The sequence below is a fragment of the Trachypithecus francoisi genome, unplaced genomic scaffold, assembly GCF_009764315.1.
Source record: "Trachypithecus francoisi isolate TF-2019V2 unplaced genomic scaffold, Tfra_2.0 Lachesis_group6, whole genome shotgun sequence".
Lineage (NCBI taxonomy): Eukaryota > Metazoa > Chordata > Mammalia > Primates > Cercopithecidae > Trachypithecus > Trachypithecus francoisi.
In genome coordinates, this window is record NW_022681471.1 from 71,530,444 (window position 1) to 71,652,339 (window position 121,896).

The window sequence follows — 121,896 nt, forward strand, 5'->3', positions numbered from 1 at the left end:
GGAACTGAGACACACAACACCTGGAAAATCGGGTAACTCCCACCCCAATACTGCGCTTTAAGGAAACAGGCACACCAGGAGAATATATCCCACACCTGGCCGGGAGGGTCCCACGCCCACGGAGCCTCCCTCACTGCTAACACAGCAGTCTGCGGCGATCTATCCGCAAGGCAGCAGCGAGGCTGGGGGAGGGGCGCCCGCCATTGCTGAGGCTTAAGTAGGTAAACAAAGCCGCTGGGAAGCTCGAACTGGGTGGAGCTCACAGCAGCTCAAGGAAGCCTGCCTGTCTCTGTAGACTCTACCTCTGCGGACAGTGCACAGCTGCAGTCCATTAGGGGAAAGAGCGGGGCGGTGCAGACACGAACGACTCTGTCTGACAGCTTTGGGGAGAGCCGTGGATCTCCTAACGCGGAGGTTGAGATCTGAGAACAGACAGACTGCCTGCTCAGGTGGGTCCCTGACCCCTGAGTAGCCTAGCTGGGAGACATCCCCCACTAGGGGCAGTCTGACACCCCACACCTCACAGGGTGGCGTCACCCCTGAGAGGAAACTTCCAAGAAAGAATCAGACAGGTACACTCGCTGTTCAGCAATATTCTATCTTCGGCAACCTCTGCTGCTGATACCCAGGCAAACAGGGTCTGGAGTGGACCTCAAGCAATCTCCAACAGACCAACAGACAGTCCTTCTGACTGTCAGACGGAAAACTATCAAACAGGAAGGACACCTATACCAAAACCCCATCAGTACGTCACCCTCATCAAAGTCCAGAGACAGATAAAACCACAAAGATGGGGAAGAAGCAGGGCAGAAAAGCTGGAAATTCAAAAAATAAGAGCACATCTCCCCCTGCAAAGGAGCGCAGCCCATCGCCAGCAATGGATCAAAGCTGGTCAGAGAATGACTTTGACGAGATGAGAGAAGAAGGCTTCAGTCCATCAAACTCTCAGAGCTAAAGGAGGAATTACGTACTCAGCGCAAAGAAACTAAAAATCTTGAAAAAAAAGTGGAAGAATTGACAGCTAGACTAATTAATGCAGAGAAGATCATAACGAAATGACAGAGATGAAAACCATGACACGAGAAATACGTGACAAATGCACAAGCTTCAGTAACCGACTTGATCAACTGGAAGAAAGAGTATCAGCGATTGAGGATCAAATGAATGAAATGAAGCGAGAAGAGAAACCTAAAGAAAAAGAAGAAAAAGAAATGAACAAAGCCTGCAAGAAGTATGGATTATGTAAAAAGACCAAATCTACGTCTGATTGGGGTGCCTGAAAGTGAGGGGGAAAATGGAACCAAGTTGGAAAACACTCTTCAGGATATCATCCAGGAGAACTTCCCCAACCTACTAGGGCAGGCCAACATTCAAATTCAGAAAATACAGAGAACGCCACAAAGATACTCCTCCAGAAGAGCAACTCCAAGACACATAATTGCCAGATTCACCAAGTTGAAATGAAGGAAAAAATCTTAAGGGCAGCCAGAGAGAAAGGTCGGGTTACCCACAAAGGGAAGCCCATCAGAATAACAGCAGATCTCTCGGCAGAAACTCTACAAGCCAGAAGAGAGTGGGGGCCAATATTCAACGTTCTTAAAGAAAAGAATTTTCAACCCAGAATTTCATATCCAGCCAAACTAAGCTTCATCAGTGAAGGAGAAATAAAATCCTTTACAGATAAGCAAATGCTTAGAGATTTTGTCACCACCAGGCCTGCCTTACAAGAGACCCTGAAGGAAGCCCTAAACATGGAAAGGAACAACCGGTACCAGCCATTGCAAAAACATGCCAAAATGTAAAGACCATCGAGGCTAGGAAGAAACTGCATCAACTAACGAGCAAAATAACCAGTTAATATCATAATGACAGGATCAAGTTCACACATAACAATATTAACCTTAAATGTCAATGGACTAAATGCTCCAATTAAAAGACACAGACTGGCAAACTGGATAAAGAGTCAAGACCCATCAGTCTGCTGTATTCAGGAGACCCATCTCACATGCAGAGACATACATAGGCTCAAAATAAAGGGATGGAGGAAGATCTACCAAGCAAATGGAGAACAAAAAAAGCAGGGGTTGCAATCCTAGTCTCTGATAAAACAGACTTTAAACCATCAAAGATCAAAAGAGACAAAGAAGGCCATTACATAATGGTAAAGGGATCAATTCAACAGGAAGAGCTAACTATCCTAAATATATATGCACCCAATACAGGAGCACCCAGATTCATAAAGCAAGTCCTTAGAGACCTACAAAGAGACTTAGACTCCCATACAATATAATGGGAGACTTCAACACTCCACTGTCACATTAGACAGATCAACGAGACAGAAAGTTAACAAGGATATCCAGGAATTGAACTCATCTCTGCACCAAGCGGACCTAATAGACATCTATAGAACTCTCCACCCCAAATCAACAGAATATACATTCTTCTCAGCACCACATTGCACTTATTCCAAAATTGACCACATAATTGGAAGTAAAGCACTCCTCAGCAAATGTACAAGAACAGAAATTATAACAAACTGTCTCTCAGACCACAGTGCAATCAAACTAGAACTCAGGACTAAGAAACTCAATCAAAACCACTCAACTACATGGAAACTGAACAACCTGCTCCTGAATGACTACTGGGTACATAACGAAATGAAAGCAGAAATAAAGATGTTCTTTGAAACCAATGAGAACAAAGATACAACATACCAGAATCTCTGGGACACATTTAAAGCAGTGTGTAGAGGGAAATTTATAGCACTAAATGCCCACAAGAGAAAGCAGGAGAGATCTAAAATTGACACTCTAACATCACAATTAAAAGAACTAGAGAGGCAAGAGCAAACACATTCAAAAGCTAGCAGAAGGCAAGAAATAACTAAGATCAGAGCAGAACTGAAGGAGATAGAGACACAAAAAACCCTCCAAAAAATCAATGAATCCAGGAGTTGGTTTTTTGAAAAGATAAACAAAATTGACAGACCGCTAGCTAGACTAATAAGAAGAAAAGAGAGAGGAATCAAATAGAAGCAATAAAAAATGATAAAGGGGATATCACCACCGACCCCACAGAAATACAAACAACCATCAGAGAATACTATAAATGCCTCTACGCAAATCAACTAGAAAATCTAGAAGAAATGGATAATTCCTGGACACTTACACTCTCCCAAGACTAAACCAGGAAGAAGTTGAATCCCTGAATAGACCAATAGCAGGCTCTGAAATTGAGGCAACAATTAATAGCCTACCCACCAAAAAAGTCCAGGACCAGATGGATTCACAGCTGAATTCTACCAGAGGTACAAGGAGGAGCTGGTACCATTCCTTCTGAAACTATTTCAATCAATAGAAAAAGAGGGAATCCTCCCTAACTCTTTTTATGAGGCCAACATCATCCTGATACCAAAGCCTGGCAGAGACACAACAAAAAAGAGAATTTTAGACCAATATCCCTGATGAACATCGATGCAAAAATCCTCAATAAAATACTGGCAAACCAGATTCAGCAGCACATCAAAAAGCTTATCCACCATGATCAAGTGGGCTTCATCCCTGGGATGCAAGGCTGGTTCAACATTCGCAAATCAATAAACGTAATCCAGCATATAACAGAACCAAAGACAAGAACCACATGATTATCTCAATAGATGCAGAAAAGGCTTTTGACAAAATTCAACAGCCCTTTATGCTAAAAACGCTCAATAAATTTGGTATTGATGGAACGTACCTCAAAATAATAAGAGCTATCTATGACAAACCCACAGCTAATATCATACTGAATGGGCAAAAACTGGAAAAATTCCCTTTGAAAACTGGCACAAGACAGGGATGCCCTCTCTCACCACTCCTATTCAACATAGTGTTGGAAGTTCTGGCTAGGGCAATCAGGCAAGAGAAAGAAATCAAGGGTATCCAGTTAGGAAAAGAAGAAGTCAAATTGTCCCTGTTTGCAGATGACATGATTGTATATTTAGAAAACCCCATTGTCTCAGCCCAAAATCTCCTTAAGCTGATAAGCAACTTCAGCAAAGTCTCAGGATACAAAATTAATGTGCAAAAATCACAAGCATTCTTATACACCAGTAACAGACAAGCAGAGAGCCAAATCAGGAATGAACTTCCATTCACAATTGCTTCAAAGAGAATAAAATACCTAGGAATCCAGCTTACAAGGGATGTCAAGGACCTCTTCAAGGAGAACTACAAACCACTGCTCAGTGAAATCAAAGAGGACACAAACAAATGGAAGAACATACCATGCTCATGGATAGGAAGAATCAATATCGTGAAAATGGCCATACTGCCCAAGGTGATTTATAGATTCAATGCCATCCCCATCAAGCTACCAATGACTTTCTTCACAGAATTGGAAAAAACGGCTTTAAAGTTCATATGGAACCAAAAAAGAGCCCGCATTGCCAAGACAATCCTAAGTCAAAAGGACAAAGCTGGAGGCGTCACGCTACCTGACTTCAAACTATACTACAAGGCTACAGTAACCAAAACAGCATGGTACTGGTACCACAACAGAGATATAGACCAATGGAACAGAACAGAGTCCTCAGAAATAATACCACACATCTACAGCCATCTGATCTTTGACAAACCTGAGAGAAACAAGAAATGGGGAAAGGATTCCCTATTAATAAATGGTGCTGGGAAAATTGGCTAGCCATAAGTAGAAAGCTGAAACTGGATCCTTTCCTTACCCCTTATACGAAAATTAATTCAAGATGGATTAGAGACTTAAATGTTAGACCTAATACCATAAAAACCCTAGAAGAAAATCTAGGTAGTACCATTCAGGACATAGGCATGGGCAAGGACTTCATGTCTAAAACACCAAAAGCAACGGCAGCAAAAGCAAAAATTGACACATGGGATCTAATTAAACTAAAGAGCTTTTGCACAGCTAAAGAAACTACCATCAGAGTGAACAGGCAACCTATAGAATGGGAGAAAATTTTTGCAACCTACTCATCTGACAAAGGGCTAATATCCAGAATCTACAAAGAACTCAAACAAATATACAAGAAAAAAACAAACAACCCCATCAAAAAGTGGGGAAAGGATATGAACAGACATTTCTCAAAAGAAGACATCCATACAGCCAACAGACACATGAAAAAATGCTCATCATCACTCGCCATCAGAGAAATGCAAATCAAAACCACAATGAGATACCATCTCACACCAGTTAGAATGGCAATCATTAAGAAGTCAGGAAACAACAGGTGTTGGAGAGGATGTGGAGAAATAGGAACACTTTTACACTGTTGGTGGGATTGTAAACTAGTTCAACCATTATGGAAAACAGTATGGCGATTCCTCAAGGATCTAGAACTACATGTACCATATGACCCAGCCATCCCACTACTGGGTATATACCCAAAGGATTATAAATTACTCTACTACAAAGACACATGCACACGTATGTTTATTGCGGCACTATTCACAATAGCAAAGACTTGGAATCAACCCAAATGTCCATCTGTGACAGACTGGATTAAGAAAATGTGGCACATATACACCATGGAATACTATGCAGCCATCAAAAGGATGAGTTTGCGTCCTTGTAGGGACATGGATGCAGCTGGAAACCATCATTCTTAGCAAACTATCACAAGAAGAGAAAACCAAACACCGCATGTTCTCACTCATAGGTGGGAACTGAACAATGAGATCACTTGGACTCGGAAGGGGAACATCACACACTGGGGCCTATCATGGGGAGGGGGGAGAGGGAGGGATTGCATTGGGGAGTTATACATGATATAAACGTCATGCACATGTACCCTAGAACTTAAAGTATAATAAAAAAAAAAAAAGAAAGAAAAAAAAAGTTTCAACAAATATTAGTAGCTCTTATCATTGTTGAATACTGAAGTTGTTACCAGGTTTTTTGCTTTTATAAATTATACTACTGTGATCAAATTTCTTTGTACCTAGAGACTTTTTCTTCTTTTAAACAATTTCTTGAGGTTAAATTCCCTAGAGTAGTGTAACTGGGTCAATAGTTAGATTATTTTTTCTTATAATTTGAAATTTTTATTTTGTTTTTATTGAAATATCTCATTTGTATTTCCTGAACTGTTTATCTGTTCTGTGCATACATTTTTTAAATGTGTTAGTCCACATAAGCAAAATAAATCAGTGAATTTATTTCTAGAAGTTCTTTATATTTAGCATAGAACTCTTCTGAATCCTTTTTTGCATTAGCGTTGTCTGTGTTGCTGGATCTGCACCCTATGCTATCCTTTGGTAGTAGAAAGACTGTTTCACTGTTGGTTCCAAGATTTCCTTCCAGGCTGCTGAGACCTCATCTGCACCCTTTCAATGAAGATGCTCTCTTGATCTTTTAAGGGGATTTCATGCACAGGCAATGACAACCGGATCACAAAACTATCAAATGGTCAACTGTCATCACTGACTGTCAGAAGCATTCTGATTTCAGAGACATGAAATTTTTTTTTTAAAGTATATCTTAGAATCAATGAAATATGCTAACTCACCATTATTGTGAATCCCACCTTCTTCAGATAGAATATTTTTAAATAAGTTTTGTTGTATATATTTGAGGTTTACAACATGATGTTGTGGGATATATATAGATAATAAGATGGTTACTATAGTGAAGCAAATTAACATTATCACTTCACACAGTTACTTTTTTGTGATAAGAGCAGCTAAAAATCTACTTATTTAATAAAAATCCTTAATATATACAATTTTATTAACTCTAGTCCTCATGTTGTACCTTAGGTCTCTAGACTTGTTCATCCTACGTAACTGCTACTTTAAAATCTTTCTCCTACATTTCCCCATTTCCTCCCCTTCCCCCAACCCTCCCCCTGGTAACCACTGTTGTATTCTCTCTATATGTATTTGACCTTTTTTAAGATTCTACATGTAAGTGAGTTCATGCAATATTTTTATTTCTGTGTCTGGCTTACTTCACTTAGTATAATGTACTCCAGGTCTATCTATGATGTGGCAAATGGCAGGATCTCCTTTTTTAAGGCTGAATAATATTCGTGTGTGTGTGTGTGTGTGTGTGTGTGTGTGTGAGAAAATGGATAAAGAAAATCAACTTAGGTTGTTTCTATATCTTGGCTATTGTGAATAATGCTACAATGGACATGGCAGTATTGTGATTTCATTTCCTTTGAGAAGGAGGTGAAAGATCTCTAGAAGAAGAACTACAAAACACTGCTGAAAGAAATCAAAGATGACAAAAACAAATGGAAATACATCCCACGCTCATGGATTGGAAGAATCAAGGCTGGGTGCAGTGATTCACACCTATAATCCCAGCACTTTGGGAGGCCAAGGCAGGTGGATTTCTTGAGCCCAGGAGTTCGAGACAAGCCTAGGCAACATGGTGAAATCCTGTCTCTACAAAAAATACAAAAATTAGCTGAGCATGGTCGCACGTGCCTGTGATCCCAGCTATTCGGGAGACTGAGGTGGGAGGATCGCTTAAGCCCAGGAGGCAGAGGTTGCAGTGAGCCAAGATCGCACCATTATACTCCAGCCTGGGCTACAGAGTGAGACTCTGTCTCAAAAAAAAAAAAAAATTGATATTGTGAAAGTGACCATACTGTCCAAAGCAATATACAAATTCAAATGCAACTCCTATCAAAATACCAAAATCATTTTTCGGAGAATTAGAAAAAGAGGCCAGGTGCAGTATCTCATGCCTATAATCCCAGCATTTTGGGAGGCTGAGGCAGGAGACTCCCTTGAGCCCAAGAGTTCAAGGCCAACCTCGGCAACAAAACAAGACCCCATCGCTACAAAAAAAATTAAAAATTAGCTGGGCATGGTGGCATGTGCCTGGTGTCCCAGCTACTCAGGAGGCTGAGGTGGGAAGCTCACTTGAGCCCGGAAGGTTGAGGCTGCAGTGAAGCATGGGCATATCACTGCATCCCAGCCTGGGTAACAGAGTGAGACTCTGTCTCAAAAAAAAAAAAAAAAAAAAAAAGAAAAGAAAATAAAGCAAGCAAGAAAAAGAAAACAAAAGAAAAGAAAATCCTAACATTCATTTGGAGCCAAAAAGAGCCTGAATAGACAAAGCAATCCTAAGCAAAAATAATAAATCTGGAGGCATCACATTACCTCACTTCAATTATATTACAAGGCTATAGTAACCAAAACGGCATGGTACAGGTATACACTAGATACATAGACCAATGGAACAAAATAGAGAACCCAGAAATAAAGCCAAATATTTACATACAACCAGTGGATTTTCAACAAAGCATACAAGAACATAAACTGGGGAAAGGATACCCTATTCAATAAATGGTGCTGGGAAAACTGGATAACCACATGTACAAGAATGAAACTGGACCCCTATTTGTCACCACATACAAAAGTCAACTCGAGATGAATTAAAGACATAAAGCTAAGACCTGACACCATAAGAATTCCAGAGGAAAACCGCCGGGCCTGGTGGCTCACGCCTGTAATCTCAGCACTTGGGGAGGCTGAGGTGGGTGGATCACCTGAGGTTGGGGGTTCGAGACCACCCTGACCAACATGGAGAAACCCCATCTCTACCAAAAATACAAAATTAGCCAGGTGTGGTGGCACATGCCTGTAATCCCAGCTACTCGGGAGGCTGAGGCAGGAGAATGGCTTGAACCCAGGAGGCAGAGGTTGCAGTGAGCCGGAGAGCATGCCATTGCACTCACCTGGGCAACAAGAGCGAAACTCCATCTCAAAAAAGAAAAAAATTCTAGAAGAAAACCTAGGAAAAACTCTTCTGGAAATAGGCCTCGGCAAAGAATTTATTACTAAAACCTCAAAAGCAATGCAACAAAAGCAAAATAAATAAATGAGACCTAATTAAACTAAAAACTTGTGCTACAGCAAAACAAATCATCAGAGTAAACAGATAACCCTCAGAATGGGAGAAAATATTTGCAAACTATACATCCACAAAGGACTAATATCCAGAATCTGCAAGGAACTCAAATAAATCAGCAAGAAAAAAAATAAAAATAAAAATCCTGTCAAAAAGTGGGCAAATGACATGAATAGATGTTTCTCAAACAAAGATATACAAATAACCAATAAACATATGAAAAAATGTTCAACATCACTAATCATGAGGGAAATGCAAATTAAAACCACAATGAGATACTACCTAACTCCAGCCAGAATTGCCTTTTTTCTTTTCTCTTTTTTTTTTTTTTGAGATGGAGCTTCACTCTTGGCACTCAGGCTGGAGTGCAGTGGCACGATCTCAGCTCACTGCAACCTCCACCTCCCGGTTCAAGTGATTCTCCTGTCTCAGCCTCCCAAGTAGCTGGAATTACAGGTGCTTGCCACCATGCCCGGCTAATTTTTGTATTTTTAGTGGAGACGGGGTTTCACCATGTTGGCCAGACTGGTCTCGAACTCCTGACCTCAGGTGATCCACCTGCCTCAGCCTCCCAGAGTGCTAGGATTACAGGCGGGAGCCACCACACCTGGCCCAGAATTGCCATTATTAAAAAAACCAAAATACAAAGGATCAACAAATTACAGCCCAGAGGCCAAATCAAACCCCCACCTGTTTCTGGATGGCTTGTAAGCCGGTCATGGTGGAGCACGCCTGTAATCCCATAGATGTTGGCATGGATGTGGTGAAAAGGGAACAGTTATACGTTGCTGGTAGGAATGTAAATTAGTACAATTTCTATGGAAAACAGTATGGAGATTTCTCAAAGAACTAAAAGAATCTACTGTTCAATCCAGCAATCCCACTACTGGATATCTACCCAGAGGAAAAGAAGTAATTATATATAAAAAAAAAGACACCTGCACACATATGTTTATCACAGCACAATTCACAATTGGAAGGATGTGGAACCAACCTAAGTGCCCATCAACCAACGAGTGGATAAAGAAAATGTGGCATACACCATGGAATATTCAGCCATAAAAAACGAACAAAATAATGTCTTTTGCAGTAACTTGCATGGAGCTGGAGGCCATTAAGTGAAAGCTAAGCTATAGGTACACAAAAGCGTACAGAGTGATATAAGGGACATTGGAGACTCAGAAAGGGGGCTGGTGGGAGGGCGAGGGATAAAAATATGCATATTGGGTACTATGTACACTACTCAGGTAATGGGTGCACTAAACTCTCAGACTTCACCACTATATAATTCATTCATGTTACCAAAAACCACTTGTACCCCTAAAGCTATTGAAATTGTTTAAAAAAGAAGTCACAAGGGAAATTAGAAGATACCTTGAGGCAAATGAAAATAAAAACACAACATACCAAAACTTATGGGATGCAGCGAAAGCAGTATCAACAAAAAAGTTTATAGCTGTAAATGCGTCGTACATTAAAGAAAGATCTCAAAGAAACAGCCTAACTTTACACCTCATAAAGCTAGAAAAAGGAGAACAAACTAAACCTAAAGCTATCAAAAGGAAGGAAATAATAAAGATTAGAGCAGAGATAAATTAAATAGAAAAAGAGTAGAAAAAAGCAATAAGGCCGGCGCGGTGGCTCAAGCCTGTAATCCCAGCACTTTGGGAGGCTGAGACGGGCGGATCACGAGGTCAGAAGATCGAGACCATCCTGGCTAACACGGTGAAACCCCGTCTCTACTAAAAATACAAAAAACTAGCCGGCGAGGTGGCGGGTGCCTGTAGTCCCAGCTACTCGGGAGGCTGAGGCAGGAGAATGGCATAAACCCAGGAGGCGGAGCTTGCAGTGAGCTGAGATCCAGCCACTGCACTCCAGCCTGGGTGACAGAGCGAGACTGCATCTCAAAAAAATAATAAAAATTAAAAAAATAGAACTGAGTTTGTTTTTTGAAAAGATCCACAAAATTGACAAATGCTTAGCTAGATTAAGAAAAAAAAAAAAAAGAGGAAGACCCCAACTAAAATCAGAAATGAAAGAGGAAGGCTGGGAGCAGTGGCTCACACCTGCAATTCCAAGCACTTTGAGAGGCCGAAGCAGGCGGATCATGAGACCAGGAGTTCAAGACCAGCCTGGCCAACATGGTGAAACCCCATCTCTACTAAAAATACAAAGATTAGCTGGACATGGTGGTGGGTGCTTGTAATCCCAGCTACTCAGGAGGCTGAGGAGAGAGAATCGCTTGAACCCAGAAGGCAGAGGCTGCAATAAGCCAAGATCATGCCACTGCACTACAGCCTGGGTGGCAGAGACTTTATCTCAAAAAAAAAAAGAAAGAAGAGAAGAGAGAGACATTATAACAAACGTCACAGAGGTTGCAGAGAGCCGAGATCTCGCCACTGCACTCCAGCCTGGGCAACATAGTGAGACTCACAATTGAGTCTATATATATATATATATATATATATATATATATATATATAATTTTTGTTTTTCTTGACTCAGAGTCTCACTCTGTCACCCAGACTGGAATGCAGTGGTGCCACCTCAGCTCACTGCAACCTCTACCTCCCAGGTTCAAGTGATTCTTGTGCCTCTCAGCCTCCCAAGCAGCTAAGACTACAGGCATACACCACCAAACCCAGCTAATTTTGTGTATTTTTAGTAGAGACAGGGTTTCGCCATGTTGGCCAATCTGGTCTCGAACTCCTGGCCTCAAGTGATCCGCCTACCTCAGCCTCCCAAAGTGCTGGGATTACAGGCATGAGCCACTGCAACCAGCCAGTTTTTACATTTTAAATGTTTATATAAAGACCTACAGAATTGCTTTGATTTTGCCTCTTGGCACACAAAGTCAAAGAGATTTACTCTCTGACATTTAGGAAAAGTCTGCCAAGGCCCCGTCAAAACCGTGAGAGTAGAGGTGCTCACCAAGTGAGTGGTGTCGAGGGAGGAGCATCATGCTTGAGGAAGAGAATAGACAGAGGTAAAACCACAATAAAGCAGCAGTGGATATCAAGGAAGGAGAGTGTTTCAAAAAAGACAGGTGGGCCAGGGTGCGAAGTGCTAGACAGAGGATGAAGACTGCCGCCTGAATTTGGGAGGCGAGAGGTCGTCATGTTAGTGGTCGTTAGGTTGGTGATCAAGTAGAGTGGTGGGAGTAGAAGTCAGATTGCAAGGGATTAACAAGTGAATAGTCGATCAGCAGGTTGAGGAGCATGTGTAGATTATCCTTTGAAAGAGTTTAATAGGCCCGCACGGTGGCTCATGCCTATAATCCCAGCACTTTGGGAGGCCGAGGTGGGCGGATCATGAGGTCAGGAGTTCAAGACCAGCCTGCCCAACATGGTGAAACTCCATCTCTACTAAAAAGACAAAAATTAGCTGGGCATGGTGGCGTGCTCCTGTAATCCCAGTTACACGGGAAGCTGAGGCAGGAGAATCGCTTGAACCCGGGAGGCGGAGGTTGCAATGATCCAAGATCGTGCCACTGTACTCCAGCCTGGGCGACAGAATGAGACTCTGTCTTGAAAAAAAAAAAAGAGTTTAATGAAGGGATAGGTCAGCATAGGGTGGTATCTGGCGTGGAGCTGAGAAGGTATCTATAGAATGGAGGAGACCTGAGTGTATTATAAGCAGAAGGAAAGGAGATGTAGAAAGAACAACTGAAGAGGCAAATAAAATGTAAGATCATGGTTGGAACAAAGCCTGGAGGTAGCGCTCTGGGTGAGAGTCAGACGACACCGTTGTTAAGGAAGGGGATGATTCTTCCTCAGCCATGACAGGAGGAGACCAAGGAGAGGCAGAGAGGCTTTCTGGTAATGGGAGTGGCCCCATAGCATAAGAGGGAAGGACTTTTTCTCCTGCAAACTTGGACATTTGTAAGTTAAAACAGTAAGCAGGGGGTTACCTGGGCCTGGAAACCACCCAGAAAACAGGGAGTGTGGAAATGCAAAGTAACAGTGAGCGCACAGTGAAACGTCTGGCCACGAAGTTCTGTCTTGGCAGAGAGGTGACAGACCAGAAGAAGATGGTCTGGGAGAATGAGAATGGTTCAAGGGGCTGGAACCCAAGCTAGAGACAGAGTGAGTTTGGTGGAGGGAAGAGAATTGAAAGAACCAGAGGTTGGCCGGGCGAGGTGGCTCATGCCTGTAATCCCAGCACTTTGGGAGCCAAGGCAGGCTGATCACCTGAGGTTGGGAGTTTGAGACCAGCCTGGCCAACATGGCGAAACCCTGTTTCTACTAAAAACACAAAAAATTAGTCTGGCATGGTAGTGCATGCTTGAAATCCCAGCTACTCGGGAGGCTGAGGCACGAGAATCGCTTGAACCTGGGAGGCAGAGGTTGCAGTGAGTCAAGATCATACCATTGCACTCCAGTCTGGGCAACAAGCATAAAACTCTGTCTCAAAGAAAAAAAAAGAAGACCAGAGGTTATACTCAAATAAGAGGATTTCCAAGTTTAAAATCTTGAAAACGAAACAATGATTGAGTGAAGAAGAAGGCATCCTAAGTGTGATTAAATGTGTGGGAGGCTGAATGAGAGTCAAGATGGAGATGACTGAAATTGAAAGGAACAGTCACAGGATCTCATTTAATCCTCATCATATATGTAGGCCATAGAGATGAAAAAACTGAGGCACTGAGAAGTTAAGTAACCAGTCCAAAGTCACGCAGCTAGGAAATGGAGGAGGTGAGCTTTAACCAGATCTGTAACTCTCAGGTTGAGTTGATCGTGTCATGAAAGGAAGATGGTGCTTTGCTCTCACTGAAGATAAGATCTGGGAAGGGGGTAAAAAAAGATGACATGGAGAGGGGAGGACAATGTCCTGCAGACGAAGGCAGGTCGAGGCAGAATTAAGCTTGAAGTTAGTTTAAAGATTGGGAAAGGAATAGGGAGGATTTAATCTGTATGAACAAGTTCCTAAATTAGAACTTAATTTTTTTTCATCTCTTTTTCTGGCCACATTTAACTAACTTGGTTCTTTGGAGGTTATCAGTGTGCAGCACTTTCACTTCGTCTCTCAGTATCTGCACAACAGTCTCTGAGGGTAGCTATTATTATTTTGCTCATTTTACTGAGGAACAAACAGCCTTAAAGACTGTGATCTGTCCATGATCACACAGGAAGTGACAGATACAGGCATGCAGTCCAGATATCGTGTTCTTTTGTTGATCCAGCTGAGTGAAAGCAAGACTTACTGCCTGTGCCACCCCTCTGGTGTTGAAGTCATCTCTAACTCCAGTCCCTTCAGCCTGAGGTAACTGAGACCAGAAGGAGGTGATCTGGGAGAATGAGGAGCGGAGCCCCAGGGCCTGAAACCAGGTCCTTGGAGAGAATCATTGAGAATCTTACAAGATGGTTGGAATATAGAGCTACCAGGCATAGCCTGTACCTTCAAAGAATTCTTTAAGTGGAGGAGAAAGAATTTTTTAAAAAATTACAATCCAGAAGGCTGAGGTGGGAGGATCACGGGAGCCTGGGAGACAGAGGTTGCAACGAGCCGAGATCGTGCCATTGCACTCCAACTTAGGCGACAGAGCAAGACCCTGTCTCAAAAAAAAAATAAAATAAAATAAAATCCAATATCCAAATTTCTATTCTATGCTGGTGCACACTGTCCTGTGGGAGCCCAAAAAGAAGCAGTCACTACTGCATTGGATGTTTGAGGCCAACTTCTGAAAGGAAGAGATTCCCAATGGATAAGGCAACTGAGTTAGGACAGAGCACATGGGAACAACATGCACAGAGGCATGGAGAGGAGCCTGTTGACCCATTTGGTGAACAAACTTGACAGTATGCTTAGTAAGTGGGACTCTTGTTAAAGAGCCAGGCCACTGGGGCCTTGTGTGTCAGGCTCAGGGCATCCACCTGTATACACAGGGCCATGGGGAAGAGCACTGTTGAGTTTTGAACAGGGAAATGATATGATTAGATTTGTATTCTGAGCAATCTTTCCATATCAAGGCAAGACTGGGCACAGGGGAATCAGGTAAGAGGGGCTGTCGCGGTGGGCCAGTTGAGAGATGCCAGCTTGAGCCTCGGGAGGAAGGGCAGAGAGGAGGGAATCTATTTAAGAACATAGGTTTCTGAGCACTTGTGCTGGTAGGGTTGCTGAATCATCGCAGATGCATCTGTTGCCTAAATACTACCCAACTGCTCTCCAAAAATGCTGCACCAATTTACATAGGAAATGTTCTTTAGAGCATCCCAGCTATTTTTCATTCTCTCTCAGTCTTCCCATAATGCTATTGCATATCAACTGCCCTGTGAAGGAGAATCATATTCTCTGATGATAAAGAAAATCAGAAGCTTCATGTTAAACTTGTGATTCCCCGTGTACCACGCATGGCTCGTCCCTGCTTTCTCTTCTACTATGCCCAGGCTCCTCAGTACATTGAAAGGTGTATCTTTCTTTATTGTTAGTCATCCCAGACTATAAATCTAGGTATACAAGAAACATGGCCTCTCTTTATGTTTTTCTGTATCAATCTAATTTCAATTCTGCACTCCATCTTGGCAGAGTCTAGGAAATTCACCCTGAGTCATCTTCACAGTTCCTGCTTCCCTGATGTCAAGAAGAGGTCTGGGAACTTTTCACAGTATCAGACATCTAGGAGCAGAGGGGTAGAGGGTCTTCTTGTCTGTAAGTTTCTGCTAAGCCATTCATTCTACCCTGTTCATTGCTGCTTTTGTGGCTGAGGAAATCCGCCAGGCAGCTGGGAGGCCTGCAGTTTCCGGTGCATCTCTCTGTGTACACCAGGGGACCACTCCTCTTTGGGGAATTACCACCTCCTAATAGTATTACTAGGAAGCAAGGCCCAGGGACCCACAGCTCTCTCTCTCCTCCCTCTTCTCCTTCTACTCAGGCTGTATACCTCTCCTGAGGCAATAAAGCACATAGCTGGCTTCATTTTGATAAGGTGTTGGGAGAAAGAGGGAAACACAAGGAGGGAAGAAGATACAGGCTTCAGCCTATGGCACCTAAAGGGATAAACTGATTGTCTACTAAAAATACAAAAAAAAAGTAGCCAGGTGTGGTGGCACGTGCCTGTAGTCCCAGTTACTTGGGAGGCTGAGGCAGGAGAATTGCTTGAAGCCAGGAGGCTGAGGTTGCAGTAAACCCAAATCGCACCACTGCACTCCAGTTTGGGTGATGGAGCGAGACTCTGTCTCGAGAAAAAAATAAAAATAAAATAAAATAAAATGTCAACATCCAATCTAACGTTAAAATACTTAGGCCAGGCACAGTGGCTCATGCATGTAGTCTCAGCACTTTGGGAGGCCAAGGTGGGAGGATCGAGACCAGCTTGGTCAACATAGTGAAACCCGGTCTCCACAAAAAGAAAAAATCAAGCTTAAAATACTTAAGTGGGAGTGTAGCCCAGCATCATGGATTCACGGGAAATCTTCCAGGGGACTTTGCCACTTTTCCTCTTAGAATGACGACCCTTTTCTTCCTAGGCCTGTGTGGTAGGCAGAATAATTCCCCAACTACCAAAGATATCCACATCCACATCCTAACCCAGAACCTGTGTGTGTGTGAGATTACATGTCGAAGGGGAATGAAGATTGCAGATAAAATTAAGGTTGCCAATCAGCACACTTGTGACAGGGATATTCTCTTGGATTATCCAGGTAGGCCCAGTGTAATCTCAGTGCCCTATAAGTAGAAGAGGGAGGCAGAATGAACGAGCCAGAGAGATGGCAGTGTGAGAAGGACTTGGCCTGATGTTACCAGGTTTTAAGATGGGGAAAGGGACCATGGGCCAAGGCATCCAGAAGTTGGAAAAGGCAAGGAAATAGACTCTTCCCTAGAGCCTCTAGAAGAAACACCAAGCCTGCCAACACTTTGATTTTAGTCCAGTGACACGCATCTCAGGCTTTTTTCTTTTTTTCTTTTTTTTTTTTTTTCTTTTTGAGACAGTTTCGCTCTTGTCACCCAGGCTAGAGTACAATGGCAGGATCTTGGCTCACTGCAACCTCCGCCTCCTGGGTACAAGCAATTCTCCTGCCTCAGCCTTCCCAGTAACTGGGACTACAGGTGCGTGCCACCACACCTGGTTAATTTTTTATTTTTATTTTTAGTGGAGACAGGGTTTCACCATGTTGGCCAGGCTGGTCTCTAACTCCTGATCTCAGGTGATCTGCCCACCTCAGCCTCCCAAAGTGCTAGGATTACAGGCATGAGCCATCACACTCAGTCCACATCTCAGATGTCTGACTTCCAGAACTATAAGATAATAAATTTGTATTGTTTGATACCACTAAATTTGTCATAATTTTTTACAGCAGTAGTAGGAAATGAATACAAGCTACAAAAGGAAATTCATGGTTTTTAATTTCTTCTTACGATTTTCAGTGTAACTGTTTCCATTCTGGGGCTTGAAGGTAGCCCTGAGCGTGGCTGGTATCCTGTTTTCTCCCACACCTAGGGTGGTGGAGGATGGGGTTAGGACACATGGTCTGCCTCTGGCCCTGGCTTCGTGGGCTCATAGAATCCATGTCTCCCCTTTCCCTCTAAACCATGTAAAAGCCAAGTCTTGACTAGAGATGAGTGTTGACAGCTGCTGGATCTACAAATAGGTCCTCCTTCCAGGCCTGTGGTAAGATTGCGCATCCCCGGGAACCTCTTTAGAATTAGGTGTGGACATGTGGCTTGCCTTTGCCAATGAAGCTTTAAGACACAGTGTACAATCCATCTCAGTCTCATTCCACTGCTGCAGTGAGCATGAGCGAATGTGCCAAGATGGGGCCACTGTCAGCGCCTGGATCCCTGGGTGACTACAGTGAGCCAAGCCTTCACTAACCTGTGTTGTACATTTAATGTGAATGAAAAATAAAGTTCTGTTTGATTAATGCTCTGAGGTTTGGTACTTTTTGTTTTACAGCATAGCCTAGTCTGGCTTGGCCTGACAAATCTGGGTCTTTTTTTTTTTTAAGAGCCAGGGTCTCAGTCTGTCACCCAGGCTGAAGTTCAGTGGCATAATCATGGCTCACTACAGCTTCGAACTCCTGGGCTCAAGTGATTCTCCTGCCTCAGCCTCCGGAGTAGCTGAGACTACAAGCACACACTACCACACCTGGCTAATTTAATTTTTTTTTTTTTTTTCTTATAGAGACGGGCTCCCACTATGTTGCCCCGGCTGGTCTCGAACTCTTGGGCTCAAGCGATCCTCCCACCTCAGCCTCTCAAGTACCTGGGACTGCAGGCGTGCGCCACCACACCAGGCTCTGGGTCTTACCAGATTCTCTGTCTCCTAGTCAGCCTCTTCACTCATGTGGCCACGAGAGGCAGTGCCTGAGCTTTCCTCACTTCAGGCACAAACATGTGCAACACAGACTCTGGCCCCAGCCTCACAATAAAAAATGAGAAAAAAAAAGAATCTGCCTGGTTTCTCTCCCCAGGGAGCTGGGAGGCTGAGGGAGCTAGGCCCTGCATAGGACCCAGTAGAGAAAGGAAGGAGCATTCCTTTTTGGAAGTGCCAACCTCAAAAGGGTGGAAGTAAATCCTTCGTGAGGCCTCATACCAGTTAGCTTGAACCTCACATGTACATTTAATACTTTGGCACCAAAAGCACTGGCCCATCCTGAAGGTCAACTTCTCTTGCAGGGAGTCAGAGGAGAGATATTGTAGTCCCTCGCCTCCAGCCTCGGCAGTCATGACAGGGTTGTCCCAATCCCCCAGGGCAGAAGGGAGTAGATGCCGCTGACCACTGGGCCCAAACCAAGGGGGTTCCCTTTTAAAAAAACAGAACAGAAACTAACAAACAACAACAATGAAGAACATCTCTTTCTTCTTCCAGGCAACTTCTGGCAGCTCTTGCTGGTCCCCTACGTCTCCACCGCCCCGGCCCTGTAGTCTCCATGTAGGGGCCAAGGCTGTGGAACATCAGTGGCTCCAGGGACCCTTTTTCTCTTGTGCTTTTCACTGCCCCTCATGCTTGCTGAGACTTTCTCCCCAGAACAGCCAGTGCTCCTGGTCTTTCACATTCATTATTATCTCACTGAGAAGGTCAAGAGGGTTAATTATTGATGACAATGTTATGAAACTTGTTACTACTCTTAAAGATAATATTCATTAACAGCTGTTTTGAAATTCTCATTGCCTCAGCACTATTGACTAGTGGCTTTCCACCTTGATGTGCATTACAATTACCTAGAGAGCTCTTGAAAACTACCCAGAGCCAGACACTCTCCCCGGCCTAATTAAATGAGAAGCACTGCGTCCTCATTGCTCTCTATCAGGCATAATTACCTCTCCATGTCTTTGTGCGCCGGGGTCCTAGTCCTTGACACACAAAAAGAATCAGCAGCAGCACTTGGTCGATATCCAGCCCCATCCCTCCCATCCTGAGGAGGTCTGACAAGTGTAGCATTCTTGAAATTTCTGAGAAATTGTTTCCTCCTGTACTCTATTCCCATCTCCACCCCATTCTTTCTAAAAGCCCATTTCCTCAAGTCAACATTTCTCAGAATATATTCTGTAGAGAGTGCGGGGGAGCTGGGAAAAACACAGTAGTTAGTGACTGTGGTTGGCTGATAATGGCTCCCAAAGATAAGTCTGGTACTAACCCCTGAAACCTGTGAATGCTGCTTTATTTAGGGAAAAGGGTCTTTACAGATGTAATGAAGTTAAATACTTGGCCATGAGGAGACTATCCTGGATCATCTGGATGGGACTTAAATGGCCTCACAAGTGTGTCCTTATAAAGGAGAGACAAAGAGAGAGCAGACATCCGGAAGAGGGAGCGCCCCATGAAGATGAAGGCAGAACCTGGAGTGATGCTCTCACAAACCCAGGAATGACAGCCAGCAGCTGCCAGATGCTACAGAGGTGAGGAATGGATTCTCTCCTAGAGCTTCTGGAGGGAACATGGCCCTGCTGGCACCTTGATTTTGGACTTTCAGCCTTCAGAACTTTGAGATAATAAATTTCTGTAATTTTAAGCCACCCAGTTTGGGGTGATTTGTTACGGTAGCCTCAGAAGCTAATACAGTGACCAAATGAGTTTGGTGACTCTGTCTATAGCAGAATGTCCTGAAAACTTTCCTATGCTAATGGGCATTGTTTTTCAAATACAGGCCCTAGACAAGTGCTCCACAGAACACACCCTGCAATAGGTCACACCTTAGCCAGCCACCACGAACCAAGCTCTCAGCACCGCAGATTGTATGTGTGCAAGACCTTTATGCATGAGACTATTTATTCATTTTATAACTCATTCCAATAAAGAATTATTTATTGAATATTATTTATTTTATTTTGAAGCAATCTCACTCTGTTGCCTAGGCTGGGGTGCAGTGGTGCCATCACGGCTCTTTGCAACCTCTGCCTCCCAGGCTCAGGTGATCCTCCCGCTTCAGCTTCCTGAGTAGCTGGGACTATAGGTTCACATCACCACATCTGGCTAATTTTTTGTATTTTTTGTAGAGATGAAGTTTTGTTACCAGAAAGGGGTCTCGATCCAGACCCCAAGAGAGGGTTCTTGGATCTCGTGCAAGAAAGAATTCAAGGTGAGTCCATAGAGTAGAGTGAAAGCACATTAGGAAAATAAAGGAATAAAAGAACGGCTACTCCATAAGCAGAGCAGCCCCAAGGGCTGCTGGTTGCCCATTTTTATTTTATTTATTTTATTTTTCAATTTTTATTTATTTATTTATTTATTTGAGATGGAGTCTCCCTCTGTCCCCCAGACTAGAGTGCAGTGACGCGATCTCGGCTTACTGTGACCTCTGCCTCCTGGGTTCAAGCGATTCTCTTGCCTCAGTCTCCCAAGTAGCTGGGATTACAGGTACCCACCACCATGCCCAGCTAATTTTTGTATTTTTAGTAGAGACAGGGTTTCACCATGTTGGCCAGGCTGGTCTTGAACTCCTGACCTCAGGTGATCTGCCCTCTTCAGCCTCCCAAAGTGCTGGGATTATAGGTGTGAGCCACCGAGCCTGGCCCTATTTCTTGATGATATGTTAAACAAGCGATGTGGATTATTCCTGCCTCTCCATTTTAGACCTTATAGGGGAACTTCCTGACATTGCCATGGCATTTGTAAACTGTCACTGGTGGGAGAGTAACAGTGAGGACAACCAGAGGTCACTCTTGTCGCCATCTTAGTATTGGTGGATTTTAGTCGGCTTCTTTACTGCAACCTGTTGTATCAGCAACGTCTTTATGACCTGTATCTTATGCTGACCTCTTATCCTCTCACTAAGAATGCCTTAACCTCCTGGGAATGCAGCCCAGCAGGTCTTAGCCTTATCTTACCCAGCCCCTGTTCAAGATGGAGTTGTCTGGTTTAAATACCTCTGACCATGTCATCTAGGCTGGTCTCAAACTCCTGACCTCAAGTGATCTGCCTGCCTTGGCCTCCCAAAGTGCTGGGATTACAGGCATGAGCACTGCACCCAGCCTATTTATTGAATATTTAAATAAATAAAAATGTATTTGTTGAATGAGCACCTACTATGCGTCAGAAATGATTCAAGGCCCTGGTGATATAGTGATTTATAAAACCCAAATTATATCTCTTGTGAAAAGTATATTCTAGTGAAATAATCAATCAATAAATAAGCAAATAAGTAGCAGGTAGTGATGAATGCTATAAAGAATATAAAATGGGCCAGGCACAGTGGCTCACACCTGTAATCCCAGCACTTTGGGAGGCCAAGATGGATGGATCACCTGAGGTCAAGAGTTTGAGACCAGCCTGGCCAACATGGTGAAACCTCATCTCTACTAAAAATACAAAAAAAAAAAAAAAAATTAGCTGGGCGTGGTGGTGTGCACCTGTACTCCCAGCTACTTGGGAGGCTGAGGCAGGAGAATCGCTTGAACCCAGGAGGCAGAGGTTGCAGTGAGCCGAGATTGCGCCACTGCACTCCAGCCTAGGTTACAGAGTGAGACTGTCTCAAGGGAAAAAAAAAAAAAATATATATATATATATATATACACACACACACACACACACACACACACACACATATATACACGTATATATAATAGGCCAAAAGGATAGAGAGGGATGTAGGTGTATTTTACAGTGGGTGATCAGAGAAGGCAAGGCATTTCACCAGGTTATTTACCCAAATTATCTCTTGTAATGCTCTCAACAACCATTTCATTATTATCATATAAGTGGGTGTCATCTCTACTTTGTACACAAGGAAACTGAGGCTCAGAGAAGTGAAGTGATTTGTCCAAATCACACAGCTATGAATTGGTCGATATGGGATTGGGATTGAGACCTAGGCGGGTCTGACACCAAACAAAGCCCATTTACTACTACCATGCTACACGGTTCCTGTACCCAGTTGAACTCCCATTGGAATTCACTAGAGCCTGCCTTGTCCTTTCTACTACAGTTGTTCACTGATTCCCAGTGGAGTTTGGGAAATCATTGACTAATGATTCTGAGGGTAAGAAATCTGGAGGCAGGGGATCAGATGGCAAAGGACACTTCTAGTCAGAGACTTGCCCTGCAGAATCGGTTCAACTTAGTTCTATATTTGGAAGGCAGTCATAGGGTACTGAAACTTCCTGCTTCCTCTCCTGGGTCTCCTCATCTTTCCTTTGTGTCCTGCCCCGTCACCTGGGGCCCTCAGGCAGAGCCACAGAGTCCAGCTAAAGATACTTTTCATGCCTTTGTGGCTCTGAGCTGCATCTCTGAGTCCTGGATGGTGGGTGGGACTTGGGCAGACAGACCAGCCAAGCAGTGGAAGCTTGGAGCAGGTCTACAACAGCATGCGGCCCAGTTCGGCTGGAATATAGGATGCACAAGAGAGAGTGGAGAATCGGGCTGGCCTGGAGGCTGGGGCCAGATCATGGAAGGCCTTAATGGCCAGGCCAGGAGAACAGCCTCCATTCTCTGGGCTGGTGTTTGCCAAAGCGTGTCCTGCAGACCATTCGTGTTTGGGGATAGTGATAGCAGTGACAGGAGGTGGTCTTTTGTGAGAAGGTGAAGGTTCCTTCTTAAATAAGTTGAGGTTCAGTGAAAGTGAACAGATTCCTTTTGTGCATGGTTTCTCCGACCTAGCATGAGGGCCAGAGGGCAAGCCAATGGTTCACGGTGAGTGCCATCCTCACAGTGAACATGGATGGAGCCCCGCTAGAGGCAGACTGGCCTGGGGGTGGCCAGTCAATCCTGTGGATTCGGCTCTTTATCGCCTCCTCTCTCTGCTCTCGGCCACCCTGCTACTTCCACTTCAACTAACACCCTCCTGCCCTCTAACGGGTCTCCCTGAACCTACCTGCCCCCATACCATCTCCCCTCTTCCAGACTCACCTTCCCTGCCCACACCACAGCCATCCTCTTCAACCATCCCATTACCCTGTGCCTCTTCAGATGAAAGCGCTTCTCTAGCTATTTTATAAGCTATGGTAATGCTAAATACTCCAGGTAATTAGTTATGTGAAAGACCACTACTCACTAGCAAATATGCTAAAAGTTCATCTGAGTCTCACGGAGGGTTTGTCCGAAGCCATCCTTGAAAAAATTGACTTTTTATTTTTATTTATTTATGTATTTATTTTGAGATGGAGTTTTACTCTTGCTGCCCAGGCTGGAGTGCAATGGCATGATCTTGGCTCACTGCAACCTCCACCTCCCGGGTTCAAGCAATTCTCCTGCCTCAGCCTCCTGAGTAGCTGGGATTACAGGCGCGTGCCACCAGGCCTGGCTAATTGTGTATTTTTAGTACAGATGGGGTTTCTCCATGTTGGTCAGACTGGTCTCGAACTCCCAACCTCAGGTGATCCACCCGCCTTGCCCTCCCAAAGTGCTGGGATTACAGCCGTGAGCCACCACACCCAGCCTTAACTTTTTAAAAATATCGTTCACTTTTTTTTTTTTTTAGAACTAGACAGAGCTTTACTGCACTGTTAGTTTCCTTGGTAACCACCTCTAGTTTCTGACCCCTAGACCTCCTGTCCTCGGTAACTGCAGAGTGTCTGAGGCACTCCCACACTCCCTGGCTCCAGGAAGATGCCCTGCCGTGGTTCTCACGACAGCCCCTGTGCTGTCTCAGTGCTCCACTCCAGAGCCCATCACCAGGTCCTGGACTGGGTGTCCTCAGCCCCTTAATTCATATCATGGTCTTTTCAAATCCAGTTGGAGGCAGGAAGGGTATTCACAAAATAAAATGTATTCCCAGAGACAGAAGGGTGGGCTGGTTAGGAGTGTGGACTTTGAAGCCAGATGGCTTGGTTTGAAAGCCAGGCTTTGTCACTTACTAGCCGTTTGATCTTGGGCAAGTGACTTAGCCTCTTTGAGTCTGTTTTATCATCCTTAAAAGAGAAATAAAATAGAATCTGTCTCAAAGAGTTTTCACAAGAATACATATATGTAAAAGTGCTTTTTTTTTTTTTTTTTTTGAGACTGAGTCTCGCTCTATCGCCCAAGCTGGAGTGCAGTGGTGCGATCTCGGCTCACTGCAAGCTCTGCCTCCCAGGTTCACGCCATTCTCCTGCCTCAGCCTCCCGAGTAGCTGGGACTACAGGCATCCGCCACCATGCCCGGCTATTTTTTTTGTATTTTTAGTAAAGACAGGTTTCACCGTGTTAGCCAGGATAGTCTCGATCTCCTGACCTTGTGATCCGCTCCCATTGGCCTCCCAAAGTGTTGGGATTATAGGCGTGAGCCACCACGCCTGGCTGTAAAAGTGCTTTAAGCAGCACCTGGCACTTGGGGAGTGTTCCTGGTCAATATTATTGTTGTGGCCATCTATCTGTCCACCCATCTTCAGATGTTTTGGCTTAGTCAGCAGTTAGTCTGGGATTTTGTGAGTGAGGAATTCGTGGGTGCCACAAGCGAGAGCATGTTTTTAATTTGGTGTCTCCTCAAGTTTCCTTTTTTTTTTTTTTTTTTTTGAGACAGTCTGGCTCTGTCATCCAGGCTGGAGTGCAGTGGTGCGATCTCAGTACACTGCAACCTCCACCTTCTGCTTCAAGCGATCTCCTGCCTCAGCCTCCCCAGTAGCTGGGATTACAGGTGCCCACCATCACGCCTGGCTAATTTTTTGTATTTTTAGTAGAGACGGGGTTTCAACATGTTGGTTGAGCTCATCTCAAACTCCTGACCTCAAATGATCCACCCGCCTCGGCCTCCCAAAGTACTGGGAGCACCCAAGCATGAGCCACTACACCCAGCCCTAGATTGACTCTTAGTCCAGAAGGCAGAGAGGTGAAATAACCTGTCCGAGGTCACATAGTTAGTAAATGGCAGAGCCAGGACCAGGAACCCAATCCAGACAGCCTGCTCCAGGGTCCATGTGCTTACCCACTCTGCTGCCCTGCCTTGCGTGGGACTAGCCAGGATCTGGCCAGACTGCCACTGATGCCTATGCCTGTACAGATGGCTGACTGCCTAGTTGGAGAAATATGGGCTCCACTCTAAGAGGAGGCAGGGCCTGGGCCGTGGCACCTCGGCACAGGACATGCAGACAAAGTCCCCAAGGCCAACACCACACCCTCTTGGGATTGTAGAAAACGAGTTTTGCTTGTTGAGGAATTTTCCAGAAGGCCTGAGAGTCCAAGCAGGTAAAGTTCAGCCCAGAGTCGGGCCCACAATTAAGAGGCCTCATGCAGGTCCTGGGAGGGCAGCTTCAAGCATTATTGGGTGTCTCAGAAGGTGTGGACCCAGGAAGAACGTTACTCGGCAGTTTCGCTCAGTGAAGTGTCTGGGTTGGACACCACGGTTTCTAGGGTGTGCCTTTCCCTGTTCCTGGAAGCCCAGCAGCAGCCAAGAGCCGCAGGCCATGCCCAGTCCAGACTACCTGCTCTTCAGGAAGCGGCCCTAGCCAGCTGTGCAGGCCCTCTTCAGTCTGGGAAAAGGAACTTCAGGCTCTCCGCTGATGACACCTTCTGAATAACACAACCCAAATCCCTTCTATTCAGCCAGTCTGAGCCAAGTATGGGGTCACCCCGGGAGCCTCTGGCATGGCCTGTATTCCTTGAGGGGCCCTGAGTGGCTTGGAGAAGCGGGCTGCTGATGCCTTGCAGCTGGAGGGCAGGCAGGCTTCCCTCCCTGGTCCAAAAGGCTGCAGGGGAAGTCAGGAGGAACTTGGCTGAGAGGTTGGAGGTAGCCAGACAGTGGGAAAAGGGAAGAAGTCCAGGACTCTAGAAGCACAAAGTGAGGCCACAAGCAGTAAAGGTGGGAACCAAGTGAGTGAGGGAGTGGTGCTTTCCTGGGACTGGGATGAGGCCAGAGGCCACTGCCAGAAAAGATGTGTTCCCAGGCAGGCTTGACCCCACCTTCTTCTCAAACGGCCTCTAAGCTGATTCAGGGAATAGCATCCAATATCAAAGCCATCCTGCCTGAGATTCTTTTGGTACTTTTTATTTTTTTTGAGACGGAGTCTTACTTTGTCACCCAGGCTGGAGTGCAATGGTGCAATCTCGGCTCACTGCAACCGCCGCCTCCCGGGTTCAAATGATTCTCCCACCTCAGCCTCCCGAGTAGCTGGGACTGCAGACATGTACCACCACGCCCGGCTAATTTTGTATTTTTATTTTTATTTATTTTTTTGTTTTGTTTTGAGAGCTCTTGTTGCCCAGGCTGGAGTGCAATGGTGCAATCTCAGCTCACCACAACCTCCGCCTCCTGGGTTCAAGTGATTCTCCTGCCTCAGCCTCCCGAGTAGCTGGGATTATGGGCATGCGCCATCATGCCCGGCTAATTTTTGTATTTTTAGTAGAGATGGGCTTTCACTATGTTGGCCAAGTTGGTCTCAAACTCCTGACCTCGTGATCCGCCCGCCTTGGCCTCCCAAAGTCCTGGATTACAGCGTAAGCCACCATGCCCGGCCTTTTATTTTGATGTAACATAAAACTTATAGGTTGGTGCAAAAGTAATTGCAGTCTTTGCAATTAAATGTGGTTTTTGCAATACTTTTAATTGCAAAAACTGCAATTACTTTTGCACTAACCTAATACAAACAAGTTGCAAGAATAGTACAAAGATTTCCTTTATGCACTTCCTCCGTATCACCTGTTGTTAGCATGTCACCCCATTTGCTTTATCCTTTGTGCATTCTCTCTTGCTCTGCATATTTGGTTTCCAAGTCACACAAAAGTAAATTGCAGACATCATGACCCTTAACTTCTAAATAACTCAATGTGTATTTCCTACAAACAAGGACATTCTCTTACATTGTCCAAATGAGCAAAATAACAGGAATATAAGGTTTTTGTCTAATCTCCAGGCCATATTCAAATTTTACCAATTGTCCCAATCTTTTAGCTTAATTTTATTCTTTTATTATTATTATTATTTTGAGACAGGGTCTTGCTCTGTCACCCAGGCTGGAGTGCAGTTGTGTGATCTCGGCTCACTGCAGCCCCAACTTCCTGGGCTCAGGTGATCCTCCCACCTCAGCCTCCCGAGCAGCTGGGACTACAGGTGTGCACCACCATGCCCAGCTAATCTTTGTTTTGTTTTGTTTTGTTTTGTTTTTTAGAGAGACAGGGTTTCACTGTGTTGCCCAGGCTGGTCTCAAACTCCTGTGCTCAAGCCATCTGCTGACCTTGGCATCCCAAAGCGTTGGGATTACAGGCGTGAGCCACAATGCCCAGCTTATTCTCCTTTTTTTTTTTTTTTGACACAGAGTCTTGCTCTGTTGCCCAGGCTGGAGTGCAGTGGCATGATCTCGGCTCACTGCAACCTCCGCCTCCCAGGTCAAAGTGATTCTCCTGCCTCAGCCTCCTGAGTAGCTGGGATTACAGGCACCTGTCACATGCCTGACTAATTTTTGTATTTTTAGTAGAGACAGGGTTTCACCATATTGACCAGACTGGTCTTGAACTTCTGACCTTGTGATCTGCCCACCACAGATTCCCAAAGTTCTGGGATTACAGGTGTGAGCCACCGTGCCTGGCCTTATTCTCCTTTTTGATGACTGTTTAATCACACAGCTAATGCATGAATGCAGTCTCTGAATAAAACAATACAGACAAGACCAAGGTAGTCCTCTTTGAACGACGCTCTCACTCCCAGCCCCTCTCACCTTACACAACGTCCCTGTAGAGTGTAATGGGGGAGGGTGAGGAGCCTGTGCCACTAACTAGCTATGTGACTTGAACTTTCTGTGTTTCTGTCATCTGTAAAATGAGGATGATGATGATAGTAACGGCCGCATAGTTACTACATAGTTGTGGGTATTAATGAATTCATCCCAGTAAAACCCTGAGAACAGCACCTAGCACATAGGTAATCAATAAATGTCCATCCAGTGAGGTGGCTCACGCCTATAATCCCAACACTTTGGGAGGCTGAGGCGGGCGGATGGCTTGAGTACAGGAGTTGGAGACCAACCTGGGCAACATAGCGAGACGACCCCTGTCTCTACAAAAAGTTTAAAAATAATAATAATAAGTTGGGCGTGGTGGTACATGCCAACAGTCCCAGCTACTCAGGAGGCTAAGGCAGGAGGATTGCTTGAGCCAAGGGAGTCGAAGCTCCAGTGAACTACGATCGCACTCCTCACTGGGCAACAGAGTACGACCCTGTCTCTAAAAAACAGAAAACAAAAACAAGCAAAAAAAAAAAAAAAGAACTAAAAAAAGCCCCAAAACAATAATGTCCTCAGTTCTTATGACCCTGGTTGACCTCATCCTGTGGGGAAACCCAAGGAAATGCAAGAAGCAAATTATGTCAACACTCCCCTCTATGGCTCCAGCCCAGCCAAGTGGGTGTCCGCTCTCACCACACAAGATGCCTGATTAGGGCTGTGTGATGAGGAATGTGTGGCTCCTGATGAGTCCTTGAGCAGCAGGATGTTTGGAGGACTGGCAGTGTGACACAGCCCTCCTGGCTGACTAGGCTTGGACAGATCACTTCACCTCTCTGAACCTCTATTCTGCAAAATGGGTGCAGTAGCCTCTCCCTCACTGGATGGCTGAACGGTTTAAAGGAGATCGTGTGTATGAAAGTAAAGCCTTGCAGAATGGAAGTCGTTTTATTTAATAGTTCCCAGGGGGCCGGGTGCGGTGGCTCAAGCCTGTAATCCCAGCACTTTGAGAGGCCGAGACGGGCGGATCACGAGGTCAGGAGATCGAGACCATCCTGGCTAACATGGTGAAACCCCGTCTCTACTAAAAAATACAAAAAAATTAGCCGGGCGAGGTGGTGGGCGCCTGTAGTCCCAGCTACTCGGGAGGCTGAGGCAGGAAATGGCGTGAACCCGGGAGGCGGAGCTTGCAGTGAGCTGAGATCCGGCCACAGCACTCCAGCCTGGGCGACAGAGCGAGACTCCGTCTCAAAAAAAAAAAAAAAAAATAGTTCCCAGGGAACTGCCAGAGACAGGATGACAGGAAGGTCATTGTGCTTGGTGGTGGGGCTTGGGTCCTGAGCTGCTTTCCAGCCCCCTCTACCCTGCCCTCACAAGAACGTTCCGTTCTAACCAGTCTGATCGCCCCTGGTGTGAGGAGCTCTTTCTTACTTCCTTGTCTTGGCACCTGATGTTCCCCCAGCCTGAGAACAGCCTCGTCTCCCTTTGCCACGTGACAAACAGCAGCAACGTCCTCCAAGACCAAGCTCAAACTTCATCTCCCCTGTGAGGCCTTCTCCAGTCCCCCAAAAGCAGTGTCCCCACACGTCTGGGAACTCACCCTCCTGGGTTGGGGCTGTCTGTCCCACCTCCTGGGCTCCCAAGGCCCCAGTCCATGGCCCCCAGCACTTAAAATGGACTTGCCTCCCAGGAGGGATTAGAGCTGCGGGACATGGGCAGAGGAAGAGGCAGGCCCCAGGCCCCAGGTCTCCCTGTGACTTCAGTTATCTTTCAAGGGAAATTCAGGGCCAGGAGAAGGAAGCCCAGGGTCCCAGCACTGTCTGGAGCAGATACACGCCCCTGCCCAGGGCTCGGACTCTTCTTAATTTCACGTAAGAGAGTCTCAGCCCCAGCCTGGGCCACACGGGAACCTCAGGCCTGACTGAGCCTGCTCCCCTAACAGCCTGGGGCCCGCGGCCGAGTCCAGGAGCTTTTGGAGTAGTGCTCCAAGAGGCATTCAGAGGAGCTGTGAGAGAGGTTGTGAAGCAGCTGACTCTGACAGAGAGGAGGAGGAAATGGCCCTTTTCCCGGGCTGGCCGGCCTGGCAGACAGCAGTAGGGGCCCTCCTTCCTGTGAGGCACTGGGCCCAGGCCTCAACCTTTGAGCCTCTCATCTCCTCAAACCACAGCCCAGAGGTGTGAAAAAAAAGAAAAAAACAGGGGGAGGGGTGGCAGAGAAGAGCCAGGTGCACATTTCACACCTTGACCACAGGTGGGGCCCGGAGCAGCTTCACTCTGACTAACTTCCTCCTCAGGCTTCCCCGCCAGCTGCTCTGGAGCGCGGAGGCAGGAGGCTCACCGGCCAGAACTCTGATTGCAGGCTCTTGGCCAGGCGGCTCTCCCCTAAGCTGGGCCTGGTTCTGTCCTGGTCTGGGAGCTGTTTGGGACCAGAAAGAACCAAATTAGACAGCTGGTCAAGAGTTTGGCTTGGCCCCGTAACGCAGGAACCTTCTAAGGCATCTTAGCTGTACATGACGGCAGAAGCCCACCACAGACTTGCAATTGGGAGGTTGGGAGGGGTCGGTTTGAAAGGTTCCTAGAGCAGGAGGAGACTGCTGCTCACTGGGCACCTACCCTGCCCCAGACACTTTCTACACATATCGTTTGCAGTCCCCAGAGCAACCCTATCAAATGTATCCTATCCTTAGACCCATTTTTCAGATGAGGAAACCAAGGTACAGAGATTAAATAATTTGCCTGAGATTACACAGCTGGGCAGCCAGAGGATTCAGCTAGGACTGGCAAACCCACCGTCCCCCTCCACCCTCGGTTAAGGCAGGAGGTGGCCTCTCTGGAAAACCAGCCCTCCAGCCAAGTCCACGCCTGTATGCCCCACAAGTGCTACCCTATATCACTGGCTCCCTTGATATGAAAGGCTCCTGGTTGCTCCGGGTTTGTAGCCAACATCTCTCTCACTCAACATTCTCGATTGCACTCCTACTAAGCTCTGGGCCCTGTGCTAGAAGCCTACAGCCTTGGTTATTCCAGGTCATCTTTTTAACAACCCTGCTGAGGAAACTGGCTCAACTCAGCTATGTAATTTGTCCAAAGTCACACTGGTTGAACAGGGTGGAGTCAGGGCTGGAACTCAGACAAGTTTAGCACTCTTCCCACAACATCATGGCCTCACCAGGAACAGCTCAGCCCCATAGCCCAGCTTGGGCTATCAGGACACGGCCCTGATATCAGGGTGTCCAAGCTCAGAAAGGAAAGCTCTCTGCCCCTTTCAAAGCTCTTGCCCTACTTTCTCTCATGTATCCTTCCCAGCAACTGGGAAGGACATGCGACAAACAAGTGAGGAGACTGGAAGGACACCAGGGAGGACACCAGGGTTACCTTTTTTTCTTTTTTTGAGACGAGTCTCACTCTGTCACCCAGGCTGGAGTACAGTAGCACGATCTCAGCTCACTGCAGTCTCCCCCTCCTGAGTTCAAGCGATTCTCCTGCCTCAGCCTCCCGAGTAGCTGGGACTACAGGCATATGCCAGCCTGGTTAATTTTTTGTCTTGTTTTGTTTTGTTTTTTGAGATGGAGTTTCACTCTTGTTGCCCAGGCTGGAGTGCAGTGGCGTGATCTTGGCTCACCACAACCTCCGCCTCCTGGGTCAAGCAATTCTCCTGTCTCAGCCTCCCGAGTAGCTAGGATTATGGGCATGCGCCATCATGCCCGGCTAATTTTTGTATTTTTAGTAGAGACGGAGTTTCTCCATGTTGGTCAGGCTGGTCTCAAACTCCCGACCTCAGGTGATCCACCCACCTTGGCCTCCCAAAGTGCTGGGATTACAGGCATGAGCCACCATGCCTGGCCTGGATTTTTATCTTTCACATGGACCAGTAACATTTCAACATCTATTTAGAGCAGGGCTCCCCAACCCACAGGCCGTGGACCAGTTAGGAACCAGGTTGGACAGCAGGAGGTAAGCTGCAGGGCAAGGGAGCATTACTGCCTGAGCTCTGCCTCCTGTCAGATCAGCAGAGCACAAATCCTGTTGTGAACTGCGCATGGGAGGGATCTAGGTTGTGCACTGCTTATAAGAATCTAATGCCTGATGATCCGAAGTGGAACAGTTTCATCCCGAAACCATCCCCACTCCAGTTCGTGGAAAAATTGTCTTCCATGAAACCAGTCCCTGGTGCCAAAAAGGTTGGGGACTGCTGATTTAGAGGACCCACATTGGGTTGTCAACTTCTGCCATCACAAGATATTTCCAAAACTACCATCTATTTTCCCCATCATTTCACAAAGAAAAGGCCCTTTTGATACCAAAAAAAAAGGGGACAAATAACATGACTGCTGAATACAAGACGGCCTTTAAATGGAACAGATGTGGCTTTCCGTGGTCAATTTTCTCATTTGCAGAAGCCTAGGGAACTCAAACTCTTCACAGGTCAGCACTGGGAAACTGTGGTCCCAGCTCCCATCCCTTTTCCACCCCCATAGGTAGCTACTGGCCAAGTCCTGCTCATCCTAACTGGCCTGCTTTCTGGAATCCTTCCTGTTTGCTCCACTGGCACTGCTCCTGACCTCTGCCAGGCCCTCAGTTCCCTCTGGCCTGAACCTGCAGGTGACAAGCTGTTTTAGAGCAAGGAGAGTCACATCTGTCCTCAGGAGGGGAAGGGCCTTGATGCCTTGCAAGTATGCATCATGTGAGTAGGTGTAAATTGAATTCCAGGCCCTAGCCTGGAGGCTTTGGTGGAGCAGTCTGGCTGAAAACTGGCCCCAAGACCATGGGCTAGCATTTGCTTTTCTCTCTCTCTCTCTCTCTCTCTCTCTCTCTCTCTCTCTCTCTCTCTCTTCTCTTCTCTCATCTTTCTCTCTCCCTCCACCCCTGCTTTCCAACTGAGGGAGAGACAGAAAGAGGAAATTGCTTGGTAGAAGCAAGTTATAGGCAGCCTTGCCCACTGATAATGAGAAGAGGGCGACAGGGAGGGGAGAAGAAGGCGAAGGGGAGAGCTGAGGGCAGGTGGGGAGAGGAACTGTTCACCACTCCCTGCCATAAAGTGACTGATGTGCCGTACCAAGGCTGCCTTACAGCTTTTCCTTAAGGTCAAGAGGTTCCTGTGGCCTCCTCCCCAACCCCATCCTTCTTGCCCCAGAAGCAACTGCTTTTATGAACTTGTGGTATCTCCCATCCCTGTTTTAAACTTTGAGAACAAACAGTGTTACCCAAAACAACATGGTATTGATTTTGCAGTGGTTTTTAGAGTTTATGTAAGTGGCATCAAACTATACATGGCATTCTGTAACTTGCCTCTTCTACCATGTGATTGTTGGCTTTTCTAGATGCATCCATGTTAAAATGTGTAGCTTTATTTCATTTGTTTTTAACTGCATGAATATATCATAGCTTACTCACTTAAAAGAAACTGAAGACAGTGTCATGAGTAGGAAAAGGAGAATCAGACAGCCGTGGGATCAATCCTCACGCCCACCTTTAATTGGTGTGTCTGGGGAAGGCCTGTCCCCTTTCTGAATCATCCATGCAGATAACCCCGCACTTCACAAGTGAGTGTGTGGTTGGAATAAGGCAGTGTCAGAGAAAGCACCTAAAGCAATGTCTAGCACATAGCAAGTTCATTACTGGTAGTTCCCTTCCTTTTCCCCATTGATTAGCAGGGAGGGGCGATGGTAAAGAGCTAGATTTAGGGTAATGACTTTTTAAAAAATATTTTAATTCCTTTTTAAGAGACAGGGTCTCACTCTGTCACCAGGCTGGAGTGCAGTGGTACAATTGTAGCTCAAGGCAGCCTTGAACTCCGGGGCTCAAGCAATCCTCCTGTCTCAGGCTCCTAAGTAGTTAGGACTACAGGCACATGCCACCATGCCTGGCTGGCTTCTTTTAGTTTTGGTAGAGATGGAGCCTCGCTATGTTGCCCAGGCTGGTCTCAAACTCTTGGCCTTAAGTGATCCTCTTGCCTCAGCCTCCCCAGGAGCTGGGATTACAGGAATGAGCCACTGCACCTGACTGAAATTTTTAAGAAGGTGGATCTCCTCTACCGACTTATTTCTCTACCCAGTCTTTACAATCATGCAAAGATCAACTCAAGGTCAGGACAGATGAGTTCCAATCTATGGAGCACTGACCCTACCAGTGCAGGCAGCAGGGCTGCCCTTCACTTCTCAGCTGCATTGGTTCTTCTTCAGACCTCTCTTCTCAAAGGACCTGCCCCCAGCCAGTCATCCTCTGCCCAGCTTTTCTGGTCCCAAGCTTGTGGCCAGCTCCTCCAGAAAGGCTTCACTCAGCCACGGAAACTCTGCGGCCTAAGGTTTAGGGAGGTCTGGTAGAGGTAACTCCCTGGAACAGGCTGCTGCTGAGAACTGCCTGAAACTCCCACTTCCTCTGTGACTGCAGGTTTCCAACCACAAGCACCAAAGCAGAGGGGCAGGCAGCACATCACCCAGCAGCCAGAGCACCAGCCCAGCCATGGTCCTTGAGGTAAGTGTTGCTGCCCAGCAAGGCCAGGACAGAGTTCGAAGTGGAGAACCCGGGGCACTAGGGGAATACCACGGCTCGCCCACAGCCCAGGGTCACCACAGGGTTGGGTGAGTAGCTGGAGGCTGCAGGGTTATGGCAGAAACAGCACTGGGGAATTGGGAACCCAGCTTGGCCACTGACCCTGGGTGCCTCTCCTCTCCTCTCTGGCTTTGGTGTCTCGTCTGCAAAATGCGGGGGCGGGGGGCAAGTAGACTCTAAGGCTCCCTTCAGGCGACTTGGAGCTTTGACTCTCGCATGCTGGATTGAATTGGCACTGGGGAGGCCTGCAGGTCCGCAGTGCTGGGGGTGAGGGGGTAAAGAAGATTCCTTCTCAAGCTCAGTGGGGGATCCCCTCGTGGGCAACTAAATGGCCGTGCAAGCCTCAGTGTAGGGAGGGGGAAGGACTGGGCAGACCACATGCATTTGGGAGGCGTGGTGACTTGTAGAGAGGCCACATGGGGAGAGGGGGACAGGAAGTTGGGGTCCCCGGACAAGGGCCGAGGAGGGAAGAGGAGGGTCAGTGACTGGAAAAGGGGATTGTGGAGAGGCACTGGGGAGGAAGGTGATTGAACTATGTGTTGGGGGTGGGGGCACTGAGGATGCAAGGCAAGCTGTGAAGGGAGAGCAGGGAGAGAGAGGACAGTGGACAGAGAGGGCTCTGGGCACCGGGGGGACGCTCTTCCTCCCGCCCAGGGGTCCCTGGGCCTATGGGATCACGCAGAAGAGTTCAAGAGAAGCAGCCTTTGAGAAGGGAAGTCACCATCCCAGAGCCCAGGCTGAGCGGATGGAGTTGAGGAGGTATGGCCCTGGAAGACTGGCGGGGACGGTTATAGGAGGAGCTGCTCAGAGTAAATCACAGACTAAATCAGACTCAGTCACAAAGGAGTTCCTGCCGGGCCTTTACATAGCCCCTTCCTCTGCGTTCCCTCCCTCACAGGTGAGTGACCACCAAGTGCTAAATGATGCCGAGGTTGCCGCCCTCCTGGAGAACTTCAGCTCTTCCTATGACTATGGAGAAAACGAGAGTGACTCGTGCTGTACCTCCCCGCCCTGCCCACAGGACTTCAGCCTGAACTTCGACCGCGCCTTCCTGCCGGCCCTCTACAGCCTCCTCTTTCTGCTGGGGCTGCTGGGCAACGGCGCGGTGGCAGCGGTGCTGCTGAGCCGGCGGGCAGCCCTGAGCAGCACCGACACCTTCCTGCTCCACCTGGCTGTGGCAGACACGCTGCTGGTGCTGACGCTCCCACTCTGGGCAGTGGACGCTGCCATCCAGTGGGTCTTTGGCTCTGGCCTCTGCAAAGTGGCAGGTGCCCTCTTCAACATCAACTTCTACGCAGGGGCCCTCCTGCTGGCCTGCATCAGCTTTGACCGCTACCTGAACATAGTGCACGCCACCCAGCTCTACCGCAGGGGGCCCCCGGCCCGCGTGACCCTCACCTGCCTGGCTGTCTGGGGGCTCTGCCTGCTCTTCGCCCTCCCAGACTTCATCTTCCTGTCGGCCCATCATGACGAGCGCCTCAACGCCACCCACTGCCAGTACAACTTCCCACAGGTGGGCCGCACGGCTCTGCGGGTGCTGCAGCTGGTGGCTGGCTTTCTGCTGCCCCTGCTGGTCATGGCCTACTGCTATGCCCACATCCTGGCCGTGCTGCTGGTCTCCAGGGGCCAGCGGCGCCTGCGGGCCATGCGGCTGGTGGTGGTGGTCGTGGTGGCCTTTGCCCTCTGCTGGACCCCCTATCACCTGGTGGTGCTGGTGGACATCCTCATGGACCTGGGCGCTTTAGCCCGGAACTGTGGCCGAGAAAGCAGGGTAGACGTGGCCAAGTCGGTCACCTCAGGCCTGGGCTACATGCACTGCTGCCTCAACCCGCTGCTCTATGCCTTTGTAGGGGTCAAGTTCCGGGAGCGGATGTGGATGCTGCTCTTGCGCCTGGGCTGCCCCAACCAGAGAGGGCTCCAGAGGCAGCCATCGTCTTCCCGCCGGGATTCATCCTGGTCTGAGACCTCAGAGGCCTCCTACTCGGGCTTGTGAGGCCGGAATCCGGGCTCCCCTTTCGCCCACACAGTCTGACTTTCCCGCATTCCAGGCTCCTCCCTCCCTCTGCTGAGCCGGTTCTGGCTCTCTCCACATCCTGGCTCCCGGGACTCACTGGCAGCCCCAGCACCACCAGGTCTCCAGGGAAGCCACAAGCCACCCTCCCAGCTCTGAGGACGGCACCATTGCTGCTCCTTAGTTGCCAAGCCCCATCCTGCCGCCCAAGGTGGCTGCGTGGAGCCCCACTGCCCTTCTCATTTGGAAACTAAAACTTCACCTTCCCCAAGTGCTGGGAGTACAAGGCATGGCATAGAGGGCGCTGCCCCATGAAGCCGCAGCCCAGCCCAGGCCTCCAGCTCAGCAGTGACTGTGGCCATGGTCCCCAAGACCTCTATATTTGCTTTTATTTTTACGTCGAAAATCCTGCTTAAAACTTTTCAATAAACAAGATCGTCAGGACCAAGGCGTGTTCGTGCATCATTACAGCCAGCCCACCTGGGCTCCAGGGGCACTTCTGCTTCTCCCTGCCTGGCCCTGGGTCTGTGCCAGCCCATCCTGCCTTCATCAATGTCTGTCTGCAGCTTTGTCTCTGCCCCCGTGGGCACTCCTGTTCTACTCACAGGGAAACACCCAAGTACCTGGGTGCAGAGTGACCAGTTAGGCAGCTGGTTGACATAATTGGGGAAGGGGCCATCAGACCTGAACACGAGAGCTCTGCACTCCAGCAGCTCAAGGCAGGAGGCAAGATGTGTACGAAACTAGTGAAACCCAGCAGCCTGGGCCATGGGCAAATAAGTGGCACAGTGAACCCACAGCTCAGGGCACTGAAGGTTGGAGCCATTTGGAAGGCTTCTTGAAGACTTAAAGGGCAGGTAGTATTTCCAGGCATAAGGGAGGGCAGTAGCAAAGGTGGGAAGGCTGAAAGTAAGACTGAAAGGTTAATTTGGGATCAGGTGATGATATTGGAGACCATTCAGAAGGCGCTACTGGTTTTTCAGGTGAGTGATACAAGCGCTTACTAGGGAAATGGCTGCGGGCTTGAAGAAAAGCAAGGCCAGATGACTTGCCAACAGTCATTAGCACACAGCCACCTGGAGGCGGGCTGTGGGGAGCATTTTTCCAGGGCTATCAATGAGGCTGAAGTGAGGGGAAGAAATAACTGGGGTTTCCCAGAAAGGCAAGTGACAGGGCTACTGAGTTAAAACAGAAGGTGACGGGTGGGTCTACTGCACTGTCAGTGCCCCCTAATTAAGTCACCAATGTGCTAGGATCCAGTTTCACAGGCCAGCTGGGCCCCTGCTGAAACTGCAGATACGGCTAGAGGTGGGAATGGGGAGGAAGAATCTCAAGTTAGCTGGGGAAGCTCGTCCCACCATATAAACACACCATCCCGCTTTGTGGCCACCAGACACTCCAAGCTTTTACAAAATGAAGAAAAGCAGGGAAATGACAGAACGCACCCTGCCTAGAAAAAGTATCAGGGTAGTCAAGATGCTTCTGGCCGGCTGAAAATGTGGCCTCCAAGATGTCCACGCGCACCGCTGCACTCCAGCCTGGGCGACAATACATACATACATACACACATACATACATACATACATACATACAAATAAAAGTGAAAGAGGGAGGCAGCAGGGGAGTCAGAGAGGGAGCTGTTGCTGCCTCTGGAGGACGGACCATGAACCCAGGAAATGTGAGCAGCCTCTAAAAGGCAAAAAAGGCTGGGAGCAGTGGCTCGCACCTATAATCCTAGCACTTTGGGAAGCCAAGGTGCGTGGATCACTTAAGGTCAGGAATTCCAGACCAGCCTGGCCAACACAGTGAAACCCTGTCTCTACTAAAACTACAAAAATTAGCTGGGCATGGTGGCAGGTGCCTGTAATCGCAGCTACTCGGGAGGCTGAGGCAGGAGAATCACTTGAACCCAGGAGGCCGAGGTTGCAGTGAGCCAAGACCGTGCCACTGCACTCCAGCCTGGGTGACAGAGCAAGACTCTGTCTCGAAAAAAAAAAGAAAAAAAGGAAAATACAAGGCAACAGATTCTCCCCCAGAGCCTCCAGGAAGGTACACAGCCCTGTCAACACCCTGATTTTAGCCCAGTGGCACCAGTGATGGACTACCTGACCGCCAGAACTGTAAATGTATGTTGTTTTAAGCCACTATGCTTGTGGTAATTTGTTGTGGCAACCATAGGAAATGAATACAATGTGGATCCCAGTCCATATCCTGAATTGCTCCAAGAAGTAGGGAGGCTGCTAAGTCCTTATGGGCAGTCACAGAAGCCAGAGAGAAACACGGAGTGTGGCGCACTCCTCTAGACAAGTCCTGGAGGGCTTCAGATGTCCGGAGTCTTGGACAAGAGACCAGAGGGTCTGTTCTGCTCTAGGTGCAGGGAGTCAATGAACAGACTTTGCTAACAAGTGAGATGCAGAAAACTTTATTTTTTGATTACATGGCTCAGATAGTTTCAATCAATACCATCAGCAACGAATTTTATGAAACACGTTTGTCTTTCCTGTCTACATAGATGTCACAGTAGCCCTGGTGTTTAAGTGTTGCCTCTAAAACTTGTCCTCTTTCCAGCGTTCTCCTCTTTCTCTCAACCTGCCACTCTTGAAAACTCACTTTTCTTTTGCATTTTGTCCTATATGTGAAAAATATGGAACTCAACTAAGACCCAAGGTAGATCCCAAGGGCTTCAGAAATACCCTGTCAAGGGCACAGAATAGTTAGCAACAGAGTCCCTGGTTAAGGGCAATCATCATTAATAACATGAAGCTTAAATTCTAATATTACTTGCTTAACAGTACCTAAATTCTAATATTCCTAACTTCACAAAAACGAACTTTTCTAAAACTTCTTACCAGTAAAGGATGTATAGCTCCCATGAATATACTCTCAGATAACTTTAAGAATTCTTCATTGCCTTGTAATTCCTGCCAAGTGTTTTCATCATATCCCCGTGGCTAATCCTAGCCATCTCCTGCTTAATTTTTCTATAATACTTCTGCACATACACAGCAAATGGTCATACGTGGGGCACAACACGGGTCCCATGTTTCTGAGTTAACGGCACCATGACCAGAGACCCCTCACATTTGCCACAGATGAAGCGGCTGGTGTCCAGCGATTTGGTGTAGCGGCCAATCCTGGGAAGGAAAGGAACAACACACAACAAAAGAATCAGTCACTGCACCTCAGCATCGGCTCTGAGATGTTGGCCTTGGGCCCAAAGCAATAATTTTCTCTGGGTTGTCAGAGACCCGGGCACCAAGTGGCAGCAGTGGTCAGACCGGCTCAAATTACTGAAGAGAAAGGAGAAAGAGAACATGGAAAGGAGAGAGGTTCTCCTCCTCAATTCAGACAGCCATCTACTTATGAAATCACTCAAGAGCCACTTGGAGGCCCCAGCAAAACATAACTGGGAAAAGTCTGAGGAGAAGAGTCTTACCTGGTTTTGCACCCAGTACATTCATAATGGACCTTGTAGTTAATCTTATAGTTATGGCAACGGGTGATCTTGGGCAGCTCCGGTGTATCCTGTTGGATTTCCTGGCATAATACTTCCATGTGTCACCATGAGAATCACGGATACCATCAATCAGCCAGGAGGCAGCATGGCATATTTCATGGATCAAAGTATCCCGGATTCGGTCTTGAAAGAAGAATGAAAAGAATTGTGAGCACTAAAACCAACACTCTTTTTTTTTTTTTTTTTTCTTTTTTGAGACAGTCTTGCTTTGTCGCCCAGGCTGGAGTGTAATGGTGTGATCTCGGCTCACTGCAACCTCCACCTCCTGGTTTCAAGTAGCTGGGATTACAGGTGTGCACCACCATGCCCGGCTGATTTTTTGGTCTTTTTTTTAGTAGAGACGGGGTTTCGCCATGTTGGCCAGGCTGGTCCCGAACTCCTGACTTCAGGTGATCCACCCACCTCAGCCTCCCAAAGTGCTGGGATTATAGACGTGTGCCACCACACCCGGCCCCAATCCTCTTCTTATCTGCTACCCAACAACCCCTCGACTTTCAGCCCCACCAGACACAAGGTTATCTTACAGAAGCACATGCAGGTAAGCATGAGTGTTACCTTCCCAGGATTCTCAAAGTGAATAGTGAACCTATTTCAACCCGATATTGTTTACGGCAAAGGGCCTTCGGTGAGCAGGTCTTTTCAGAGCAGCTCCAACATGCTCATTTTTTTGTGAGGCACTTCTAGAAAAATATCCAGACAAGATCTAGTTTCTGCCCTCCAGGAACAGAGGTGGACAGGGTGGGGAGCAATCGCTATGGCCGTGGGATTTGGTTAGAAGCTCCATGGTGAAATTGGGATCTCACGGGTTCTTACTAATTGATTGAATTTAGAAAGGCCATTCTGGGTATGGCAAAACATGAGTATGTGGCACATTTTTAAAAACATTTTAGAGACTGAGTCTCGCTATGTTGCCCAGGCTGGAGTGAAACTGCTATTCACAGGTGTGATCATAGTGTACTACAGCCTCGAACTCCTGGGCTCAAGCGAGCCTCTCACCTCAGCCTTCCAAATAGCTGGGACTACAGGTGTGTGCCAACGCACCCAGCCTGTGGTATGTTTTAAAGGCCAGTGTGAAGACAGCCTGTCTGGGGCGTGGGCTAGTGGTAGAATACTGAGAGACAAGATTGGCCAAGCCAAACAGGGGCACATTACAATGGCCTCAAAAGCCAGGCTCTAGGCCTTGAAAAGCCCTGGTTTCTCAGCAGGAAAGCAATGTAGTTACATATGGGAGACGAAATGGAGCAGGGATGAGGGCCTGTCCTTGGATGGAGGCACAGATAGAGAAGGAATGGTGAGCTACTGTGAAGGAAGATTTGGTGACTGGCTAGACATAGGGGACCTTGAACCTCAGCTCCTGAGAGAATGAAGATGCTACTGCTGGCAAGGGGGAAATGCAGAGAGAAAGGCAGGCCTGGTATAGATCGATGGGTATGATTCACAGGGATGGTGAGACATCCAATAACTATGTCCTCTAAGCAACACACAGCATGCCTGCCCACCCAAGAATGACAGTTCGAGCTGTGACACAGGCTACCAGCTAGGAGTGATTTCACAGGCACAGTGTCAGAAGGAAAGAGCATAGTGGTGAAGCTGCCACACTCCTGCCATCACCTGCAGAGTCGCAGACTTTCAAGCCAATCTGGATCTCGGCAAAGCGGTGCCTCTTTGGGTGCCACATCTCACCAGTCCTGCATGAGCCAGCAGTTTTCAACATCTTGTTATTCCAGCCTATCCGTAGTTTCTCTGGCAGCTGAGAATGAAAAGCAAATTAAAGGAATCAGAAAGCAGTTTTGTTTTGTTGTTGTTGTTGAGACAGAGTTTTAGCTCTTGTTGCCCAGGCTGCAGTGCAATGGCGCAAACTAAGCCCACTGCAACCTCTGCCTCCCAGGTTCAAGTGATTCTCTTGCCTCAGTCTCCCAAGTAGCTGGGATTACAGACGTGCGCCACCACACCCAGCTAATTTTTCGTATTTAGTAGAGACAGGGTTGCACCATGTTGATCAGGCTGGTCTCGAACTCCTGACCTCAGGTGATCCGTCTGCCTTGGTCTCCCAAAGTGCTGGGATTACAGGCGTGAGCCACCATGCTGGGCCCAGAAAGCAGTTTTAAGCAGACCAGAAAATATTAACTCCAGAGTTTTTTACCCTCTAATAAAAAGGAAAAGGAACTTTCTCCCCCAGGTTCTTGGCTCAGAGCAAGTTTGAGAAGAAATTTATTCAAAGAGAATACAAATCAAAACATTCTGAGGAGAATAAAAGCCACATTGAAGTCTGGGTAAAGACAATAAACAGGCAATCAGGACACAAGGGAGACTGATAGAACATGTGAGTGCAGGACCTGGGCTCTCTTGTCCTTGGGGCAGCCAAGGAGAGAAGGACAACCCTGCTGAGGTGGGCGAGGCTGAACTGAAAATGCAACTCAGAACACTTCAGGTTCCACCCATCTGATGTGACATCACTGTCATCCGGAAGGGCACCAAAGGCTGGGGAACCTTTAGGAATATGTAAGAACTTCCCTCCATAAAATGTTGTCACCAGAGATGATAAAGTCTGAAAAATCTAATGACCAATAGGTCTCTCTGCCTCCAGATTTTATCCAATCCAGTCCATACCCACAGGTTACTGTCAGGTTAATGTCTTTCAGCAGGTTAATTTCATTCACTCCCTGATGCACCCCATCCCTGTGCAGTGGTGCCTACTCACGTAAATTTAACCTCCTCCAACCTGATTCCCAAGGCCCTCCAGTATCCAGTCCTACACTATCAAAAAATAAGAGCTTACTATGTCCTAGACCCTGTTCTAGGCACAGTATGTGTATTAACTTATGGAAGGGTAACAATAATCCTATGAGGTAATATGTACCGTGTTGTCCCCATTTTATAGATGAAGAAACTGAGGCAAACTGAGGTCAAGTAACTTGTTCAAGGTCACACAGCTCTTTTTCCATTATCCTTCCACAAGAATCCTCTCTTCCTGATTGTCGAGCCTCAACTCTCCCTCTCCCCCATCCTGTTGTTCTCGCCACTTACCATCCTTTAAGAAGCAGAGTCTCACTTCCTCCAGGTAATCTTACTTCCTGACTGTTGAGGCTCTCAATGATTTCTCCCTCTGCTGATCTCCTGTGGTAACAGCCATCTGTCCTATACATTATAACTCATACACATTCTCTATTGCTTTCACTTGTGCCAGGGCTCATCTCCCAACTCAACTGCCTCTGCTCAAGGGCGGGAAGTATATATGGTTAGTGCACCTCACAGCACCAAGAGTACTGGTGTATAGCAGGTGCTCAATCAGTGCTCATTCATTGATCCTACCTTTTTATCACAGACGGATCTGTTAAACAGGTCATAGATTCTCCGAACCAATTCATCCCTATTTCGCTTTAAATTTTTTCCAGAGTATCTCTTTGACTTTTCAAGGCCATGCAAGAAACATCCAGGGACTTTGCACTTACGAGTCCTGTAAAGATAAATTCAACTGAGGTTTATGTAGCTAAAGAGAGAGAAGGAATGCACATGTAAGCGTCTTGTCAAGACCTGTCGCTCCCTCTTCCATCCAGCTCCTTAGAGGAGGGCATTTCCCAAGCCTTCATTTGCAGCCTTTTCTCTTCACTCTTTGCAACCCTCAGAGGTATAAAGCCCATGGTTTCAACCTCAAAGAGACTTATCCCCACATCTGTATCTGCACTCTGGAGCTCTCCTGAGACCTAGTTCTGAATTTACAATTGCCCAGTGCAAACTTCCAACTGACTAACATGAATGTATCTCCAGCTAAACATGTGTTCAATTATCAAACTTGTGTTACAATTGGCTGAAAAACCTCAAAGACATTTTTAAATTCCTTTTCTCGGCTGGGCACGGTGGCTCACACCTGTAATCCCACCACTTTGGGAGGCCGAGGCGGGTGGATCACAAGGTCATGATATCGAGACCATCCTGGCTAACACGGTGAAACCCTGTCTCTACCAAAAATACAAAAATTAGTCGGGTGTGGTGGCAGGTGCCTGTAGTCGCAGCTACTCGGGAGGCTGAGGCAAGAGAATGGCGTGAACCCGGGAGGCAGAGCTTGCAGTGAGCCGAGATCGCGCCACTGCACTCCAGCCTGGGTGACAGAGCAAGATTCCGTCTCAAAAAATAAAATAAAATTCCTTTTCTCTCTTTATTGGGCACAGAGACAGACTATCTTCTTCACACTTTCTCTTCCAGTCAGCCCCTCCTTTCCATCCCCCTGGTTCTGACTCTAGTTCAAGTTCTTGTCCTACCCTTTATGCCTGGATATGAGAACATTCCAGTGTTCCTTACTTCCAGGCTCTTTCTCTTCTCATCCAATCACACATACCCCTCCAGATTCATTTTCGCAGGCCATGCTCCAATTACTGTCCCCCTCTGGTTTTTCACTGCCTGGCCTGACATTCATGGCCAGGGTCAACCCTGTCCGAAGCTCTATTCCCAGCTACCACTGCCACTCTAGCCAAAGTGGGCAACTTAAATGTTCCCTGGACACAAATTGCAATTTCCCGCATTTGTGCCTCGGCACAATCTATTTTCCCACGGCTTGCAATGACTACATCTCCACCTCTACTGAGAATAACCATCTGCGCAGCACTTTATCATTCGCAAAGAACTTCCTTTTGCATTGTCATATTGAATCCTCACAACCGCCCTTCAAAGAAGCTATTACTATTTTTACGATCTCCACTGTGCTCAGAGGTCAAGTGACTTGCCCAAAGATCATAGAGACAGTGAATCTCCTGATCCAAATCTCATGGTCTTTTGATTAAACTACAATCGCTGCCCCATCTTTCAAGGCCTAATTCAAATGGCACAAAGAATAATGCTGAGCACATAAAGGACTCATACTGTAATAACTACCATTTAAAAAGAAGCATTTTTATCTTAGCTGGAACAGTCCACTAAGTCCAGAGATGAGCCCAAAGAGCTGGAAAGATAAAAGGGGAGCAAACGCAGCAAGTTTCTGACTTAACAGAACTCCTAAGAATGAGATTTTGCCAGAACAGTTATTAACCCTTAAGTCATAAACTAAACCCTACGTGAGGAAGTTGGGCTGCAGAGAGGCGAAGTACCAGACAAGACAGAGGTTACGGAAGGGTCTTCATCCCAAGCCTGAAATGGGGGACTGAAACATTTCTGCCTCCAGTTACTTAGGTCTGGAAGCAAACTTACATCAGTATTTAAGGTGGCAGATGCAAACCTGAACCCTCTGCAGACTTTGGCAGAGCCCAGACCCTGGTGTGTTTGTGCTCACAGAACGCCGGCCTTGTGGCTTAGCATACTTTCACCTCAAGGCCTGTGGCTCTTTACTGCAGACTGAGCACCTTCACATCACAGGAACCGACAAGACCCCAAACTGGGAAAATCAGACACCATGACCAGCAAGCAGCCTACACAGGAACAATGCTAAGCATAACAGGAAGCCTCCAGACGACACAGGAAGTGCTAAACAACAGTTAAGAGTCCAAATAGACTAGCCTCCTTTGGATAATGCAGACTGACAATGACACCAAGGGACAGCTTTTCCCTTCTTTTGTCACGCTCTGGCAAAGCAACCTGGGAGCTACCCAAGACACACGTCCCTGGAGGCAAAGTAGCTTAAATATGTAGTTAGGAGTCTAGAGCAGAAACCTTGCTGAAAGGGGATCCAGCTAAAAGAGCACTTGGCAAGGTGCTACCAGCTACCTCAGCCAGTACAGAAACAGACAGCCCTTCTGTTCAGGTCCAGGGTAACCTGGTGCCCCTATGCCTGACATAATCAGTCTTTTTCCCCTCCCTTAAGATATACTTATTGTCCTCAAACACTCGTTAAAAAATAATGAGTCCTTCAAATACATTCCTTGTCTTGTAAGACAATTCAGATGTGAGTATACATTACTCTTCAATGAAAGTAAAAGAAAATTATGCAAATTAGCCGGGCGTGGTGGCGGGCGCCTGTAGTCCCAGCTACTCGGGAGGCTGAGGCAGGAGAATGGCGTGAACCGAGGACGCGGAGCTTGCAGTGAGCCGAGATCGCACCACTGCACTCCAGCCTGGGCGACAGAGCGAGACTCTGTCTCACAAAAAAAAAAAAGAAAAAAGAAAAAAAAAGAAAATTATGCTTACTATATCAAATTTTTAAGGGAAAAACTAAGAAATTCCTGGAATCTAAATAAGAAAACACATTAATTTTTTGCCTTAAGTATTAACATGTATTTGGTCTACAGGATCAGTTGTTGTTTTCAGTATCAACTATATATAGCTTAATAGAAATAAAGGAATGATAAGCAATCCATTTCATCCTAACATTTAAGCTGAAAAATTCATAAGGATATACATAGTAGTAACAGTAACTGGGTTCAGCTAAAGCACTAGAAAAACCTGGAAGACAATCTGACCACTCTCCCTCCAATTCCAACAGATCAATGTGTTGCTTCTGCCTTCTCACCATTTCCAGTGCCTTTGCCTTGGTTTAGCATAAACTGGTGGCCACGAAGCTATATCAAGCCTGAAAAAAAGTATCTTGCTTGGCTACACATAGTTCTTTGATCTGAGTTGAAGGACATGGGCAATCTCAGAGGCCAGAGCTGCTGTGGGTGCAGAAAGGCCCCCCCTACCCAGAGAATACCACCCACTGGCTCCCTTCCTTCCCACTTCTTTCCCCACTCTCTGAGGCTGGCATGGGCTCTCCGCCAAGGTGCCTGCTCCCTTGCTTGGGCCCTCCTACTCAAGGACAGAAATCTTATCCCCCAATTCCATCCCAGCCAGACTCCATCCCCTTACAGACCACCCCCACCCAAGTGCCCAGTGGACTGCCCAGTGTGACAACTGTGCAATAAATTCCTGTTCAACTGAACATGGGTAGTACATACCTAGTTTTGCGTTTTTCAACTTTTGCCGCACCGTGTTTCTTCTTTGAAGGTCCACGCTTCTTACGTCCTTTACCAGCTGAAAAAATAATAGGTTACTTGTACCCCAAAAATTGGTACCATCAAGAGACTAACAGAAAGGTAAACCCAAAAGGAGCCCTCACAGCCAAGCCCAGTGCAACATCTCTAAACAAAACTGTGTGAAGTGGCATACTGCCGCCGCCATCATTCTCAACCGTCTCACCCACGTGAATCACAGAGCTGCCAGCAGCATGAGCTGGGCAGGATTCTGTCACAGGCACCAAGGACTACGAAGGTCCAGGAGTGTGCCCTTAGAAGCTAGGTGGTGTGGGCAACTGAAGCATGCACAGTCGAAGGGGTGGTACAGTACAGCTCACACACTTGCTCTGATGAGTGGCTCATATCCTAGGCAGCACCTTCACTCAGCGTGCAGGGCAAGGCAGATCTTTCTGCCTTGGCCTAGGACCCATCCTGCCAGCTGCTCTAGCTAAAGGTTTATGTATCAATAGTGTCATTCATATATCCAAAAAACTTATTGAACCTCTATCACGTGCCAAGCACTAGGCCAAATCCTGAGAGACTAAAAGATGAGGAAGAGTCCTCCCATGAAAAGGCTCACAGTCTACCGGGGCGGGGTAGGGAAGGGGACCGACTCGGGAACATATTCTAACAGTATGACTAGTGCTTTAGTAGAGATGGGCTCTAGAACTTTGGTAACTCAGGAGACAGGAGCCACTCTGACTCACGACTTCATAGAGGAAGTGATAATTGGGCTAGGTCCTAAGAAAAATAAGATATCCTCAGAACAGAAGGTTCAGGGAGACAGCACTCCAGGCTAGTGAACAGCAGATACCAAGATACAGGAGCATGAGAAAGGTGTGGGCATTCCTCCCCTGTTCCCAGAACCATCCTTTCACTGGATGGATGCCTCCTTGGGCCACAAGGAAGTTGCTGAAATGGCACAGGGTTGACAGGGAGGACAGGCAGACTGGATAAGACAGGCACATTTGGCAGGCAAGGCACATTTGGTGGGACAGGCATACTTGGCATGACTGACTTACCAGGTGTCACAGATATATTTTTGGTTTTTGCCTTCCTCTTCCTCAGTGGCTCCACTATATTTTTGGTCTTTGCCTGCCTTTTCCTCGGCGGTTCCACAATAGTTTTGGTTTTTGCCTTCTGTTGTTTTAGTGACTCCACAATAGTTTCGGTTTTTGACTTCCTTTTCCCTGATTGTTCCACCACAGGTGCAGGCTCTTCCTCAGCTGGCAGCTTTCTCTCTGAAACTTCAAGGTTAGCCTCGGGATCACTTGGTGGTTCGCTGAGATTCTCACCAAGATCCTGCTCACCAGCATCATCAGATGAATCGTGCTGGGAGACAGCAGCCTCACCCAGCTCTTCTTCATTTGAAGCAATCTGGCCTTCATTACACAAATCTTCTGCTGGCACAAGAACTTCCAAATCATTACTATTGTTGTCAGGAACTTCCAAATCATTACTATTGTCGTCGAGAACATCTGAATCATTACTGTTGTCGTCGGGAGTTCCCGAATCATTACTGTTGTCGGGAACTTCCGAATCATTACCGTTGTCATCGGGAGTTCCTGAATCATTACCGTTGTCGTCGGGAGTTCCCGAATCATTACTGTTGTCGTCGGGAGTTCCCGAATCATTACTGTTGTCGTCGGGAGTTCCCGAATCATTACTGTTGTCGTCGGGAGTTCCCGAATCATTACTGTTGTCGTCGGGAGCTTCCGAATCACTACTGTGGTCACTGGGAACTTCCGAATCACTACTGTAGTCGTCGGGAGCTTCCGAATCATTGCTGTTGTCATCGGGAGCTTCCGAATCCTTGCTGTTGTCGTCGGGAGCTTCCGAATCCTTGCTGTTGTCGTCGGGAGCTTCCGAATCCTTGCTGTTGTCGTCGGGAGCTTCCGAATCCTGCTGTTGTCGTCGGGAGCTTCCGAATCCTTGCTGTTGTCGTCGGGAGCTTCCGAATCCTTGCTGTTGTCGTCGGGAGCTTCCGAATCCTTGCTGTTGTCGTCGGGAGCTTCCGAATCCTTGCTGTTGTCGTCGGGAGCTTCCGAATCCTTGCTGTTGTCGTCGGGAGCTTCCGAATCCTTGCTGTTGTTGTCGGGAGCTTCCGAATCCTTGCTGTTGTTGTCGGGAGCTTCCGAATCCTTGCTGCTGTTTTTGGGAACTTCCGAATCATTATTGTTGTTGTCGTCATTGTCATCATCACTAATAACTATTGGAGGTTCCTGGATGGCAGGCTTCACATAACAACACTCTGGACTCTCATCTGAAATTCGAGAGACACAATCATATATAAATATACTCCCTCTACCACCTCCTGTATACACTGAATTTCAGCAGATTATTTCGCACAAATTAAACAAGACAGGAACTATGGCGTTTCGAACAGCAGTTAAGAATCAATTATTTTAAAGGGGACACCAACAAATGGAAAGATTCCATGTTCATGGATTGAAAGAATCAATATTGTTAAAATGCCCATACTACCTAAAGAAATGTACAGATTCAATACAATCCCTATCAAAATACCAATGACATTCCTCACAGAACTAGAAAAAAATTATCCTAAAATTTATATGGAACCATGAAAGGCCCAGAATAGCCTAAGTTATCTGAGCAAAAAGGACAAACGTGGAGGAATCACATAACTTGACTTCACATTACACTACAGAGCTATAGTAACCAAAACAGCATAGTACTGGCATACAAACAGATAACATAGGCCAATGGAATAGAATAGAGAACCCAGAAACAAATCCACACACCTACAGTGAACTCATTTTAGAAAAAGGTGCCAAGAACATACACTGGCAAAAACGAAGTCTCTTCAATAAATGGCCCTGGGAAACTTGGATATCCATATGCAAAAGAATGAATCTAGACTCCTATCTCTTGCTATACAAAAACCAAATCAAAATGGATTAAAGACATAAATCTAAGACCTCAAACTATGAAACTACTACAAGAAAACATTGGGGAAAATCTCCAGGACATCAGTCTGGGCAAAGATTTCTTGAGCAATACCCCACAAGCACTGGCAACCAAAGCAAAAATGGACAAATGGGATCACATTAAGTTAAAAAGCTTCCGCACAGCAAAGGAAACAATCAACAAAGTGAAGAGACAACCCACAGAATAGGATAAAATATCTGCAAACTGCCCATCTGACAAGAGATTAATAACTAAAGTATATACAGAGGTCAAACAACTTTATAGGAAAAAAAAATCTAATAATCCAATGAAAAAATGGGACAAAAGATCTGAACAGACATTTCTCAAAAGAAGACATACAAATGGCAAACAGGCATATGAAAAGGTGTTCAACATCACTGATCATCAGAGAATTGCAAATCAAAAAACTATAATGAATGACTGGGCACGGTGGCTCACACCTGTAACCCCAGCAGTTTGGGAGGCCGAGGCGGATGGATTATCTGAGGTCAGGAGTTTGAGACCAGCCTGGTGAAACCCAACCATGGCCAACATGGTGAAACCCAATTTCTACTAAAAATACAAATATTAGCCAGGTATGGTGGTGCGTGCCTGTAGTCCCAGCTACTTGGGAGGCTGAGGCACGAGAATTGCTTGAACCTGGGAGGCGGGGGTTTTACTGAGCTGAGATCACACCACTGTACTCCAGCCTGGGTGAGAGTGAGAGTGTCTCAAACAAAACAAAAGACAAAAAGAAAAAACTACAATGAGGTATCATCTCACCCCAGTTAAAATGGCTTTTAGCCAAAAGACTGGTGAGAATGAGAAGAAAAGGGAACCCTTGTACACTGCTCGTAGGAATGTAAATTAGTACAACCACCCTGAAGAACAGTTTGATGGGTCCTCAAAAAACTAAAAACAGAGCTACCATACAAGTCAGCAAACCCACTGCTGCATACGTACCCAAAAGAAAGAAAATCAGTGTATCAAAGAGATATCTGCACTCCTGTGTTTGTTGTAGCACTGTTCACAATAGCCAAGATTTGAAACAACCTATGTGCCCATCAACAGATGAATGGAGGTCGGGCACGGTGGCTAGCGCCTGTAATCCCAGCACATTGGGAGGCCAGGGCACACGGATCACTTGAGGTCAGGAGTTTGAGACCAGCCTGGCCAAAACGGTGAAACCCCATCTCTACTAAAAATACAAAAATTAGCCAGGTATGGTGGAGGGTGCCTGTAGTCCCAGCTACTTAGGAGGCTGAGGCAGCAGAGTCGCTTGAACCCAGTAGGCAGAGGCTGCAGTGAGCTGAGATTGTGCCCCTGCACTCCAGCCTGGGCAGCAGAGCAAGACTCTGTCACAAAAAAAAAAAAAACAAAAAACAGATGAATGCATAAAGAAAATGTGGTATATATGCACAATGGAGCAATGGAGTACTGCTCAACCATAAAAAAGAATGAGATCCTGTCACTTGCAACAACATGGATGGAACTGGAAGTCATTATGTAAAGTGAAATAAGCCAGGCACAGAAAGACAAACTTCATGTTTTTTTCGTTGCTGTTGTTATTGTTGTTTGAGACGGAGTCTTGCTCTGCCACCAGGCTGGAATGCAGTGGCGCGATCTTGGCTCACCGCAATCTCCGCCTCCCGGGTTCCAGCAATTCTCCTGCCTTAGCCTCCCGAGTAACGGGGACTACAGGCGCGCACCACCACACCCAGCTAATTTTTGTATTTTTAGTAGAGATGTGATTTCACCATGTTGGCCAGGCTGGTCTCGATCTTTTGACCTCGTGATCCACCTGCCTCGAACTCCCAAAGTGCTGAGATTACAGGCGTGAGCCACCACACGCATGTTCTCATTTATATGTGGGGTCTAAAAATGAAAACAATTGAACTAATGGAGATAGAGAATAGAAGAATGGTTACCAGAGGCAGGGAAGGAGAGTGGAGGGGTGTGGAAAGGTGGGGATGATTAATGGATGCAAATAAATAGAAAGAATAAGATCTACTATTTAATAGCGCAACAGGATGACTATAAGTCAATAACTTAACTGTGCATTTTAAAATAATTAAAAGAGTATAACCGGATTGCTTGTAACACAAAGGATAAATGCTTGAGGAGACAGATACTGCATTCTCTATGATGTGATTATTACACATTGCATGCTTGTATCAAAACATCTCATGTACCCCATAAATATATACACCTATTATCTACTCACAAAAATAAAAAATTATTTTTTAAAAAAGAAAGTTATTTTAGATTGTTTTTCCCTCTATTTTTTATTTCACTGAGAGCAGTGACAGATCAAATAGCAACCAAACTCATGTGGCAATTTTCAAATCATAGCCTCTAAGTAGCAAGATGTAGTAGTTTGCTCTGGGCTTCCCAAACACAGGTCTACAGACTTGAATATTTTCACTGGTCCACAGCAAAATAAGACAAATTAGAATAATAAAGTGGTATTTTTCCCCCATCAAGTTAAATTTCTATAATTTAAAGGACTGTCCTTTATTTTGTGATTACGTCTTGGCTAAACTTTTGGTGTTCTTTACAAAATTACAAAGATAGTAAATGGTAGCTGAAGTTTTTTTTTTTTAATTTCTTTCATTAGACAAATCAAAAATTGACAACTCTGTTTTGGTCACCAAAATTTCATTCTTTAAATTAGTTCATAAGTGCAAAGCTCTCAGAACCACTGATATGAGTCAGGAGTACGTCCTGATGTCAGCACTCTCTGAGAGGCCTCAGGAACATTTGGAACATCATAGCCTGCACTGAAATGAAGGCCAGTGTGTCTGACGCCACACACTCTTTGGAGTCTGTTTGGAGCTCAAGTTCTAGCTTTCTATGATTCTGGATGTAAAAAAAAAAAAAATCTAAAAATCTAAACCATGGCATCGGCAAGATGTGAAAGATATACTTATGGTGCAAAAACTCTTTATCCTAAAACTGCAGATTTGAGATAATATATTTTGAGAGTCTTATCTGTTATTTGAATTAATTGTGAAAAAACTTCAAATATGCAGTGAGGGAAGAGAAAAGGAGTGGATGTTCCTATGGTAAAAAGCCCTGCCTCCGTCCTAGAAAACTTAAAAGATTTGCCACCTGCAGTTAAAATGAAAAATTAGAAAAAGTAGGGACACACTGCTTACAACATATTTAAAAATGACTGTACAGCGACAAAGGTTGGAGATATGTTTTAGAGTTCACTGGGCCTTGTTTTCTGTAGAATTGCCTAAATTCATTATAACAGAAAGAAATGCCACATAGAGAACAGTAAAGAAACGTACAAAGCCAGTCCTATAGGAGCATTCTTCATCCCTCCATTGCTGCGATGGATGCCCAGTTACAGTCTACAGGCCAGCAAGGTAAGAGCAGCCTTAGCTAAAAGTTCACTCTTAAAAGAATCTGTCTCTTCTGATTTAAGGAGTCAAGCACCTGGCAGCCTCTGGTTGTGAACTGGTTTCTGGCTCTGTTATTCCTGCCTGCCCTCAAGCTGCCTCCTTGGAGTTCCTTTCACAGTTGAACGGCTTGTCATGTCAGACCCTCTACTCTATACCCAGACCGCTGTCCTGCTCAGGCACAGCCATCCAGAGCTAGAGAGAGGAAGCAGGGAAAGAAATGATGAGTGGTAGAACAATAGGAGACTAGCGTTTCAAACGACCTCTCCCTTCTCTGCTCTGATATCCTGGGTTAGCTAAGAAACTCTGGCCAACAATAGCACTTGGGTAGTTATCTAAGAAGTAGCTGGTGCTGGTCAGGCCCAGTGGCTCACACCTGTATCCTAGCACTTTGGGAAGCCAAGGCAGGCAGATTGCTTGAGGCCAGGAGTTTAAGACCAGCCTGGCCAACATGGTGAAACTCCATCTCTACTAAAAATAAAAAAATAAAAGAATAAAAAAATTAGCTGGGCATGGTGGCGGGCGCCTGTAATCCCAGCTATTCAGGAGGCTGAGGCAGGAGAATCACTTGAGCTCAGGAGACAGAGGTTGCAGAGAGCTGAGATCACGCCACTACACTCCAGCCTGGGGGACAGACTGAGACTCTGTCTCCAAAAAAAAAAAAGTAGTAGTTGGCACTTTAAGCATCTCCCATTTTCAGTTGAGTTCAGCTCAGCAAACATTAACTAAGTGCCCCACGTATCATGCCCTGTATCTGTACTGAGAGAACAAAGGTCAATGAAATACTGTCCCTAATGCTTAAAAAGTTTCTAGTCTTGCCTGTAATCCCAGCACTTTGGGAGGCGGAGGCGGGCGGATCACAAGGTCAGGAGATCAAGACCATCCTGGCTAACACAGTGAAACCCCGTCTCTACTAAAAAATACAAAAAAATTGGCCGGGCGCGGTGGCTCAAGCCTGTAATCCCAGCACTTTGGGAGGCCGACACGGGCGGATCACGAGGTCAGGAGATCGAGACCATCCTGGCTAACACGGTGAAACCCCGTCTCTACTAAAAATACAAAAAACTAGCGGGGCGCAGTGGCGGCGCCTGTAGTCCCAGCTACTCGGGAGGCTGAGGCAGGAGAATGGCGTGAACCTGGGAGGCGGAGCTTGCAGTGAGCTGAGATCCGGCCACTGCACTCCAGCCTGGGCGACAGAGCAAGACTCCGTCTCAAAAAAAAAAAAAAATTAGCCAGGCATGGTGGCAGGCGCCTGTAGTCCCAGCTACTCGGGAGGCTGAGGCAGGAGAATGTCGTGAATCTGGGAGGCGGAGCTTGCAGTGAGCCGAGATCGCGCCACTGCACTCCAGCCTGGGCAACACAGCGAGACTCCGTCACAAAAAAAAAAAAAAAAAAGTTTCTAGTCTTCCTGTGTTTCATCCCCATTGAGCAGGTAAGTTCTGAATTGAGTTAAGCTCCAAGTCACCCAGAAGGTTAAAGGGGCTTCTGAATCCAAACAGGTAAGATCTGCCACGAGAAACAGGCTCTAAAGAAACACAAGAATCTCTAGAAAATACAGAAGGACTGGCAAACAGCAAGGACCAGCAGCTCAATGGAGAAAGTAAGAATTTTCTCAACACGACACTGCCAGCTGGCCCACAACCACCACCCTTCAAGCTGGAAGGAAGAATGAGCCAGGCCTCTTACTCCTTTTCTCTTCCTCATCATTCCCACACATAGAGAGGGGAAGAGGGAGTCACAGAGCAGCCTCCATACTTCCCAGCCTCAATTCTTGACCCACCACCCCAATCCCGCTTCACTGATGTAGCTCTAGGCAGGTAAGAACTCTACTGAGGGGGCCCCCAAGGTCTCAGGCAGCAACAACAGTTGCTGCTGCTGGGAAATTGACCAGAGGGTTATAGGGAACCCAGCCATATCCACATCCAGCACATACGAGGAAAGAAACGGTGGCACTCACTACTGAAGGATTCTGAATAGAAAGTGTGCAGACTCTGATCCTGAAACTACCATGTGTGATGAGGCTTTGGAGCTCAGCTACTTATCTAACAAGTAATATATACTTGCCTTCGCTGTTTATTTCCAATAACTTAGCTTTCTTCTCCTCATAGGTGTAACATTCGTCATCAGAATCAGAGTCAATCACTACCACGGAGCTGAGGGATGAGACAGGAGAAAAACAAGAGAGAAGTATGAATGCAACAGTCGTCTTTTTCATGGCATTTCTCACCTTTTCTGATCTTGACCACTCGTCAATTTTTTGTTTCCCACAGTAACTCTGTTCCCCTCCTTTGGAACTACTCAATCCTTCCATTCTACCTAATTTTCTATATTTTTCCATCTTCCTACTACATCTTTCCATCTGTCTCACATCCTTCTAAAGAGGAGGAGTCTGTCACATACTGAGAGTGAAAAGAGTTCTGTCCTATTTTATGTATTCAGATAGTTTTGGCACAGGGGAAAAACTGATCAGGGAGCTGTCATCTTTCTTTATCAAGTTTGAGATCCAGTTGTCTGAGAAGGGTAGAGGGCCACAGATGGAGAGAGGCAGCTTCAAAGTAGGGAGTTTCTGTTCAGTGCTACTCTCTGCAGCCCCAAACCAGCACCACCCACTTGAACTGACGGACTGCTCTGGTAGGTGTCAAACTCAGCAGTGCACCTGCACCACCCAGGGTGCCAGTGGTAAGCACCCCTTGGGGTCCTCATCCTCAGCTGATCCTGGTATTTGGCTCAGAAGTTCCAGCAGGATGAAATTGGCCACCTTCCTGTCTCCAAACAGTGTATAGTAAGTATAATATACTTTCATAATGAAAGAAAATATTTAATACACTGTTACAGGACATGTCTGTACCTGCTACAGACACACATGTTCATCTGCTTCCACCATGTTTACCACTTTGACACTGCCAAGTTGATGTGCCTTTGCTATCCTATTGACCACTCCATCCTTAAAACTCTTTTCTTGATTTCTGGGACAAAGTCGTCTTTTGGTTCTCATCTCACCTTTCCATTCACTCCTCCTCACTCACCTTCCTCGACTCAATCCCAGAACTTATCCCCAGCCCTCTCATGCCAATGCAATCAATTATTAATTATACCAGCCCAATCCATTATATTGAGCCCAACTTCTCTTCTGACTTCTAGCTCCACAGTTTCAACTTCCTACCTGGATATCCTGTGGGCAGAGCTGATATCTAGTCAGTATGCAGAGGTACAGCCTTACCAATTTGTTTATTGATGGTGTCTGTCCTGACCAGCAGGCAACCACCCTGACTAATTCCTGCCTGTGCTCTGTTGGTTGTTAGAAAGTTTTGAATATCAGCCCTGCCTACAGGCTCCTTGATTCTAGCATGCCCAAAACCAAACTCATCACCTTCCTGCCAAGTCTACTCTTCCTATAGTATCCCATATATAGACGGCACCTGGGACTGGACCAAGACTTGTGGGCACTCCTTTCAAGCCCCTTAAAACTGATTTTCTTTAAATATTTGTTCACCATCTATCTAGCAGAGGCTGGAAAAAACTATTTTTTCTATTTAAAACTCAGTTACATTTTAAGTTCAAAAACGACTTCATTATGTATAATATTATATACTGGATTACTTCTTAGGTGCCATGATAGAACATTTAAAATATAAATAACAGCAATGGAAATACTCTGCATCTTGACAGTGGTGATCGTTATACTACCGCATATGCTTGTCAAAATCCATCAAACTGTACACCTAAAAAGGGTGAATTTTGCCATATATAAATCATACCTGAATAAACCAGACTTTAGAAATACAATTAATAAAACTGATCATCAATGATTAATAGTTTTATACAATGCATTATTTGGCTCTCGAATTTCAGTTGATTGTAGCTGCTGACTTTATTTATTTATTTATTTATTTATTTATTGAGAGAGTCTCACTCTCACCCAGGCTGGGGCGCAATGGCGCAATCATGGCTCCCTGCAACCTCCCCCTCCAGGTTCAAGTGATTGTCGTGCCTCAGCCTCTTGAGTAGCTGGAATGAGAGGCACATGCCACCACCACACCCTGCTAATTTTTGTATTTTCAGTAAAGACAGGGTTTCACCATGTTGGCCAGGCTGGTCTCGAACTCCTGATCTCAAGCGATCCGCCCACCTTGGCTTCCCAAAGTGCTGGCATTACAGGCATAAGCCACCGTGCCCGGCCTGTAACTGCAGACTTTACATGACATTTCACACATTGGTGTCAGAAGTTGGTGGCTTATATGTTGTAAAAATACTCAACAGAGATAAATCAGAGATAGCCAGAACAAAAATTTTCCCACTTGACAGCACTATTTGGCTTGATGGAGAGAACAAGAATGACCAGTTCACATTTGTACGGTAATTCAAGGAGTCAATGTGGAAAACAGTTATGTAGCACCATACTTCATATTTACTCCAGCAATTTTTTTCAGCACCCCCTACAGTTTGGCACCTGGGAAACACCCCTCCATCAGGATCTGGCTAGAGCAGAGGATTCATTAATAGGAACAGTAGCAGATGAGGCTGAAAGAGAGGTTATGGCCAGATCACAGAAGGCATTAAATATTGGGGTCAACAGCTTGATTTTTCTATTATGAGCTATTTGAATTGGGGATTGATATGATCAAAGCAGTACCTCAGGAGATCCAGCTGCAAGTGGTACACAGACTGGATCAGAAGTAAGAGATCAAGGTGAGGATGCCACTTAAAAAGAAGAAACAAGCTGGGCACGGTGGCTCACACCTGTAATCCCAGCACTTCGGGAGGCCAAGGCAGGTAGATCGCTTGAGGTCAGGAGTTCAAGACAAGCGTGAACAACATGGTGAAACCCCATCTCTACTAAAAACACAAAAATTAGCTGGGCGTGGTGACGTGTGCCTGTAATCCCAGCTACTTGGGAAGCTGAGGAGAAGAATCACCAGAACACAGGAGGTGGAGGCTGCAGTGAGCCGAGATTGCACCACTGCACTCGAACCTAGTCGAGCAAGACTCAGTCTCAAAACAAAACAAAACAAAAAACTAAACTAATCTAAAAATAAAAGGAGTAAACACTGATAAGGGCTAAGACTAGCAGAGCCTGGATGTTAAGGCATAGTTCACAGAGATACCTCAAAGAAGAAACTGACCAGTTAGATAATGGGTCAGGGATAAGGAATCTAATGTTTTGAACCTGGTTATGATGTCAAACAGCCATCATGATCCTGCTGAGAACCACAGAGTCCACAGAGGAAATGTGAAGTTTACTCTTAAATTTCCTCAGCCAGAGCATTGGGTTTTTCCCCCACTTAAAAAAAAAAAAAAAAAAAAAAGTTTCATTAATTCTCCTACTCACCTCGCCTGTCTCTTCACAGCTCTTCTGGTCACAGCTAAATCAGAGAAAGAGGTCATTAGAAAACATCTGAAGCATGATAAAATCTGGTTGCTTATGTCTTTAACTATCTAAAACCAAAGTCTATAAATTAGAGCTGCTTAAAATTTACATCTCCCATGAAAGATAGAAAGGAAATAAAAGTAAGGAAACCCAGAGTCAAAAAAAAAAAAAGAGAAAAGGAAGTAAGTTGGAAAAGAAGCAGAGAACCTCCTCCACTCCTGACAGAGGGGAAATTTCATTTCACCAACCTAAAGAGAGCCCTAGAGGTGACAAACTTAGAACCAACTTAGGCCAGACATCCCAAATCACAGCTGAGTCATCTCTACAAAGACACTTCAAAATGTTCCCACTACGAGTGAACTCTACTTACAAGACCCACTGGTGTCACCACTCCTTGACCGCACATTAAGGATGCGACTGCAAAAATACAAGAGGTACTTTATAAAAGGAGAGCTGCCGGCACCGTAAGCAACCAAATATCAAAAATCCCAAATAAGTGAACAAAACAACCAATCAGAATTCCTGAAATGCAAAAAAAGTTTTAAGGGCTTTAAGCCCTTAGGAAATTAGGATCACAACAGCACAAGTGAACAAAAATTGGAAGCAATGAGCTACTCTGACTTTACTGCTGAATCAAAGACAGGGGAAGAACCTTAGCTGAGTATCATTAGCTATCAGTGAGAAGCCTATTTTCTGCCAAGTAATTTATTTCTATTTAAAAGTATGAAAGTGACGCCAGGCATGGAGGCTCATGCATATAATCCCACCAACTCAGGAGGCTGAGCAGGGAGGATGGCTTGAGCCCAGGAATTCAAGGTTGCAGTAAGCTATGATGGTGCCACCGCACTGCAGTGTGGGTGACACAGCAAGACTCTGTCTCTAGAAAAAAAAAAAAAAAGACATGAAAGTGAGTCTATCACCCAGGCTGGAGTGCAGTGGCGCAATCTCGGCTCGCTGCAAGCTCCGTCTCCCAGGGTCACGCCATTCTCCTGCCTCAGCCTCCCAAGTAGCTGGGAATACAGGCGCCTGCCACCACACCCGGCTAATTTTTTGTATTTTTAGTAGAGAAGGGGTTTCACCGTGTTAACCAGGATGGTCTTGATCTCCTGACCTCGTGATCCGCCTGCCTTGGCCTCCCAAAGTGCTGGGATTACAGGCGTGAGCCACCGCACCTAGCCGAAAGTGAGTCTTAAGAAAGGGGCCTTGGTGGAAACGACTTGAGGAAGAGGAGATTGCAGTCAAAAATTCAAAGGGCAAAAGGGCAAGGAGGTCCCCTTTCCGGGTGTACTTCTTGGAGACAACCTACTGTTTGGGATTGCTATCTAGGTAAATGGATAAGTACTGAACTCCGTTTCATAGGGAGCCAGTGAACGGATGGTTTCTAAGCTGCCACTGCTCCCTGCAGTGAGCCATGATGCTGGGGCCTCTTGCTTCTCCACCTCATCTGCCAGGGGCCCCAGCACTCACTCTCCACTGCTCTGTGGCAGGCTACTTTGCCTCCTGCCATCGCTTACCAGACAGCTATGCGCCTGAGGTGAAGCCAAGCACTTCCTGCTCGGAACCCTTCAGCTCACCAGACAGCAGCCGGCTGGACATCCACTGTCAGCCAGATCCAAACTCCAGACCAGAGGAGTCACACTGCAGTGACCCCACTGCCACTCCTCCGATGTGGCGCCTGGCTACATCATAGGTCATCTTGTTACTAGTTATTGTGACACATAGTCCACAGAGGATATCAAAATGCTAAAGGAGGGGGATCTAATAGCTATAAGGAAGTCCAGGTTCTACGTATTAAAAGTTAGACTTCGGCCAGGCGCCGTGGCTCACGCCTGTAATCCCAGCACTTTGGGAGGCAGATGTGGGTGGATCACTTGAGGTCAGGAGTTCAAGACCGGCCTGACCAACATGGTGAAACCCTGTCTCTACTAAAAATACAAAAATTAGCTGGGCATGGTAGTGTGTGCCTATAATCCCAGCTACTCTGGAGGCTGAGGCAGAAGAATCACTTGAACCTGGGAGGTGGAGGTTGCAGTGAGCTGAGATCGTGCCACTGCATTCCAGCCTAGGCAACAGAGCAAGACTCGGTCTCAAAAAAAAATAAAAATAAAAACTAAAGTAAACTAAAAATAAAACTAAAGTGGAGTAAACACTAATAAGGGCTTAGACTAGTAGTGCCTGGATGTTAAGGCATAGTTCACAGAGATTCCTCAAAGAAGAAACTGACCAGTTAGATAATGGGGTCAGGGATAAGGAATCTAATGTTTTGAACCTGGTTGTGATGTCAAACAGCCATCATGATCCTGCTGAGAACCACAGAGTGTCCACAGAGGAAATGTGAAATTCACTCTTAAATTTCCTTAGACAGAGAATGGGGATTTTTCCCGCTTAATCAAAAAAAAAAAAAAAAAAAAAAGTCAAGTATCATTAATTCTTCTACTCACCTGACCTGTCTCCTTGGAACTGTTCTGGCCACAGCTAAATCAGAGAAAGAGGGCATTAAGAAAACATCTGAGGCATGATAAAATCTGGTTTCCTACATCTTGAACTCCCTAAAACCAAAGTCTATAAATGAGAGCTGCTTAAAATGTACATCTCCCATGAAACATAGAAAGCAAATAAAAGTAAGGAAACCCGGAGCCAAAAAAAAAAAGAGGAAAAGAAGTAAGTTGGAAAAAAGGCGGAGAACCTCCTCCACTCCTGACGGTAAGGAAATTTCATTTCACCAACCTAAAGAAAGCCCTAGAGGTGATAAACTTAGAACTAACTTAGGCCAGACATCCCAAATCACAGTTGAGTCATCTCTACAAAGACACTTCAAAATGTTCCTGCTTTGAGTGGACTCTACTTACAAGACCCACTGGTGTCATCACTGCTTGACTGAACATTAGGATGTAACTGCAAAAATACAAGAGATACTTTATAAAAGGAGGGCTATCGACAGCATAAGCAATCAAATATCAAAAATCCCAAATAAGTGAACAAAACAACCAATCAGAATTCCTGAAATGCAAAAAGGTTTTAAGGGTTTTAACCCCGTAGGAAACTAGGATCACAATAGCACAAGTGAACAACAATTGGAAGCAATGAGCTGCTCAGTCTTTACTGCTGAATCAAAGACAGGGGAAGAATGTTAGCTGAGTATCATTAGCTATCAGTGAAAAGCCTGTTTTCTGCCAAGTAATTTATTTCCCTTTAACGGTATGAAAGCGACACTAGGCATGAAGGCTCACGCCTGTAATCCCACCAACTTGGGAGGCTGAGGGGGGGAGGATTACTTGAGTCCAGGAATTCAAGGTTGCAGTGAGCTATGATGGTGCCACTGCACTGCAATGTGGGCGACACAGCATGACCCTGTCTCTAAAAAAATAAAAAATAAAAAATAAAGACATGAAAGTGAGTCTTGGGAAAGGGGCCTCGGTGGAAATGAACGGACGGTTTCTAAGCTGCCACTGCTCCCTGCAGTGAGCCACGATGCTGGGGCGTCTTGCTTCTCCACCTCATCTGCCAGGGGCCCCAGCACTCACTCTCCACTGCTCTGTGGCAGGCTACTTTGCCTCCTGCCATCGCTTACCAGACAGCTATGTGCCTGAGGTGAAGCCAACCACTTCCTGCTTGGAACCCTTCAGCTCACCAGACAGCAGCCAGCTGGACATCCACTGTCAGCCAGATCCAAACTCCAGTCCAGAGGAGTCACACTGCAGTGACCCCACTGCCACTCCTCCGATGTGGCGCCTGGCTACATCATAGGTCATCTTGTTACTAGTTATTGTGACACATAGTCCACAGAGGATATCAAAATGCTAAAGGAGGGGGATCTAATAGCTATAAGGAAGTCCAGGTTCTACATATTAAAAGTTAGACTTCGGCCGGGTGCAGTGTCTCACGCTTGTAATCCCAGCACTTTGGGAGGCCAAGGCAGTTGCATTGCTTGAGGTCAGGAGCTCAAGATCAGCCTGACCAACATGGCGAAACCCCATCTCTACTGAAAATACAAAAATTAGCCAGGCCTATTAGTGTGCGCCTGTAATCCCAGCTACTCGGGAGGCTGAGGCAGGAGCATCACTTGAACCCAGGAGGCAGAGATTGCAGTAAGCCGAGAGCCGAGATCCACGCCACTGCACTCCAGCCTGGGCCACAGAGCAAGACTCCATCAAAAAAAAAAAAAAGTTAGACTTAGCCACTTCTTTAAGGCTTTTCATTTGGCCTAGAGGCTGATACTGCACTGCCTGTATACTTTTCCAATCTTTCAAAATACAGATGGCTCAACTCCTTGATTAAACTTCCTATGCATTTCTCAACCACTGTACATTAGACTTACTTAGTAGTAGACTTCAAGTTTTTTTCTTTAATCAGGAAAGAAACCTTTTGCTGGGTGTATGGTTTCCCACGTATAGGTCAGTATGTGATGTTAGTGTCAGTAAACAGCACCATATATTATATAAACTAACAGCTGATTCAGACTTCATCCATCTTCTTATATACTTTTGTGTTACAAACACATCTATTTTTTGAGAGGTCAGGCAAAAGGAACAAAGGATCAACATGAGGCAGAAAGTTACATGACAGAGAGCCCCACCCAAATCCCTAATGGCAAAATATCAAATTCCAGGTGAGATAGTAACCAACAGTGAAGTAGTCCAAGGAAAGCACTAAGGAAGAAATACATGGTCAAAAAGAAGGCAGATTTTGTTTGGCATCTTTTCCAAGTGATAGTCACCACCAGGGGAACAAGTCCCTAAAATGTATTCCAAGGCTCATGTTACTATTACTACAAAATATATGCAGGTGGCTGAATGCAGTGGCTCACGCTTGTAATCAGCACTTTGGGAGGCTAAGGCGGGAGGATTACTTGAGCCCAGGAGTTCAAGACCAGCCTGGGCAACATGATGAAACCATCTCCAAAAAAAAAAAAAATTAAAAAGTGAGGCTGGAGAGTTGCTTCAGCCCAAGAGGTCGGGGCTGCAGTGAGCCATGATAGCGCCACTGCAGTCCCACCTGGGTGATGGGAGTGAGACCTTGTCTCAAAAAAAAGGAAAATATACGCAGGCTAGCTGACATGTTAAGAATCGGGGAAAAAGAAAAAAGGAGGCTGGGTGCAGTGGCTCACGCCTATAATCCCAGCACTTTGGGAGGCTGAGGTGGGCGATCACCTGAGGTCAGGAGTTTGAGACCAGCTGGGCCAAGGTAGTGAAATCCCGACTCTACTAAAAAATACAAAATTTAGCTGGGTGTGGTAGCACATGCCTGCAGTCCAAGTTCTCGGGAGGCTGAGGCAGGAGAATCACTTGAACCCTGGAGGCAGAGGTTGCAGTAAGCCAAGATTGCACCACTGCACTCCAGCCTGGGCGACAGAGTAAGACTCTGTCTCAAAAAAAAAAGGAAATATATGCAGGCCAGGTACGCTGTAGTCCCAGTTATGCATGGGGTAGGAGAGGATTGTATGAGCCCAGGAGTTGAAGGCCTCAGTGCACCATGATCACACCTGTGAATACCAACTGCACTCTGGCCTGGGAAATACAGCGAGACCCCCACTACACCTCGTTAAAAAAAATATATGCATTGAAGGAAGAAGAACCAGAACTCTATCATGAAAGGACTAAGAAATAACATTGGAAGGCTTTAAAGATACATTTGAAAAAAAAAACAAAAAACCTCAAAAACTGTAGAAGAGCTGGGAGCAGTGGCTCACGCCTATAATCCCAACACTTTGGGAGGTCGAGGCCGGAGGATCACTTGGAAGCAGGAATTCAAGATTAGCGTGGGCACCATAGCGAGACTCTGTCTTTACAAAAAATATTTTTAAATTAGCTGGATGTGGGATCCTCCTAGCTACTCAGGAGGATCCCTTGAGCCCAGGAGTTCGAGGCTGCAGTGAGCTATGATGGCATCACTGCACTCCCACCTGGCTGACAAAGAAAAAAAAAAAACTTTAAAAAAACAACTTATAAAAGATAAAAAGAAGATCTATTTATCTTATTTTATTTTATTTATTTATGAGGCAGAGTCTCGCTCTGTCACCCAGGCTGCAGTGCAGTGGTGCAATCTCGACTCACTGCAACCTCCACCTCCTGAGTTCAAGTGATTCTTCTGCCTCAGCCTGTGGAGTAGCTGGAATTACATGCGTGTGCCACCACGGCCAGCTCATTTTTGTATTTTTAGTAGAGATGGGGTTTTACCATGTTGGCCAGGCTGGTCTTGAACTCCTGACCTCAGGTGATCTGCCCGCCTTGGCCTCCCGAAGTGCTAGAATTACAGGTGTGAGCCACTGCACCTGGCCAGATCCCTCCTTTAAAACTTTAAAAGGCCATAAATCATAAAGATTATGTATGCTTTTATATGACTACAGAAAAATCTCTAGAAGAAACACTGCCAAATTATTCAAAAATATTACCTTAGAAGAATGGGAGGATGCATGCATGTGAAGGCAGACTTTCAATTTTTACTTTATATGCTTCTGTACTGTTTATTTTCACCACAGACCTATATTCCCTTAGTAATTTTTACAACTCAATAAATACGTTATAATATGATGAGGATATCTACGGTTCATTCATTCACTAATTTGACATTTATCAAGCATCTACTATATACTTGGTACTGGGGCTACGAAAAAGAAAAAAAAGAATGACTTCCAGGGATCTCACAGTCCAGTAGCAAAGACAAAAACAAATAGACAATATTCATGAGCCTTATTCTAGAACAACAGAAATCAGAAACTGCATTTTTGGCTGGACGCAGTGGCTCACACCTGTAATCCCAGCGATTTAGGATGCCAAGGTGGGTGGATCCCTTGAACCCAGGAACTCTAGACCAGCCTGGCCAACATGGCGAAACCCCATCTCTACTAAAAAGACAAAAATTTTAATAGCCAGGCATGGTGGCATACACCTGTAATCCCAGCTACTGGGGAGGCTGAGGAACAAGAATCACTTGAACCCAGGAGGCAGAGGTTGCAGTGAGTTTGCAGTGAGCCGAGATTGTGCCACTGCACTCCAGCCTGGGCGACAGAGCAAAACTGTTTAAAAAAAAAAAAAAAAAAAATCCAACAAACTGCATTTTTAACAAGCACCCCCACTTTCAGGAACACCAGTTAAGTGTGACAGCCTTCTTTTCCTTGAAATCAGGAATTGAAAATATCAATAGAATGCTAATTAAGTAACTTTGGCATTGTCAAGAAATTTAAAACATAGCCAACCCACTAGGTGACCCACTTGCTTTTCTGATTATTTTAAATTCAGCCTAAAAGGATAATTTTTAAAACACAATATTTCTGCATATCATCAAGGCTATCTTGTAATAGTAGTGACAAAACAAAGAATCTTGCTTGGGCTAAAAAAGACTAGTCAGTGGGCATCAGAGAGTACTAATTAGGCTTATCAATGAAAATCAGACCCCCACCGCTTGCATTATGCATTTCAGTACAACTTCTGCCTTTGAAGTGCCAATCCCTCCTTCCCCACCCCCTTCACTGTGTTAATGACCTTGTCTCATAAGACACTAGGATAATAGAAGGAGTTCAAGAGCAGCCTGGCCAACATGGTGAAACCCCATCTCTACTAAAAATACAAAAATTAGCCAGGTGTGGTGGCAGGCGCCTGTAATCCCAGCTACTTGGGAGGCTGAGGAAAGAGAATCGCTTAAACCCAGGAGGCGGAGGTTGCAGTGAGCCGAGATCACTAGGCGACAAGAGTGAAACTCCGTCTCAGAAAAAAAAAAAAAAATACAGCCCTACTCATCTCAGTCAATGGCACCACCATCTATCCAGTAATGCCAAGAACTTAGGAGTTATCCTTGATTTCTTTCTTTCCCTTACCTCCCATATCCAATCCATCTGCAAGACCTGTTGGCTCCACTTCTCTAATATATTTTATCTAATCTAAGATATTATTATATATACCTCCTCCATGAAAGAAAAAAAACACTACTAAACTACAACCTACCATCAAATGTATGATACATGCCAATTTCAGAATGCGAAAATGTGAAAAGACATCTCCGAATTTATGAACTACAATATATTACATATTCATCCAAATCTCTCCAACTCCACTAGTAGTACCCTACTCTAAGCCACTATCACTTCTAGACTTTTATAATACCAAGTTCTTGGGACTCAGTTGAAAAAAACAACAACATTTATTTCATAGGGCTATTGTGGAAAGTAAACAAGATCCTGTCTACCCTCCTCTGTACTTCTGTACTCGTATGGCATCATGCACTTCTGCCCATCGCAGCGTTTATCACACTTTACTACCTGTTTACATGTTTCTAACCCCCACCCCAGACACTAAGCAATGCAAGGCACATTGTTCCATACAAAGTCAGGATTCAGTAAGTATTTTTTAAATGAATGAATGTATGAATGAATCTCAAGAGTGATTCCAAAGACCCCTTCTATTATTTTCCACCCCCTAAAAAAACCTCAAGTTGTGAAAGAATTCCGCCTACTAGATCTCACTAAGTAATAATTTTCTGTGTGTAAAAATGTAATTACACATATATGCCCATCTATGTGAAGGTTCGAGGTAAAGAGTCAGCCCAAAATAAAAAACAAAAAAGCTAACGATCTTATCTTCATTAACGAAAATACAATGCCCACATCAAGGGAAGTAGCAATCCCAATTTGGAGCTAAGATGGGTTAGAGACTGGCAGCTTGGTGTCTGGCCTCAAGGGCCATCTCCAACCGGAAGCCCAAGATCTGCTTTTTGGACCTGTAGCTTCAGAAACTCAGATTTATCAATTCTTCATCAAATGCTAAAGGCATGACTCCTGTCAACCAAATTCACAAGGGGCTAATAAAACACATAACCCATTTACCTCTCAGGACAACTGAGACCAACAATCCACCCTGGGTACTCCCTATTTGAGGGCAAGTGACTGAGGGTCATGGAGCTGCAATTTGACCTTTTGTTTTTTTTCTTTTTTTTTGAGACAGGGTTTCGCTCCCGTCGCCCAGGCTGAAGTGCAACGGCGCAATCTCAACTCACTGCAACCTCCACCTGCCGGGCTCAAGCAATTCTCCCGCCTTAGCGCCCCAAGTAGCCTCCTAGACTCAAGCCATCCGCCCACCTTAGCCTCCCAAAGCGCCAGGATTACAGGTGTGAGCCACTGGGCTTGGCCACCTTTTGCATTTTTGATCACACACATAATTTTTTTTTTTTTTTTTTTAGATGGAGTCTCGCTCTGTCACCCAGGCTGGAGTGCAGTGGTACGATCTTGGCTCACTGTAAGCTCTGCCTCCCAGGTTCACGACATTCTCCCACCTCAGCCTCCTGAGTAGCTGGGACTACAGGCGCCTGCCACACACCCGGCTAAATTTGTTTTTGTATTTTTAGTAGAGATGGGGGTTTCACCATGTTAGCCAGGATGGTCTCGATCTCCTGACCTCATGATCCACCCGCCTCAGCCTCCCAAAGTGCTGGCATTACAGGCATGAGACACTACGCTCAGCTATTAATTTAATTTTTAAATTAAATGTTACGAGGCTGGGTACGGCAGTCACGCCTACAATCCCAGCACTTTGGGAGGCTAAAGCAGGCAAATCGCTTGAGTCCAGGAGTTCTAGACTAGCCTGGGCAACTTGGCGGCGAAACCACATCTCTACAATAAAATACAAAAATTAGCTGGGCATGGTGGTGCATCTGTAGTCTCAGCTACTCTGAAGGCTGAGGTGGGAGGATCACTTGAGACCAGAAGGCAGAGGTTGCAGTGAGTCATGATCATGCCACTGCACTCCAGCCTGGGTGACAGAGTAATACCGTCTCAAACAAACAACAAAAAAATTAAATACTACGAATAGCACCTTTGGACATTTAATTGGCTTCATAAACTGGATTTTCCTATGCTTGGTTGCCAAAAATCAAATTACTCAATCAAAAGTATGTCCAGCTATGCACAGTGGCTCACACCTGTCATCCCAGCACTTTGGGAGGCCAAGGCAGGTGGATCACTTGAGGCCAGGAGTTCGAGACCAGCCTGGCCAACATGGTGAAACCCTATCTCTACTAAAAATACAAAAAAAATGAGCCAGGCATAGTGGCACATGCCTATAATCCCAGCATTTTGGGAGGTCAAGGCGGATGGATCACTTGAGGCCAGTAGTTCAAGACCAGCCTGGCCAACATGGTGAAATCCCTTCTCTACTAAAAATACAAAAAAAAATTAAGCGGGCGTGGTGGCATGCACCTGTAATCCCAGCTACTCAGGAGGCTGAGGCACGAAAATTGCTTAAACCCAGGAGGCAGAGGCTGCAGTGAGCTGAGATCGCACGACTGCACTCCATCCTTGACAACAGAGCAAGACTCTGTCTCAAAAAAAAAAAAATCTAAAAGTATGTCCAATTTTATAGCTCTTGGTACATCTGCTTAATCATTTCTAAAGGGTTGTGTCAGTTTGTGATGTCAGCAGCATTACTATAATAAGATTAAATATTTTAAATTTGCTAATAAATGATTTTTAAATTAGCATTCCTTTTTATTGTTAAGACGTATATTTTCCAATGTTGGCTTCATTCTTTTGCTAATCCCCTCCACCCCTCCCCGCTTTTTTAAACAAAAATAGAGATGAGGTCTTGCTATGTTGCCCAGGCTGGTTTCAAACTCGTAAGCTCCAGCATTCTTCCTGCCTCAGCCTCCCAAAGTGCTAGGATTACAGGCGTGAGCCACCCCCCCCCCCATTTTTAATAACTATGGCAAAATAATGTTTACCAGGTCGTTTTTTTTCTAACTAATAAAGAACTCTGAAAACAGCAGTGAGTGACACTCTGTCTTGTTCTTCCCGGAGACAATCTTTCTTATTTATCCTTCTAGAAAGTTAAGTGTAAGCACACATCAGAACAAGTACACACACCATTTTCTCTCTTTTTTTTTTTACAAATAATATTATGCTATATGCATTGTACTGCAACTTGCATTTTTCACTTTATATTTCTTCGTAGTCTTTTCATTATCAGTACACATAGCTCTCACCACATTTTTGCAATGAACCATAATTTATTCAACTAGACCTTAGGACATTTCAGCTCTTTTCAAATTTGTGCTATTACAAACAGTGCTGCAATGAATGTTCTTGTACATATTTCTCTATGTCCTGGTAATTAAATCATATATCCTTCTTTCACAAAAGCGAACAAAGACAAAATAACCTGTAATTGTCTGTATATGATTACATGAACATGGAGAAAAGTATGGAAGGCTAGCTACATAAATATTTAGCATGGGTTATAGGGAGAAAGGCATGGGAGAAGGGGGGGAAAAAGTCAAGAAAAAATAGGACTGAATTATAATTACTGAATTACACATATGATATAATCACATTTATGCACTCATGTATATGGGAGTACAAGTATCAAGAAATTAAATAAAATTATTTTAAAAGAAAAAGTCTCAGTAGTGGAACTGCTACTTCAAAGGACATGGGCATTTAAAATGTGATACTGCCAGACAGCCCTCCAGAAAGGTTATACCAAATATATACTCCCACAAGAGTGTAGGAGATTTTCTGTTTTCCTATAAATTGACAACACTGTACGGTATCATAAAACTTTTTGCAAATTTATAAAAAATGGTATCTCATTTTAAAAGTTATCATTTCTTTACTTTCCAAGTGGGAGAAAAAAATAAATAATAAGATTTATCATTCCTTTAATGAGAAGCAATATAATTAAAGTTATCACTTATTTAATGAGAAGCAATATAATTAAAAGCTGAATTTTTTTTTTTTTTTTTTTGGAGAGAGGGTCTCACTTGGGTTGCAGAGGCTGGAGTGTAGTGGCGCAATCTCGGCTCACTGTTGCCTCGACTTCCCGGGCTCAGGTGATTCTCCTACCTGAGCCTCCTGAGTAGCTGGGACTACAGGTGCGGCCGCCATGCCCAGCTAATTTTTTTATTTTTTGTAGAGGCACGGAGTTTCACCATCTTGCCCAGGCTGGTCTCAGGACTCAAGTGATCCGCCCGCCTCTGCCTCCCAAAGTGTGCCCAGCCAAAGCTGAAAATTTTAATGTCTGAGGTCCGTTTCTATTTTTTTTTCCCTAGACAGCTACCTTCTAATATTGTCATATTCCATGCGTTTGTTCACCTTTTTCTAAATTACTTATTTATAGAAAGCTTTTTGTTAAGGAAAATAGCCTTTATATATGTATACAAATATTTTTCCACTTTATTTACCATATATTTTGTTTGATATCAAACTTAGACCTTTCTACTCCAAAACTATTAGAACAAAATCCATCTGTTGTTTTCTAACATTTTAATGGTTTCATTTTTTATTTTAAAATATTTGATCCATTTGTAATTTATTTTGGCATAAGGAATAATAAAGCAAAAACCCAAGTCTCATTTTTTTCCAAATGGTTAGCCAGTTATCCTCAAATGGTTTATTGACTAATCCATATTTTTCCCCATTGATTTGAAATGTCATTTTTCTTGTTTAGTAAATTTTCTTATGTACTTAGGTCTATTTCCAGACTTTCTGTTGGTTTGTACCTTCCCCCATATCATACTCTTAAATGCGGATCTGTGAGGGAAGAAAACAGGGTAGTGTTCCAGAAGAGAAAAAACTTAGAGACAGGCAGCTATCTTAAAAATAGCTCCTGATCACATCACTGCACTCCAACCTGGGCAACAGAGCAGACCCTGTCTCTCACACACACACACACACACAAAAATACCTCATGTTGGAAGCTCTCTGAACCTTTATTGGTTCAGGGTGCATCTCCATAAAAAAATTTAAAACAAAAACACCTTGTGTTATCATGGAGAAGAAAAATACTTGTGTACCTCTAGAGGGCAGCACTATCGATACTGGCGTGGAACAACAGGTTTTAATTGCATCAGAATGAAGAACTTTCTAGAAACCACATATATCAATGATGCACTGTTGCCTCAAGTGTCATCATTTCCTGGCCACTAGCAGAGAATTACATAGGATTCATAAATTTCATAGGAGGCTGGACTCCTAGTTTGTAAAATCCTTCTTTTTTTTTTTTTTTTTTGTTGAGACGGGGTCTCGCTCTGTCGCCCAGGCTGGAGTGCAGTGGCCAGATCTCAGCTCACTGCAAGCCCCGCCTCCCGGGTTTACGCCATTCTCCTGCCTCAGCCTCCCGAGTAGCTGGGACTACAGGCGCCCGCCACCTCGCCCGGCTAGTTTTTTTTTTTTTTTAGTAGAGACGGGGTTTCACCGTGTTAGCCAGGATGGTCTCGATCTCCTGACCTCGTGATCCGCCGTCTCGGCCTCCCAAAGTGCTGGGATTACAGGCTTGAGCCACCGCGCTCGGCCTGTAAAATCCTTCTTTACAATTCTCATTTTATGACAAACCAAGTTATACGCTCTATAGATACTAAAGGAAATAAACATACTTCTCGAGAAAGCTGTTCTGCCAATACGGTTAAGACTAAACTAAAAGAAACCATAACTTTCCAAATCTCACCAATCCTCGTCCTCCTCTGGGTCTTGCAAACGGGGCAGCTCTTCTTTGTACCCATCCATGTCTGTAGTGAAGACAAAAATACACTTTCTTAAGAAAGCCAGAACTCGGCCAGGCACAGTGGCTCACGTCTGTAATCCTAGCACTTTGGGAGGCCGAGGCAGGCAGATCACGAGGTCGGGAGATCGAGACCATCCTGGCTAAGATGGTGAAACCCCGTCTCTAAAAATACAAAAAATTTAGCCGGGTGTGGTGGTGGGCGCCTGTAGTCCCAGCTACTCAAGAGGCCTCATGAGGCAGGAGAATGGCGTGAACCCTGGAGGCAGAGCTTGCAGTGAGCCAAGACTGTGCCACTGCACTCCAGCCTGGAAAACAGAGCTAGACTCCATCTCAAAAAAAAAAAAAAAGAAAGCCAGAACTCAAAACCAGAGACATCTCACATTCTGCATTTATCTTTGGGTATCTTCCCCACCTTAAAGCCGAAAAACGTTGCTCTGCAAAATGAAAAGTATTTAAATTTGTTTTATTGCAAACTTCCCACTCAGGCCTCTACCACCCCAATCCCTTCCCACCCTCCACGCACCCCCACTTCCCACTCCCTCCACTCCCACCTCAACTTGCCAGTCTTCCATGTACTAGGGCTCGACCACCCCCACATCCCACTGGCCCTCCTCCTCCCTACACCTTCAGTCCCCTACTCCCACTCCAAGGAAGTCTCCCACCTACCGGTTGTCAACCTCTTCCCCCACCTCTACTCCCCACTGTCAATCTTACCCAGAATAGGCTACCACCGCCCCCTCATCACCTTCCTCCTTCTGCCCAACCTCCGCTAGCCCCCTTCCCCCCCGCCACTCTGGCTTCTCACTGGTCTTCATGACCGGCACCCGCTTCCCGCTCCCTATTCCTGCCTCCAGCCTCCAGTCAATCTTCTACCAAACAGGCCTTGACTCCTCCCCAACTCCTTCCTCCTATCAGGTCTGGACCCTACCCCCACCATTCTCGCCTCAGTCTTCCACCAATCAGGCCTCAACCCAACCACCCTTCCCCTACACTCGCACCTCCAGCCACCTCCAGCCACCTTCAGCCACTTTCAACTGCTTCCAACCGGTTTTCCAAGCAGGCTTCCACCCCCCCCATACCTCTATCCACTTCTGCCCTAACCCACTCCTGTCTCCCACCACCACTCAGTCCTCAGCCATGAGATTTCGACCCCCCCCCACACACACACCCCTACCCACAACCACTGGCTCCCACTCCCCCCATGGCCAACACTGCCCCCTCCACCTTCCCCCAATGCTGCAACGGGCACCCCTATTTCTCCCCATGGTCCACTGGTGCCCCCCCTCCCCCAACGCCGCCACGTGCGTCCCCGCTTCTCCCAATGCCGCCACCGGCGTCCCCACTTCTCCTCACGCCCACCAGCACCACCACGGCTCCTAGGCCACTTCCGCCACCACCAAGTGCTCCTACGCCGCCACCAGAACCCCCACTTCCCCCAACGTCGCCATTGGCACCCCCACCTTCAATGCGGCCACTGGCGCCCCCACTTCTCCCCACGCCGCCATTGCTACTACTATATGCTCCTATGCCACCATCGACGCCACCAACTATTCCTAGGCCACCACCGGCGCCCCCACCTCCCCCAACACTGCCACTGGCACCCCTACTTCTCCCCACCCGCCACTAGGAACACCACCTGTTCCTACACCACCACTGGCGCTCCCACATCCCCCAATACCGCAACCAGCGTCCCCACTTCTCCCCATGCCGCCACCGGTGCCACGTATTCCTACGCAGCCACTGGCGCCACCACATGCTCCTGCGCGGCCACCAGCACTCCCACTTCCCCAAAGGCTGCCAGTGGTGCCCCCACTTCTCCCCACACCGCCACTGGCGCCACCAACTTGCTCCTAAACCACCAGCACCCCCACTTCCCCCAGCGCCACCACCGGCACCCCCCACTTCCCCCACGCCGCCACTGGTGCCCCCACTTCTCCCCACACCCACCACTGGCACCAACACCTCCTTCTGTGCCACCACTGGCACCCCCACCTTAACGCCGCCACCAGCCCCACTTCCTGCAACGCCGCCACTGGCGCCACCACTGGCGCCTCCACCTCCCCCAATGCCGCCAATGGCGGCCCACTTCTCCCAACGCAGCCACTGGCGCAACCATATGGTCCTACACCACCACCGGGGCCCCCCACCTCCCCCAGCGCCACCACTGGCGCCTCCACTTCTCCCCACGCTGCCACTTCCTGTACTCCCACCTCAGGCCTACATGGGCAACCAGAGTCCAAGGTATACAGTGGTCCTGATTTCAATTAAGTCACTCAATTGGGATTAGCCTCTGGACCACCTCAGCACCCATTTGAGTCTGACCAGCCGGTCACGACCTACCTGGTGTTGCAGCCTCTGGCGTGGCCGGCAGCAGCTCACCTCCAATTGCCCGTGGAGTATGTGCAAAGATCCCGAGCAACTGCGATGAACAACGCCAGGCGCAGGCCCTTTTATAGTGCCCAGACCTAGGGGGCGGTAGGAACTCACGTGCGCCCGCCCGCGCTCCCCTGTACCCACCTATCACAGTGTGGTCACGAGGCAAATTTGAACTTCGCGCCTATGAACTTGGCGCCTAGTTGTAATGCTTCCGGAATCTGGTCTATTGCTTTCCACTCCCACGGATGTTGCTTATTTGTCCCAAAAGCGCCATTTCAATACTAGAGCGTGGGCACCCGAGGCCAATTCTGTGATTAAAAGTCCCTAACAACTTTCTGATAAAGAGAAACCATGTGAAATCCCTCCTAACAAAATTTTATCCTGCGGTTACTTGGATAAGCGAGCCTTGTTCCCTACTTGAATTGTCCAGACCTCTAAGTCCGTTATTGCGAACACTGGGTGAGGGCGCGAGAACTGGGGCGAGGGCGCGGGAACTGGGGCGGGGGCGCGGGAGCAGGGGCTGGGCGGGAACACAGGGTGGGCGGGGGAGCGGGGGGGCAGGGGTTGCAGGGAAGGCCACCTAGACCCCTAGATAAGAGCAAGGCAACAACTCAACAGCGCCTGGCAACGGCGAACTATGATGTTTACTTCCAGAACCCTCCAAACACTCGAGATAAAAAAAGGTTGGTTACTTGAGGCTTTTTGGCACTCACTCCCCACACCAAGAGAAACAAACGGCGAAAAGTGCTTTCTAGAGTGTGCCAGTTTCTCCAGCGAGCATCCATATATTTCATAATGTATGCCTTTGGGTAACAGAACACAAATAAAATGGCCCTGCGTTTGATGTTATTTTGTGCTAAGCATCGTTCCCAGTGTCTCACGATTTAATTCATACACACTTTTTAAAGTAGGCAATTGTTAGCACTCTCATTTTAGAGATCACACAGCTAGAAAGGGGCAGAGCTGGCCGGGCACAGTGGCTCACGCCTGTAACCCCAGCACTTTGGGAGGCTGAGGTGGGTTGATCCCAAGGTCAGGAGTTCGAGACCAGCCTGGCCAACATGGTAAAACCCCGTCTCTACTAAAGACAAAAAAAATTAGCCAGTCGTGGTGGCATGCCCCTATAATCCCAGCTACTCGGGAGGCTGTGGCTGGAGAATCACTGAACCCGGGAGGTGGAGGTTGCAGTGAGCCGAGATCATGCCATTGCACTCCAGTCTGGGGACAGGGCGAGACTCAAGAAAAAAAAAAAAAAAAAAAGGCAGAGCTGAGCTTCAAACTCCAACTCTAGTTCCAAAACCTGCTCTTAAGCACCAGATTGCCTACCTAAATACAGATACTTTCTCAGTTGATTAAAAAAATTGGATAAATGGGGCTGATTACTCTCTCTCTCTCTCTACAATGAAGTTGCAAATTAACTTCTACAAGCCTCTTTATAAGAATGGGGATTACATGACTGTGCCTCAGATTTGGGCAAAGAACCAAAAATGTTAGCTATAATTGAGAGGCATATGCTTCAAGTAAAAGAGTGGGTCAGGTTTGGAATCAAACCTTAAAATGGGCAGTTCAGAAATTACACACATTTACTCAAGGTGTGCAAGCAACTCCTTTAGACTGAAGGCAGGAGGAACGGAAGTAAACTGGAAATAATGTAGATTTTTCAACAGAAGCGGATAGGAGTAAAAACTTTTGAGTAGGCTTTCTTCCCATAATAATCTTTTAGGAAACAAACACTAATCCACATCAGGGCTTTAAGAAGTTGGGAAGTAAATTATGCGAAATTTTACTGAAAACAAATCTTCCCTCTCGTATCTCTGAGAAAACTGGCAAACAGCGTGTTCTGACCCCTCATGAATTGGTATCTTCCTCCCTGATGCTGGTGGCAGAGTTCGACCACTATACAGAGCAGGAAGGAAAATAATTTTGCCCCCAAAAGCCAAGAAAAGAATGGTCCACACGAAGACCAAGACTACAAGGGTCAATGAAAACAGAGAGGTCATAAGCAAAAGAGGAGCAAGCATGAATGGGTGTGTTGGGGATCACAGGCTGTTGTCCAGGCTGGAGTGCAATGGCACGATCTCAGTTCATTGCAACCTCTGCCTCCTGGTTCAAGCGATTCTCCTGTCTCAGCCTCACATGTAGCTGGGATTACAAGCGTGTGTGCCACCACTCCCAGCTAGTTTTCTGTATTTTTAGTAGAGACGGAGTTTCACCATGTTAGCCAGGCTGGTCTTGAACTCCTGACCTCAAGTGATTCACCTGCCTTGGCCTCCCAAAGTGCTGGGATTACAGGTGTGAGCCACCACACCCAGCCACTTTGCCTTCTTAATGGATCATAAACTAACCCCCAACCCTCCACCAGACCTGGCTGAGAAAACAATTCCTAATATAATAGCTACAGCAGGGAAATTTGGTCCTTTGATGCTGTTTGAAGCTGTTCAAATACAGGTTTCATCACTGGATGACCCTATTCATCAGGCCAACACTCAATATAACAGGACACAAAATACATCAGCCGTATTAAGGGGAAATCATTCATTTATTGTTTAAGGATCGCAAGACAACATCTTAATTTCTGTAGCACGATTTAAATGTTTTACTTCTTTGATAAAGCAGAGTACAACAGAAAAAAAAAAACAATTAGTTTCCAGTAATATCTATATCTCTAATCAGAATTAAGTCTTCCACAGACATGTTACCTGGAAATAAAAGCCTGTTACAATAAGCAAAGCTTCAACCAGAGCGGCTACTTTTCGTGCCAGGAAAAAGTTCATCCCTATAGGAGGAATGATGTGCTATGTAAAACGGCTGTAAGGTCACAGCCTTGAGGGCATTGGAAGTATATTACCCTATTCCACATTAAGTAGTTCGGTGAATTTCAAACGTCAGTTATCTGCAACCATGCTGGCAACCTTTAACTGGTATTTCAATCATCCAGTAAAAAATAAATTAAGAAATCCCTTCACGGATATTCCGTGATTTACATTGTTAAAAGGTACACTGTTCATAACATGTAATTCTGGTTCAGAATTACCTTGAGACTCCTTGCTCAAAATTTGGTTAACAGTAAGCATCTTTCAGAAATTCAAGTTCTTATTAATCAATAATTTGTCAGCTAGGATACATTCAGGCATCAGCTGCAACTACAGAATAGGTGCACAGCCTCAGCGCTTTGGAAAGACATAATCTAGAACACTACTAGCAGACAAAAAATTATCTGCGACTGGATAGCGTAAGTGCAGTACAGCGAGACAAAACATATATTCATATGTTGGCTTGTTTAAGCCTCAAACCCTCGACTCTTTGTTGAGATCCCATAATTTTATTCCTATGACTTTAATAACTCAAGTTCCAGGAGGACTATAAGTCTAATTTGTACTCCAAACCAAATAGCAGTGCAGTTTGCTACTATTGAGGCTGAATCTGTACAGACTTCAAGACCAAGTCCAGAAGACAGTTATTATCTAAAATATAATTACTTGAATACACAGATGGTCCTTCAGAGATTTTACCTATAACCTGTTTCTTGATGAAGGTTATTAAATGCACTGGAGATAACTGTGACTTACTGATCAAATACTTGAATACTTATACTTACCTGGGATTTCATTTCTGCTGAAAGAAATAGGAAGAACAGGACTCACTTTAAGAAAAAAAAAAAAAACTTTAGAAAGGAAGGTAAAAATCTTACACACACTATCACTTTTGGAAGCAGCATAAAAGGGGCAAGTCAAGGGTAAAACACTGGTGAAACAGGTCAAATTAGGCAAAAAAAAAAAAAAAAAAAGCTGTATTATTATCAATGACAGTACCACAACTGTGTCCTTGATAATTAGTCATCACTCCTAAAAATCTTCATTTGGCACCAGATGGTGTGTTTAAGAGAAACACCCTAGGATGTTTTGAATCAGACTTGATTTTGTTAGTTGAGTTACAGGAGAATTTTAAGGGTGGGGGTATGGGGGTCAGGGAAGAGAAGGAAATGGGAAACGGACCAGAAAAAATCTTGAGTCATCATCTAAATCAACAAAGCACTGATAGCTCCAAACATTAGGTCAGACACTAAAACGACTGATATAGGCTCAAGTGGTTTATAAAACCTATAAAAAGACTACACCAGCAAAATCCCTGTCAATCTGTCAGAGTTGAGAAACTAGAACAGGGAGTAACATTTTAGCTTAAAACCTTATCTCAAGAGAATCATATACACTTCACATGAATAAAAATACCTGAAACCAAACATTTTTAAAAGCTCCAGTACCCAAAATATAAAGAAAAAAGTTAATCCAGAAGACTGAATCAATCCATGGAATCACAAAGCGGCCGGACAATCTGTATCTCCCCTCCACACTAACCATCCCATGGAAGACCAAGGGAGATCAGACCTTCCAGACCTATGCACCATCTGGTCGCTGCAAAATTCTACGGAGATTCCTTGTGGAACAGCAGTTTCCCATGTCTTGTGTCTCTCCCTACCATGCAGGAAGCAAGTCTGGCTGTGCTATTCTATTGCCATTATATATCACCCATCTGCAACAAGGTACTGTACAGACAAGTAAGAAGTATGTTATCTAGTTCCCTTTCCCCCAGAAGGTTGAGGCTCAGGTATAGGGGTAATTCTCCTGTGCAGTCTTTATTACACTGACTCAGTGACTTCAACAGGCTTAATCATGTGGTCAGGTTTGTTGCCAGCTGCATAATGCTCCCACATCTGTAGATAGAGCCGCTCTAGTTCCATTGTGTATTGTTTGGTGTTGAACAGAGGGCTAGATATTCTTTGTTTCCAGACTTTGCCACGAATTTTCTTCAGGCTGAGTAATAAAAAACGAGAAACCAGTTAGTTCCCTTTGTGGCAAAAAATCCATGACCAAACTTTACGCTATCTCATTTCCTGATTGGCTTCCTGTTAAAAAGGGAAGGGCCACAGCTTACATAATGCTAACACTGAAATGAGCTCAACTCCATGTACTCTGAAAAAACTTAGTTCTTTCCTAAACAAGTACATCCAAGGGATACCACGCATTCTCCATTTCATTTTATTTCTACCTTTAAAATAACAAGAATTGACAATGGCACATGACTATTCCTATGCACTGTTAGAATATAAATTGCTTAGCTTTTTGGTAAGCAATTTAGCAATGTATGTATTAACCTTAAATGTTCATAACCCTCTGGCCTAACAATAACACTTTTAAATCTATTAAAAAGAAATCATCAGATGCAAAAACATACAGGACCATGCAAATATATTCACTGAAGCATCATTTACAAAAGTTAAAACATAAATATAAGATGAAGTATTCAATTTATGGTCATTTTAATGAAATAGGAAACCACTCAAGGGGAAGACAAATACAGCAAGTCTACTGTTGTAATTTTCCACTGTAATTTTCCACTTGTACCTAAACTGAGTTGTTCAGATTTTTAAACACTGCTAATATCACCAAGAGTATGGTTCTGTTCAGAAATAAAAAAGTAACTGATTCTTCAGGAAACACAGGGGAAAAGATTTCTACTTCCCTTTTGAATATATTATTTTCATGAGATTATTCTTAGATGAAGAGCTAAATACTTTAGAACCAGAAGCCAGAACATTTTCATGCATTTTTAAAAGCAATAATTTTTATTTATTTTCTTCTAATTTTTGAAATAGAGTCTCACTCTGTTGCCCAGGCTGGAGTGCAATGGCATGATGACAGCTCACTGCAGCCTCAACCTCCTTGGCTCAAGCAATCCTCCTGCCTCAGCCTCCCGAGAAGCTGAGACTACAGGCACGCACCACTACACTCAGCTATTTTTGTATTTTTTGTAGAGGGGGGTCTCGCCATGTTGTCCAGGCTGGTCTCGAACTCCTGGGCTCAAGTAATCCTCCTCCCTCAGCCTCTCAAAGCGCTGGGATTATAGACATGAGCCACCATGCTCAACTTTGTTTTAATGTTTGTTGTGACAGAAGTAGTAAAATGGTTGTGCGTATCTGTTGGTCTCAATGTCCATATTAGACCATGTCCATATTAATGCTACCCTCCAAAGAGAAAGACCTGTGCACTCTATTTTTTTTTAAATTCTATATCAATAGGAAATAAACTGTAGTACATACACACAGTGAAATACCACTCAGCAAAAGAAATAAACTTGCTGAAAGAAGCCTTTAGAGTGCATATTGACATAGTTCCATTTGGATAAAATTCTAGAAAAGCAAAACTAATTTATGGAAGGGAAAAAAATGCTCCAGAACAGTGGTTGTCTCTGGGGGTTGGTGAAAAACACTGACTGAAAAGGAGCATGAAGAATCTCTCTGGAGTGATAATGTTCTTTGTCTTCATAGGAGTTTCGGTTACAAAGGTATTTCTCGGTTGGGCACGGTGGCTCACACCTGTAATCCCAGCACTTTGGGAGGCTGAGGCGGGTGGATCACAAGGTCAGGAGATCAAGACTATCCTGGCTAACACGGTGAAACCCTGTCTCTACTAAAAACATGAAAAATTAGCCAGGTGTGGTGGCACGTGCCTGTAATCCCAGCTACTCAAGAGGCTGAGGCAGGAGATTGTTTGAACCCAGGAGGCAGAGGTTGCAGTGAGCAGAGATTGTGCCACTGCACTCCAACTTGGGTGACAGAGTGAGACTCCGTCTAAAAAAAAAAAAAAAGTTATTTCTCAAAACTCACTGAGTATTTGTGTATTTCACTGTATATAAATTCTGCCTCAAAAGAAAAAAACGGCCAGGCACAGTGGCTCACGCCTGTTATCCCAACACTTTGGGAGGCTGAAGCAGGTGGATCACTTAAGGTCACGAGTTTAAGACCAGCCTGGGCAACCTGTCAAAACCCTGCCTCTACTAAAATTACAAAAATTAGCTAGGTGTGGTGGCTCATGCCTGTAATTCCAGCTACTCAGGAGGTTGAGGGGAAGATTGCTCGGGCCCGGGAGGCGGAGGTTGCACTAAGCGGAGATCATATCACTGTACTCCAGCCTGGGCAACAGAGGGAGACCCTGTCTCAAAAAAATATATGTATACTTAACTCCAGTTAATGACAGCCATTCTTAAGTATTTAAGGAGAAGTGTACTGATGTCTGCAATTTATTTCAAAATGTGTCAAATAAGATGGATTGGCAGATGAATAAACGGAATAAATGGATGAACAGATATGTAATAAAGCAAGAACAGTAAAATGCTAATGGTAGATTCTCACAGTAGGTATAGATGTGTTTATTATAAAATTAAAAATTTTCACAACAAAAGTGTTGGGGAAAAGTATTGTATGAACCAAACTAAGTTCCAAAGAGTCTAATAAAAATTTTAAAATGCACTACAGGCCGGGTGCAGTGTCTCACGCACCTGTAATCCCCCACCATTTTGGGAGGCCGAGGCGGGTGGACTGCTTAAGCCCAGGAGTTACCAGCCTGGGCAACACTGGTGAGACCCTGTCTCCACAAAATATTAAAAAAATAAAAATAAAAAATAAAAAAAGCCAGGCATGGTGGCATGTGCCTGTAGTCCCAGCTACTAGGAAGGCTAAGGTGGGAGGATCACTCGATCCCAGGAGGCAGAGGTTGCAGTGAGTTGTGATCATGCCACTGTACTCCAGCCTGAGTAACAGAGTGAGACCCTGTCTGAAAATAAAACACACTACATTTTTTACTATAGTTATCTCTGGGCTAATGGACATGAATCTTATTTTTTTTTAATGCCTAGGCTCAAATTTCTCACTTTTCTTAGACATATGTGATGTTCTATGGAGGAAATTCTGAAAATAGTAAGTAGCTAACATCTGCTGAATGTTTAGCAGATACCAAGAACTATTCTAAGTACTTTACATGGAATGCTTTTTTTAATTCTCATATCATCTCTGCAAAGTAGGTACTAACATTATGCTCCATTTTGCAGAAGAAACCAAGGCACAACACAGAGATTTACTTGCCCAAAGTCACAAAGCTCGTAAGTAGAGAGCTTGGGTTCACTCAGGTAGTCTGACTCAAAAAGTATATTTCTTTTTTTTTTTTCTGAGATGGAGTCTCGCTCTGTCGCCCAGGCTGGAGTACAGTGGCCGGATATCAGCTCACTGCAAGCTCCGCCTCCCGGGTTTACACCATTCTCCTGCCTCAGCCTCCCGAGTAGCTGGGACTGCAGGCGCCCGCCACCTCGCCCAGCTAGTTTTTTTGTATTTTTTTTAGTAGAGACGGGGTTTCACCGGGTTAGCCAGGATGGTCTCGATCTCCTGACCTCATGATCCGCCCGTCTCGGCCTCCCAAAGTGCTGGGATTACAGGCTTGAGCCACCGCGCCCGGCCAAAAAGTGTATTTCTTTAATTTCTATGTAATATGTTGCTTCTCAGAAATACACAAAGAAAAAAACATCACCCATTATACCGAAAGAAAAACCTCATTTAAGAAATACCCGCCGGGCATGATGGCTTACACCTGTAATCCCAGCGCTTTGGGAGGCCGAGGTAGGTGGATCATGAGGTAAGGAGTTCGAGACCAGCCTGGCCAACACAGTGAAACCCAGCCTCTACTAAAAATACAAAAAATTAGCCAGGTGTGGTAGTGGACGTCTGTAATCCAGCTACTCGGGAGGCTGAGGCAGGAGAATCGCTTGAACCCAGGAGGCAGAGGTTGCAGTTAGGTGAGATCACGCCACTGCACTCCAGCCTGGGCAACAGAGTGAGACTCTGTCCAGGAAAAAAAGAAAAGAAAACAGAAATACCCAGCCTGGGCAACATACTGAGCCTTCATCTCTACCAAAAAAATTTTAAAATGAGCCAGGCATGGGGCATGGTGGCATGTACCTATAGTCCCTGCTACTCAGGTGGCTGAGGTGGGACGTCCTGAGCCCAGGACGTCGAGGCTGCAGTTAGCCAAGATCATACCACTGCACTCCAGCCCTAGGCAACAGAGTAAAATCCTATCTCAAAAAAAAAAAATAATGAAAGAAATACTAGTTTATTGTATGAATAAATCCTCACTCATCTAAGCATCACCACTGTAATTCCTACTCTTTCAGGCATTAAGTTATGCTGTTTTTATTTCTTACACTGACTGCAGTGAAGACATGACAGTATTAGCGTCAAAGATCTAACTTTTTTTTTTTGAAATGGAGTCTCGCTCTGTCACCCAGGCTGGAGTGCAGTGGCGCAATCTCAGCTCACTGCAAGCTCCGCCTCCTGGGTTCACGCCATTCTCCTGCCTCAGCCTCCCGAGTAGCTGGGACTACAAGCGCCCGCCACCACGCCTGGCTAATTTTTTGTATTTTTTAGTAGAGACGGGGTTTCACCATGTTAGCCAGGATGGTCTCGATCTCCTGACCTCGTAATCCGCCCACCTCAGCCTCCCAAAGTGCTGGGATTACAGGCGTAAGCCACCGTGCCAGGCCCAAAGATCTAACTTTTAAGGCTCCAAAAACTCCGAGGAAGGGCTGTCCCAATTTATTCACCAATGCATGCAAGTCCTCAATGCTCCCTCACTGATAACAAAAAATCTTTCTATTGTATAGGCAAATAATGGATATACCCTTAGGATTTTTTTGTGTGTGTGGTTTTTTTGAGGTAAGAGTCTCGCTCTGTCACCCAGGCTGGAGTGCAATGGTGTGATCTCGGCTCACTGCAACCTCTGCCTCCCGGGTTTAAGGGATTCTCCTGCCTCAGCCCCCTGAGTAGCTGGGACTACAGGAACATGCCACCACACCCAACTAATTTTTGTGTTTTTAACAGAGACGGGGTTTCACCATGTTGGCCAGGCTGGTCTCGAACTCCTGATCTCAAGTGATCCGCCTGCCTTGGCCTCCCAAAGTGCTGTGATTACAGGCATAAGCCACCACACCCAGCCTCAGTATAATTTTAATTGGCATTTCTACTACAGAGCCTGAAACACTTTCTGCTAACCTTTTGTATTTCCACTTCGGCAAGGTGTCTCGTCATTTCCATTTTTACTTTCCTACTAGGGGATTTAAAATTTAAATGTTCTGCAGTCTTTACATAGCCAGGCAATTAATACTTTGATATCTGAGACAAAAGTTTTTTCCCCTCATTGCCTTTTAATTTTCTTGAATATTTTTTATTCAGTCATTTACTTTTTACATGGTAAAACCTATTGATCACTTCATTTCTAAGAGTTTAGAAAGTACTTCTCCCATCCAGAGGGCATACAACTAGTTCACCTATTTTATATTACACTTATTTTATGGCTTCATTTTATAACAGCTATATTCTCTCTACTTTACCCAATAATTTGTTCAAGGAAAAGTTGACTTACTATTCTAGATCAGTTCCCAGCTTCACAGCTATGTCTTCATATTCTTGTCTGTTTTTAGCAATAAGCTCAAGACAGCCTAAGCAAGTGAGCTGGGAAGCTGCAACTCGAGAAGCAAGAGTCTCTCCTGAAATACAAAAGATAACAACTGCACATCTGAGAACGTAAAACAGCATAGAGTTGTTATTTATGTTAAGCCTCCACACAATGCAGATGAAGAGAATGAAGTGAGAACAAGTCTCACTTTCTATCACCTTGCCTTTAATGTTGCTCCTAGTATATATAATTTCACTTGGAAGTTTCTCCCCCAAAGGAGATTTTCAAAAGAACGAGGAAGACTCCAGTGATTTATCAGCAACTTACCTGGCATAGTCACCATGGGGGTCCCTGCCCAGAGGACATCCATCCCTGTGGTGTGCCCATTACAGAGTGGAGTGTCCAAGCAGACATCAGCCAGCTGGCCTCTCCTGACATGTTCCTCTTTAGGAGCAACAGGTGAAAAAATGATACGGTTCTGGGGCAGGCCCATGTTTTGTGCATACTGTTGAATATTAGGTTCTCCTACTGCTGGAAAACGCAACAGCCAGAGTACACTGTTGGGAACACGCTTCAGAATCTAAAATAGGCAAAATAAGAATAATTATTAATAGCATATCTGCATCTTTCAACAAAGACTCCCAGAGATCTCTAATAATTCTACCACACTCTATTCTTTCCATCCAGATGGAAGCCTGCTGTGAACTTAAGTCTTTCCTTCACAGAGATGAATTAGATCAATTGAATTATCCCTCTTCTGCTTAGCTGTCCTCAGAGTAAGTTCAAAGAAAGAGAGGAGACCGATGCTGGAAGACAAAACAAATTACTAATTGGCAAAATCTGAGGCAGCTACCTCCTGTGGGAATTGACAGAGGCAGTGGGTTTTGTTAAGAGAGAGGAATTTTGCATTCCAAATTTCAAATCCCCCACTATGATACAACCAAGAAAGTTACCTCACACTTGCCTAACTTTTTGCCTAATATAAATCAGTCTTTTTTGTAAAGGGCCAGATGGCAAATATTTTTGGCTCTGTGGCCACACGGACTGTCATAGCTGCTCAGCTCTTCTGTTGTAGCTTGAAAGCAGCCACAGACAGTGTGTAAACAAGTAGGCATGGCTATGTGTCCATAAAATTTTATTTACAAAAACAAGCAGTGGGCTGGATTTGACCCATAGGTCAGTTTGCCAACTCCTGATTTAGATTTATATCTACTCTATGTACATTTTTAAGTTCAAAATCCCTTTCTCTGAAAGCTATGAGAACAGATGAACTTCCAAATTCAGAATATTTCAGATTTCAAAAAAAGTAGTGTGTGTGTGTGTGTGTGTGTGTGTGTGTGTGCGTGTATTACATAAAACCCTCAGCAGCAACTTCGTATAAACAAACATATTAGTGCCTCTGCATTGAGATGCAGGAATAGTCATTAAATGGAATTAAAAAAAGAATACAAATATCCTGACATAGTTTGACTGTGTCCCCACCCAAATCTCTCTTCTTGAACTGTAGTTCCCATAAGCCCCATGTGTCATGGGAGGGATCCAGTGGTAGGTAATTGAATCATGGGGGCAGTTATTCCCAATGCTGCTGTTCGCATGATAGAGAGTGTGTACTCACAAGAGCTGATGGTTTTATAAGGGGCTTCTCTCCCTTTTGCGCAGCACTTCTTCCTGCCATCATGCGAAGAAGGACATGTTTGCTCCCTTTTCCACCATGACTGTTAAGTTTCCTGAGGCCTCCATAGCCACGCGGAACTGTGAGTCAATTAAACCTCTTTCCTTTATAAATTACCCAGTCTCGGGCAGTCCTTTATAGCAGCATGAGAACGGACTAATACATACCCTAATGGGTTAGTTCAGGTAGTTTTGCTGCCAAACAAATTTGTCACACACTTATGAAAAAGCTTTTGATTTTCAGAGTTTTTGTGAACATCAGGAAGTAAGGATTAAGGACAGTAGACCTGTACTCATCTGCTTCCTCTCTCTTCTATCCTCCCCTCTCCTCTGAACATAAAACAAAACAGGTATCAGGGGAAAAAATTAACCAAGGAATTATCTCCAGATTACCTAAAGGTAAAACATGCCATTTTATTTTAGTTCTATGGATTAAGAGCCAGTTACAGCTATGCGATATCCCACTTATGCAAACCTATCTGATGAACTGAGAGATTTATGTATAGATCGACTCCTTCTTGGTTGTAACTCTACAACACTACAAGAATGTTAAAAATGGGTGGATGTACATGACAGCATATGCTATCAGTTTAGACCGGGGTTGGCGAACTACACAGCCTGTGAGCCAAATCTGACATACTGCCAGTTCGCATAAATAAAATTTTATTGGAACACAGCCACACTCATCATTTACAAAATGCCTATGGTTATTTTCGTGCCATGATGGCAAAGCTGAGTAGATGTGAAACAGCATGACCACAAAACTGAAAATATTTACCATCTGGCCCTTTAAGAAAAAGTTTCCTGACCCTTTAGACAGAAGAATGCTTTGAATATGTAAATTTAAAAGGTTCACAATGTCCTATTTAGACACTGGAAGGAGAAATCAAAAATGCCTGAAAAACTACATCTCTTGAAGATTATAAATGAGCACAAGGCCAGGCGCGGTGGCTCAAACATGTAATCCTAGCACTTTGGGAGGCCAAGGTGGGCAGACCTCTTGAGGCCAGGAGTTCGAGTCCAGCCTGGCCAACATGGTGAAACCCCCGTCTCTACTAAAAATACAAAAAAAAATTACCCAGACATGGTGGCACATGCCTGTAATCCCAGCTATTTGCAAGGCTGAGGCACAAGAATCAGTTGAACCTGCGATGCAAAGGTTGCCATGAGGTGAGATCACACCACTGCACTCCAGCCTGAACAACAGAGCAAGATTCTGTTTTTTAAAAAAAGAGCAGAACCCAGCTGAGTCACATGTAAATAAATAAAATACATTTTTTAAAAAGTATTTTAAAAAAAAAATTTTTTTGAGACAGAGTTTTGCTCTTGTTGCCCAGGCTAGAGCGCAACAGCATGATTTCGGCTCACTGCAACCTCCGCCTCCCGGGTTCAAGTGATTCTCCTGTCTCAGCCTCCCGAGTAGCTGGGATTACAGGTGCCCACCACCACGTCCGGCTAATTTTTTGGTATTTTTAATAGAGACAGGGTTTCACAATGTTGGTCAAGCTGGTCTCAAGCTCCTGACCTCAGGTGATCCACCTGCATCGGCCTCCCAAAGCGCTGGGATTGCAGGCGCGAGCCACCGCGACCAGCCAAAAAAAAATTTTAAAAAGAAATGAGCAGAACAGCTCCTAAATGGGAGTAGAAGGACCATCTTCAGTAAGAAGCTCTAGATACAAAATCTTTATTAGTCTCCAAGATGGTAACAATAAGTCTATGCATACTCACATTTGCCCACATCTGCAAAGTAGAAGGGTCAATTTTATACAGCTGATTAAAGTTACAGTATACAATGGCATCTTCTGGTAACCCGTACTGAGAACGGGTGGTTACAATAATGGTACGGGGAACCTCCTCTCCAGTTGCAGCCTTATTGTTGATCTAAAACAAGGAAAAGATGATGGTTATATTTAAAGGCAAAAGGAGTCCAATATTTCAATCCATAAGATCCAAAATGGTCTAACCATTAAAAGTCACTGAAGTTTAAGAAGAGGCAAACCGTTGCAGCATTATCTTAATTTGGGGGAGACTGCACTATGAAACTTCTTGCTCTAACCAAAAAAGGTCTCAAAATCCTATTAACAATCCAACAGCTTTTGATCACTCTTTTCTTCATGAATGAAATGTCCTTTTCTAAATCACATCCACTCCTCAAGGTTAAATTACTCCTCCAAATGGTCTCTTCTCCCAAGAGTGTCTCTCTTCACACCGATCATCACTGTTTCTGAGTTTCTACATACATAATTAGTTTTACCTTGCAATTCTCACATTTGAGTACTGCCTTACATTGTTATATAACTATTACAGGTGTGCAAGGACATCTATGACCTCTGGAGGTCAGAGATCTTTGCCTTACACTCTCTTGATAGAGCTACTTATTTAGGCATGCAATGTATTATTTATTGAGTACATACTACATTACTGTGATTAAGACATCAGTAATTCAATTCAGTAGAGGATACAAACACAGGGAATTATCATCTGTTGTGCTGTATGTAATGATATATTCCAAACATTACAGAGGTATAAAAGACAGGTACCAATGAAGTAGGGATGGAGACGTTAGCGGTAAGTACGGAAATGGATTCCTGGAAGAGCTGTCTGAACTGAACGTCTGAGTAGGATTTAGCTAGGGAAAGGATGGGTTTACAGAAGCAAGAAACTGTATGGTATGTACAGATAGTTCATCATATAAGACAGTAAAGTCACAGGCAGGGAATAACAAGATATTAACATGGAAGTTTCTCAGTAAGTAATAATCTGCTGGCTGAATCCAGGAGACTTTTAAAATCAGACACACCTACATAAGATGCACATTTCCACTAACTCATTTCCTCATCTATAAAATGGTAATAATGATACTTGCCTCCTAGAGTTATTATGAGGTTTAAGGGAAATAAATGCATACTTGGCGGGACATATAATGGTGTATTATCTTCTCACCTGAGTAGTTGCCAGTCCATTGCTAATACTGAATCCATTAATTGTTATTTGAATCTGTCCTCTGTTAATCATTTCAATAACTGCTTCTGCAATAGTATTCATAGGAATAACAGGCATATTAAGAGCTGTGTTACTGCTGTCTGCATTGTCTCCTCCATCAGGACACTTCATCTAAAAAAAAAAAAATGCATGATTACGAAAAAGATCATGAATGCAGTTAACTTTATTTCAATGACAATACTGACTAGGTTCTGACCTTGACGATTTTCACATCTGGTAGACTATCAAGAAATGCTTTGAGGTCGATGCCATTCAGAACTATCCGATTGTCATAAATGTGTCCATTGGACTTAAAATCGATGACTGCTTTTTTCTAATGGAAAAAATAGTTTCAGACATATCTTTTAGGACTTACATAGACAATAGCAAGGAAATACAAAGCTACAGTTCTTTGAAATTCCCCCATAGCACTGTTTCATACCTACCTTCAGGTGAGGGAACATATTAGCATGATCACCAATAAAAAAAGTATGGGGCATATAAGCCAATTTCTCAGAATACTGCTCAGCAACTTCGGCTGGTGAAGTTTCCTGATCAGTGATAATATAATCCATGAAAAGTGCACCACTCGTCCCAGGGTATCCCAGCCACATTGCCTTAAAAAAAACCAGATCAAAAACTGATTAAGAACTTTCATCAGGATACTTATCTCTAAATTCATCAAGTCATATACATTAAATATGTACAACTTTTTGTACGTCAACTGTACCTCAATAAAATGGTTTTTTAAAAAGGAACCTAAAGGTGCCATAATTAAGTAAATGAACAAGGAGGTCTAACTCTTTTAAGAGACAGGGTCTCACTCTGTTCCCTAGGCTGGAGTACAGTGGTGCAATCGTAGATCACTACAGCCTTGAACTCCTGGCTCAAGCAATCCTTCTGCCTCAGCCTCCAGAGTAGCCAGGATTACTGGCCTTGCCACAGGCACAGCAAGGCTGACTTCTTTAGTCGAAAGCAATGAAGTAGTTCTTTAAGAGAGACCCTCACTCTGTTGCCAGGGCTGGAGTGTAGTGGCACAGTGATAGTTCACTGCAGCCTCAAACTCCTAGGCTTGAGCAATCCTTCCACCTTAGCCTCCCAAATAGCTGAGATCACAGGGGTATACCACCACTTCGGCTAATTTTTAAATTTTTTGTAGAGATAGGGTGTTTTGCTTTGTTGCCCAGACAGGTCTCAAACTCCTGGTTTCAAGTGATCCTCCTGCCTCAGCATCCCCAAGTGCTGGGATTACAGGCGTGAGCCACTGTACCCAGCCTACATTTTAGACTAACTTTCATAATGCTAAAATGTTCTTCAAATTTGCAAGACAGAGTAACTGTTCATAGCCAACCATGAATTGCATGTCTCTATATACATGTACCTATAAGCACTGCGCTCTATACTCTTTTTGTCTTGCGCATTTCAACAACTTAAAAAAATTAAAAGTATGTCTGCCCTACAGTTTCAAACATCAGTTAACCAAGGGAGGAAAAGCAGCACATCACTGTCTTCTTAGCCAAATACATGTTATAAGTGATGACTGTTAATTTGTTTACCTGAATAGGAGCTGGCCTGAGAGCAAAGAGCTCATTTCGAGCGCCCTTGGTATAGCCATTCATATTTACAAGGATATGAATTCCATCCTGATGGATGCGATCAGCTGCTTTTCCATTGCATGGAATCTATAGAATAGAAAATAAGAACTCACTATGTATAATCTCAGATCAATTCCATTAGTTTTAATGGCATTTAACATAATTCAGATTCCTAGATGGAAAGTGTAAGAACACAAATTAACTATATTAATTCGGGCACAAATATAGTTAACTGTCATTAAAATGGGCCCAAAGCATTAGAGAAACAGAACACAGAGGAAGGAGAGTTCGCTTCTGGATTGAATGTATGAGTAACAACATTTTATAGAGAAATTGGTATTTGAAATTTGTAATCTTTTTTTTTTTTTTGGTAGGGACAGGGTCTCACTATGTTGCCCATCATGGCCTCAAGCAATCCTCCCACCTCATTGTCCCAAGGATTATACACATGAGCCACCGCACCCAGCCTAGAACTGGTATTTGAAATAGGTCTTCAAAGACGAATAGGAGTTTGAAGGAGTTTAACAGAATACAATCTCAGTAGAGAACAGGATGAATGAAGAACTAGAGTAAAGTGTGAGGGAGTTTAGAAAATGGTGAGTAGGCTGGGCATGGTGGCTCACACCTGTAATCCCAGACCTTTGGGAGGCCGAGGAGGGTGGATCACCTGAGGTCAGGAGTTCGAGACCAGCCTGGCCAATGTGGTGAGACCCCTGTCTCTACTAAAAATACAAAATTAGCTGGGTGTGGTGGCAGGCGCCTGTAATCTCAGCTACTCGGAGGCTGAGACAAGAGAATTGTTTGAACCTGGGAGGTGGAGGTTGCAGTGAGCCGAGATCGTGCCACTGCATTCCAGCCTGACTCCATCTCAAAAAAAAAAAATAGTAATTCACTTCTATTTGACATAAGGTATACATGATGTAGAATGGTGGGTGAAAGTATTAACAAAGTTGTGGCAAACAGAGAAAGGTTACAAAAGCTATGCTGAAGAGTTTAGACTGCAGTCAATCAGCAGTGACTCCCTAAAGGTCTCAGAGGTAGAAAGAGGTATGCTTCTTGGTCACAAAGAGTCTAACTGTGTATCAAAAATGGCCAGGCAAACTTTTGAAGCAACAGCTGTATTGCAAAATTTGTTGGTACATACTATTTATTAAATGAGAAGTCTCAAAACCTTTCTGCTAGGACTTCAGTGATTCATATGTATATACACATACACATGTATGTTTTACATATATGCATACTACCATACCTGCATGTGTATGTACATACATACGTGTGTACACAAACACTATGTAGAGTATATTATCTCTATCAGTCAAAGTGGCTAATAGAGTCTACAAAGAAAAAACTGTAGCCTACATACTCAGCAAATTAATTCCCCCACAGGTTTCAATATTAATTTATCATAAAACTTATGTTCCTAGAGGATACAACAATAGAACAAACACAGAAATAAAGATAACCAAAGGCAAAGGCCCATGGAAACTGATGAACCATAGTTCATCTATTTTCTTTTTCTTTTCATTTTTTGAGACGGAGTCTTGCTCTGTCACCAGGCTGGAGTGCAGTGGTGCAATCTCAGCTCACCACAACCTCCGCCTCCCGGGTTCAAGCGATTCCCCTGCCTCAGCCTCCCAAGTAGCTGGGATTACAGGCATGCACCATCACACCCAGCTAATTTTTTGTATTTTAGTAGAGACGGGGTTTCACCACGTTGGTCAAGATGGTCTCATCTCCTGACCTCGTGATCTGCCCACCTCGGCCTTCCAAAGTGCTGGGATTACAGGCGTGAGCAACCACACCTGGCCCTATTTTCTTTAAAAGACCTATTTATTCTTCTCCCAAGTCACCATTTTGTTAATATTTATTAAGTATCTTCTGTCACAAGTGCTGGCTCAATCTCCACAAAAGTTGTATGTCCAAGCACAAGCATAACACATTTCTGTTTCATTTGCAACCTCGGAAAAAGGCATGCTGATTTAACATAAATGACCAAGGAAATAAGATCAACACAATTGCCTATATGTGGTACTACAGCATTTAATACCTATCATCAAAAATAAACTACATGCTAATAGTTTTATTTAAACTTGCTCAAAATAAAAAGTTAAAGTATGAGAGTTTTATCTACCTGAGAAAGATCAATGAAATGATTGGCTTCTGCCATCACCTTCACTCGGAAGTTTGTGCCATCATCTGGGCTCAGGGCATAACAGAACACCTGAAAGGCAGCACATGGCATATTTAATAGCATTGGCTCAAATCTTTCCAAAAGACACTGGGTTTCCATGCCTAATGGTGACATACCAACATTGTGGGTTTTTTTCTTTTTTAAACAAATAGTGATTCTAGAGAAACATTAGTCTTACCTCAAATTTATCAGGATTGTGCATGCCTGGAATAGACTGCATGAGGTGAGAAGTAGGATGATTCCCAAAGTCAGAACTCACATATCCTACACGCAGCCGACCATCACTGAGCTTCAAGTCTTTTGGATGTTCATATGGTGGTTTATGAAGAACATTAATCTATCAACAGAATCCAATGCTTGTTAGTAAAATTTACACATATATTTTCATCTAGGAAAACTGACGAAAAACACACCAAACCAAACCTCACACCTGTTGAAAAAGGTCTGCCCAGAGCATTTAGTTAATATTTCCAGAGAGATGCAACCTCAGCACTTCATGTAATATGCTTCATACTTTGACCTGCTCCTGAAATCTATAAAGCACAAGCAAATTCCAGCACTTTGGGAAGCCAAGGAGGCAGATCACTTGAGATCAGGAGTTTGAGACCACCTGGCCAACACAGTGAAATCCCGTCTCTACTTAAAAAAAAAAAAAAAAAAAAACCCACAAAAATTAGCTGGGCGGTGACACGTGCTTGTAGTCCCAGCTACCTGGGAGGCTGAAGTGGGAGAATCGCCTGAACCCAGGAGGTGGAGGTTGCAGTGAGCCGAGGTTGTGCCACTGCACTCCAGCCAGGGCAACAGAGCAAGAGCCTGTCTCAAAAAAAAAAAAAAAAAAAGTGTGAGCAAATCTAAAACTTGTAGGTATGAAGCAGTATGGACAGAGCATGATAACCCTCCAGCATTTTAGAAAATTCTAGAGAAACATTTTCTAAAAACAAAATTATGGCCGGGGGCAGTGACTCATGCCTATAATCCCAGCACTTTGGGAGGCTGAGGCAGGCGGATCAGCTGAAGTCAGGAGTTCGAGACCAGCCTAGCATGGCAAAGCTCCACCTCTACTAAAAATACAAAAATTAGCTGGGCATGGTGGCACACACCTGTAATCCTAGCTACTCGGGAGGCTGAGGCACAAGAATTGCTTTAACCTGGGAGACAGAGGTTGCAGTGAGCTGAGACAGCACCACCGCACTGCAGTCGGGTGAAAGAGACTCTGTCTCAAAATTAAAAAAAAAAAAGCACACCTAGCACTCCAATCTGTCATCCAACCTTTGATCCAATCCTTGATCAAGTAGTGCTCTAATTCTCAAAGGTGAATACAAAATACCAAGCACTCCATTAAACATGATGGCTGGCCAGGCACGGTGGCTCACACCCATAATCCCAGCACTTTGGCAGGACGAGGTGGGCAGATTGCTTGAGCCCAGAGGTTCGAGACCAGCTTGGGCAATATAGCAAAACCCCATCTCTACAAAAAAATACAAAATTAGGTGTGGTGGCATGCGCCTATAGTCCCAGCTACTCAGGAGGCTGAGGTGGGAGGATCATCTAAGCTCAGGGAGGTCGAGGCTGCAGTGAGCCATAATCACACCGCTGCACTCCAGCCTGGGTGACAGAGCAACACCCTGTCTCAAAAACAAGAAAAAAAAAAAGATAAAAGAAAAAAACATTATGGCTTTCAAGTTAAAGGAAAGTACCATCAGTCTATTATTAGTGTTTAAGTGAAGGAGTTAAGGATTCCATCTTAGGAAGTACAGGGGGTTATACTCAGGACAAAATGGAAGGGGTTCTGAAGTGGCTCACAAGTTTTATTTCTCAATTTGGTGGTGTTCACTTTATAATCATTCATTAATCCACAGATTTGATTTGCACAGTTTTCTGTATTTGTGTTTTAGTTTACAACAAAAAGATTAAAAGAAAAGAATCACACCTTATCTAAGCACAGGTTGCCATGCCTCTCAGCAATAGCCTTCCTGAAGCCATGAGAAAGAGGATATAGCATACTATGATGAGGATGCACAGAAGGCAACCTATTCTTCTCTAACTGGTCAGCCACAATACTGACCAACTTCTTCATTCGTTCATCATAGTCTGTCCAATCACAGACAATCTAGAGAAAGCAAAAAGAAGTTATTATCCAGAAAGCCCTATCCCAGGATTTAATATTTGGTATGTCTTTGGCCTAAAGTAATGTCAGATAGCCTATTAAAAACACTATTTCCAGTCAGGCTTGGATTCTTATGGCACATAACAATTAAAAAGCTATTACAACACTGAGAGCCAATTACTGGCCTGTTATTCTTTACCTGCAGGCAATGAGCCAAGTTACAATAAGCATCAGGAAAATCAGGCTTAAGTTTCAGAGCCGTGCGGTAAGAAGCTATAGCCTCTGGAATATTCCCTGAATCCTGGAAAATAAATAAAGCAGGATGGTAAAAAGTTTCCAAAACTTAAATTTTAGGTGTTAAATTGCACATATTATAATAAACAGTAGTACCTTATGAATGGAAGCCAGATTGCTATGCGCATCTGCAAATGCAGGATTAATTTGGATGGCACGCGTATAACACTGCAAGGCTCCCTGAACATCCTGCATCTCCTTTAGAGTGTTTCCCATATTAGAGTAGGCATCAGCAAAGGTAGGACTGATTCTAAAAGAGAAGTCCAAGGTTTTATTTCTCCAATACAAAAATCGTTAACCCACTGTAATGCTAATTTATTCTGTTGTTATTTAAAGCCATTTTAGCATCTGCAATGTGCCGAATGCCAAACATTTTAAAATTAAGAATAATTTTAAAAATAAGGCCATTAGTGTCTCTTACCGAATAGCCTCCTTATAATGCATCAGAGCTTCCTGCAGTTTTCCCTGCTGCTGCAGTACACTTGCTAAATTTGAATGGGCAGCAGCAAACTCTGGGAAGACCTATAAAGAGTCAAGATCATAACTGAGGTTAAAAAATTTGCTAAAGCAGCGGTAATAACTCACCACAACCTTAAGAACTTTGCTCAAGTACGTTTACATCCCTAAACTTGTCTCTACCTTTTCCAAGTCTATTCATTCTCAAATTCTACCTCTTCCTCTATTTTATACCTCTTCTTGTTTCAAACATAATGAGGTACACCTCTTCTGCTCTTAGTTTATCCTGACCACCTGACTCCAACACCACTGAGATCTCTCTCTGCTAAACTCCTACCGTATCTACTAACCACTACTATACAGCCATCAGGCACTAAGATTATATACTTATCAGTAACTTCTCTTGAACTGTGGGTTAATGTTTAATTTTTTTGTACAGATCTTATCCACAGAATAATGAACTCTGAATGCAGGGATTTTCTGGAATGTCACATAGGGCCTCACATCATACCTTAGGTACTCAATTACTATTTCAATGAATAATCCTCTTGTAAATGATTCAACCACTATTTTTACAAAAGAGGTGGATGATGGTAAACTTAACTGCTTTCCCTCTATTATCACGCTAAATACCCAGCTACACCACCCTCACATACTTCTAATGCTTTACGATACAAGCGAACTGCCTCTTCAATGTTTCCCTGTTCTCGTTGATATTGGCTAGGTTATTCAGAGAGTCTGCATGGGTGGGACACAGACGGAGAGCTGTATTATAACAATCTTCTGCTTCAGCAACCTAGAAAACAAAACAAAGTCTTCAAAAACTGTAGAGAATCATAAAGCCTCCACTGATACTATTCTAATAATTGCTTAATTAAGCCTAATGGCTGGTAATGCTACAGAAAACTGATATTTTTTGGTATTCTTACCCTCAACCAAAACTCTAAAGTAAACCAATATACCATCTCAATACTTGTACAAAAGACTTTCATTTTTTGCTGTTTTTTGGTTTTTGTGATTTTTTGAGACAGAGTCTTCTGTTGCCCAGGCTGGAGTGCTGTGGCACAATCACGGCTCACTGCAGCTCCAACCTCCCAGGACTCAATCGATCCTCCCACCTCGGCCTCCCAAGAAGCTGGGATTACAGGTGCACGCCACCATGCCCGGCTAATTTTTGAATTTCTTGTAGAGACAGGGTTTCGTCATGTTGCCTAGGCTGGTCTCGAAACCCTAGGCTCAAGCAATCCTCCATCTCACCCTCCCGAAGTGCTGGCATTACAAGTGTGAGCCGCCACACCTGGCCAGAAAAGACTCTTAATCCTACCAGATAACAAATAGAATGAGTAAAAATCCTTACACTGCCCTTCTCTTTGAGAGCATTGGCTAAGTTGCAGTAAGCATCAGGGAAATGTGGTTGTAGTTCGATAGCCCGCCTGTAGGTGTCTATTGCCAGATCTATCAGGCCTTGCTCATAGTATACACAAGCCAGGTTGCCATGCACCACTGCATGATTCGGACTCAAATTAGGGCACGAAGATAAGCTGCCACAGCTCTGTAAATAAATAAATAAACACACACACACACACACACACACACACACACAATGTAACTCATTCTTAATGGATGGTTTGTTACAACTCATTCAAGCTGTACTATATCAAAATATATCAAGTCATTGTAATTACATAATTCATGCTGTATTATATTTTAACCTCAAACCAAAATCATACCTTTATAAAATGTGTCTTTACACTGAGAAATTTTGTACTCCCACATAAAAAATAGGCTGTCCTTTCACAACAACAAAAAGTTAAAAGTCAGGATTTACTGTGCTTTCTAAATCAGGTCAAAGGAATAATTTAGTCTAAGAAAGAACCACTTCAACCATTTACAATTAAAAATTTTCAACTAAACTCCCAATGAGAAGGATAATGGCTTTGAGGAAAGCCAACAACAAAAACTCAGGCAACGAACACCTATAAATAAAAGGCAACACAGCAGACATGGGCAGGGAACAACGTACTAGAAAAGGCAAATGTGTTTCAATTGACTATTGTCATCATTTCGGTCCAAACTGTCAAGTGTCAATACAACAAAGATTCAAGAAAATTTATTAAACAGAACATTCTCTCACCTGTCAAAAATGCGTGCCTCTTTCAAGACATTTCCTAAATTGATATAAGCATCCAGAAAGTTTGGGTCAAGGGTGACAGCCTAAAAATTTCAGGACAGTTAGTTACTCACAGCAAGTTAGGATTTCACCAGATCAACTTCCCAATTACAGTTTTTTTACTCCAAGGTCCTTGCAGAGTTTCAATTACATTTCATTTTAATAAACCAACGATTTATTTAGTGCCTTCTCATTATTTTTACAAACCTCAATATTATCAAAGTAACTTCTCATGCCTCATGTTCTCAGGAGCAAAATGGGTCCTGAACAGAAAAATTTAAAATGGGCCTGCTCCATGTCATTAAACTGAATACTTCTAATGATTGGCCCTATTTTATTCACAATTACACCAGTTTAACTCTTCTGAAAAAATAGTGGCAAAAGAGGCAGCAAACTCTTACTGAAAAGGAAAATACATACCTCAGTTGTATGCATAGAACTACATGCTCAGCAAGACCTTATTAAGACATGCAATTAGTGCTGTATATACAGTAAGATACAATACTTCAAGGAAATACTAACCATTAAACAGTATCATTCAAATAGCTGTCATGTTGTCTAGAGCAGTGATTCTCAACCCTGGCAGTATATTAAGAATTTACCTCCTAGAAAAGGTACCTAGGCTCTATCACAGGCCAGTTAAATCAGACCCTCTGAAGATAGGGTCCAGATCTTTTATAAGCTCCTCATGTGTAACCAAGGAGGAGAACCACTGATCAAGAAAGATACTCCTACAGGATGGTAAATGCAAACTTTAATCAAAACACCAGCCGGGTGCAGTGGCTCACACCTGTAATCCCAGCACTTTGGGAGGCCAAGGCGGGCGGACCACTTGAGGTCAGGAGTTCAAGACCAGCCTGGCCAACATGGTGAAACTCCATCTCTACTAAAAACACAAAAATTACCCAGGTGTGGTGATGTGCAACTGTAGTCCCAGCTACTCGGGAGGCTGAGGCATGAGAATGGCTTGAACCCGAGAAGCAGAGGTTACAGTGGGCCAAGATCATGCCACTGCACTCCAGCCTGGGCAACAGAGCAAGACTGTATCTCAAAAAAAACAAAAACAAAAAAAACACCAAAAAGGTATTTGATTAAGACACTGAGTATGTTTATTCAAGACTGATAAAGAACACTTCATCTGCTGGGCGCACTGGCTCATGCCTGTAATCCCAGCACTTTGGAAGGCCAAGGCGGGCAGATCACTTGAGGCCCAGGGTTCAAGACCAGCCTGGCCAACATGGTGAAATCGTGTCTCTACTAAAAAAAAAAAAAAAAAAAAAAAAAAATAGCCAGGCATGGTGACTAACACCTGTAATCCCAGCTACTCGGGAGGCTGAGGCAGGAGAATTGCTTGAACCTGGGAGGCGGAGGCTGCAGTGAGCCGAGATCGTGCCACTGCACTCTAGCCTGGGCAACAGAGTGAGACTCTGTCTCAAAAAAAATAAAGAAAGAACACTTCATCTTCACTTAGATGACAACTCTGTAGTAAACACAGCGTGATGCATTTAATTTAGATTGTCTATAGTGATAGATGTCCACTCCAAAAACTTTTAAACTTTATAATAGAAACGTCTAAACACATACAAAAGTAGAGGAACATAACACCCAGTCTCCATTATCCATTTTCAACAATTCATATATCATGTTTAATCTTATTTAATCTATACTCCAACTTACTCCCCCTCTTCGCAGATCATTTTGAAGCAAAACCCAGACATATTCCATTCGAAAATATTTCAGTATGTATCTCAGGGACAACACAAGAAGCTTTTTCCTCCCAACCTAACCACAATACCATTATCATACTTAACAAACAAAAAAAGACAGCAATTCCTTTATATTAAATATCAGCTGGGCGTGGTGGCTCATCCCTGTAATCCTAGCACTTTGGGAGGCCGAGGCAGGTCGACTGCCTTAGCTCAGGAGTCAAGACCTGGGCAACATGGCAAAACCTCGTCTCTACTAAAAATACAAAAAGTTAGCCAGGCGTGATGGCGTATGCCTGTAGTCCCACCTACTCCGGAAGCTGAGGCAAGTGAATCCCTTGAGCCCAGGAGGTGAAGGTTGCAGTGAGCCAAGATCACACCACTGCACTCCAGTCTGGGAGACAGAGTAAGATCCTGTCTCAGAAAAAAAAAAAAAAATTCCATTCAGTGGTCCAATTTCTCATTGAGTCAGGATCCAAATAAGACTCATATAATTTGTCAATGTGCCTTTCTTTCAATCCTTTAAAAGTTTATTTATTATTTATTTATTTATTTTTGGAGGTGGAGTGTCACTCACTCTGTCGCCCAGGCTGGAGTGCAGTGGCACAATCTTGGCTCACTGCAACCTCCTCCTCCCAGGTTCAGGCAATTCTCCTGCCTCAGCCTCCTGAGTAGCTGGGATTATAGGCACAGGCCACCGCATCCGGCTTTTTTTTTTCTTTTGTATTTTTAGTAGAGATGGGGTTTCACCATCTTGGCCAGGCTGGTCTCAAACTCCTGACCTCAAGTGATCCACCTGCCTCAGCCTCCCAAAGTGCTGGGATTACAGGGGTGAGCCACCACACCCAGCCTAAAGTTTAATTTAAATCTCCATTTTTATTACTACAATTTGTTGAAGTAAGGTCAGCTTCCCAAAGTTTGAATTTTGCTGACTGCATCCCTATGGCGTCCTTAACATGTTCCTGTCCCGTATATCTCTATGAATGGTAGGTAGAACCAGAAGCTTAATTAGGTTTGTGTTCTTTTCTCTTTTTGCAAGACTACTTCACCAGTGAAATTGTTTATCACAAGGTACTTAATACCTGATTATATCTCGTTTTTGTCACTGATAAATGCTTTATTTATTTATTTATTTTTTTTTTTTTTTGAGATGGAGTCTTGCTCTGTCACCCAGGCTGGAGTGCAATGGCGCAATCTTGGCTCACTGCAACCTCCGCCTCCCAGGTTCAAGCGATTCTCCTGCCTCTGCCTCTCGGGTAGCTGGGATTACAGGCTCCTGCCACCATGCCCAGCTAATTTTTGTATTTTTAGTAGAGACCGGGTTTCACCATGTTGGCCAGTCTGGTCTCAAACTCCTGACCTCAGGTGATCCACCCACCATGGCCTCCCAAAGTGCTGGGATTACAGGCATGAGCCACCACGCCCGGCCTAAATTCTTTAACTATTAATGATGATACTATATCATTCCTTCTTCACTTATTAGCTAGAATGCTTTTATAAAGAGAAGCTTCCCCCATCAACTATTAGGTTACTCTATGGTCCAGTTCATACAGGAGAGGGAAGACAAATGCTTTATACTTTTAATTTTTAAATTTAAAGCTGACATATAATTGTGTATATTTATGGCATACAATGTGATGGTTTGATCCATGTATACATTTTAGAAATATTCAACCAAGCTAATTAACATATCCATCACCTATTTTCTGTGGTTGAGGACATTAAAAACCTATTCTTTTTGCAATTTTGAAATATACATGATTAACAACTGTGGTCACCATGCAGTACTATAGATCACTAAAACTTATTCCTCCAGTCTAACTGAAACTTTGTGCACTTTGACCAATATCTCCCTTTTCCCCATCCCTCCTCCACCCCTCAAGCCTCACCACCTTTCTACTGTTTCTATGAAATCAACTTTTTTAGATTCCACAAATACGTGATATAATACAGTATCTAACTTTCTGTGCCTGGTTTATTTCACTTAGCATAAAGCACAGGTAACAAAAGCAAAAATACGCAATGAGATTGCATCAAACTAAAAAGCTTCTGCACAGTAAAGGAAACAATTACACAGCCTGAATAGGCAAACCCCGGGTTAGGAGATTTGCAAACTATACATCTGATAAAGGGATAAGGAACTCAACTCAGTAGCAAATACACCCATTAAACTACAGGCAAAGGATCTAAACAGACATTTCTCAAAAGAAGAGGTACAGGCCAGGCACAGTGGCTCATGTCTGTAATCCCATCACTTTGGGAGGTCAAGATGGGAGGTTTGAGCTCAGGAGTTTGAGGTTGCAATAAGCTATTATGACGCCACTGCACTCCAGCCTGGGCAACAGAGCAGGACCCTCATCAAAAAAAAAAAAAAAAAAAATGGCAGGTAAGATACATAAAAACTATGCTCAACATCACTAATCATCAGGGAAATGCAAAATAAAACCATGAGTTAGCATCTCACACCTGTTAGTATAGCTATCATCAAAAGGATGAATAATAAAAAGTATTAGTGACGATGTAAAGAAAGGGAAGCCTTGTAACTGATGGGGGAAGTATAAATTGGTAAAGCCGTTTTGGGAACTAGTATAGAGGTTCCTCAAAAACTTTATTCTTCTCTTTTAACCAGTTTTCCAAATTAATTGCTCCTTAATATATAAGTCTTCCAAAGGTGACCAATGAATGTTTAGCATAATTATGAGCTCATAGATTTAAACATATTGGTAAGTTGTAGTATATTCAGTTATTATTCCTATTGATGCTCACGTCTCCATCTTTATCTTTAGCCAGTGGGAGCCTCCTCAAGTTGCTTCCTGAGTCCTTTTGACACAAAGTAATATGTCAAAGCTTCCTTGCTTTCTGGTATGACCAGACATTCCAAAACATTTTTTAAATTTCCTGCCCCAGACCTGGAATCTGCCTTTTCACCAAGAAGCCCTGCTTCTTTAAAGCCCATTTATAAAAATCATTTTTAATTACTAAAGTACATTTTTTTTGAGACAGGGTCTCACTCCGTCGCCCAGGCTGGAGTGCAGTGGCATGATCACAGCTCACTGCAGACTCAAACTCCCAAGCTCAGGTGATCCTCCCATCTCAGCCTCCCCAGTAGCTGTGACTACAGGGGTGCACCACCATGCACGGCTACTTTTTGTATTTTCTGTAGAGATAGGGTCTTACTATGTTGCCCAGGATGGTCTCAAAATACTAGGCTCAAGCAATCCTCCTACCTCAGCCTCCCAAAGTGCTGGTTACAGGTGTGAGCCACTGTACACAGCCTAAAGTACATTTTCAACACAAAACTGGAAACTGCCATACCATGTACTATCCAGCAAACACTGCAACAAAGATATTCCTCAACTTAGGATGGGGTTATGTCCCAATACACCATCATTAAGTTGAAATACCTTAAGTCGAAATGCATTTAAAACACTTACTGAACATCCTAGCTTAGCCTAATTTTTTTTTTTTTTTTTTTTTTTTGAGACAGGGTCTCACTTTGTCACCCAGGCTGGAGTATAGTGGTGCAATCTCGGCTCACTGCAACCTCCAGCTCCCAGGCCCAGGCAATCCTCCCACCTCAGCCCTGCAAATGGCTGGGACTACAGGTGCACACCACCACACCCAGCTAAAATTTTTGCAGAGACAGGGTCTCGTTATGTTGTCCAGGCTGGTCTTCCACTCCTAAGCTCAAGCAATCTGCCCTCGGCTTCCCAAAGCACTGGGATCACAGGTGTGAGCTACTGCACCTGGCCCATCTAGCCTCATTTTAAACATGCTCAGAACACATTAGTCTACAGTTGGGTAAAATTATCTAATACAAAGCCCTTTTTTAAAACTTTAATATGAGTTTTATTTTAATTCCAACATTTATTTTAGGTTCGGGGTACACATGCAGGTTTCTTACATGGGTAAATTGTGTCACAGCAATTTGGTATACAAATGATTTTGTCCATCAGGTAGTGAACATAGTACCCAGTGAGTAGTTTTTGTGCCCTCACACTCCTCTCACCCTCCATCAAGTACGCCCTGCTGTCTATTGTTCCCCTTTCTGTCCATGTGTACCCAATGCTTAGCTCCCACTTGTGAGTACGTGCAGTATTTGGTTTTCTGTTCCTGCGTTAATTCGCTTAGGATAATAACCTCCAGCTGCGTCCATGCTGCTGCAAAGGACATGATTTCATTTGTGATGGCTACATGGTATTCCATGGTATATATGTACCACATTTTCTTTAGCCCACCATTGATGGGCATCTAGGCTGATTCCATGTCTTTGCTATTGTGAAGTGATGAACATATGCATGCATGTGTCTTTATGGTACCTTTTTATTTTTTAATCTTAGAGACAGGGTCTCACTCTGTCACTCAGGCTAAGTACAGTGGCATGGTCATAGCTCACTGCAGCCTCAAACTCCTGGGCTCAAGTGATCCTCCTGCCTCAGCCTCCTTCCTATTTTATAATAGTGTGTTGGGCATCTCATGTAATTTACTAAATCTTGTATTGAAAGGGAAAACTAGAAAGGCTACATGGGTACTCAAAGTACAATTTCTATTGAATGTGTATCTCTTTTGCACCACTGTCAAGTTGAAAAAATATTTAAGTCAAGTCATTGTTCTCTGTAAGTCACATACTGCCTATACTGCCAGAGAAACAAAGATATAATGTGACTGGTTAACACCTATTATTTAGTTCTAGTAAAAACACTACACACGTAAGCACTTCAAAAATACCAATTATTAATTTAATGACTAACCTTTTCAAAGTGATGAATTGCAAGCCAAATTTCCCCTTGTGCATTGAAAACACAGCCAAGATTACTCCAAGCAACTGCAAAGTTCGGTTGCGTCTCAATTGCTTTCAAATAACATGCCTTAGGAGGGGTTAATGAAAGAAGATGGGAGGGAAAGGAGGTAAAGGGAAAGGGGAAAATTTGTAAAGGGAAAAAAAAAAGATTGGGGGGAGGGGGGAAGAAGGTGATATCATTATTCCTTCTCTGACCAGCCAAAAGTGACCCTGCAGCATAGGCTCGCTTGCGCCAAAACTAATGCGCTGCCACAGCTGGCTGCTCCTGCGCCTGCGCCACCAAAACCCAAGTGCAAACCACCATGTTCAGTTCTGCCAACCAAAGACCAACCCTTACACTGGGACTTAACTGTGAAGTCAGGTGCTATAAGGCTCTATGATGGAGTTTTCTTATCCAAACAACTACTGGCCCTTGTCATGTTTTCAAGTGCTATCTAGAGGGCGCAACTTGAGGCCGAGTTTTCCTACCCCCACTGTTTCCCAAAGTGTGTTCTATGAGGTGTTAAGAGGTATGGCTGAAAAAAAAAGGAGTTCATGATCAAATAAATTAGGAAAACGGGTTTCTTTACTGGACTTCCCTAAGCCTTTAATAGTATAACAGGGTTCCCTGAACTTAGTTGACCATGGAACTCTTCTTTCATTGGGCATTTTATTAGAATACTATGAAACACATTTTGGGAAATGCTGCTCTTCAACAACGTTCCTCACTAACATCAAAACTATGCTACTGAAGAGAAAAATGTCTTTCTGCCAAGTTGGATATCATAAAGCCAGGCCTTAAGTTACATTCTCACAATGCCCCTGTCTCCCAAGGAGGACTGAAGCTGAAACCTCACATGACAGGATTGCACCTAGGTTGAGGTCCCTGTAATGCGAGCGCAAACATCGCTTGCGCAACCTAACAGCATCGCACTGCGCAATCGCTGCGAACTGCTGCGCTACATAGAACACCCCCAGACGCAGCAAACGGCCAACCAGATCCATTAATCTACTAGACAGGCCCATAGAGAATATTCGTTTAATGAGATTAGTTGGACTCGAGGTACGTTAAAACCCATTTTATCCAAAAAGGCTACAGAATAGGACTGAGGGGGCCAGTCAATCAGATTACTCATCTAGTCAACCGTTCACAGGGGTTCATTCGCACGCAATGCGCATTAACGCTGCGCAGCCTGTGCGCTACTGCAGGGTCACAGCGCATCATCAGAAGAGCAGAATGCTGCAATCCAAACAAAGAAGAAAAAAGGAAAAAAAATGAACAACAAGAAGAGTTAGAAGCTTTTACTAAGTAAATTATCTCTAATAATTTTTAATATCAATTAACTTTTACTTATCTTTGACAGAATTGTGGCTATAGTATAAAACATTCTCTTACATAACTTGCTTGTAAATAAAATTATTTTAAGCTGTTTCTGAAGCCACAAGACAGAAGATTCAGGCATGGAGGCAAATTGTTTTGCTGTGGCAGTTACAAACCCGTTACCATATTTCTCATCATGTGACTTTTCGGTGCGTTCCTTGCTGGAAGAGGAGGAGGAGGTTGTGTGTCTGCCCTAGATCCAGGCCTCGAGCTCCCTTCAGCGAGGCACCTTACGCATGGAATAGGAGGTTTCACCCACCTGAAACCTTCTAAATACAATATCAATGGTGAAAAACCAAAAACAAGAGAGAAAATAAAAACAAGATCATTAGTAAAAGTTCAACAAAGCAATTGAAATTCTTTGGATGTCTATTACATAGGGAATGAGGACAGTCTCAAGTCTGTAACATGGGAAACATGCAGAAGGGAGAGGGTTAATCAGGGCTATTGCATACAGCAGGGATTTTTGCTGGAAGAAAGGCTCTTCATTTTCTACAAAGACAACTTAATTTTGCTTCCATCTAGTAGGAATATGCTGGCTTGAATTTTCAAATGCACTGATTACAAAAGAAATACATTGCATTTCACTCAAGAGTATTTTCTTGTTTACTAAGTTCTCACAAAAAAACAGAATAACATTTTTCAAACTAGGTGTCTCCAGAGCTCTGAAATAAAGAAGTCAGCAACCTAAGGCAGGCGCAATGTCTCAGCCTAAACCGATCTCTAAAGCTGCAGTGAAGTGCAATTCATGTTAGCTGTCCGCTTGGTGGGGTGACAATTAATAGGAACTTATCAAATATTTGTTCTATAAATTACCAATTAGATTTATCGGCTAAGATTGAAATCAATTACAATTCATTAGCTGGCAACCTACATAAGGTTAATCCAAAATGTCAGCAGAATTTATGAGCTGTGCACTTAAAACTGTGCCTTTTAACATTAGATGGTGCTGAAAAGCCTTCTCCCTCCCTGGATGAAGCAGTCAAACAGACAGCTACGCTGCGCATACACTCCACGCATTAGCATGCGCGTGGGGCTCAGAGCAACAGGTGGGAGTTTCAGAAGCATTCTGGTTTCTCCCCACTCCTCACCCCTGCAGCGCGGTTGCGTAAGGTGGCTTGTAACAAGACAACTGCATTATAAATTTAATTTTAAATTATACCAAAAGCTTTAATTAACCCAACCTGGTGTTCAAATTCATTATTTGGAAACACAGAATGCTAAAAGCCACCTTTCCACTTTGGCAAGTTTTCTTTCGATCAGTCCATTTCCCAAACAAACCAGCTTTGTCCTTCTGACCTTTTTTTTTAAGGGGTTGGGGTGGGGAGGAATAAAAGAAGGAAATGAGGAAGAAAAGAAGGTAGACAATTAGGATTGGAAAAGAGGAAAAAGGAACTTGGGAAGGGAGTGGGGACAAGAAGGGACAGGATGTTCCAATTATTAATTTGCAATCATTTTAACAGCCTTTCTTCCACTGTAAAGGGTGAGGAAGATGAAGGGAGGAAGGTTAAATAAGAATTTTAAATGCCAGTATTACAGGGTAACATTTGGATGAAATTCTTCTCCACTTACAAGCCACAAAGGACTTAGAAGAGCAGCATTTTCAATGGCACCTGCATCATATAGGAGTCTTGAGCCAAATCACAGGCGCTCTGCTTGTCACCAGCAGGCAAGCCTCAGATTTGAAGGAATGTTATTTATTGCCACATAAGATCATGACGGAGCCCAGTGTTATAAAGATGGTCTAGCTCAGCAGAAAGGCTCCAAAATGTTCAGGTTCTTGCTTTACCCCCAGATTTAGAACAGATATGCCAAAGCCTGGCCTTGCTCTATTCTGAGGCGATTCATGCCGTCAGTTTTCCTCAGTTTCAAAGGACTGTTTTGTGAAGATAGCTCAATGAAGAGTTGAAGACTTGGCAAAAAGTACAAGTTTTCATAACACTGATGTTTAAATGTGTTCTATCAAACACCTACCTTGGCTTCTTCCAAGCGACCCAGGGCTTTGAGCAGGTTCCCCAGGTCACTGCGAACACAGTACAAATCCTAGAAACCCAGAGACACTGTCATTAATTATACTCTGCTTTGTCAATTAAAAATATCTTGAAATCACTTTTAAGCATCTAGCTCCCTGTCATTTCATTCTATCAACTAAAGATACTGCCTGACAAACTTCAGTGCAGGACCACAACCCCTCATCCACAATTCCAAATCCCAAAAAGTTCCAAAACCTCATTTGAGGGTTAAACCTGACTTGAGGTGACATGAAACTATTTACAGAATTTAGTTATCTCACTTAGTATGAATACTCCTATCTTTTGCTGCAGAAATATAAATGTGTTTTACTAAATAAAAGGTGCTGCTCCAGACCTTTCTGGGTGTTTTATATATGGTATTATCTTTCTAACATCCTAAAAATTCTGAATGGTGAAATGCATTGGCCCCATTAGCTTCAGGTAAAAGACTATGGGACCTTACTAGAACTTCTTTCTCTCCTCCCCAAATGTCAGTCACGTTAAAATATATATATATATATATATATATCAGGCCGGGCGCGGTAGCTCATGCCTGTAATCCCAGCACTTTGGGAGGGCGAGGTGGGAGGATCACCTGAGGTCAGGAGTTCGAGACCAACCTGGCCAACATGGTGAAACCCCATCTCTACTAAAAATATTAAATTAGCCGGGTATGGCGGCGTGTGCCTGTAATCCCAGCTATTTGGGAGGCTTAAGCAGGAGAATCGGTTGAACCCAGGAGGCAGAGACTGCAGTTAGCCGAGATCGCGCCACTGCACTCCAGCCTGGGCAACAGAGACTCTTGTCTCAAAAAAAAAAAAAAGAAAAGAAATACATATATACACACACCTCTCAAATATTTGTCCAACTATGTTATTCAAGGTTATGATGAATCACTCCTGTGTCAAGGACCGAAAATTTTCCAGAGTGGAAAAAAACATATTTAGCAAATGACTACCTATGAGCAAATCTCCCCTTAGGCTGTCAGGCATATTTAGAAACCCTGACTTCATTTCACTATCGGGCAGAAGAATTATCCAACCAAAGCCTCAATCCTGGCACCTGCCACTAGATTACTCATTAGTATTAAGTGCCATTAGAGTTGAGTGGGTGAATAATGAAAAGCAGTTGACTCTGCTTTTTATTAGCAGCTCAATTGTGCTGCTAGTCATCTGACTCACCAGTCCGTTCATCTAGATGAGACACTCATTACAACAGTGAGCTTAAATTTTTATTTGCCCTATTTTGCCATTGTCAGTCACATCTACCAGTCGACAGGCAGAAACAATGGCAATAGGAAGTATGCTTATGATTCCAAACTGTTCCATGGGTGAAAGAGACTTAAGTCCTAGAAAGTGAAATTCTGGCCGGGGGCGGTGGCTCAAGCCTGTAATCCCAGCACTTTGGGAGGCCGAGACGGGTGGATCACGAGGTCATGAGATCGAGACCATCCTGGCTAACCCGGTGAAACCCCGTCTCTACTAAAAATACAAAAAAAACTAGCCGGGCAAGGTGGTGGGCGCCTGTAGTCCCAGCTACTCCGGAGGCTGAGGCAGGAGAATGGCATAAACCCGGGAGGCGGGGCTTGCAGTGAGCTGAGATCTGGCCACTGCACTCCAGCCTGGGCGACAGAGCGAGACTCCGTCTCAAAAAAAAAAAAAAAAAAAAAAAAAGAAAGTGAAATTCTGTCAACTGTGCCGAAAAATCATCATATATATGATTTGCTCTGGAACTATATTATGGTTTCCAAAATCAGTTGATTAATTCTACTGATAAACAGCTTTTGTGGTTGTATAGTATCATCCATCAGGTGAACCAAAAAGTCTGCCAACAAAGGACAGGCTGCCACACAACAATCTTACAGTCAGCCATACTGGGTCAGTTCCATGATCTTCCTGACTCAGTACTGTCCCTCAAGCAATGCCATGTTCTAGAGAGTTAGGTTATCTCCCATCACTTCGAGCACAAAAGGCTAATACTAATCCTCAAAACATCAAAGGTACCATTAATCTTATTTGACTTCTCCTCTAATTAGTCTGAGCACTTTTTAACACTATACTCTCAGAAGTAATGAATTATATAATCTTGCTATCTACTTTGTATGGTTATGTTTTTTCTAAACTTAAAGGGTTACCCCTGTTTTGGCAGACCATGACTGTATAATCCAATCCATTCACACAAGCTCCTCCTACTACTTGATAATTGTGGTTATATATGTTTGGACTTTTACCAATTCCTATGCCTTTTCTAAGCCATAATAATCAGAAGTCTTGCAATAATTCTCCAGCAATGACTGTAATGGCCATACATAGTAGCCAACCAATGCATAATTTTATTACCCTCTAGTTTCTATGAACTGTTGGATGGATGCCACTTAAGTCCTGACAGTGTATCTGTCTATCTATATTTTGTTGTTATCATATAGATCCATTACAGTATACTAAATCAAGTTAACATAATGCTCATAGTTAAAAATAGATTATCTTCAAGATTACTATAAGATAATCAATAAGACAGTTTTAGAAAAAGCTAAAACGTCATATTAATTGTAACGGTGAAATCCAATTCTCCTGTCTGGGGATCCAAACCTATGTGCATGAACAGCTAATTTCTAGAAAACGCAAGGGCACCACCATTCTCCCAAAAGTTCAAAACCTAAGATATCACTTCTGCTTCATCTATCAAATCAAAACGTTTTTGACAATTATATTTCTCAAAACTAGCCCATTCTATCCAATCCAGGTTAATTCATTTCATGCAAACTGTTATTCAATTCAATAACATGCCTGGAACTGTAGGGAAAAGATATAGAATCCTTATCATCAAGGGACTTAAAATCTATGTGAAAAGACAAGGCACACACTAAATGCCCACTCAGTAGTAAAGAATTTTAAGAGAATTAGATGATGAGCTCATAAGAAAAGTTTAAGCTGGGCCTTGAAGGATGAGAAGGGTTTTAATAGACAAAGGAGGAGGGCACTGTAAACAAGGGAAAATCGTGAGAATAAAAGGAGATGGAAATGAGTAAGATTTTCCTGTAGAACTATTCCTCCTAAGATTGCATCAGTTTCCTGCCTTTCCCCCTAGAGCCTCCCACCCCCACCAGCCACAACATCTAGACACATACATACATACATATGAAGTAAAATCAGGTCGATAAAAACCTACAGTAATTCTCAATTGCCTCTCAAATTAAATTCAAACTCCTCAGCCTCTCTATTCTTTCTAAATCTTCCAATTGACTCTCCTCTACTACATTCACTTCTTGTTACTACTTGACTACCACTTCAGCCAAGGAAGTCTACTTGCTATTTACCTTCCTACAGAATGCTTAGGTTATAAGCACCCACTCGAGGAAATCTTCTGATTAATACTCTCCAACAATTATCATCCGAGGAGCTTACACCATTTTTTCCTTTATGGGTCAGGTCCTGTCTTATATTATAACCCGTCAACTTCAACCACAACACATCTCCCCAATTCCTAACAAAGCATCGCATACACAATGAGCACTCACGTATTTAAATATGACATTTGCACAGCAACCTTAACAAAAAGCAGAACAAAAAGAATCGAAATGTATGGTTTTCTACAGTGCAGCTGTATAAGTGAGGCTCAGCAGTAATAAATAACACGACAGGAACACACATGATGGCCAGGATGCCAGCAGCTCTCCGTTCTGTGCATCCACAATCAAAGCACAAGCAACAAATCCAACAACCTATAGATTCACAAACAGACCTGTTTAAAACAACTCAGGGTTATAGCCGTTACACAAAGGACAATTTTATACATAATTTGTAAAAGGAATTGCCAGGTATAGGCAACTCTAGTTGAGTCATCATGTAAAAGAACATGTGCTGCCACTGCAAGATGCTATCTGCAATAAGATCTTCAAATACAACAGACTGGCCCGGCACAGTGGATCACGCTTGTAATCCCAACTGGGAGGCTGAAGCTGGCGGATCACCTGAGGTTAGGAGTTCAAGACAAGCCTGGCCACCATGGTGAAACCCTGTCTCTACTAAAAATACAAAAAATTAGCCAGGCGTGGTGGTGGGCCCCTGTGATCCCAGCTACTTCGGAGGCTGAGGCAGAAGAATCGTTTGAACCCAGGAGGCAGAGGTTGCAGTGAGCCGAGATCGCACCACCGCACTCCAGCCTGGGTGACAAGGGCAAAACTCCGTCTCCAAAAAAAAAACACGACAGACTAAAATCTTACCAAAATTATGAAAACACCCATTATAGAAGATAATTCAGAATGAAAAAAATGAGATAGCTGTGTCAAAGATAATTTCTCTAATCAAGTCACAGAGAACAACTTCTAAATTGACGTATCTATTAACTTAAAAAGATAAACACTGTTGAAAAGTCACCAAGGTTACCAAACATACTACCTTAACATTCTACTCTTTCACTGCTGCAAAACCAAAATAACCTGAGTTTCTTTAACCATTTTCATAGAATGCCAACTACATCTATGATTCAGGCCCACAATGTACTAATAATGCATTTAAGCACTGTCAACAAGAACATAAGGAACAGACGCAAGATTCTACCAGTACTGAATTGACAACAGGCATCTGACAGTAAGTTTAAATCTAGTTAAGACTTTAGATATCCTGAAATAAATTAAAATATGATCACTATGGCACATTTAGTTGAAATCAAGTGAATTTGCACAATCCCATTTTCATTCTTATTGGTAAAAACAGTAATAAATAAGTAAAGCAGCACCTTCCACTAGAAGAAACATAGAACCAGATGAGAACACATGGCCATTCAATGCATTCAAGAGGTAATCCCATGATTTATTTAATACTATCTCACTTCCTTGGTAGGGTACAACAATAAGCTTCCTGCTAACAGCAGGTTAGATATTAAATAGCATGGTTCCATCTCTCACTTTAGTTTTCCTTCTCAACATACTCCTACTGCTTGGTACACTATCAGTAGCAATGACTGCTCTGCTACACACATAGGCAACTGGAAATCTGAGCCAAGGGCATCAGAGTTAAAGATGGCAAGAATCACAGCTGTGTGAGAGAGTACCCTATCCACAAGAGTAGAATCAACCTGATTAATAAAGGGAAAGAACTTACTGTGACAACTGGGTACAGAGGTGAGCCCTGATCCCTGGGAAAAATGGGGTCCAAGGCCCAGTGGCAGCACATACTGGTCTCCCTAAAACTTTATGTGCGTAACTAGCTAGATTAGTATTGCAATCAAACTTACAAAAAGTCACTCAAATGTACATATATACACACTGAGTGTCTCTGAAAAGACAGACGAGAAATTAGTTTCATTTGCTACCTCCAAGAGTGCTAACTGGAGGTATTCACTGTATCCATTCAAAAACCAATAAATTTAGAAGCTGGGTGTGGTGGCACACACCTGTACTCCCAGCTACTCTGGAGGTGGAGGCAGGAGGATTGATTGAGCCCAGGAGTATGAGTACAGCCTGGGCAACAAAGCAAGACTCCATCTCTTAAAAAAATTTTTTTAAAGCAATGAATTTTTTTTAAGGACATGTTTAAACTCTCAAAATTAACTACAAAAACTGTTAATAGATGTCATCATGAAAAGTGACTTTGGATCTTTGAGCAAACTACTAAATTCAGTTTTAGTTTCCTAACCAATAAAATGGAGATTAAGGGACAGCAGGATATGATCAATGGTTTTTTGATTGTGCTAAGTGCTGCTTTGATGGGTAGGTGCCCTCTGGGCACATTATCCCACTTTTATTTCTTTTCACTTCAACATTTGCTTTGAGGATATTCAGACTCAGGTTTTAATATCTATTAATACTTCATTACTAGCTTTGTGATCCCAAGAAAGCACATAACCCTGAGTCCATGGTTTTTTTAATTAATAAAAATCAGAAATAATATCATCTATTTTAAAGAATTATTGTGAGGATTAACTAAGACCAATGATTTGAAGCTGTCAGTAGAGTGACCACACAGACTTTCAGTAAATAGTAGCTAAAATAAACTTAGCCATTTCCAGGTAGGTTACAAAACTGAATGTTGACAATGCAACTTGGGAACTTTTTCTAGATTTCTGTAACCCCACTATCACTTACCTCTTAAGTTTACATCTACTTTCTCTAACTACATCATAAGTTCTGAGGGAAAGTCTTATGTTTTTATATCTTTCAGACATCCTAAACACAGTATGAATTCAAGGTCTGCCAGTTGAGCCTCACTTGTTCCCAGAATACATCTGCAACTTAGACAAAAAAAATTTTTAAACTGGCCGGGCGTGGTGGCTCAACCCTGTAATCCCAGCACTTTGGGAGGCCGAGACGGGCGGACCACGAGGTCAGGAGATCGAGACCATCCTGGCTAACATGGTGAAACCCCGTCTCTACTAAAAACTACAAAAAACTAGCCGGGCGAGGTGGCGGCGCCTGTAGTCCCAGCTACTCGGGAGGCTGAGGCAGGAGAATGGCGTGAACCCGGGAGGCGGAGCTTGCAGTGAGCTGAGATCTGGCCACAGCACTCCAGGCTGGGTGACAGAGGGAGACTCCGTCTCAAAAAAAAAAAAAAAAAAAAATTTTTAAACTAATCAAAAGCCCAGTGTAAGTAGTATCATCTAAATTCTATCACTTCTAATTACACTGAAAGAAAAGAGAATATGATATTGAGGAAATTTCGTAGCCTAGTTTTCACATCATTCCATATAGTGGCATCTTGTTTTAAACTATTTTATATTACAAATTTTACAGATTAAGACCCATTATCCACAATTCCTTGAAAATCAATTAACTTGCAAACACTTACCAGAATTTATTCAAAGTTAATCACAGCAGAAAAAAAGTCATGCACCCTGTACTTTATGGGTGTTATTTTAAAATTGATGTAGTTTCTTACAATAAGAATTTTTATGCTTTTTAATATAACTTGCAAAATAAAACAAATATTTTAACATAACGCAGACCAGCTAAAAGCAATTTCACCATTTTAAGTACATAAGCATTTCTAAACTTTTGACTTTATTCCATGTGAAAACCAACTTTAGTGTCTGAAATATCACACTATGTTTCTTTCTGGGTTTCTAGGAAGGGAAAATAACCACTAAAATTTTACTCACAGGATTGTACTGAAGAGCAGAGACGTAAGCTTGTACTGCCCCTTCCATGTCACCCGCTGCTACCAAGGCGGCTGCCAGGTTAATATAACCATCGATGAAATCAGGTTTGAGACGCAATGCATGTCGATAATGCTCAATTGCCTCCTGCAACTGCCCTCTTTCCTTGTACACATTCCCCAAATTCGAATAAGCTTCTGCCAGAAGGGGGTTCTGTTTAATTGCCAGAGTGCTAAAGTGAGCAGATCTGGAAAAGGTGAGAAGTGTTAATGCATGGGTATTCACATTACAGAAAAGAAGGTATGGCCCATATGCAACTCAAACAGTTTGAGACCTGCGCTATTGCTCATTATATAATACCTTATCTTTTAACTAGTGTATAGCCAGAAAAATTTGGAAAATCAAAGATTTTCAAAAGTGAAGGTATTCCACATTTCAAAATGAAAAGCTTTTTCTTTTTTTTTTTTTTGAGACGGAGTCTTGCTCTGTCGCCCAAGCTGGAGTGCAGTGGCCAGATCTCAGCTCACTGCAAGCTCCGCCTCCCGGGTTTACGCCATTCTCCTGCCTCAGCCTCCCAAGTAGCTGGGACTACAGGCGCCAGCCACCTCGCCCGGCTAGCTTTTTGTATTTTTTTAGTAGAGACGGGGTTTCACTGTGTTAGCCAGGATGGTCTCGAACTCCTGACCTCGTGATCCACCCGTCTCGGCCTCCCAAAGTGCTGGGATTACAGGCTTGAGCCACCACGCCCGGCCGCTTTTTCTTATTAAACAAAATTACTGGCTGGATGCAGTGGCTCACGCCTGTAATCCCAGCACTTTGGGAGGATCACCTGAGGTCAGGAGTTCGAGACCAGCCTGGCCAACATGGTGAAACCCTGTCTCTACTAAAAATACAAAAAATTAGCCAGGCATGATGGTGGGCGCCTGTAATCTCAGCTCCTCGGGAAGCTGAGGCAGGAGAATCGCTTGAGCCTGGGAGGCAGAGGTTGCAGTGAGTTGAGATTGCTCCACTGCACTCCAGCCTGGGTGACAAGAGTGAAACTCCATCTCAAAAAAAAAAAAATTTTTTTTAAAAATTCTAACTAGGGTCTTGTTACAAAACTACCACATTGGCTGGGCTCGGTGGCTCACGTCTGTAATTCCAGCACTTTGGGAGGCCAATGCGAGCAGATCACCTGAGGTCGGGAGTTCAAGACCAGCCTGACCAACATGGAGAAACCCCGTCTCTACTAAAAATACAAAAATGAGTTGGGCGTGGTGTCGCATGCCCGTAATCCTAGCTACTCGGGAGGCTGAGACAGGAGAATCTCTTGAACCTGGGAGGCGGAGGTTGCAGTGAGCCGAGATGACGCCACTAAACTCCAGCCTGGGCAACAAGAGCGAAATTCCATCACAAAAATAAAAAAAAACCACACACACATTGGAAATCACAATCATTAAGATGAAAAATCTCGTTTTCCATTTGTTAAGATTTAATGATGCATGTCTTTAAGTGTCTAAATATGCCAGAATGACAATTATTAAAAGGACAGGAACACAAATTCTTCCCTTTTGATTAATTCAACTGATTAACTAAAAGCAACACACCATAACAACTTAACGAAACTTCACGTATGCATCTCCTGCCACAGCATACATAAACACCATTTCTGAGCATTTCAGTCCCTCAAACTGACAGGTCTCATGAAAGGGAGACTGGATGCTCAGATATACATTGATAATAATTTATTACCTGAACAGAGTCTAGAAAGCAGCAGACCCAGGTAGAAAAATCTAGAAAAGGTCCCTAGTCATACTGATAATATAACCACCACCACAAAAGGAAGGAGAAAAACTGGCAGCTGGGCATGTCACAAGTGGGCAAGAGAGAGCAGATGTGCGTTGGCGGCTCAGTTGAAACCCGGTACTGGAAAAATTTCAAGTTCAAATATTTAAGTATCATTTTTCAAGCTCAGCACCCAGAGGCAGCAATCACGAGCAGGTACCCCCACATCTCCTACCTGTCCAGCCTTCGACACTGGAAGTGTATAGATGAAAGTAATAAAAGCACACCAGTATTGTCTGGCTCTTGTCTCCAGAGCTGCATGCAGTGTCTTTCAGCTGCCTCAAAATCTCCTGCCTGATATTCTCGATGTGCCAACTCAGCTAACCCTTGGAAGGAAAGCATACGTTTCGTTGGTTCTGGAGAATCATCAAAACATTTGAGGGAAGGAGGGGGGAAAACAAAAAGTTAGAAATGTAAACAAAAAAATGTAAAAATATGGTATATTTAACTTAAAAATGGAAATGCTTGAAACTATGTAAAGCACTAGAGTGTTCTGCACGTTATTTATATCTCCAAGTTAACATCAAGTGCAGAATTGACATTTTTAGAATTCACCCATTAATACTTTCCCAAACTAGAAAGGAATATTTACTTCCATATGAGATTACATTTTATGACCAAAAATACTTTGTACTTTTAAATTATAAATCATAGGTAGCATCTAAGGATTCACCGAACATTATTCCTTATATCTTAGTTTACATACAGAAACAAAATATTAAACGTGTGATTTGCAAGGTCACAAAGACTTAATAATACCAGAATAACATATTGGAAAACTTAACATTTTGTGCCATATTTCAGGTTGGATTTGTGGAAGTGGAGTACTGGTAACAATCTACCAGTCTTAACCTCAGTGAGGACACCAGATGTGTTAACTCTTTAAATTCTATCAATGTGTTTGTATATTTCACAATTTAATTATTTAAAAGGACAAGTAGAAACGAGCCTAAGGAAAAAACCAAAAAGTCAAAGTGCTATTTTTAAAACAGCTGATAAACAAGATGTTTGTCATTTGTCAGCAACCAAAATAGTTAAAGGGGTCATCAAACATTTTAAATAAAGACCCAAGATTTTACTGCTCCTCTACCATCCCAAACTCACAAGGAGACTAAATTGGCTAAATCCCACCCACGTTGGTTTAGCACTAACATTTTCCAAAGAGCTCTGGTATTGACTAAAGGATTAAGACAGTGCAAACAAGCCTATATAAACCAGGCAGTTATCTGCAACTGCAATGGTCAAAACGTTGGGGAGGAGGGGGGATGGACGCTAAAATATATTTGATAAAGCACAACATAATGAATAAATAAAAGCACTTTGCTGCAACTGACTTAATCCAGATACGTCAAGATCTTTAAAGGATATAGCTAAAGCCCATAGAGGGGAAAAAAACTGCTTGTCACAACTGTAAATACTTAAACTGGGAATTCGACCGTAGCACTTCACTAGCTGGTTGAAATGGGAAACTATGGACAAATTTTTTAATTCTACCAAGGTTAAGGTGACGAGTTCAATCTTGAGCCCAGCTCCCCAATCATTAGAGCTGGTGAGTGTTCTGGATACTGAGGAAAGCAAAGTAAATATCCTGACAGAATGCACAGCTGACCACCAACACAAAGAGCACTGAGACTGGCATCCACATCTGGGAGAGGTTATCTCTCTAATAGAAACTAAAATTACATTTTAGCTAAGTTTCTAGAACTTCCTAACTCCTTGTTTTCACACATTACTTTGTCACTTTTCAATGCCGCTTATCTTAACACTTGAAACGACAGCTTCCTCAAATAAAGTAACACATTAAAAAGGGCAAGCTAGTACAGAATCTTAAACCTTTGAAAATCACGGTGAAGTGGGGAGAGGGGCACGGACTAATTATTAATCCCACTCCCTACAATTACGGATAAGATGCTATGGACGATTCACCTACTACTTACAGCACAACTTCCAGAAACAGGAACTAAAACCCTCCACACATCTCAACTGAGAAACAACCAAAAAATAACCTCGCGGGAAACCTCAGAAGCGCAGCCCAATTCCCCACCCCCTTCCGCCCAAATCGACTCAATATGGAAAGGCAGCTGAAGGACACTCCTATAATTTGGTTGTTTTCGTATTTTTAGTACCAAATGCTCGCGACTGAATTGTCTAAAAGGGCAACCGCCTTGTACTTGTGCAGCTACACTCCAGTTGCTTTACAAACTCTTCAAGCAGGGATGGAAACTTAAAAAAATATTACACCCTGTGAATAAAGAGATGCTGGGCTAAAGAATGGGGATGGCAGACCCAGAGGCGGCGGCGGAGGAATACATCGAGAAAGTAACACAAAGCGAGAATTGGGCGGGCAGGGTGGTCAACGCCAAAGCAGCAGCATCGGGGTGGTTTCTCCCCCAAGGATAGGAAGTGAACAGTAGGGCTGGCAACCTCGCGAAGGGAAGGGTGTGGTTCCCTCCAGGCTGAGGGCTGCGGTGGAATTGAGCGGTGGCAAAGGAAACCCCTGGAAATTTCCAATCTAAACTGGGACCGCTCAACCGAAAGAACACCAGAAAGGCACTGCCTAGCGGGGTGCTGCTCAACGTCCCCTCTTCTCGAGGTGACTTGTGGCACCATCGACGAGCTTTTGCTCGTCCTCGGGTGATGCAAAGTGAGGATATGATTACATCGGAAAGGCACCCCCGCCCTAGATTGGCAGAGAAGGACCAAATCTGGCTAAGGGGAAAAGGCTGGAGGGGGAGACGGAGGGGAAAAAGGAGAGGCGAAGAGCTGGAATTAGGGGAGAAAACCGCTGCAAAGGAGTGAAAGGGCAGGGATTCCAATGCAGTCCATTCCACGACATTCTAAGCGCGCACGTGTGATAAAAGCGCCCAAAGAGAGTGGAAAGCTACAACATTTACGAAATAAAAACAAAGCAAGAAAGGGAGCAAAAAGCAAGCAAGGGAGGAGGAAATGTTCGGGAAGCGGACGACAGCGGAAAACCCGATCTACTACGAAAAGCTCAGCAATGTCACTGATGTAATGGGGATGGTTCGAGGTAAGGGAGGGAAGGAGTGATACAAGGTAGAGGACGGCGCGAGACCCCAAGGGGGCATCTGCCAAGGTAGAACGGGACACCGGTACCTGTGCTGTCGGCCACGTTGCCCACGGAAGACGCCATCTGGAGCTTCTCGAGGGAGAGCAAAAAAAGGTAATTGGTCCTGCTGCCGCCACTACCGGCAAGAACGTATTTGGAGGTAGTAGTACAAGGGCAGCAGCCGTAGCAGTGCTCTGGAGGGCTTCAGCGGCGGCAGCAGTTACAGGCTTCGAACCCTGGGAACTCTAGTTGGCCATCTACCTAGTACGGTCTTGAAATGGCGGCGACGGCTCCTCGGCCGAAACAACACGGGCCGGAACTACTTTCTGTTACAATCAAGTGCCCGCGCGGAGGTAGCCGGTAACCAGCGCCGCCAACAAAATGACTTCAAGCTGCAAAGTCGAGATTCCATGTAGCCCTCCGCGCAGCGCCCATTGCGACAAACACCACGGTGGAGACGGCGCATGCGAGCAGCCCTGTCAACCTGACTCGCGGTTAGGGCACTCTCGGAGCGGAAGCGGCCAAGTTTCTTAAGAGTGTAGCGGGAGGGTAAAAACAAACAAACAACACACACACGGAAGGAATCCTTTTTTGCCACGGCGATAAAGAAGAGTCTGTTTGTTACTTAGCAGGTGGTGTCGTTTTAAACATAAACGCCAAAGGCGTCTAAAAAAGTTTGTCAACTTTATTCGTACAAAAACGGATGGTTACGACTCTCACGATCAATTCCGATCCAGTCAATTCAGAAGATTGCCTCGCAAAGACAGCTGCTCCAAACGAGGAGCGAGAGGGTTCCGATTGGAGCCGTCTTCATTGTGACTCGGCCATCGATTTCAGCACTTCGATGAAAAAGACTGAAACTTTCACAGGGCCGGTTGAATGGAGACACCTCCAATGTTGACCGTATAGCCTGAAATTTCAAAATCGTTTTGGTATTCAGAAGACTCCTGCCCACAGTGATAGGGCAAATGCTTAATAACTCAGGGACATGCCGGGCGTTTGCACTCCGAAGGCAGCCATAAAAATGTTAAAGGTGAATCATGTTCGTCAAAATTCATGACTCTCCTCCGAGTTGTGACTTCATTTCAACCAACTAGCTCTGCGGATTGTCACAATCGGCGATTCCACTGAGCTCAAAGCAGATCAACAATGATAAATGAATTCACTTGCCATCTGCCTAAACCACACGTCTAGATTTAGTCATGAATTGCCTCCACTTCTTGAACAAATAGGTTCTTATGATCCTCCTGCAGTTTCAAGTTTACTGTTCAGACATTTTGTCACATTGGCATTTATACCTCACGTCTTGTTCTAGAAACGATTTAAGGTAACTTGCCACATCAGCAGGAAATTATTACAAGCCACTAGAGGCTACAAGTTGGATCTCTGAGAGCCTTTTTATTTCAAAACGTCCTTGATCTAAGAAAGCAGGTCAATGAATTTCTTCAAAAAGTTTTTGTTGGGGGGAGGGATAGCATTAGGAGATATACCTAATGTAAATGACGAGTTAATGGGTGCAGCACACCAACATGGCATATGTATACATATGTAACAACATATGTAACAAACCTGCACGTTGTGCACATGTACCCTAGAACTTAAAGTATAATAAAAAAGAAAAAAAAAGTTTTTGCTACCTAGCCCCTTCACTACATTTTTTGATAAACTAAATCCTCAAATTCTGCTTAAATTTCTTCAAAACAATCAACAAACAATTAATTATGGAAATAAGCACAGAGAAAATTCATAATGCTAATTTCTTCCATCCCATAATCAAGAGTCACATCATGCAGTGAAAAAGACAAAGATCACTACACAAACTCCCCTGAAAATTGGGCACCAAAC

The 121,896-nt window shown here is 44.3% G+C and overlaps 3 protein-coding genes across 5 annotated transcripts; 1 reads left to right on the forward strand and 2 right to left on the reverse strand.

Annotated features, from left to right (window-relative positions):
- Positions 1–34,115: 34,115 nt before the first annotated feature.
- CXCR3 (C-X-C motif chemokine receptor 3) lies at positions 34,116–36,891 on the forward strand. 3 transcript variants are annotated; one of them, XM_033201271.1, is made up of 2 exons: positions 34,116–34,461; positions 35,087–36,887. In XM_033201271.1, exons 1-2 carry the CDS (start codon positions 34,343–34,345, stop codon positions 36,423–36,425), a joined length of 1,458 nt encoding a protein of 485 aa, XP_033057162.1. In that variant the 5' UTR covers positions 34,116–34,342; the 3' UTR covers positions 36,426–36,887. The 3 variants fall into 3 exon arrangements, with proteins under 3 accessions (XP_033057162.1, XP_033057163.1, XP_033057164.1); XM_033201272.1 differs by having other exon boundaries at positions 34,123–34,354; XM_033201273.1 differs by having other exon boundaries at positions 34,134–34,354; positions 35,331–36,891.
- Positions 36,892–38,851: 1,960 nt separating this feature from the next.
- Positions 38,852–72,188, reverse strand: GCNA (germ cell nuclear acidic peptidase). The gene is given in 15 exon segments (XM_033201296.1): positions 38,852–39,577; positions 39,880–39,961; positions 39,964–40,083; positions 41,572–41,710; positions 43,273–43,417; positions 46,821–46,896; positions 47,900–48,781; positions 48,784–49,140; positions 55,277–55,365; positions 58,542–58,575; positions 58,951–58,997; positions 61,022–61,055; positions 61,430–61,468; positions 61,471–61,475; positions 72,008–72,188. Coding segments are annotated over 15 exon segments (2,229 nt in total). The 5' UTR covers positions 72,067–72,188; the 3' UTR covers positions 38,852–39,456.
- A 6,759-nt stretch (positions 72,189–78,947) lies between these two features.
- OGT (O-linked N-acetylglucosamine (GlcNAc) transferase) lies at positions 78,948–120,370 on the reverse strand. The gene is given in 24 exon segments (XM_033200890.1): positions 78,948–79,251; positions 84,688–84,811; positions 85,048–85,300; positions 88,120–88,272; positions 89,335–89,505; positions 89,591–89,707; positions 89,820–89,990; positions 90,930–91,055; positions 93,100–93,189; positions 93,338–93,496; positions 95,090–95,269; positions 95,466–95,567; positions 95,657–95,810; positions 95,982–96,082; positions 96,673–96,728; positions 96,731–96,812; positions 97,374–97,540; positions 97,543–97,568; positions 98,151–98,230; positions 104,644–104,760; positions 108,028–108,096; positions 115,161–115,404; positions 117,157–117,307; positions 120,099–120,370. Coding segments are annotated over 24 exon segments (3,105 nt in total). The 5' UTR covers positions 120,136–120,370; the 3' UTR covers positions 78,948–79,076.
- Positions 120,371–121,896: the final 1,526 nt, after the last annotated feature.

What these genes read in the sequence shown, in the direction of transcription:
- CXCR3 (XM_033201271.1), top strand. Translation starts at nt 34,343, where the DNA reads ATGGTCCTTGAGGTAAGTGTTGCTGCCCAGCAAGGCCAGGACAGAGTT. An exon ending in CAGGGTCACCACAGGGTTGG is followed by an intron (nt 34,462 to 35,086) that starts GTGAGTAGCTGG and finishes CCTCCCGCCCAG; the next exon opens with GGGTCCCTGGGCCTATGGGA.